Below are 144,179 nucleotides of genomic sequence, written 5' to 3' on the forward strand. Positions count from 1 at the left end.
TGTGATTATGCTTAAGACTGGGCAGCTAAACACTGTCAGATGATAAACATGGCTGATCTGAAAAACAAAACAAAAAAACTGGAATCAATGTTTGAAGTTTCTTTCCAACCAGATCCTGCACCTACCAGTTCTAATCTGAATAATATAAAGACAATCAGATGCATTTAGCCTAGGAAGACAGGTTTGCTGACTTGAAAATGGAATGATGCCTGTTTGTCAGCTGAGTGTGACCCAAGAATCAGTACCTGCCGACCAAGACAGTAGGGACTTAGTACGTTACCATTATATTCCCTGTGCCTCTGGATCAGCCACGGCCACTTCCATCTGTGGCAGGACCATAGAGCAAAGGTGCCACCAGTGATCTGTCTACACATAGGAGAAGTGCCTCACCTCCTGAGAGTCGGGGCAGGTTCAGGCACATCTGTTCTCCTGGCATTAGAGCAGCTGGTTTACAGCAGTAACCTAAGATAGCAGGGCTGAGAGTCAGGCTGAAAAACCAACACAACAGGGCTATGGGCAGAGCACTCGCCTAACAGGAACAAGGGTTTGACCATCTGTACCAAAACAAACAAAAACTATCAGAAAAAATAAAAAAACAATAAAACAAAAGTTGTGAAATATGGTGACATGCTGTTAGCCTGATATCCACAAGGCTAAGGCAGGAGTGTGAGGCCCACCGGGCTCCACGAGGAATTTCAGGCCAGCCTAGACTATATAGCAAGACCCTGTCTCAGAAAATAAAACAACACCAGTTCCTCAATGGCATTACCTTCAACTTTTTCCCAGTACACCTTGTCAACTAGATAGCAGAATCTTTTAAAGGCTGGTAGTTTCACTCAGCAGTAAGTACTGGCCTGGCATTGGAAGGGTCCCAGCATTGTAAAACAAACAACAACGAACCCCAAAGCTTCTTTTGTTTCTAACAGGGTCAATGGAAAAAAAAATATTAGGATTGTTAAGCTCCTTTTAAAATACCCAAAAATTTTCATACCTTGCAATGTCATACCTGTGGTCTAATTTTGTTTTGGAACAACCTTGGGAAATTGCTTTCCAGCCTCCCCACAGAATGAAAGGTATAAGATGGTCAGGTCAGGTCATGTCCTAAGTGACAAAACTGGAATTCAGGTGAATTCTCTCCCTCCAACCCACTCCCTTTTGTAAAAATTCAGCCATGAGTGTGTAGCAGTCTACACATATGACCTCAGTGCCAGGAGTACCCAGGACACTTGGGTGCAAACAGTACAGTCAGATTGCTTTTCTGTAGTCTCTAGGACTCAGGGACCATTGCATTCCAGCCCAGCAGGACCCAGTGACAGACAGGCCAGGCCAAGCCTAGGGTGCCCCTGGGCTCTCAGTGTGTGTGGTAGGGTTGGGGGTGGCGGCCCTGCTATGCAAAGTTCCAGAAAGTTAAAGTTGCAAGAAGACACGAGGTTCCACTTTCCAGTTTCACTTTTGCAGGGACCACACGCACAGGGAGCTTGAGCGATCCTGAACCACCCTGGAAGGCGCCCTTCCCCCACTCCATTCAGAAAATTGGAGTGTGCCCCCAGTGCACCAAGTAAGTGACTGTTTGAGCGCCTGTTGACATTAAGTGGATCCATGTGTCCCAGGACAAGGATTAAGAGGCCTGGGGAGAATCGTGCCAACTTCCTCTCTCTGACTACAAGTGCCACAATCTGGAGGCTTGGGTATGGACTGGACACTGGTCACTTACAGGAAAGACCACGCACGGCTAGAGATGGAAGATGCAGACGTTGCCAGCTCTAGAACTCAGGATGGGGAATCAGGTGTGGAGGCAGGCAGGGGTTCTGTGCAAACACTGGATATCTATTACTGTGTGCTTGACTTCCCAAACACTAGTTTAAGACACCAGATTTGCTTGGTTGGGCTCTGCCTGGCTGATTTTTCTGGAAGTAACAGTGATGCTGCCTGCTGGGATGCCCCTTAGCAGAGAAAGACCCCGTTCCAGGCCCACTCACAGGAATAGTGCTGCAAGACTTCCTCCCCAGGCACAGGCAAAGGCTGTGTAGAGCAAGGGAGAGCAGAAAACAAAACCAAACCAAACCTACACTTCCCAGATAACCCACCCAGCCTTAGAATTCATACCCCATCACTATTTTGGTATTCTATTATTCAGAATTGCACTCAGAAACTGCCCTGGAGGGAAGGGGATTGTGCAGGAGCAGGAATGCCAGGAGGAATAACAGGGCCCACAGGACTCAGTTGGGAGGCTGAAGGTAGGGCAGTGAACACAGGCATAGTTCAGTATGGTTGCATGGAGAGGTTCCTAGAGGTAGAGACGTGTGTGTGTGTGTGTGTGTGTGTGTGTGTGTGTGTGTGTGTGTGTGTGCAGAGCTGACCCATACAGTGTCACCTTTTAAAGAAGGAGAACTTCATCCTGGTGTCTACATGGAAAAGATGGCTATTAAAATAATCCCAGCACAAAAACAACTGGACCATCAAAACAAAGACAAACAAAACAGAGATAGATAGATGATAGATAGATAGATAGATAGATAGATAGATAGATAGATAGAGAGGCAACCAGTAATCCTAAATCACGGTAGTGATAAGAGAGGCAGAGTGCAATAGGGATCAAATTCAGGGCTGCATGTGTGTTCAGGAAGCACTCTACCAACGCTCCAGCCCTGTTGTGAGACTGGGATTTGCTACCTTGGCCACACTTACACTCAAGGACTCCTCCTCTGACTCTTAAATGCTGGGATTGTGAGTACAGCATCCTGCCCAGATGAAGGAATTAAAGGCTTTCTGGTTTGAGTAGGCGAAGTCATTCTCTGAGATGAAGCCCATGGTCAAAGGTAGGATATATACGTTGAGAGGTAGATGAATGGGATGGAAGTCTGGACACCCCTCAGAGGAATGCGGAGAGATGCAGACTAGAGCATCAGAAGTGTCTGCCACTAGGCCTGGCTCTGTTTCCGTTTTCCGAACATAAGCCAGAATCCTAAGCTAACTGCCCTGACAGTCTGGGCATTCCTATCACCAGTGCAGCTTGGTAGGACTCAGGCATTATGCTGGCCTGCCCCCTGTCACCTGGCGGTACCCTGGCCATCCACAGGACCCTACTCTCACCGTTCCTTAGTTGACTCTAGTTCTGTGTAGAGCTGAAGCCTCATGGGCTTCATCCACTTTGGCATGTCCATTGTGCATCCTTGTTCAGCTCATGCCCTGGCAGTCATGTAGCTGGCACTTAAGGATGTAGCTTCTGGCACTACCGGGAGACACAATCTCATAGCAATTTCCCTGATCCTCTGGCTCTTACAATCTCCCTGCCCCTTCTTCTGCAGTGTTTCCCTAGCCTTTGAGGGAGGAGTGTTGTATGGTTTCATCAACAGGGATAGGACTGTACAACTGCATTGAGATTAGTGTAGTTTTCTGTAAAGGTCCTATTGCAAAGAGAAATTTCCTTGTTGAAAGGTAAGGGCTACACTTATCTGTGAGTAAAGCAAAAATGTTTAGATTGTAGTTAGGGATTATGTTGGTTTAGTAAGTGGTGGTTGTGGCATCTCCTCCAAGACTCAAGACTTCACTAGACCTGGACAGCTGGCTAGGTTTCCAGTACTGGGCAGTTTCCTTCTTGAGTCATAAATCCAATTAGAGAGCTGTTGGTTACTGCCAGGGTACACACGCCACTATTGCAACCTTAGGGGTATTGTGCCATGCTGGCCATTATTGTGGTTCATAGGCGTGATAGTCGGGCAGGACTACTGTCTACTTCTGTCCTCTGGAAGCTTGCATGGCACCTTCTGGTCCCACGAAAGCTAGTCTTCGGGGAGAAGGCTTTCACGTCAATTCAGGCTTAGGAAATTCTGGGCCCTGTGTTTGACGTGCATGGTGTATTCAGCAACAGAGACTTCCTTTCTACTCCTATGGAGCAACCAAGGGCAACAGCAATAGGCTGTATGTTTTGGGAGTCTCTTGGACAACCTTGATCAATAACTCAAAAGAAGGCTTGTCATATCTGGTTTTTATTAGGTAGTCTTTGGCTCTTGGGGGGAGCACTGTTGTCCCAGATGAGGAAAGTTCATCTAAGATATATATTTATACACAGAATTACATGTGTTATACATTTTTTTAGATAGTTATTAGTGATTCCTTTTGATATTTTCAAATATTCTTACTGCTATTTTGTCTCCTTCCTCCTCCTGTATTTTCCTGCCTCTCACCCACTCCTAGAGCCTCTTTCACCCTTTTCCCTGACCAGATCTCTTGTACTCAGCTATTCCCCAAGCACCCTACCCCAGCACTGATCCCTTTTTACTTTCCTAGTTTTTGTAGTTACCCCCCCAAACATCTGAACGTTTGGAGCTAGCAGCTTCAGATGAGAGAGGACATTTGACACCTGTCTTTCTGGGTCTGGTTATCTCACTCAATATGATCTTTTCTTGTTTCAATCATTTACCTGCAAATTTCATGATTTAATTTTTCTTTACAGCTGAATAGCATTCCTAGTGCACATGTAACATACTGTCATTATCCATTTGTTGGTAGAAGGACATTTAGATTGTTTTTACTTCCTAGCTGTCACGCACAGGGCAGCAATGGACATGGATGATCAAGTATCTGTGGAGTAGGTTGAATCCCTTGGGTTTGTACCAAAGAGTGTCTGTACTCTTCTTTGTCCTTGGTAGTTAAAAGCTCTTCCCAGCCAGGCTGTGGTGGCTCACGCCTTTAATCCCATCACTTGGGAGGCAGAGGCAGTTTGATGCCGTGAGTTTGATGCCAGTCTGATCTACTGAATGAGTTCTAGGACAGCCTCCAAAGCTAGAAGAGAAACACTGTATCGGAAAGCCAACAAAAACAAACAAACAAATAAATAAAATAAAAAATAAAAAAACTCTTCCCAGCTTCTTGGGTAGATTGTATAGACAAGTAAGATCCAAAAACAAACAGTAGGTTCTCTAGTCCCACTCAGAGCAGTAGGCCCCTTCAGTCTCGTGGGAACAACATTCACAATTCACCACTCATTTTACATTTTCCAAGATTGAGTTGAAGTTCTTTCTCTAGTTTGGCCCTTTCCTTGAAATCTTACAAGGTATTTATCCATTTTTTAAATGTCTTATATAAAATTCAATCTCCAGTAGGCCATGAAGACAAAGACCAGGAAGCCAGCACACCTCAGGTCCTAGTGGTTTATGCCTAGTGGCTGTGAGGCTCATCTTACACCAGTGGGCTCAGTCAAGGCCAATCACATAATGGAAGCCCTTTGGCTTCACCTTACTGGGCGGAGGGGTTTCATTGATCTCCAATTCCCTCAGGGTCTCTACAGGCAATTTAGGGTTTTTCTTCAAAACAAACTTAATCTCAATCTAATTAATCCTTAGAGAGATGCAAATAAAGTTTTTTTTTTTTAAAAAAAATATCTGGACAACATGAATGGACAAATGAATAGATAGATATTGAAGCCAACAACACTCTGGGAAAGTGACTCACTTTCCCAGAAAAGGGTTCTGAACCAAGTGCTCCAAGTCACTCTTCAACCTAGGTAATCCCACTTCTATGAAAATATCCTAGGGGTATAATCAAAAGGTGCAGCCAAGCATTTATGAACAGGGGTATTCACTGCAGGGGCATAACGGGGAAGGATTAAGTGTCACTCAAAAACCCTCCCACCCTCTATAATGGAACGGGGTGTGGCAAGGATTTAAGTGTCCACCCTGTGTTGGACACTTGGATGAACAAGACAGGTAAATCCCCAGGAAGATGAAGTCACTAAAATGCAAGGTCTGGTAGAGAAATCTAAGTTTGCTCCCATTATTTCTGGGGGACATATGACACATTGAATCAACCTCATCTTTCTGCCATGAACAGTTACCAAGTCAAAAGAATTTCCACTCAAAGGATCTCAATGTGACCTCTCCCTTGCTTTCCAAAGCCTACCTTAAGCCCCTGGAGTAACCTGACACCAGTTGGAAGACCAGGCCCCTGAGGAGTTTCTAGTCCAGGAAGTCACTTCACTACCTCTGGGCCTGTTTTTAATCAGATTCGTGAAAGAAGGGATCAGCCCAATTTTTGAGGTCTTTTTTAGTCTTGCAACTTGGGGTCTGTGTGATTAACTAGGTGTGAGTGGAGGAATATTAAACCTCAGTTCAAGAGAGGTAACTGAAACACTTCAGAATCTGGTCACAAACAGAAAAAGATCAGGAGGGGAGTCAAAGTGTGCGTGTGCGTGTGCGTGTGCGTGTGCGTGTGGTGGCCAGAGGCTGGTAGGAGTCTTCCTTGATCACTCTATATATTAAGGCAGGATTGAAAGGGAATGTCCTTCTGTATGCTGTGAATGTTTCTCTTATTGGTTGATGAATAAAGCTGTTTCGACCAATGGACAGGCAGGATGTAGCCAGGCAGGAAGTAGAGGCAAGGTTACCAGACTAGAATTCTTGGAAGAGGAACACAGAGGGTAAGTAGTGATAGAGATGCCAGCTTGCTCAGGGCTTCCCCTTATTTCTGCTGAGGGAGGGCTACCATGCCAACCTAACATGAGCACTGAGGGGCCAAAGCTTATCCTTTGGCCTGTGCAGCAGCAAAAGTTTTATCTTCCCAGCATAACCCTTCCCCCCCTCAGCTCCCCCCCCCCCCCACAGTGTATGGCTATGAGTCTGGCTATATATCCTTGGAGGGAATTCACTATGTAGTCCAGGCCAGCCTCAAAATCCCAGTAATTCACCAAATGATGGAATTACGGATCTCAACGACCACTCCTACGTATTCCCGTTCTTATTTATTTGTGTGGATGTGTAAGACCCTCGGAATGCGGAGTCTCCCAGTTTCGGTCGGTACCCCCAAGAACTACGGTGGCTCTCCTACCTGTACTCTGTACTGCTCATGCTACTTACTCCCTTGCTTCCGCTGGCTGGCAACTCTTGTGTGATATTTCGTTTGTATTCTGACAAATAAGCCTGCTTGGAGTCAGAGGGCAAAGATAGCCATAGTTAAGTATTGAGGTCTGGAGGACTGTGCAGAGAGGAAACAGGAAGTGATGGGGGGGGGCGCAGGGAGAGGATCTCAGCCCTTTTGGATGGAGGGAGAGGAGAGGTAGGAAGCAACTGTTGGCTGCTCCTGGTTCTCTGATCGTCCATGTTCTTATCCCATTATTTGACTCCCAGTTTTTTACTAAGATATACATGCACATACATGCGCGCACACACACACACACACACACACACCTTTTTGTAAGATGTCTCTGTGTGGTTATTTGGGAGCTGGCTTTTGAGATCTTTCTGTTATAGGAGAGATATGCCCTCTCACTTAAGAGTCACTCTTTACTAAAGTTCCTGGCCCACCAGGGCTGAGGCCCAAACAAGAGTTGGTGTTGAACAGAGGCTTTACTAACCTGTCTACACCATAGGCTCATGCATTCCACAAACACTGACATCCTAAATCTTTCTCGGGGCCTGGCCCCAGGTTACACTTCAAACACTTTAAACAGAGACAGGAGGTTGCAAGTCTGACTGCTTAGGAAGAGGGGGATTTGCACAGTGCAGGTATTGCTGGAATTAAGTATACCAGAGTTGTTCTTTTTAAATAGTTGTTACCTAGGGTCACCTTGCCCACCTGACAGAATTATATTTTTATGTATCAGAACTAGATACTACAGTAAACAAACAGCAAAGACGGGTCACCTTTCTCAGCCCTAACTTTCCATGGGAAGTCAAATAATAAGATGAGAGACTAATTTCAGACAGAGATAAATGATCAACTCTAGAGCCTTGGCTGGTGTGAGTAGCAGAGTCGAGTCTCAGTCAGAATAGTCCAGGAAGCTAGACATTCAACTGTGCCAGGATAAAGCAAAAGGGTGGGTAATGAGTGTAAGTAATTGGAGGGAGGGAGAGGACTGGAGAGATGATGGCTCAAGGTTAGGAGCACTTGTTGCTCGTGCAGAGGGACCTAGTTTCATTCCCAAAAACCACACAGCAGCTCACAACCATCTGTAACTCCATTTCCAGGGGACCCAATGACCCCTTCTGACCTCTTCAGAAACCAGGTACATACTTGGTGCACATCTGTACAGGCAAGAAAAACATTTATACATATAAGAATTTTAAAAGAGCACATAAGCAATTATTAACTAAACACTTGTGACAACAACAACAGATTGTCAGGAATCAGAGCACATACGTCTATTTCCAGCACTTTGGGAGATGGAGGCAGGAGGATCCAGACTTCAAGGTCACCTTCCAGAATGACATATCAAGTCTGTGGCCAACATGGGACTGCTTTGTTTTTAATGTCTTTTCAGTTATGTCTTAATTTGTTTTTTCCTGTTGCTGTGGTACCCTGAAAACAATTTAAAGGCTGAAAGGTCAATTCCAGATCACAGTTCAAGAGTACAGAAGAAATCAAGGCTTCTCGTCGGAAGCTGGAAACAGCTCAGGGATGAAAAGGGATGAATGCAGTCAGTTCCTCTTCTCCGTTTATACAGTTCGGGATCCCAGCTGTGGAATAACCGGAGGTGCTGTGGGGCCATCTTTCTGTACACTGTGAATATGTGTTACCCTCACTGGTTAATAACAATAAAAGCTGCTTGGCCAGGGTTAGGTGGAACTATCAAACCAAGAACTCAGATGAGAAAGGCAGAGACCGAAGAGACTCCAGCCAGCCACCCAAGAAGCAAGGTGATGGGAGATGTTGTTCTGTAAATATGTTTCTCTTATTGGTTAATGAATAAAGCACTGTTGGCCAATAGGAAAGCAAGATAGGTGGGACTAGGAGACAAGTTATTCTGGGAGAGGAGAGTCGTGATGTGATCTCAGGAGGAGAGGACTTGAGTCTGGTGTTCTCCGTAAGATAAAACTATGTAAAAATACATACATTAGTGATTATGGGTTAATATTTAAGACAGAGATAGCCAAAAAGAAGCTCTAGACACTGGCCAACAGCAATATATTAATACAGCATCTCTGTGTATTATTGGGGCTGACGTGGCTGTGGGACCAGGCTGGCGGGAAAGTAATACCAGAGAACCAGAACCAGTAAGGTCACTGCCATGTGGCAATAAATAGATTGAGATCTGGTGCCCTCTTCTGGTGTGCAGGCAGAACACTGTATACATAATAATAAAAAAATATTAAGGGGAGGGGAGGCTGGAGCGATGGCTCAGTGGTTAGAAGAATTGGCTTTTAGCACCTGGGTTCAATTCCCAGCACCAACATGGCAGCTCACAATGTCTGTAGCTCTGGTCCCGGGGATCCGGCATACAGACATGCACGGAAAATACCAATGCACATAAAATAAAAATAAATTAGCTAAAAAGAATTTAAAAAAAAAAAGTAGAAGGAAGTTAGCAATAAGCCTGAGCTGTTTGGCCAAGTATTTTGTAATTAATTAACATTAAGTCTCTATTATTTAAAAGTGGCTGCGGGACAGGGAGGGACAGAGAAACCTCTCTTTACACAGAAGGCTATTTCCAGGTGGTTCTAGTTGATTACTAATACTAATTATCGAAAACTATAAAAACAAGCATGCATTTTAAAAATAAGCTCTGGGATTAAAGGCATGTGTCGCCATATCCTGCTAAGGAAATCTTTGTTTTGTTTTGTTTTGGGGGGGGGGTGGAGGATAGGATTTCTCTGTGTAACAGCTCTCAGCTCTGGCGTCCTGGAACTTGCTCTGTAGGTCAGGCTAGCCTCGAAGTCACAGAGATCCACCTGCCTCTGCCTCCCAAGTGCTGGGATTGAAGGCGTGCGCCACCACTGCCTGGCAACCGTGGCAACTTTTCTCAAGGAAAACGTTGAATTGAGGCTGGTTTAGTTACAGAGGGTTAGTCCATTATCATTATGGTGGTGTACTGGCAGACAAGGTGCTAGAATGGTGGCTGAGAGTTCTATATCTTGATAGGAAGGCAACAGTAAGTGAACCGAGTGCCACGATGGGCACAGCCTGCGCATATGAGACCTTAAAGCCTGCCCTAATAGTGACACGCTTCCTCAAACAAGACTACACCTACACCCCCTAACAGTGCCAGTCCCTCCCGGCCAAACATTCAAACACACGTGTCTATGGGGGCCATATCTAGTCGAACCACCACATGGGATAATCACATGTTCAGCAGGGTTTTACTTCCTTTTCTATTTAATAATTTTAGTTTCATCTCTGCTTTTTTAAGTGTTTTATCTTGTGAAACTTTTAGTAAGATCCTCCAACAACGAAACAAAGTACCAACCCCAGTTTTATTTGTAAAGAACAAAGCATGAAAAGTCATATTTAAATGTACTCCAAAACCTGAAAAATCCATGTCAGTTTGTTCGATATGTTAAAGTGCTTAATATCACAATACTCTTCAGACTTCATATTATGTTCAGATGGGGGAGGGGAGAAAAATTCCAGTTCAGACATACGTTGTTAATAATACAAAGGAAAACAATATAATTTAAACAGGGAATTATTAATTAAAAGCAAACAAACAAACACAGGGTATCTTTACATGTGGTTCAAGTACAGCAGATTTTTTTTTTTTAATTCTGTTTTACATCCTCATTTGACCTTATTATTCCCTTCTGCATCAAAACTTGTTTAAAATACATATTGGATTCAATCCACAAATAAATGGACCAAGCACAGCTCCTTCCTACATAAGTAAGGATATGACAGAACACTTTGAAAGAGGGGGAAAGTTGATTTTTTTTCCCCAGTTGCATATAAATATAAATATCTCAATGTGCCTTTCAGAATTTTTACCTTATCCCTTAAAGAGAAATCAGATTTGGATTTAATGTTCTCTTTTGTTGGGGTACAGAGCCAGGGCCTTGCGTATGCTAAGCATATATATGACTGAGCTCCACTCCAGTCCTTCCTTGGCTTCTATCTGTCATACTGTAAAAGAGCAAACCTTTTCAAAGAGCTTAAAATTCAGTTTGATCCTGCAGACTTGTATATGTATTTTAATAGAAAAAAAGGACAGTTTTCTCTTTGTTATGCTAAATGATAATGCAATAAATAGTTACATAAGAAACAAGTATTTCTAAAAGCACAGATACTTGCCAAGTATGGTGGTGATGCCTTTGATTCCAGCACTCGGGAGGCAGAGGTAGGAGGATCTCTGTAAGTTCAAGGCCGACTTGGTCTATAGATTAAGTTCCAGGACAGCCAGGGCTGCTACACAGAGAAACCCTGTCTTGAAAAACAAAAACAGAACAAACACATAAAAACCAAAACCAAACCAAACCAACTAACCAGACAGGAAAGACAGAGGCCTGGAAATAGTACTTTCGCTATCAAACAATCAATAAAGGTGTGTTAATGCTGATATATGTGAGTAAAGTTCAGAGAACCCTTTCAACACATGAAAAGGGTAGACTAGCCTCTGTAGACCTCAGAGAAAATGTTCACAATTCCCTCACCAAAAAAAAAAAAAAAAAAAAGTCTATTGGAAAGCCATTATTCTTTGAAGATATTTCACATTACGAAGAGCTCTATTCCCAATGCCGTCAAATATTTTCCTGGGGATTTGATGTCCTTGTCTACTGCCTCATCTTTTAAAATATGCTACACATGAGGTGCTATATATATATAGTCTTAATCTACTTTTCATTACATTTACATATATGTGCTCACTGTCCAAAAAAGGAAGTAGAAGGAACTTAGTATTACTCATAGTGTTACAGAATTTCATTAATTTCTTAAAAAGTCATGTTAAATAAATCCCACAGAACTAGAGAAGCTATAGTAAGTACAAATATCTAAAATGAATTGTAGATGAAACTCAACCTTTGCAAGTTTTGGGTTCCCTCTATCAAGTTTTCATTCCCAGTGGGAAACAAGGTCAGGCTGGGAGGCTCAACTTGTTCTTGGCAGCCTACTTTTCCTACTCACATGGAGAATGTCAGTCATGCTAAGGCGCTCAGGACCCCCTTCCTCCCACAGCATAGAAAACTTTTCACATATAATATAGAAACCATTGTAAAGCCGCCATAAAGGTGACATGAAGATTGAGGTTAGAGGTTTTAGTATTCAAGAAAAATACTTGGCAAATAAGCATTTGAAGGAGCTAAGATTTTTTTGGCAATTTTATTTTTGACTGCTGAGGATAGAAACCCTGGTTTTGTACATAGTACACGAACACTCCACTGGACTACATCCCCAGCCATGGCATCTCAATAAAAAAAATTTTTTTTTGTATTTTATGAATGTTTTTATTTTATGAGTGTTTTGCTTACATGTATATATGTTCACCTTACTAGGTACCTAAAGAGGTCAGAAGAAGGCATGGATGTCCCGTAACTACAGTAACACATGTGGTTAAGTCACCATGCAGGTGGCTGGGCACTGAACCTGGGTCTTCTGTAAGAGTTGGCAGTGCTCTTAACTGCTTAGCTCTCACTTCAGCCTTGCAAATTTAACTTTAAAACAAATCACTTCCAAGTTATTATGTAGAATATTAATTATGGTCCCAGGTATTTGCTTTAAAGTGGTTTGGACAATCACACACACAGGAGCAGTTTTGACTTTCATTTACTTTGAGGTGATTCAAAAGCACAGTACTAGCTTAAACAAAAATGCACAGCAAGAAGGGTGCCTGTTGCGGGGTCCTTACAATGTCAGCTCAGATGGTTATCATTAGGATAAAGTTCCTGGGGATCTTGGATTCCATGGCAGGTGAGGTTGACCAAGGCAGGGGACAAACATGCCAGGCAGACAGAGCTTCTGTGAGAAGTTTATTAGAAAGGGGAGGGAAGGGAGAGGAAAGAGGTAAAGAGACACAGAGACAGAGAGAGGACAGAAGAGAAGGAGGAGACAGGAAAGAAAGTGTAAGTGGGCAGGGGTCTTTCTTTTAAAGGGGTCCTTTGCACCCGCGTGCAGACCATGCAACCCCAAAACCCTGGGCTGACCAGGGTACTGCCTGAGTGCATTCTGCCAGGTGACAGGGGCAGGCCAGCATAGCATCATGCCTGAGTCCTTACAGTTATGCACATTTGTTCTGATGAATTTGCTTCTGTGGTGATGTAAGTAAGTTTCATATTGATTCAGTTTGTTATAAGCCACATGGTAAGTTTTACTTCTTTATCATTTGTAATAGGGAACCCCAAACTCATTGGGAGCATTCTTCTTATTTACCACATCCTAAGGTCTTCATGGTGTCTCCACATATCATATGTATTCCATATGGCAAAGATTTACCACCAATGGGAAACACAAAGGAAATGGCTTACGGGCCAGTCAAGCAGCTCCCAAGAGGCCCAGTTCTGTAAGCAGGTGCCACATACACCAAGGAATAGGGCCAGCCTTTGAGAGGATGTATGGTAGTTTTAATCAGTCACTTCACTAGTTCATCCAAATGATACCACATGGTAACTGTTATAAGTAACTTTTTTTTGGGGGGGGGGTATTACTTTTTAAGTAACAGTTTTAAACACAAGAGGAAATGCAACTCTGCTCCGGATTTTTGCGACAGATGTAATGTCTGAAAAGATAAGGACAAGTATGACTTTAGCCCCAGCACTTGGGAGGCAGAGACAGGTGGATGTCCACGAGTTTGAGGCCAGCCTGGTGTACACAGTGAGTGCCAGGACAGACTCCAAAGCTGCACAGAGAAACCAAGTCTCGAGAAAACCAAACCAAACCAAACCAAACCAAATCAAACAAACAAACAACAAAAAAAAAAAGAGTTAAAGAACAGTTTGTTGGGCAGGGCACTCACTTGAATATTCCCTCATTCAGGAGGCAGAGGCATGTAGATCTCTGTGAGTTCCAGGTCAGCCTGGTCTACAAATGGAGCTACACAGAGAGTTCCTGCTTTACAAACAACAACAACACAATTTAACTTAAGTATCAGTCCTTACTAAGTGTTACAAAATATTGCTTCACATCTGTACAGGTGAGTGAAGATTCAACAGAAGAAATAACTATTAAGTAAGAATGCCTTGAAGGTTGGTTTCATGCAGTCTGATGTGGTTAAAAAAAAAAAAAAAAAAAAAAAAAAAGGCATAAACTCCAAATCCTGTGTTGTCAAGGGGTAAAGGGCAAGACTGTGAGCTCCTTGACTCTGTTTCCACCTGTAAAATGAAGCTGCGCTAGCTGACTCAGTTGTGGCATACTCACTTAAAATCTATCCAGTGCTCAGTGTCAGGGTGATGGCCCGATGGGAAAAGAGAACAATAAAACCCTGGAATGGACCATTTATAGCTTCTGGATGTTTGCCATAGCAGGGTTATGTCTCTAGAATAAGTCTCATACTACTTCAGACACACTTTTATTTTAGGTGAACACATTCCTGGCTTACCCAGGTCGTCTGGAGCCCTTTTCTATTCATATTCCCAAGAGCTGTTCCCTGGCTGGACAGTGAGTGTGATACAGGTAGTGAGGCCCCTGGTCTCTTAGTCTCCTCCTATAGTAAATAAGAAACCACGCTGGTGGCAGGAGCCCGGGGCCCTCCGATTGCACGAGGCTCCTCAGAGCCTGTAGCTCTCTCCGCTCTTCAGCAACAACTGGGAATAAACCTGGAGCTCTGCGGAGGCAATTTTGCTACTAACAGGGTGTCAGTGCCTAATTAAGAGTTCTACGGCTTTACTTACCAGAAGATAAAGACCTATGTAATTGCTAACATATTTATCTAGCTTAAAAACCAGACTATCACACTAGAAAGTTCTAACTTCCGGCCTTTCTAAATCTTTGTCTCAACTTCACTTCTCAGGCTGGCTCTTAACTTCTCTGTGCCTATTCAATCGCCTCACATTTCCCTGAAAAACCCTGAGAGGGTTCATTCTTTCTCTCTGCCCCTGTTATTTGCATTATCATGGTCAACAAATACTTTCACAAAAGCATTCCAATCACACAGAGACCTCCTTCTCCCACATTCCTTCCATTTCCTGAGGTGGGCGGGGGGGGGGGGCAGGCAGAGGGGATGGCTGGAAGCTAACAAAGACAGGGTTGGTAGTCTAGCTGGTTACAGAGTTTAGATGGCCAAGTGAAAAGTGCAGAGTCACACTGTCGTCGCCCCCCCCCCCCCCCCCCGCGACCAGTTATTATGACTATACGGCTAATACTGAAATTCATTATCTCCAAGGTATCCTCAAACAACAGTAACAAAAATTCCAAGAATGAAGCTACTTCAGGCTAATCTTTCCAAATTAAAGAAACGGTAATCTCACACTTGAACTCACTTCTCAGGGCTTCTTGTGTTTTCTTTCCAATTAGTCGGGCTCTTGGGATCCGGTCTGTGTGTGCCTGTGTCCCGAGACAGGGTTTTACTATGTAGCTCTGTCTGGCCTGCAACTCAGAGGAAAGATCCACCTGCCTCTGCCTCCCCAGTGCTGTGACTAAAGGTGTGAGCCCCCCAGGCCCTGCTGGGGTCTGGTATTTAAAATACCTCAATTATATCTTTTACTTGTACCAACTGGAAAAGTTTCACCAAGCTGGAGAAGTGACTCATAATGTAAACATATTAAAATGGTTTATGACTTAAAGGTACAAGGAAGGCTGTCCTACAGTATATAAAGTTGTGCACATTCACCACACACAGGACGGGACTCCAGGAACGATGGCTGCTCCAGAACAATACACTGCATTCCGGTTCCTTTGAGACACCTGGAGGGAAGAAGAAGCCCTACTGGGCGTGCGGTTTACACGTTTGCCGGCTCCCTGACTAGCACCACTTTCCCCACACCCAACTCTTTTTTTTTTTTTTTTTAAAGCTACTTATTTTAAGTCACAGGAATATTCAATCTAAGAAAAGTATCTTATTAGAGTAATATAATTTCTTAAAGATAGCATATTTACACACATCTAACACATGAAAATACTCTGTTTTATACTAAATCTCAGGTTCAAATGAACTACAATACAGCACTTTGCCTCGTGTGCAGAGTGGAGATTGTTCGACTGGGCTTCCGCTGCACTGACCAGGCAGGGCTCACTATTGTCAGATCAGTGCAAATAGGTCCCACAGGCAGGGGGTAGGTTCAGGAGCCAGGGGCAGGATGAAGAGTTTCTGTCAGCTGGTTTACACATCTACTCCTTTGATTAGAGACCCTTCCAAGACTATGGTGAAATCCTGAATGGTCTGCAGAATTCGGATAAGGGAGTTGACAGTCATGTGGTCTCGGAGGAGTGCGCTCTCTTCATACATTCGGGTGATGGCAGGACATTCTGCTAGCAATGGAATCCACTGTGGGAGCAGGTGATCCCTACAGACCCAAACAGAAACAGCATCTGAGCTCTGGGGGATACATTGTAACTGGCCCTCCCTTGTGTCTTTCCCTTCAATTATCAGCCTATTGAAACAATAATACTACAATAAATTAAGAGTTCTCCTAGGAGCAGCTGTGGTGGCACACACCGGTTTAGTCCAAGCAACTGGGAAGCAGATGCAGGCAGATCTCTAAGTCTGAGGTTAGCTTTGTTGATTATAATGAGTTCCCTGTCTCAAAGTAAAATAAAAGTTCCCCCAAGAACCTTCTCCTGGGAGAAGGCTGAAGTCTTGGGTGCAGTCAGAGGAAGAACTAGCCCACAACAAAAACAGACATGCCAGTGACCTTGTAGGAGAGACTAGGAGCTTAAACAGTAATGGGTGGATTCACACTGGTAGGACAACTTTGTAGTCATGATCCCTGGTCTCCTATTCAATCTGTTATGGTGGACGCTTCACCCCAGCCCCTGGCATCCATATACTCAAGAGTCTGGAATGTTATGTGAAGTTCCACCCAAGCCCCACTCCCCTATCTCCCTCCAAACCCTGCTGCATCTCTAAAGCCCACCAAACGATCACCCCTTCCCCCAGAGATGCTCAAGACCACTCCCACAGGGTATTTAAACTGCCCCCCAGAAAATAGACATTCCTTTTATGGGTCTTTCTTTTCTGTCTCCTCTCTGGGGGGGGGAGGCTGGACAGCCATCCAGGAGCCTTGTACCCATTAAACCTGGGCTTTTTCTAATTTGGTTTGATTTGGTCTGATTTGGAATGCTGCATCTGCAGAGAGGCATGCTTATCAGGGTGCAGAAACTTTCCACAACCCTTTTCCTCAAGTCGGGGCCCTATGTTTGACTTAGAGTCTGTCTCTGTCTCTCTTCTCAATGTGGCCACACTGAATAAATCTCCCCTTTTCGGCTTTTCTGTATTATTATTATTTTTTTAATGTATGTGTGCTTGTGTGCCTGGTGTGTACAAAGCCTACAGAGGCCAGAAGTGTTGGCCACACCCCCTAGAGTCAGGGGTTATTTGCTGCTTGATGTGGGTGCTGGGAATTGAACCAGGGTCCTCTAGAAGAGCAGTGAGTGATCTTAACTGCTGAGTCATCTCTCCAGCCCCTGCTTTCAGTATTAATTTATTCGTTTTACTTTGCTTAACCAGGATAGGTAGCTGAGCCTGGCTGGCTTGTGGCACAAGCTGTGACCCACAGGTCAGGCATGAACAATACACAATGTACAAACACTAGGGAGGGTAAAGAGGGATGGTGCTTAACCCAGCCAAATTCTGTGTTAATGTTAGCACACTCGGGGAGTTAGTTTACATAAAAGGGAGCATTGGTCACACATCCTGTGCCCTACCCTCCTGCCTGTCTGGGAATCAGAGGGTCTAGCTATAGGCTTGTAATGTAGAATCTTACCCATTTTCAGAAAGATGTAAGAATAGAACACATTTCCCTCATGTGGGTTCTGATTCCCCTCTTCAGAGACCCTGCCATGGTCTCTGCATATGCAAGGCCCTGAACTCTCCTAGTGGCCTCTTGTCTGTCCACTATGTAAATGTTAGGTTGCAACCCAGGATAAATCTCACTCAGCACACCCGTGGCCCCTGGCACTTCTCACCCAGCACCCTTACCCTAACCCTCTCCATCTCAGGAGCTTCCCTTGGCCTAGCCTGATCCCTCAAAACTAACCCTAACCCTTGCTCCAGACCACCTCTCTTGCTCTCTCTCCCCTTCTCTCCTCTCACGGTCCAGTTTAGTTGCAGGCCATGATCAGCCTGGATTCTTCGCTCTGCCTGCTTTCTCCCTTAGATCTAGAGTAAAAGTCTTCTCCACACTTTAGGAGTAGTCATGCCAACACCCTTTTTATTTCATTTCTTTGTTCAGGTAATGACTTTGCTAATTAACTAAGTATTCCTGGGTAATCAATCCATCTCAGTGTCCCTCTCGAATCCCCTCCTGAGTAAGTGCTGGCTAGGCACTTGAGAGGCAGAGGCAGGCAGATCTCTGTGAGTTCAAGACCAGCCAGGTCTACAAAGGAAGTTCCCATAGAGAAATCCTGTCTCAAAAAAACAAAAAGAAAAACAAACAAAAACCACTTGAATTAGTTTGATTTTCACTAAATGTCCCTTCCTCCCCTGCTCAGTGCTGCAGATTTAACCCAGGTCTTCCCCCCTAATCCTAATTCCCTAGTCTGGTCCTGAACTTGCTCTGTGGCCAAAGCAATACCCAAACTTGTGATTTGTCTGCCTTTGCTTCTGGAAGAGCTGGTATCACAGACCCTTGCCATGAGGAATGGCTATTTTCTTTTCTTACTATGTGGTTTTGGGATAGTTTGCTAATATCTTTAGGGCTATCTGATTCCTATTTTCTCACTTATAAAATAGATAGATGGGAGCTGGAGAGATGGCTCAGTGTTTACAGCACTTGTTGCTTATGCAGAGAATCTAGGTCCAATTTCCAGGACCCACATGGCACTCACACCTGACTGTAACTCCAGCCCCTCTTCTGGTTGCTGCAAGGCACCAGGCAATTAGCACATACATACATGCAGGAAGGCAAAAGAACATACATTTATTTATTTATTTTTGGCTTTTAGCAGCAGGATTTCTCTCTGTAGCCCTAGCTGTCCTGGGACTTGGTTTGTAGACCAGGCTGGCCTTGAACTCAAAGATCTTCAAGTCTGTTTCCTGAGTGCTAGGATTAATGGTGTGAGCCGCCACACTGAGCAAGGTGAACCACTGATACATAAAATAAAAACACAGAAATCTTTTTAAGAAATGGGTAGATCAGTTCCTACTGCAACAGAAAGGTACCCAGAAACAGCAGTCTCATGATAAGAGCTGGAAAGAAGAAACTCAAGAGATGGCCATAACCTGGTATAACTTTTCTAGACATGTGTTACCCACATAATGAAAACAAGGAAAGCATAACTTTGACTCTGTACCTTGTTCCAAGGCAAACTAGAATCTGGAATTTGCCGTCCTTCCCGATGCTCCTGGGTGCAGTATTAATAGCATTCACATAGTGGCAGAAGGTTTTGCAAGATGATTTCTGAGTGAGTACATCATCTTCATTGTCTAAAATCTGGTCCGTGGTTTCAAAATAAGCCACTGCTTTCTCTGAGGAAGACAGGCAGAATCACACTACACTACAGCAGTCATAGATAGAAATGTCATCCAATTTATTCTGGAAACTCTACTGGGGCTTGGAGTCACAGTCCCCTAATCCAATCATTACTTCATCACTGACTTCAGAATGAATTACATGCCACCACCACCTGGCAGTAATTTCTTTTCTTTTTTTCTCTTTTTTGGAGACAGGGTTTCCTTGTGTAAATACCCTTGGCTGTCATGGAACTCGATTTGTAGACCAGGTTGGCCTTGAACTCACTGAGATCCTCCTGCCTCTGTCTACAGAGTGCTGGGACTAAAGGCGTTAGCCACCACTGTCCAGATGACATTCCAGAGGTATGGAAGGTTTATTCTTTTTAAATATCTTCATGAAAAAGAAATTGGCATTAAAAAAAGGATTAAAAAGACAGACAGAGAGAAAAGGAACCACAAAATGAAAGGGATTATCTTTTAAGAGTAGACCCTTACAGGAATAACACAGTGACCATTTGACCATTAAGATGGTGCCCTCCTCTAGAACAGCTGCCTTCAGTACGATTGTTAAATGGACCTTAATGGGCCTTGTGGAGTACTGCCTAAATCTGAGAGACGTAGGCATTAGAGTCAAGAGCAGCAAAACTCTAAGCTTCCCAGAAAGGAGAGGGAATAAAATCACTCTTAGGTGCCTTGCCAATTTTCCTTTATTTGCTTGAAAGTCCTGAGTTCATGTAGGCCAAATTCATAAACACAAAATGGCTCACTGACCCTTTAAAGAAACTGGGAGTTCCAGAATTCTACATATCTAAAGGGGGAAAAAAACAATTGGAAGACTTAGGCACTTTTTTTTTTGACTTAGGACACTTTATTAAAAGACTTGTTTATGTTTATTTTACATGTATAGGAGTTTTGCCTGCCTGTATGCCTGTCTGTGTATGCCACGGGAGTACAGTACCTTCAGATGCCAGCAAAGGGCATCAGATCCCCTGGAATTACAGTTAAAGAGAGTTGTGCGCCATCGTGTGGTTGCTGAGAAACAATCCCAGTCCTCTGGAAGAGCAGCAAAAGCTCTTAACTGCTGAGCTCCATCCAGCCTCCTTTTATTTTAGTAAACACTTATTTTGTGTGTTTCTGTGTTGGGGCAACTTGTGGGAGTTAGTTCTCTTTTTCCATCCCACAGGTCCCTGGGATCAAACTCAGTGCCTCTGCTAGATGAGCCCTCATTACCCCCAAACAAACCAGTGTGTTACTACTTTTTATTCATTTAAAATTTTGGCTTTCTGAGTTTTTTTATTTATTCATTTTATATATAGTGTCCTGCCTGCATGTATCCCTGCAGGCCAGAAGAGGGCACCAGATCTCATTACAGATGGTTGTGAGCCACCATCTCTGCAGCCCCAGGTTTCTGAGCTTTTAAAGAAACACTTCAGTGGCTTTATAATAACATTCATCTACTTAATTTACCTACAAAGTCCCAGATGAAGACATTCTTGTGAAAGATGCGGGCAGATTTGAACCCATGATGGAAAACCTGTTCCAGTGCAGCAACCAGGCCATTTTCTCCACACAGCAGCACGGTGAGGCTTCCTCTCTGTAAACCACAATGTCAACACAGTAACCAGGGAATTCTGCTGCTTAAACAAAACAAAACAAAACAAAACAAAACAAAGACAACCAACACTAGCGGGGCCGTGGAGGTGGCTCAGTGGTAAAGAGCACTGGCTGCTCTTTCAGAGGACCTGGGTTCAGTTCCCAGCACCCACAAGATGGCTCACAGCCATCCTTAACTGTAGTTCCAGGGGAATCAATGCTCACTTCTAGCTTTCCAGGCACCAGGCACACATGTGGTACACAGACATGCATGCAAACAAAACACTTACACATATGAAATAAAGCAACCCCCCACCCCTCCCCCAAATAACAACCACACTAGAGAAATAAGAGCTGAGTGAGGGTAGTCAGGCGGGGATGATGCATGACTTTAATCCCAGCACTCATGAGGCAGGTAGATTCTGGGCCAGCTGGTCTATAGAACAAGTTCCAGGATAGCCAGGGCGACACAGAGAAACTCTGTCTCAACAAAAAACAAAAAACCAAAACAACAACAAAAAAAAAAACCTGCTCGTAACAAAGCCCAGCTATACATACAACTTTATCACCCCCAGAATACCTCCTTCTCAGGTTTATGAAAGTGCTTCACAATATTGTTCACAGCTTCTCCTATTCCTTCCTGGATCTGTCCAGCATTGGGTTCTGCAAAAATAATTAATAGCATCCACGTTCTTGTGAGAAATAAATGAACCAAAATACTATGGGATATTCAACTGTAAGTTTCTGCAGGAAAAACTTCATCCAAGCAAGCTAGCTTTTCCAGAGACCCCATGGAGTTTGCCACTGGACAAAATGGCTAAGTCAGAGGGCTTGTGATACACTGGAAAAGAATCCAAGAGACCTGAGACTCAAATCCCAGCCACACTACCCGCAAACCATAACCCAAGCTACGAGTCTAATTTCCTCTGGCTTTTCTCAACTGAAAATAATTGAAAAACAAAACCAAGGGCTGGAGAGATGGCTCAGGGATTAAGAGCACTGGCTGCTCTTCCAGAGGTCTTAAGTTCAATTCCCAGCAACCACATGATAGCTTACAACCATCCTTAATGAGATTTGGTGCCTTTTTCTGGCATCCAGGCACACATGCATGAAGAACACTGTATACATAAAAAAATAAATAAATCTTAACAAAAACAGAACAAAACCAAAACCAACAAGCACCCCTCCCTAAGAAAACAGAACAAGATATTCCATGCAATCACATGGCAGGGACCCTATCTTGAAGTGCAACAACTCTCCATATGTGAGGGGTGAAGTGAGGAAGATCCCCTTCCTCATTACTCAGGGGTTCCCAGAGGAGAATCTTGCAGGTATCTGCTAAGGCTTTGAGGCTCTCAGTGACCTATGTGAAATTCTGCTGTTGTGGTTTAAGGGAAGAGGCTAGAAAGCACGTGGTATACTGGCTGGAGGTCAGGCTTGCTTTCTTTCCTTCCTTTCCCTTCCCTCCCCTCCCCTTCCCTTCCTTGCTCCATCTATGGTAGCTTGGTGGGCTGCCTGAATGGGACCTGGATGGCAGCGGAGGTTTGAAAGGGAATTGCCCCCCACAGGCTCATACATTTGAATGCTTGGGACCCAGTTGGTGGGTGCTGGGAATGGAACTCAGGTCCTTATGCGTGGGAAGAAAGCACTGTACCTTCTGAGTCATTCCCCAGCCCATCTTTGTAAATCTCCTCACTGTGATTCATTAACACAACTGTTTTCTGGCCATGGAAGCCTGCAATAACTGAGGTACACTAGGAAACAACTCACTGGAGGTCTTTCCCGTTAGTGAAGTGATACTCAGTCTTCTGGTTGTCGTGGGAGATCTCTGCTGTGGTGGAGTCCGACACTGCTTTCCTAGGTCTTCATCTGAAGCTGATGTCATCAATTCTCCAATGAGAATTCTCTCTAGGCTTCCATCATCAATGCCTTTCCCCAGCCACCGCCCACACGGAAATCTGACAGGGTAGGAAATTTTTTTTTTTTTTTTTTTTTATTTAACATCTTTTGAATCAACTTTTGTTGTCATCGTGAACTTACTCTGGTCTCCAGAAATCCCATGAATCTACATTTTTAAAACTAGGATTATGTTTTGTTTTTTATTTTGAGATGGGTTCTTACTCTGTTGCTAAGGCTATCCTAGAATTTACTATGCGAAGGCTATCAGGCTCTAACTACAGGCAATCTTCTGCCTCAGTTTCTGGAGTGCGGGTATTACAGGCCTGCTGAGTGACATCACTGTTGGCTTCCACTGTTTTAACTGTTATAAAAACGGCATTGTAGGTAAAGTCCATGGTGCTAATATCTGAGGACTGTTCATTCCATCGTGAGAAATTTAAAAAATATAGAACAGCTAGGTGTGGTAATATATGCCTTTAATTCTAGCATTTGGGAGGCAGAGCTCTGTGAATTCCAAGACAGCTTGGTCTATATCAGTACTACATAGAGAAAGTATACAGACATACGAAATTAAAATTTTACTATTTTGTATTTATGAGTGTGTGTCTGCATGCGTGTCTGTGTGCACATGTATGCCTGAGCCTGAAGAGGCCAGAGTTTAAGTATGGGATCTCTGGGGTCGGAGCTACAGAGGACTGATCTGCCATGCAGGTGCTGGGAACTGAAAGGAATAAGCCCTCTTAACCGCCAAGCTGTTTCTCTAGCCTCCACAATCTGTTTCACCAAAGAACAAATATTTCTTGTTATTCATGTCTGTGTATGTGTGCATTTGTGTGTGCTGTGTACACACATGTGCAGATGCATGTGATACCCATGGAGGCCAGCAAAGGCACTGGATATCCTGGGGCTGGAGTTGCAGGTAGTTGTAAGCTACCTGAGGTGGGTACTGAGATCTGAACTTGGGTTACCTGGAAGAGGAGCAAGTGCTCTTATTGCTGAGCCCATCTCATCAGCCCCAATCTGTTTGTTTAAAAAGGATTTTTAGTAACTATATTATTATTACTATTATTATTATTATTATTATTATTATTATTATTATTAATGAATCCTCTCTATGTAGCCTTGGCTCTCCAGGGTAGCCTCAAACTTACAGAGATATACCTGTCTCTGCCTCCTGAGTGCTGGGATTTAAGGTGTATGTAATCACAGCTGGCCAATTTTATGTTCTATAAACATAGATATAGCAAATAATACATCCCCCCAAAAAACTAGTTCAGGAGGTAGTGGGAAGGCTTTAGGAAAATTTAAAACATTTTGTTACCTGAAGAGCCTTGAGACAAAGAATTCTGCTCCTCCTAAGTCCATTTACTCACCTATATGTATGTCCTGTGATTTCATTTCTGACCATGACACAATCCACTAGCCATTTGGCTAGCAATCCGGAGTTATCGTGGCCAATCTGAACCGTAGTGAGCTTTCCCAGGTTCTGGCACTGCAGAGACGGGACCACAAATTATTCTGTACTCAATTCCTTTCAGCTTTGGCGGTGGACTTTGGCTCCACCTAACACTTACAGAGACCTCCCCCTTGACAATGTGCTAAGTTTAACGGCATAGATAACGTCCATGTAGTCTTTGCTCTCAGGGACCATCGTACGACGAGACAGGAGATGGACACTGACTACCACATGGGGTGGAGTGCTTGGTGTGCTGGACCAGAAACATAAGCAAGCACTAGAGGAATGCTGGAGAAGTAACCTTTACTTCTATTTGAGGGATCTGGAAACAGAATCACTGATAATGATTCATGCCTTAACTGAAGGGTGAAAAGGATTTCAGTAAGTGGGGAATAGTCTTATTCAGACTGACTTACAGCAAACAGCCAATTTTTAAAAAATCACTCACTGATACGTTTTTATATTTTTTAAACAAGGGACTAGGCTACAGTTTAGTGGTAGAGTGCTTGTCGAGTATGTTCAAAGCTCTGATCTACTAGAGAAGTTTAAGAAGCTCTTTGCAAAAATCATCTGACCTACAAGTGATGTATTCTAAGACTCCCAGTACGTGCATGGAACTTTCCTAATACCAAATACACTGTATTTTTCCTATATGATGTTCCATGTTTTATGGTCTGGATCCTTCTCTGAAACATTACTCTTACACTGTGGGGCCACTAATAAGTGAAATAAAGGTTACATAGACACAAGCCACTGCCACACCTAGTTAATCTGATAACTGTAGAAAGTGAAGTTATGAATGAACTACAGTTATTATTGTCCTTTCTGGCCCTTTGTGGACAAGTACAAAACACAGCAATGGTAACAGGAATTCTTCCCCCCTCTGCCTCCCAAGTGCTGGGATTAAGAATGGGTGCCACCACCACCTAGCAGTTTTAAACTTTTACATACAAATAGATGTGAGTCTGCTACATACATAAAGCCAAACGGACTGTTGGGCTACGGATTAAGATTCTAAGTGAAAATGGCTATTCCTAGACTCTAAGGAACATGCCTGAAAACAAAACATCAGTTAGTCCTATTTCTCTCCTGAAATACAAGGAAGTTATTTTATTCCTCACATACCAGAACTAACCTGAATATGGGTTCAAACACATGGAAATAAATACTCTACTAGATGGGACCCAAAACTGATAATATAAAAAGTCACATTTACAGGAGCAGGGTGGTAGTGGCACACATCTTTAATCCTAGCACCTGGGAGCCAGAGGTGGGCAGATCTCTGAGTTCAAGGCCACCCAGATTTACAGAGTGAGTTCCAGGACAGCCAGGGCTATTACACAGAGAAACCCTGTCTTGAAAAACAAAACAAAAACCATTCTGTAAATGGCACTATGTGCTTCGAAAGCCATAAACTGGAAATTGGCTCTCCAGTCCTGAGGAGAAACCAGTTTAGGGAAAGCTTTTTATTTAACATTTTCTGTTTGTCTTGTTCTGTGTTAGGCGCTGGGAATTAAGGAACAGGACCTGGTAAAGCCTACTACAAGTAGAAAAATAGTGTCTAGCAATGAAAATGGAAAGCAAACTAGTGTAAGCTGCTTCAGACAACTAACAAGGATATAGTAACAAAACGATCCTGTTTTGTTTGCACGTTCTTTATTTCATTTGCTTCAAGCATGAAAAAGAAAAGCAGAGTTCTTCCATAGAACTAAACGGTATTAGTGAACCCACCTCAAAAGTCATCTCGAGCAGGTTTTTTGGAATCTGCATTACTCCTGTGTCTCCTAGCTCCCCCGAAACACAGATCCACGGGTTTGATGTGATGATCGCATTGCTCAGCTTTTTAATTGGAATGATCGCTGACCTATAAGGAATCACTGAAAGAAAACACAGAAGTGAATTATAAAAAAGCAAAATGAAACAAAACAACCCAACACAATTATCCAGAACTAGATGCTCTCAAGGTATATTTTGCTTATGTATTTATTTTGCTTCTTTTTATGTATATGGGTGTTTTGCCTGCATGTACGGATGCACACATCTGTGTCTAGTGTCCTCAGAGGTCAAAAGAATGGAATCAGATCCCCTGGAACTGGAGTTAGGGTTATTAGAATTATGAACCACCATGTGGGTGCTGGGAACTGATATTTGGCTTTTTATGATCAATTTTTGAGAAACACTCATGAGGGCTCGTGAGGTGGCTCAGTGGTTAAAGACACTTGTTGCCAAGCCTGACAACCTGAGTCTAACCCTGGAACCTCCTGGTGGATGGAAAGAACCAACACCTACAGAATGCTAGGATCAGGTTCCTGAAGTGGGCCACACGCACCAGGAATCTGGGAGAGCCAGATGTAAGCAGATCTCTATGAAGCCTTTTCAAAGGTCTCACCACTACAAGTCACCATCCTGTCATGGGCCTTGGCTAAATGTAAAAGCACAAGAAAATTTGGAATTTAAAGCAGAAACCACCTAAGAACGCTGCTGACTGTTGGCTCATTCTCAGGCTCACACTCAGCTAGCTTTCTTATACAGCTTAGCACCTGTGTAGGGAATGGTGCCACCCACAGTGAGCTGGGCCCGCCTATACCAACTTATAATCAAGGGAAAAAGATCCCTCACAGACACGCTTGCAGGCTAATATGAGCTTCTTGAGCTGTGTAAAGCTGACAGCTAAAGTTTACTAGGGTACTCACTGCTTGGTAGACAAGCCCAGTCCAGCATCCCTCTAAGGTTTCTTTCTGCTTTAAGAGCTTACCTGTTTTGAGTTTCTTGCCCTGATTTACTTCAGTGATAGACTGTAACCTCTAAGAAAAAACGTTTCTTTCCTCAGTTTGCTTTTGGTCATGGTATTTATCATGGCAAAGGGAGGGAACTAGGATACCTGAATATTTCTCTAATATATATTCCAATGCCTCAAGTTGAAAGTTTCTCAGAAAAAGAGAAACCTACAAATACAAGAATATTTTTAGAGGTCCTTATGCATCTTATCATTGTGTATGTGATAGGCCTATGTGAATTCTGGTACATGTGTGTCATGGCTCATTCAGAATTGGTTTTTTTCCCCCATCTTTCCATGGGTTCCAGGGATCAAATTCAGGTCTCTGGGATTGTGTGCAAAGTGCCTTTTTCTGCTGAGACATCTTGCTTGTCCTTTTGTTTGTTTGTTTTGAGATTTGATTTATGCATCCCACTCTGGCCTTGAAAATAGCTGAGAACAACCATGATTTTAGCCATCTTCAGTGACCTTTCTTCTTTAAAATCTTAAAAAAAAAAAAAAAAAAAAAGGCAACCAAAAACATTTGTGTGTGTGAGCATGTGTGAGAGTGTGTGGTGTGAACATATGTGAGTGTAAGAGTGTGTGTGTATATGCCTGTACTTGTCACTTTGGTGCACGTGTAGTGCTCAGAGGGCAACTTTTGGGAATTGGTTCCTTCTACTATGGGAGCTGAATCCAGGTTGTCAGGCTCTGTGGCAAACACCTACTGAGCTATCTTGCCGGATCTCCCTTTCTTCTGAGATAGGACTTTCCTGTGTAGGTGAGGCCAGCCGTGAAGTTTTGATCTTGCCACAGCAGGGGTTATAGGAGCTACACGCCCAGTCTTTAGACTTTTAGATGGGTTTTTTTCTGTGTAACCCTGACTGTCTTAGAACCTAGAGAGATCTGCCTGCTTCTGCCTCCCTAGTGCTGGGATTAAAGCTGTGAGCCACCACTGCCTGGTCTGAGTAGTTTTTCAGTGTGGCATTCGCATAGGCTGGCATTGGAGGGTTAGGGAGTCTCCCACGTTCCTAAATGGAAATTGAGAGGTTGTTGGTGTCCTCCATGCACCCACGGCAGATCTCACTTTTGAAAAGTGAATACTTTTATTCCAAGATTGATTTGAGAATCTCCCACCCCAAAGTCCACTTTTTTCTTTTTTCTTTTTCTTTTTCTTTTTTTTTTTTTTTGAGAAAGGGTCAGGATACGTAGCCCACACTCCCTGGTTCTGAACTGGCAATTTTCTTGTTTCAGCCTTCTGAGTGTCGGGATTGCAACTATTTGCAAACACGCCTGCTCACCTGGAAACTGTTCACTTAAAAGTCAACTGTCCACACTTACTAATAGTGGTGAACACACTGGTAAAGCAGAAATAGTCCACAGCGTTGAGGGAGAGCAGATGGAACAGAAACTGTTCCCTTTCTTCTTCACAACGCAGAAAAGCATACCGCTTATACAGCTTCCTGAGAGGGGTTAACACAAGCACAAAACAGTAGTTACAATTCTCACTCTTAAAAACCATGACTTAAAATTAATATCCCGTGAGTCAAGGCGCCGGTTCAGTGAGTAAAGGCACTTGCTGGGAGAAAACATAACATCCAAAACACCCACAGGTTGTCCTCTGATTTCCACACATTCATGCATTTGAGCAAACCCAAAAAACAAACAAAAACTAAAGATCGATCGATCAATCAATCGAATGAACAAACGAACAAACAAACAAACAAACAAACAAACAAAAAACCCCTCACCTGGGCTGGAGAGAGAGCCCAGTGGGTAAGAGTACTGGCTGTTTTCCCAGAAGACAGGCCACAGACACAGCATTTCATACCGTAATTCTAGTCTGAGGGGATTGAGCATTCTCTTATGTACACATGTAGGACACATACATGCACACAGATAAAACACCCATACGTGTAAAACAAACAAACAGCACACTTGCTTCATCATGTGGGCGCTAGGAATTGGAACTCAGCAGTGCTGGAAGAGCGCTCAGTACTCTGAGGCGCTGAGCGTCCCTCTGGCCCCTTCCATCTCATCTATTTACTCACTCATTAATTCATTTTTGAGAGTGTTTCTCATAAGACCTGGAGTTCACTGATTCAGCTAGAATGGTTGGTCAATGAAGCTAATACAAGTTCGGCCTGTCTTCTGGATGTTACTGTCAGCTTGTGTGGACTAGTAAGCATTTATTTTTCTGATTACAGAACAGCAATCTGGTCTTTGGCTGTTAAATCTGGTGTGCCCTCTCAGAAATGATCAAACATCTACAAAGGTCTTTCTTTTTTGAAGATTATGTATACACTGTTCTGCCGGCACACTGGAAGAGGGCACCAGATCCCCGTAGAGATGATTGTGAGCCTCCAATGTGGCTGCTGGGAACTGAATTCAGCCAATGCCTCTGAGCCACCTCAGCAGCCCCACAAAGGTATTTTCTGAAGCACACCTGTCATTCAAGAATGTACACGTTCATCAGAATTCATGAAGGTGCTAGTTCAGTCCGTCAGCTTATTTAATTTCCTTTGTAAGCACAAGTCACAGAAACAAAATGTCTTGAAAGGCAGAGTCTTACTTGGTCAGCAACTGGTTAGAAAGCAGCTGCTTGAGATGCTGTGACAAAAGCTTCTTTTCTAGAGATAATCTTATCCATGCCCGGGCTCGGCCAACATCAGTCTTGATCTCACTCATGTTCTGAATATGCCTAAAAGTCAGTACCAACAAGAAAGATTTTTTTTTTTTACATTTAAATATATCTTGGTTTTAGACAACTTATATGAATTTTTTTCTTAAAATAATACATCTGATTCATATAAATCACAGTCAAAATACAAGCTCAGAATGACATCAGTCCCCTTTGTCTTTTTTTTGGGGGGGGGATTGGTTTGATACAAGGTCTCTCTGTAGCCCTGGCTATCCTGGAACTCACTCTGTAAACCAGGCTGGCCTGTGAACTCAGAGATCCACCTGCCTCTACCTCCCAAATGAGGCATGTACCATCACCACCCAGCTTAGTCCCCTTTGTCTTAAGTAAGTCCTGGTGTTGCATGGATGGCAAGCAATAGCAAGTCATGGTGAAAAGCGACAGATCAAAATTAACTGACCAATTTGTTAACATTTTACCATTTCTAAATTACCCTTAGAGGCAGTCACATTTAGAATCACACCATCTTTGTAGCAGTCTAGGGGAGCATCTAGATTAATGTTTTCATAAAGAAAAAAACTGGTAACTATTGAAATCAGCAAGGATGTGCCTTAATTTTCTCTTTTAAAAATAAGTCAGAAAAGAACTAAAAAGTATTAACAATGTTGGGCCCAGAAAAGTTCTTTTATATTTAGATGAAGAAATGGGTAATATACATTTTTTGTTGTTTAATTATTGAGACAGGGCCTCACTATGTAGCCCTAGCTGGCCTGGAACTCATCATGCAGACCAAGCTGGCTTCAAACACACAGATCCATTTGCCTCTGCCTCCTAAAAGCAGGGATTAAATGCATATTCCACCATGCCTGGCTTGGGTAAATGTCTGTTTGTTTGTCTTGTTTTGTTTTGTCAAGACAGGGTTTCTCTGTGTTGTAGCCTTGCCTGTCTTGGAACTCTTTGTAGACCAGGCTGGCCTCTAACTCAGAGATCTGCCTGCCTTTGCCTCCTGAGTGCTGGGATTAGAGGCGTGAGCCACTACCTTGATATAACACACATTTTGAGGGCAGGCTAAAGCTTCAGAGATTTCACCTGAATCTGAGATTTAGTGGCACACCAGAACTAACATTTCACCAGGAATGGTGGTTCATGCCTATAAAACCAGCGTTCAGTAGGCAGAGGCAAGCAGATCTCTTAAGAGTTCCCGGTTAGCCAAGAAAAAAAAAGTAAAACAATTTGATAGTGAAGCTACATTTTGTTTGTTTTGAAGATTTAAATATGTGTGCATTTGGAAGTGGAGGGTATATATTTGTACATGAGTGCAGGTGTTCAAGGAGCTTAGAAGACAGTGTTAGATTACCTGGAGCTAGAGTCACAGGCATTATAAGCTGCCTTGGCACAGGTGCTAGGAACAAAATTCAGGTCCTCTGCAAGAACACTGACCACCCTCTCCCACACACACAGAGAGAACCCAGGTTCAATTCCCAGCATCCACATGGTGGCTCACAGCTGTCTGAAACTCCAGTTTCAGGGGACCTGAGACCCTCACCCAGACGTACATACAGGCAAAACAACAATGCACAAACAAAATAATATATATTTGGTTTATTTATTTAAAGAACGGTGTAGGCTTTTAACCACTGAGTCATTTCTCCAGGCCCACAAGTTCTTATTTGAAGTAACTGCTTTGGTTACTTTAAACAGTGTTAGAGGACATAAGCAGAACTATGCTGATTTACTTGTCGGTTTTTTTGGGGGGCAGGATCTGTTTATGTAGTTCTGGCTGTCTTAGAACTTGCTATGCAGACCAGACTAGACTAGAACTCACAGAAATCCACAAGCTGCTATGCCACCACACGTGGCAATGTGTTGAAAAGTCTTAAAACAAGGAAATTGTGTGACCAATCTCAAGTGAATGTTATATATGTGTATAAATGAGAGTTCTGTATGTAGGTCAATGCTGGATCCAGAATGAATTTATTTTCTTAAGCAATTTTCCTCCCAGCTGAGAAAGGAAAAATCAGAAAAAGAAGACAAGGTAAATAGTAAAAACCAACTCTAGTGAAAGGTCTTTGCTAGTGTGGCTCATCACAACACACACACACACACACACACACATGTGCTGTGGATTATGCTTATTATTAAATAAAAGCTGCTTAGCTGATAGCTGGGCAGGAAGATATTAAATGCAAGAGCCAGACTAGAATTTTGGGATAAGGAGGGGCAGAATCAGATTCGATGGCAAATGCAGAGAGACAAGATGAGAATTCTATATTGAGGAAAGGTACCAGGCCACATGGCTAAACTCTGATAAGAGTTATGGGTTAATTTAAGTGTAACAGTGAGTAATAAGCCTGAGTTATCAGCTGAGCATTTATAAGTAATATTAAGTCTCTCTGTGGTAATTTGAGAAGCAGCTGCTGGGTACTTGGGGCTGGTGGACAGGAGAGAAACATCTATTTACACACACACACACACACACACACACACACAGAGAGAGAGAGAGAGAGAGAGAGAGAGAGAGAGAGAGAGAGAGGTACTTGTAATCCTTGTGCTTGGGAGACAGAGACAGGAGAGGCTTTCTAGTTAGTCCACCTAGCCCAGTTGACAAAGTCTATGGCAATGAAATTGTATCTAAAACAAGAGTGGATACCACTCAAGAAAAGACACAAGAGGTTGCCCTTTGGCCTGCCTACACACACACACTCACTCACACACGCACAAATTATACTAACAAAGTACACCTTTAAGGGAAAGTTGTGAGTGGCTTTTTGTTTGTCTGTTTTGAGACGCGGTCTCTTTAATTTAGTTTTGGCTGTCCTGGAACTCATTATGTAGACCGGGCTGGTCTCAAACTCACAGAGATCCCCTGCTTCTTCTTCCACGTGCTGAGATCAAAGACACATACCACCACAAAAGTCACAAGTCCTTTCCACCTTATTTTCTTTTCAAATTTATTTTTATGTGCACTGGTGATGGGAGATGTTATTCTGTAAATATGTTTCTTGCACTGGTTAATGAATAAAGCACTGTTGGCCAATAGGAAAGCAAGATAGGCGGGACTAGGAGACAAGGAGGATTTGAGGAAGTAGTAGGGAGGAGTCAGCATGGAGAGACTGGAGAGAGCAGACACTGGCCCCACTCTCCCTTAAGATGAGACCACGTGGAAATACTTAGATTAACAGAAATGGGTTAATACTTAAGACAGAGCTAGCCAATAAGAAACTAGTACCTGGCCAACAGAATTATATCTAATACAGAGTCTCTGTGTGTTCTTTGGGGCTGGCGTGACGGTGGGTCCAGGCCAGGGGGAAAAAACTACTTGTAACACATTGGTGTTTTGCCTGCATGCATGTCTGTGTGAGGATAGCACACCCCATAGAACTGGAGTTATAGATAGTGGTGAGCTCCCATGTGAGTGATGGGAATTGAACCTGGGCTCAATTCTACAATAGCAGCCAAAGCTCTTGACCACTGAGCCATCTCCTAGCCCTGGAACAAAACATCATAAGTGTTACAGTTAATTTGTATTTTATATACACACACATTTTGAACTTTCATATCTTAAATGTTGACTAAATATTGTACTTAAAATGTTTATAAGAAAAAAAGCTTAACTTTTTCCACTCATTCTTATGTTGTTTGTTTTGTTTCAAGGCAGAGTTTCTCTGTGTTGTAATAGCCCTGATCGCCCCAGAACTTGCTTTGTAGACTAGGCTGGCCTTGAACTCACAGAGACCAGCCTGCCCAGTCTACCTCCCAATTGCCTCTGCTTCCCAGATGCTGGAATTCAAGGCATGTCTCACCATTCCCTGTCAAGAAATGCTATTTTTTTTTTTAAGATATAAGGAAATGCTATTTTTAATATTTGTAGTTTTAAAGCTGTATCTTGTTGGGTGGTAGTGGCACACTCCTTTAGTACTTCTTTAGTTGGAGGCAGAGGCAGGTGGATCTCTGTTGAGTTCGAGGCCAGTCTGGTCTACAGGGTAAGTTCCAGGACAGCCAGGGCTCCACAGACAAACCCTGTCTCGAAAAACAAACAGATATAAAAAGAAAAAAATGTATCTTTCTGAGACCAATTTTTCTGCTAAGCCAGCGGCTAAGCCACCTGCTTTCATCTATATTTTTTGTCTACCTATCTATAGATAACATGCATTTAAGAGATTTTTCAAAGAGAAATTACAGTTTATAGCTGTTTCATAGAAAGATCTTCCCAACTGTCTCTTCCCATTTTATTTAATGTAGAAAACAAAACAAAACAGCACAATAGTCAGCAATTAAAATTTAGGCTGGAGGGGATGGCTGTGCAGTTAAAGGCATTTATTGCTCTTCATTCAGGTTCAGTTCTCAGTACCCATATGGTGGCTCGCAACCATCCCTAACCCTGGTTTCAGGAGATCCAGTTCCCTCCTCTGAACTCTGGGCACCAGGCATGCATATATATGGTTTACATATGTGTAAATGCAGGCCCAACACTAATACTTATAAGACAAGCTAAAAGTAAAGAAACAAATGAAAAACCACACTTATAATTATGAAAATACTTTCTTCAGAATATGTAAACAAAAGGTATGGCCGTAATCACTCGAGCAACTCAGGTGAAAGCTACGCTTCACAGTTACCACCATTCCTTAACATGTGCAACAAATACCTCATGTCTTGAATAAGAGAGACCCTGAGTGTTGGTAACATAACTCCTGAGTCAGATTTTCTTCTTTCTGGTCCAAGGGCAACTATGTAGAAAAATATTAGCAAAGTGTTAGGAAAATAACAGTAAAAATTTACACTTTAATTAAAATATTTTTTTCAACACAGATCTGTCTGTGTAACCCTGGCTGGCCTTGAACTCACAGAGATCCACTTGCTTCTGCCTCCCAAATGTTGGGATTGAAAGGGTGTATCACCATGTTTGGCCTATTGACACATTTTTAAGATAATTTTTCAAGAGTTTGAGACTTCTGGGTAGTGGTGGCGCACGCCTTTAATCCCAGCACTTGGGAGGCAGAGACAGGAGGATCTCTGTGAGTTCGAGGCCAGCCTGGTCTACAGCATGAGTTTCAGGACAGACAATGCTACATACAGAGAGACCCTGTCTCAAAAAACCAAAACCAACCAAACAAAAACATTTCTGAGATTACAATATCGTTTGCCTCTTCCCTTCCCTCCGCCCCCTCCCCGAAACCCTCTCATATGTACCCTACATTCCTCACACCTTTGTTCTCATTCAGATTCATGGCCTCCTTTTCTTTGTTACTAGATATGTGTATGTTTATGTATTTCTAAATACATAAGCACAGCCTGCTCTGTCTGCACACTGTTACTTGTATGTATATTTTTAGGGCTGACCATTTAGCATCAATATGTTTATTATTAATACAGTAAACAGGTGTGTTCTTTCTAAACAAGCTGTGGCTATAAGTTTAAAACAAGTATTTTATGAAAGTACAACTAGAAAATAATGCAGTATATGTAAATTCTGGCCTCAAGGACCAGCCATTTAGCTATTTATTTGTTCTCATGGTGCTGGATAATTAATCACTCAAAGGCAATGTTGAGAAGTTAAGCTATTAAGTATGTGAGCCTTCATCTTTAGACTGGAAAACTATTTACGGCTTTTTGATTTTTTTGAGACAATGTCTCATGTAGCTAAGACTGTCTTCTAATCCCAAATGCTAGGATGACATGTATGTGACACTATGCCCTGTTCATGTGATTCTGAGGACTGAACATCCTTGGCCCAGAAAAACATCTAATGTTTAAACTTTAGAAAACTTTTTTTTTCTTTTCTTTCTTCTTCTTGTTTTTGAGATGAGGTTTCTCTGTGTAACAGCCCTGGCTATTCTGGAACTTGCTTCCTAGATGAGGCCTGCCTCTGCTTCTGAGGGTTAGGTTTAAAAGGGTATGCTACCACTCCCAGCTTTTCTCCTTTCTTTGCATTTTATTATTATTTTTTTATTTAATGTAACTGTTTTGGTTCTTTAGGTTGGTAAATTCCTCCTTCCAAGTTCAGAATCCTAACTACGATATGCATATCATACAAAGTGAGTATTTAAATTGACTTGTAAAAGTATACGGTATTATTAATGGTTTTCTTTCCTTTTCTTCTTTCTTCTTTTTAATTTTGAGACAGGATCATTCTCTGTAGTTGGCTATCCTAGAACTAACTATGTACTCTAGACTGGCTCAACTCACACAGACCTATCTCCCTTGGTCTCTCAAATGCTATGATTAAAGGTATGCATAATCATGCTTGGTAATTTTTTTTTAAATGAATTAAATGCTTAAATGCTACATTTATTTCACATTATTAAAACGTTTAAATGCCATGTGCATGTTTGGCATGTGTTTGGTCCGTGGATGCCAGAAGAGGGTATCAAATCCCCAGGGACTGAGAGCCATCACGTGAGCTCTGGAAATCAAATCCAGATCCCCTAGAAGAGCAACGACTGTTCTTAACCACCGAGCTTGCTTTCCAGTTCCACAGCTAGCATTTGCAAAAGGAGGAAAATAACTCTTAAAGCAAGCACAGAGCACACAGCCACGGGCTCACTTTTGATGAGATGCAAAGGAATTTTGTATCCCTTCTTCATTTCCATTTTCTCATCTGTAAATGGAAAACTAAACTTTAGCACCACTGAGGGAACTTAAAGTGTGGATTTTGCTTTATGTTATAGCCACCTTTTCTCAGTTTTTAGGTGCACTGATGTTGACAAGCCAGGATATAATACTGGAACAGATGCTTGCTTTTCTCCTGCCCATGCCACCGAGGGAGGGTCAGTGAAAATCTTAGTGTATTAGATCTTTATGGTTTTGGTGCTTGGTGGAAAAGCTGGACTCGTGTCTAATAGACATAAATGATCACTTATGGGACTGACAAGGAGGCTCTAGAGGGTGGTCAGGAGACAGGGTCTCTCTACATAGCCCTGGCCATCACAGAACTTACTATGTAGACCAGGCTGTCCTTGAACTCACAGAGACCCACCTGTTTATTCCTTCCAAGTGCTGGGATTAAATGGATGTGCCACAACATCTGGCTTAGGGAAGGTAATTTCCAACTGGCACTTTAAAGACAAATCTCTTTGACACACAGGGAAGTAATGCACATTGAGGAAATTGTCTTAGACACTTGCAGGGAATTTGACATCTTTATCTTCCCATTGAGTCCACCCTAGCTCACATGCGTTATTAGCGTGCATTATTCTCTGGGGGGTAGAAAGTCAAATGGCTCCAAGAATGACTCTTCATTCCACATGGCAACATAAAATACAGCCACACAAACAGTAAGAAATACGGTGGCACACACCTGTATGCCCAGCATTTGGAAGGTGAGGCAGCAGGATCAGCAGTTCAAGGTCATCTCTGGCAACAAGAAATCCTGTCTCAATAAACAGAACTGGACAAAATAACAAGCTCAAAACAAAATCCTGAGAAGTGGGAGAAGGTATGAACCAGAGGAAAAGACCTGAAACTATAATCAGCAAGTTGACTAGAAAGAGAAACAACGAGGAGCCAGAAAGCTTAAGAGATGCTCATAATAAATAGGCGTCCTACAGGTAAAGGGACTGTTAATTTGGACAGGGAATGTGCCCCCCAAAATTGTGTTTATGGCTTAGTTCCTAACACAGTGTTCACATGTGGCATAACATTTGGGAGGTGATTGAATCATCTGGACGCTAGCCTAATCAGTGGATCAAGTCACTGATGGACTACAGTCTGACGGCATTGGGAGGTGGCAGAAACTAGAAGGTGGGGCCTGCGTTGATCAAGCAGGTCACTGAAGAGTGTGCACCGGGACTGTGCATTTTGTCCATCTCTACTCCCTGGCAGCCCTGAAGTAGGCAGTGTTACTCTACCACCAATTTTTAAGTCTAAAACTTTTTTTGTTTGTTCTTATTTTTTAAGACAGGGTTTCTCTGTCTAACAGTTCCGGCTGTCCTGGAACTCGATTTGTAGACCAGGCTGACCCCAAACTCACTGAGATCTGCCTGCATCTGCCTCCCTTCTATTGAAACAATAGACAGACTTCAAGCATTATACGGCGCAGGGCTGGTGAGATGGCTCAGCTTTATCAGTATGCGTTGCTCTTGCAAAGGACTCCACATTTGGTTCCATCCCTCATGTTGGGTTGGGCAGCCCACAACTACCTGCAGCTATATCATGAGGGTACTGGAGGCCCTCTTCTGGCCTCTAGAGACATTTACACACTACAATCATATAATTAAAACATTTCAAGGTTACGCTGGGTAAGTGCTGATGCCTGCCTTCAATCCCAGCACTAGGGGAAGCAGAAGTTATCAGATCTCCATAAAGTTGAAGCCAGCCAGATCAGCCAGCCAGAGCCACATAGTGGGACTCTGTCTAAAAACAAGGGAAAAGTTACATGGTTGCCATTAACCTTACTGTGATCACTGAAGTACTGTTTACTCTGGTATCATTAGCCCTCATCGATTTGACAGGGCAGCAGACTATGTAACTGCATATGCCTTTGGAGTACTTTCGTTTGCCTTTCACTTTAGAGTTTGCTGGAGGTCACTGAAGATATTTAGGAGTCTGATTTCTAACTGAAACACTCAACACTTGGCCCGCGAAAACACAAGAGCTGTGAGTGTTTCCCAAAATCAGCTGAGCATTCTCACATGCCTTTTTGGGCATCAAGGTTGAATTTGTCTATCTCATCTTAACTGAACTTGGCTTTCCAACATTTTACCCCACAAACAGCTACTTCTTAGGAATTTATTTTCTTTTGAGACAGGGCCTAATACATACGCCAGGGATGGCCTCCGACTTTTGATCCTCTTGCTACCACACCTAAAGGGTTGGGATTTCCATTACGTTCAGCTCTGCCTTCTCTAACCACTTACTGGCCTTCTAGTTATGGTCAAGTGAAATTTAGCTTATATGGCTACGATTCCTGTTAGATACAGGACAGAGACCGATGTACTTTTATTTTCTATGTAGCAAACATGGAAGGAGAGGTGGGCATTAGAGATCTAAATCTAAATTGGTATAAATATATTTATGCTGAAGGTATCAGGGCACTGACAAGCTCTTGAGAGGAGTTTCAGGGCAATGTAGTATCAAATCCATACTCCCAGTTGCCTTAAAAGATATATTAAAAATGAAAAGATGGCTCAGAGGTAAAGAACATTGGCTGGCCTTGCAGAGGTCCGGAGTTCAATTCTTAGCAACCACATGGTAGTAATGAGATCTGGCGCCCTCTTCTGGCCTGCAGCCATACATGCAGGCAGAACACTGTATAATAAATAAATTTTAAACAAACTCTGTAGAGTGGTGCTACCTTGGGTAGGGATTGTGAAGGAAAAGGAATTGGGGATGAATACACGGGTATCTCTTTACTTCCCTTCTTTCATTTGTTTGTTCTTTTTTATTTTTATTTTCAGTACTGGGGATTGAACTTGGGGTCTCACACTTGCTAGGTGGGTACTCTTCCACTGAGCTACATCCTCAACTGGCTACGTTTTACTTCCTAAGTTAGCTTATGTGATTTTTAGATCACACACACACACACACACACCCATTCTATGGTCTCTAGGTGGTCAAAAGATAATTTTGTGGCATTCTCTCCAGGGATCAAACCCAGGTTTTCAGAGCTAGCAGAGGGAACTTTACTCCCTGAGCCGTACCACTGACTCTAACAGCTGAGTGTGGTGGTACATGCCCTTGATCTCAGCATTCTGAAGGCAGAGGCAGGGGGATCTCTGTGAGGTCAAGGCCAGCTTGGTCTACATGGTGAGTTCCAGGTCAGCCACAGCTACACAGTGAGACCATGTCTCAAAAAAAAAAAAAAAAAAAAAAAAAAACAAAACAAAACAAAACAAAAAAAACCCTTTTATTTCTGAATTTTTAAAAAGAATTTATAATTTAAAAAAATGGTTCCTAAATGGCTAATTCACTATAAAATCTTTTCCTACTCCATTTCAGGTTTTTTTTGGGATAAGGTCTCATCACATGGACTGGCTTAGAAAGGATGAGCCTCCTTCCTCAGTGTAAGTGCTGGGATTATAGCCACGTGCCACCAAATCCAGCCCAAACATTTAATTTCTACTAACTTCCTACTGTTAATTGTACGTTTTATGAAATAGATGATTACCTTACACAAAGCAAACCAAGCAATCTCTGGGCTGCAGATATGACTCAGTGGCTAATGCCCTGGATTTGACCACCAGCTCGGCCAAGAAAAAACAAACTCATTGTGGAAAAAAAAAAAGTAATAGTTGTATTATTTGACATAAGGAGAGAACCTTGTATAATTCTGATTAATGGGAGAATTATGGTACCAATACCATGAGATGCTGTCTATAGACTGAAGAATCTAAGTTGTGTGTGGTGATACAGGCAGGTAGTCCCAGCTACACAGAGCTAAGGTGGAACATACACCAAGTCTGAGGTCAGCCCGAGCATTGAAGTCAGAGCCCTATCTCAAAAAGAAGGAAACAAGCTAAGCAAAAGAACCTGACTCTTAAATAGTCTTGGAGATGAATATGGTATTTCTCCTGAGAGTTTATTTGTAAATACAAGGTCCAGGATTTGATCCTGACATCACTAAAAAAAAAATAAATAAATAAATAAATAAAATAAAATAAAATAAAATAAAAAGGGATAGTGAGATAGGGCAGTGAATAAAGGCATTTACCACCAAACAAGCAACCAAAGTTAAATTCTCAGTTCCCACCAAGCAGAAGACAACCCATTCGAGCTGTCCTCTAACTTCCACATATACTGGCCCACATTAAAAAAAAGAAAGAAAAAATTAAGTAAGATGTAACAGAAGACATTAAGATTATTGCAGGGTGGTAGTGGCACAGCCTTTAGTCCCAGCACTTGGGAAGAGGCTTGCGGATTTCTGAGTTTGAGGCCAGCCTGATCTACAGAGTGAGATCCAGGACAGCTAAGGATATACACAGAGACCCTGTCTGAAAAAAAAATTTTTTTTAAAATATTAGTGATGGTCACAAAACTTTTTCTTTTTCTTATTTTTTTCCAAGACAGGGTTTCTCTGTGTAGCTTTGGAGCCTGTCCTGGCACTGGTCCTGTAGACCAGGTTGAATTCTAACTCACAGATATCTACCTGCCTCTGCCTCCCAAGTGATGGGATTAAAGGTGTGTGCTATCTCTGCCCGTACAAACTTTAATAATAATAATAATAATAATAATAATAATAATAATAATAATAATAATAAACAACAGCATATACCTTACCACACTCTAGTACTGGGAGGATGTACCTGTATAATCCTTCACAATTAATTGTTTGTTTTTTTGTATCAACATGATCACTCTGGACAGCTACTATCCTTTTCTCTGCCTTACAATGAGAAAACAGAAGCTTGGAAGGGTCAAGTGAGTTTCCATTGATTAATGTCTTGTAATATGGCTCTTTCTGTTTTAACCTTATTGGCAACATGGGTAAATTTTAGACTGAGATGCACCCACCTAAACCGATTCTTCTCACTGCCTCAAACTGCCCAGTCTATCAACCAATCTATCTCAAGCTAGGTGTGTGGCCCATGCCTATCGTCCTAGCACTTGGGAGGTGAAGGCAGGAAGATGGAGAATGCAAGGTCACACCAGGATGCACCAGACTTGAAGCAATCTACCCTATCCCAACACCTTCTTACCTGGTGAATCTGTGAGGGGCTCTTGCTTCTCCTCTCTGTCCTGAAACTGAATTAAATGTGACCACAACGCAGACTTCCCCTGAAATCACAAGACACACAAAATGTTCACTTTAAAGAAACAATTCATCACCAAATAATTTCCCATCAAGACCATCTCTCTGTGCCTCCCAAGTGCTCAGATTAAACATAATTTTCAGGGGTATCTTTTCTCCTTCTATGAGGTGGGTTCCAGAGGTCAAACTGTCAGGCTTGGTGCCAAGCAGTCTTGTTAGCCTCCTTCCTTCCTTCCTTCCTTCCTTCCTTCCTTCCTTCCTTCCTTCCTTCCTTCCTTCTTTTTTTATTTTGAGACAAGGTCTCTGTAACCCTGGCTATCCTGGAGCCAACAGCTCTGTAGACCAGGCTGGCTTCAAACTCATGGAGATCCACCTGCCTTCCTTCCCGAATGCTGCCACCTTGAACAGCCCCTTGACACGAATAGGACCCTTAACGGGCCGTGCCACCAGCGCCTGAGGTAGTTACCTGCTTGACCTGTAAGCCATGGCTCCATATCCTCTCCAGTAGGTCACAGAGGCTGGCGATCAAGGTGTTCTCCTCCAAGCCGGTGATGCTGGCTTCTCCGTGGCCCAGTTCCACTGCTTCATGCCCCATCTTCTCTACCAACATGCGCTTTGTCTAAAAACATCACGGCCAGTCACAAGTTATCACAGTGGTGAAACTCAAAGCCAAGGAATCAATGACTTGTTCAGGAGACTTAGCTTCCCTTCATCACAATTCTGATTACAGACTTCAGGTACCATGGAGAAAATAGCTTAATCTGGTCATCAGCTAGCTGGTTGGAGTATTATCTTCTATATTTTACTATTATGTCAGAGAAATATCAGGACCACTAATGAAACAATACTATTTGTAAGGCATCAAAATGTTGGGAAAAAAAACACCACATATAATTTAAGATTATTGACTTCTATAACAGTAGAATTGTTCTAGAATTTCTGAAATTGAATTGCCTTGGATCTAAAATGCACCTTCTGACCCCAGAACCTCATCCTGTCACTACAAGCTGACCTTTACAGATGCCAGCATCTGGACAAACTAAAGGTTTCTATACTTAAGCTAAACTGCAACAGAAATGAGCAGCTCTACGTTTTTCTTTTCTTTTTGAGAACTTCCTAGTTTGTGAGTGAACTAGGGTTCTCCCCATCTCCCCATTTTCTCTCTCATTTGCTCACAAGGATGTATCAGAAAATGAAAACCATTTTCAGGAAAATCAATTCATATCAACTTTAGCTAGTCTTGCACAGGCAAAGCGAGAAAGCTACAGCTCATCTAGGTAGTACCTTGTCTAATTACCTGTATACACTGATACTGAAAACAGTACTTTATTGAATATGCTCACAAGTTACTTATAAAACTAAGGTTGTTTTTTTCCATTTATATGCCTACCTCATATAAAGGCAGCTCTGTGAGAGAAGAATTATATTTAATACTCACTGACCTATATCATAGTTAAGATCCTTTCCCTTGAGCACATGTGGTAACATGTATGAGCACAAGCAAGGCTTTACACAGGTATATACATTGCTTTTCACATAAGAGAGCAACATTCTTTCTATAACTTATGGACGGCTTCACATCGTACTGAAGAGGAAGACTACAGCTAAGGGCTAGGGAGATGGTTTGTGAGTAAAAGTGCTTGCTGTACAAGCCTGACCACCTGAGTTCAGACCCCGGGAACAATGATACACACACTCTCTCTCTCTCTCTCTCTCTCTCTCTCTCTCTCTCTCTCTCTCTCTCTCTCTCTCTCGATATATATATATATATCATGCAATAGTTTAAAAGATGTGAAAAACTATGCTCACATGCTCACATGTCACTGATGCTGTGGGCCATGGAGGTTCATGACTTCAGTGAAGAGCATTATCAGGTCTATGCTACAAAAAAGTTTCTTTTGAAGCCTGGAGAGGTGGCTCAGGGGTTAACGGCACTAGATGCTCTTGAAGAGGACCTGCGTTTAACTCCCAACACCCACATGGTAGCTCACAACCATCTGTACCGCCAATCCCAGAGGATCTGATGTCCTCTTCTGGCCTTCATGGACACTGCCCACATGTGGCACACAGACATGGATACATGGCAACACCCATACTCATAAAAAAAAAATAATAATAAATTCTCTTTTCAGAGAAGCTACAGGCACAAATGGAGATGACTTACCTCATCTTAGATCCATACTTGGTATAATCATGAATGCACACTGTCTGGCAGCAGAATACATACCTTCATTCTGCATTCTTTTAATAAGCCTTCTACAAATTTCCAGTTGGTTTGTGCAATTACAGCAGGTGAGAGATCTGACAGTTTTGGTTGTCTCATGTTTTTTCCTAAGCTTCGTGCCTCTTGCATGTATTTCTAAAAATCAGGAGTATTTTAAATATATAAACATCATATATTTTTTTTCTTCTACTTAAAACTTACATGAACAAATATAACAGGCAGGATGTACAAAAGGCCATATAAGTGTACGTGTGTAACAGCAATTAAGATTTTAGTGCTCTTGATAGAAGGCAAAGAACATGTGTACTCCTCCCGAAACCAGTTAACTCTGTGAAAAGGACAGTGACAGAAACATTAAGTTGAAATTCATTCAAAACCAGGAGTTTCAGTGAGTTTAGTCTTTTTAGTGGGACCACCAATCTTATGATTAGTAGGGATCCAGATAAGAGCAAAAACAATTAGGTATCTAGTCTGGTCTGAGGTTCCATAGAAATGGAGTGTTTCTTGGGTCACTGGCTTCCTCTGTTCCATCCCTCTCAACAGAGACTTAAATGCATCAATCATCTGGGGCACTGCTCTCCAGCCAAATCCTTGGCTCTAACTAACCTTCAATAGTACTAGAATCGTGTTGTGGCTAACTTTTATGACCTTGGTCATGTCAACGACATGTCTAATATTGCTGCATCTCACTGTGTGGTGTGTGCTACACAGTTCACACACACACACAAAAAAAGGCTAAAAATCATGATGAGCTTCAGGTGTGAGTGCTGAGATGTTCGCATAAAACCTTCCCTTGCAACAAAACGAAAAACAAAACAAACAAAAAACCCTTTCCTTGCCTTGTCCTATAATCCCTACTTTTTATGCCCAGAGTCTTCTCTTGACTTTGAGGACACACGCACGCACGCACGCACACACACGCGCGCACACACACACACACACACACACACACACACACACACACACACCATTCCAATGTTCCTGAACTTTGTTTGGTCATTTTTTTCCATAAACGTCAAAACCATGGGAGGGATTACAGCCCAGTTGGTAGCGAGCTTGCTTATGGTGCACAGGATGTGTAATCGATGCTGAGCACCACATACACACCATACCCGGGGGGTGCACACCTACACCCTGAACACCACATACACCATGTGTGCTGCTGTACATCTACACCCTGGGCACTGGGAAGGTGAAGGCAGGAGGGTCAAGAGTTCAAGGCCACCTACTTTTACATAGAAAGGCCGAGGCCAGGCTGGTTTACTCAAGACCACGTCTCCAAAAAGCCACCACACACCTCATTTGTGCAGAAGTATGTTCTCTGTGCTTGTACGCTGCCTGGAGAACCTCATCTAGACCTTCACACCAAGATCACAAGGCAGAGTCTCCAAAAGAGCCATCCTCTTAAGACCACATTTAGAAGAACCGCTCTAACCATAAACAGAACTAGCATTTTGTTGAGGGGCACTGCAAGTGGACTGACACATTCACAGGCATAGGTGCAGAATCTATTCTTATTATCTTCAGGGGAGAATTTGACGCTATAAAATAAGACGTGTAAAACCCTTTGCACTCTTTAAGTGTAAGAGAATCTGTTTCCCCTCAGGAAGGAAACGGACCTGCTACAGCTGCCCAAAGTTCCACTGATTACTTTCTCTCAATGTTCACGACAGAAGGTAACATTAACAAAACGATATGGCCTTTTCTCAGCCTAATAATTTTAGCAATGAATTTTCCACGCCGCAGTTACATGCGCGTTCCTGCTTTAGATAGTATTCACAGGAAAAACTGAGAATGAGAAAACAATTATCAGTAGGGACATTACATGTAGCAGTGGGCACAGAAACAAATCTTTCTTTCCTTTCTTCCTTTCTTTCTTCCTTCCTTCCTTCCTTCCTTCCTTCCTTCCTTCCTTCCTTTCTATTCTTTCCTTTTTTTGGTTTTTCAAGACAGGGTTTCTCTGTGTGGCTTTGGAGCCTGTCCTGGAACTCTCTGACAACAGGGTGGTCTAGAACTCACAGAGACCCACCTGCCTCTGCCCTCTGAGTGCTGGGTGGCGTGTGCCACCACTGCCCTTCTAAAGTTAATTTTCAAGGAAGTAAATTTAGGAAATAAAAGCAGTTTTAGAAAAATCAATCTGAGCTACAAGGCAGCATCGATATGGGAACTATATTTTCATTTTCTATTGCCATTTGGGTACAGAATTAAAAGCTAGATATAAAGATGGGTAAAAATAATTTTTTAAAGTAATTTATTTAACTTTATTGTATGTGTATTGGTGTGAAGTTATCAGATCCCCTGGAACTGGAATTACAGACAGTTGTGAGCTCCCATGTAGGTGCTGGGAATTGAACCTGGGTCCTCTAGAAGAGCAGCCAGTGCTCTTAACCCCCGAGCCACTTCTCCAGCCCCCAAAATAAATTTTTAACGTTTAAATAAAGAGCTTTCCCACTGGGTACAGCTCAATTGTAGAGTGCTTGACTAGCATATACAAAACCCTGGTGTGGTGGAGTTGGAGAAATGCTCAGTGGTGCTGAGTGTGTGCTGATTTTGCAGGGGACTTGAGTGAGTTCAGTTCCCAGCACCCGCATCAGGGAACTCAGTTAACCCTAGCTCTAGGAGTATGTGATGTCTCTGGCCTCCACCCGCACCTGTACTCAAGTACACACAGCTCCACACTCACGAACATAATTTAAAAAAATATAAAGATCAGGTGAGGTGTGGTACCATCACCACCATCACCACAATCATCATCATCATCAAACCAAACTGGGTATAGTGGTGCTGGTTTTATTCCCAGTATTCGGGGGTGGGAAAGAAGGACCAGAAGTCAAGATCAGCCTTAAATACATTCCAGTTTAGGTCAGGCTAGGATACATGGCCCCTGTCTCAAAAACAAAAGCAAACACCCACTGCATCCACTGAAGGCAGTTTACAAGCATCTGAAACTCCAGCTACAAGAGATCCAATGTACTCTGAGGGCACTATACTCATGTGGCATTCACATACTCAGACAGACACACACACACACACACACACAGCAAAACCAATAAAACAGTTGGGTTTGGTGGTGCACACCTTTAATCCCAGATCTTGGGAGGCAGAGGCATGCCGGATCTCTGTGAGTCTAGGCTAGCCAGAGTTAGCCTTCCCCACAATTTTGTAATAGATATTCTAACCTTCTAATTGGTGCTAACTCATTGGAAGAGAAGACTACTGTAAATGTAAACTAATAACATAACAAGAAAAAGTAATAAGCCAGAGTCTTAGACTATCTGTGTCCTTGGGTGAGCAGTGGTTAGAGCAGACTGGTATGCATGATTAGTGGGAAGACACTCCAGCCTGGACATTAGAATTCCTGTGCTACAGGCTCAGCTCTGCTGTGTATGTCCATTTAACTGTGGGCAAATCTCTTGTTGGTCAGCTAAAATGTCAGGCTAGTCAAGACAACCTCAAAGGTTCCTCTTAGCACTGATATTTTATGATGATGAGTGAGTTTTCTGAAACAAAATGTAGACCAGGAAAGTAAATTCAAGTAGTACAAAGACAAACATCTAGCAAAAGAAATATCCAGCTGCTTCTGCACTTGTGAAAAGAAATGCTTAAAAAAAAAAAAAAAAAAAAAAAAGAATTTACAGTACCCTTCTCTCCCTCTTAGAAGACAGGCAATTTGTTATCGAGGGTATATCCACACGCGCACACACACACACACACACACACACACACACACACACACACACGCACGCACGCACACACACACACACACACACACACACACACCTACATACATATCCTCAGTGACTCAGGACTTGAATGTCAGTTTTACTGTCAACAGCATAGAATTACTCGTGTGAGCACATTCCAGCACACACAGGCAGCAAACAGAAGATGAAGCAGAGAGCAAAACATGCTATATGCACTCATGGGTGTGGGCCATTCAAGAAACACCAACAGCAAGACTCAGGGACATCTTGTGAAGCACTTTCAAGGCCAAGGACATACCAGGCAGCACTCAGAGAAGGACTTTTTAGGAAGCCGTGCAGGAGGAGTTGGGCCCTGATCCCACTCCCAGAATGCCATGGAGTTCTGACAGACCAAAAGTTCCCCGGTAGGCTAAGATGATGGCGACGTTTCAATGAGGGGAAAGGAGAAAAGGGGGGAGGGGGGAGAAAGAGAAGCAAAACCTGCATGCACATGATAAGACCACAGCACGGGAAGGGGCATGAAGGAGAGGCAATGAACAAGGAAGACTTCCGTTTGGAACCGTGTTTTCCATTGTGTTCCTACACATCTGAGTTTACAAAACAGTTACCAAAATTTCAGTCCCAACTTTCCTTTTGGTCACAAGAAATATAATTACTTAAACAAAATTTGAATTTTACTTTCAATGAATACAAATAAAGCTTATAAAACAGCTCTGTTGCTTCTGAAAAATGGCTTCTAAAGCCAAAGAATGCATTACTATATCTTTACTTACTCAGCTTAAATTTATATTTGAAACTTAGATATGTGTATCTCAATGTTTCTCTCTTCAGGAGACCTACTGACCAAAAATTTACCCTAAATAAAGCTTCTATTGGATTTAATACACAGAAATAGAGCCCTACTTTAGGTGAACAAAAGGACAAAACTGGGAAAATGTCTTCTGCTACATTTTAGTATAAAAAATAGTATTTTAAAATGAGATGAACTGTTTTCAGGAGAACTTGAAAGATCATGTATAATGACACCTCCTGGGTGAGCTTTTTGATCTACGCATCCTGTCATCCCAGACAGTCGGACCACATACCTCCCGTAAGTCATTGTCCAGTCCAATGTGTTCAGAGTGCTGCCGAAGGCGTTCTTTCCGGCGCTGTGCTGTGGCACTTCGGCTCACCCAGCGGCTGGCAAATAAATATACCGAGATAATATGGATTAAGGAAACCAGCCAAGTAAAAAGACATGAACTTAATTTTCTTAGAAAGAACAGGCTGAGCAGTAATCCAGCACTTGTGATGCAGCACTTGTGAGGCAGAGGCAGGAGGATCTCCGAGTTGGAGACCAGCCTGGTCTACAGAGTGAGTTCTAGGACAGCCAGGACTATATAGAGAAACCCAATCACAAAAACAAAACAAAAACACCAACCTCTTCCAAAACAACAGCTACAAAAAGCAAAGCAAAACAAGGAACCAGGAAGGATGAACCATTCTGCACAAAAGGCTGGCAACAGCGTTCTCTCCTCTTCTTACCCCCCCTTTTTTGTTTTGTATTTGTTTGTTTTTTGTGTTTGTTTGTTTTTTGACAGTCTTGTGCGCTTCAGTGTGGCCTTGAAATCATGACTCTCCGGGTAAGTTTAAAGTTATAACTTTAGATGCCACTTGATTTGCCCATTCAAAGCACTCAATCTAATGGGTTTTGGATATTCACAACCATCCCCACAAGTACATCTTTTTAAAAGCTGAGGCGAGGGAATGGAGAGAGAGATCATCAATGAAGAGCCCTTGCTGCTCTTAAAGGACCTGAGTTTGGCTCCAGCACCCACAGTGGCTGGCTTGCAACCACCTGTGACTACCTTCCAAGGGCCTGATGCCCTCTTTCACCTCCATGGCCATCCACAGTCATATGGCATGTACTCACACTGATACAGAGGCACACAAACATCCTTAAAAAATAAAAAATAAAAAAATGAGATTTTTTTAAAAAGGGAGATACTAAATGCTAGGTACACGTACACACAATAGCAAGTCAGATTGTTTTTCTTTTTTAAAGACATGGTCTGTTTAGCTCTCGATGTCCTGGAACTATGTAGACCAGGCTAGCCTTGAACTCACAGACATTCTCCTGCCTCAGTCTCCCCATTGCTGGGAGTAAAAGTGCGCACTACCATATCTGGAATCAAGTCAGATCTGAAGTCGATCCTTGATTATAACAAATATATGCAAGTCTCCTTGATGTGTCCCAAGTAAATATTATAGGCAAATATTTTTAGCAAAAAGAATATTCTCAAAGTCCATAATTTATAATAACTTGATTGTAGTATCCTAAAAGAATAAAAGAAATTCCTGAATTTTCCACTTGAAAAAGATTTTAATTTTTAATTATGTAGGTTATATAAATGTGAGTGCAGGTGCCTCTGCATGTGCTAACACCTTCTGCAGCTGGAGTTACAGGTGGTTATGAGCCTAGCTGGGTCCTCTGCAAGAGCAGTGTACGCTTTTAATCACTAAACCATCTCTCCAGGTTTGACTGTTGAGTTTGTAAAGGGATATCTTTCTAAACTTAAGGCTCTTTTGTATCTGGGAGGTAGGATATGATTACTCTGGGCTCTAAAATTATATGACTGTGTTTCTATGAAATGGTAGCCTATAAGATGTTTTATGAAAACTTGTCCTTTTTGAAATTTTTATTTTATGTGCAACCCTGTTCTGCCTACATGTCTGTCTGCGTGTGAAGGTACTGGATCCTCTGGAAATGGAGTTACTGACAACTGTAAACTGCCGTGTGGATGCTGGGAATTAAACCCAGGACCTCTCGAAGAGCAGCCAGTACTCTTAATGGCTGAGTCATCTCTCTAGTTCTGAACCTCAGAAATCTGAAACACTTCCATCTAATGTGCTGATGCCTATCTCCTGTTACATTAGCTCTTCCATACCTTAATTCCCGTAACTTTTGTGCTGCTATTTCTTTCAGTTCTGGCCCAAGACCCAAGGAAATCATACAAAACACCCCAGAAGTAGTGCCCTTTCCTTTATAAGGATTCTCTCTCTCCTTTCCAACCTTGCTCAGCAGAGTCCAAATCCTGGGAAAACTGTCCTTGATACCCTGTTCTCATGCCACACCAGGATCTGCTTCCCTTCATGACATGAATGCCTTCATATGCCCTTTACCAACTCTCTTGCTCTCAACAAAGACTTTTCACTTTACTCTCAAGTGCTACCATTTAACTGCTGAATACAACACGGAATGTAATTTCTACAGCTTATTCTTATAAAAGCTACATGGCCTAAGTAGGTCACAATGGATAGAACTTAAATTAGCACAGAAAAATGTACAAAGACCCAGGTGTCTTTGGCACAAGAGGCCTTGAAAGTAGAGCTGTGGGAGAGGAAGCTTGCCTCCACGCCTGCTGCAGTGAGAGACCAACTCCCAAACATCGTCCTCTGGCTTCTGCACGTGCAGGACGACAGCATGTGTGTATTCCCCCAACACATGTAACTTTAAAAGGGAAAGAATTACTGTCATAAAGACAGTCGACACAAATTTCACAGGGACTGAACAGATTAGGGTTCATCTGAGCATGGTGGCACACGTTTATAACACCACCTCTTGGGAGGTAGAGACAAGGGGACCCTAAGTTCCTTGGTAAGACCTGGTGTTGATAAACCCCAAACTAAATCAACCAACCAACAAAAAGTCTGAAATCCTCACCCCAAAACAAATTAGGCAGGGTGGTACAAATAGACACTAATTACATGAGAAGATATATAAATATGCTCTGTGAGGCAACAAATATCCTATTTAGTTCTGTTTTCAAAGCAGGGAAATGAGACTGTTTAAGACAATCACCGGGGGTAGGAGAGTGTGGGGTCACAGTGCTGCTAGTACGCTTCTGGGGTGCTTGTGGGGTGGGGTGGGGTGGAGCAGTCTAGAGCTTATGTGGGCCTTGCCCCCAGCTCCAAACGCACTGCCCAGCTGTACAATCTCCTCGACTCCCGACAACTACCTGAGATGAGACTGACCAATACTCCAGTATCTATGGTGCTTCAGAAATCTTGAACCAGTCCAATGTAAGAGCATGTGGCCCTACAGCCAACAAAGGAGCATGTTGTTGCTGAGTAGGGCTGGTGTTTGGGCCTCTGGGAGGCTCAGGCCACCCACCTGCCCATCTTGCCTCAAAGCTGCATGCTAGGCTGGGCATGCCTGCAGCATGGAATGGCTGCTCACCTTGCTGCAGGGAGAGCACAGGGCCATAGCATCCACAGGCTGCAAACACAATGTGCATGCCCGGGGTAGCAGTGGGATGGCTGTTAACAAGGGCAGAGTGGTATATGGAAGGAAGTCTGCAGCTAGCACAGGTCTTGTCCCTGGTCATGCTGACAAACCTCACTATCACCCTGACTCTGAGCAACATGATATCCAAGATGAAGAATGGTTCACTTTTTGGATTAAGTCTCCCTGAAAGACTTCCATGGTCCATGCTGCCACTGGAGGCCATGTTGATGTCCATGATCTGAGCCATTGCCTTCCTCCACAAACAAACAAACAAACAAACAAACAAATTTGTGTTGCCTATATACTCATAGGAGCCTAGCCAAACTCCCAGTGGTCAGTCCCTTAAAGAAAACTGAGTCCTTCCCCACACGTCTACCACAAGCCATCAATTATGAAGAGCTGCACTTCAGACTCTTTACCACAATTTTAAAGATCTCTCTTCAATAGCTTCCTGTCTGGACTGTCTCTTTTTTTGGGTGTGTGTGTGTGTGGATGTGCTTCAGTGTCTCTCATTCTCTGTTATGAGTCAGTAATCATTGACACCACTGTAAAAGAAGCTGCCTTTGCCCACAGCAGATGCAACTGTGTGACACACTGAGTGTAGCTTGAGCATATGAGACCACAAAGCCCACCCCCACAGTAACATACTTCCTCTAACAAAGCCACGCCTACTCCAACAAGGCGACACCTCCTAATAGCGTCACTCCCTATGGGCCAAGCACTCAAACCCATGAGTCTATGAGGGCCATTCCTATTCAAACTAACAAAGTGCATGATCAGCATGGTAGGAAGCGCGGTGGTGTACCGGCAGACAGTGCCAGAGAAGGAGCCAAGAGTCCTACATCTGAGTTGGCAGGCAGCAGGGAGAGAGAGAGAGACCCTGGGCCTGGCTTGAGCTTCTGAAACCTCGAAGCCTGCTCTCTGTGACACACTTCCTCTAACAAAGGCCACACCTCCAATAGTGCCACTCCCTGAGTCTATCATTTCCATTTTCATTCAAACCATCACACCCCCCCCTTCTAAGAACTCCATATATTTCTTTCACTGTTTATATTATTTTATTATTTCTCTTATTTGAGAAAGGTCCTCAGTGGCCTCTGGCCTCATACTTGTTATATAACTCAGCCTGGTCTTGAAGTTGGGATCATCCTGTCTCACACGCCTTTGTGCTAGGCTTATAATTGTAGGCCATCTACCTTATTATAAATTATCCATACCTATATATTTGCTGCTTTATTTTCTTGTGCTTTAAAATGTTGTTTGTTTGTTGTTATGTTCATTTCATTGCTAAATTCTCCCCCCCCCCCGAAATAGTCTTTCTATGTAGCCCAGACTGGCCTTGAATTTTCCTCAGTTACCCAAATGCTGGATTCACTGTTAAATCTTTAACCTGGATAATCTTCATATATACTAATGGCACAACTAATACTTACCAAATAGATGAAAACTATAATGTTATCAAAGGGGGACAAAAACTGTTAGGCCAACAGTGTGCTCATTTATATCAAAGCAATTCAAACATTAGAATGTCTCATAGGTAACAGAAAAGAAAATTTGAGCCCTGGAGATGTAGCTCAGTTGGTAGAGTTCTCACCTAGCATGCACAACACCTTTAACTTCATCTCCTGCACCACACAAGACAGAAGTTGTACCACACATCTGCAATCCTAGCGCTCTAGAAACAGAGGTATGAGCATAAGAGCTACCCTCGGCTCTAAAGGGCTGTCTGCATCACACCCTGCCCCCCCCCCCCCCCCCCCCCCCGCCACTGAGGCTCTGGGATCGTTGCAGAAGAGGGGATGAAAAGATTGCAGAGGACAGGGAGAGGAGAACCGTTCAGAAGCTGTTTTCCATCCAGGGCAGGGCCATTTCACAAATGAACTCACAGTGGCTGTGGCTGCCTGCACAAGAGCAAGACAGTCAGGATTCCATCAGGGATGGGGAAAGGGTTCATAAAGAACCATTTCTACCTGGAGAGCAATTTGCAGTTGATGGCTGCTGGAGGAGGGAGTCAGGGGCACATGGCTGCTGCTAGGCTGCCCATGCTCCAGTGGCTGGCTCTACCCTGTCATATACTGTCAGCACTAATTAGATTTAGTGGGTTAAAATAAACAACAAGAAAGAGAAAGAGAGAGAGGGAGGAAGGGAGGAAGGGAGGGAGGGAGGGAGGAAAGAAAAAAGAAGAAAGGATGCTGAGGAAGATCATATATTTGAGGCCAGCCTAGGATTATATACTGAATTCTTATTCAGTCTGTTTTAATTATTGAGACTCTGTCAATACCAGTAACAAAAACACAAATAAAAAAAAAAAAAAAGAATACAAGAAAGAAATGTGTCCATTTAAATGTCTATTAAAAAAAAAAAACAAAAACCAAACCTTCAGTCTTTAGAATCTTTTTTTTTTTTTTAACATAACAGAATTAAAAGTCAAGTTCATATGACGGATCAATTAAATTTAAATATGTAAACAGACAAGATATTTAGTGTTCACACACTGCCTAGCTAATGCTGGAGAACAATTACCTTCTTTCATTCAACTAGTCACTCAGGTAAAACACATGCTTACTTGTTATTGGCTGGTCCTGTTGCCAAGACATCAGACTGCAACTTTGGAAAGAACCCTTGCTCATATTTGCCTTGACCGATTTTCATATCAAGCAGATGTGGGTGAATTGCAGTGTGATCCATTTTCATCAGTCTTTGCTCAATTGACTGGGCTATAAATTAAATTTATAATAAATTAGAGGCATTCATTTCTTAAAAAAGAAAATGCTGTATCATACATTAATGTACCTACAGAAACCTCAAATCATCCTGTCACCATGAAACAGAATTTCACACAGGTCTCTGGTAATCAGAAATATGAATGTATAAAGATTAGTTTTAAGTAAATATTGGAAATATTACATATATACATCCATAGGGAGCATACAGCAATGTAACTTTTTAGTACTTATATTGCTCAGGAATACTGAATATTCAGAAATTACCAAGTGCCTGTTTTGTGAGGTCAGAGATCAAGTCTACTGTTAAAAGTCTCAAGGGTTTGTATCAATATTGATCTGTGGTAACTGGTGAGGAAAAAGAAAATTATATTACTATTCACTTCTTGTTTTTCTGTAATCACAAGGCTCTGGAGCCACAATGTCAACAGCAGGTAGTCTGGGCCTCACAGGTTCGCCTGCAAAGAAATAATGAAGCCAGGCCTGTAACCCCAGCTAGTCAGGAAGCCAAGGAAGGACAACTATGTGTTCAAGGCTTTCCTATGCAATTAATGACTCTCACAAAATAAAGAAGTATAAAAAGTAGTATGTGCTTCTCCGTTATGCCCAAGGCAAGGTCCAACATTCAATTTCCAGCACTGAAAAATATACCACAAACACACACACACACACACACACATACACACACACATACACACACACACGCACACTCACACACCCCAAACTAATATCTGTGACAGATGGGGGGCCATAGACAACAGTCTCCTTTTAGTTTTTCAGAATTCCTGGGGAACTATGGCCTTAACCTAATCATATTTTCAGGCATGCTAAGTCTATAAAGGTACATCTTCAAAAGCGCCTCACACAGTTTCTGAGATGAGAGTGGGATTATCAGGCTCCAAGGGGCAAAGGGAAAATCCATTTTAATTGGTAAGATTTCCCAGATACAGGTTAAGCTAAGGAACTGGTACTTCGCTCCAGTTTAAAAAATTCTGTCAGGAAGAAAAAGATGAAATTTTCCCAATGAGACATTCACACAACTATTAAAAGCACTGGAAGTCATAATTCTCTCAACAACTTCATTTACTCTATCAGCTTCTAGAAACACAGAGGGGCTTGCCACTTCCTGAAGGGACTACAAGGAATCACCCTTATACACAGGAACACAACAGTGTGCCTTGAAGATGCATAAAAGTTATTATTTACTACTCCTTTCCTTGAAAATGCTAAAACAGCATTATTACCCCCGTGAATGAGCTGCTTAAATGAAGATGGAAAGGAAAGACTAAGCAAACAGCAGAAGCAGAGAACTACATATCCGTTGTGTCCTCTTATACAGTACAACATCTGGTCTCAAATAAAAAGTACCACCCCCACCCCAGACAGAATTTCTTTATGATGCTCTAGCTGTCCTGGAACTTTCTCTGTAGACAGACTGGCCTCGAACTCACAGAGCTCTGCCTGCCTCTGCACCCAAGCAAAAGTGTCATTTTTTTTTATTGAATGGAAAGAAATAAAAGAATATATATTTCTATTCAGTAAAGAATGTTTTGGCAACTCGGCATAAATGTGCAAAACTACATGAATTGGTACGTTTTACATATTTGTTAATGAATAAAACCACTAATAAAAGGATAAGGTGTTACATACTGGAAATCAATCAGATCTGGATCCAACTCTATCGAGAACTAGTTATAGAACCACAACCACAACCAAATAGCTGTAGAACTAGTTCTATAACTAGTTAAATTCTTTAACCCCTCAGTTTCGTCACCCATAGAATAACAGTAATAAATCAACCACAAATATAGCTGTGCACATCCCTGTCATTACGATTACATGTAAAAGGGCATATCACAATAAACTGTGCACATTCCTGTCATTAAGATTACATGTAAAAGGGCATATCATAGTAAACAATGGCACACAGGAAAGACTTAAATGTCAGCTATTAGCTGGGCTATTTATTTAACAGACAAGACCAGGAAAATTCATCATTCTTTGAAGGAAATTGCTGTTAGGGTTGGGGGAAACTTTAATTTGAATGGAAAAATCCACAGATTTAATTTAAAGACATCAAACTATATAACTAACAGTACCTCAAAATATGTACTGTTTTAGTTATGTAAACTAGACAGCAGTTATATAACTAAACTTCCTTTTTGTTTTGTTTTTATTTTAGACAAAGATCTAGCTACATTACCCAGGTTGGCCTTAAATTCCTGGTCCTTCTAGCTTGGCTTCCTGAGTGCTAGGACTTAGGAATGTACCATGTATTGGAGGTACATGGGTTAACTATTTTAAGTTGATAGCACTAGTAGCAAGATAGAGATGAACATTTTTTTTCCTAACACAAGGAAAATAACAAAAATCTACATCTTTTGAATGTCCTTGGGAATAGAGATTCACAGAAATCTGAAGTATAAAAATGCTTCTTGATAATACCAGGATGAGTCATGATGTCCCAAAATGAAAGTTAACTTTATCAGGGCAATGGTGATGCATGCCTTTAATCCCAGCACTTGGGAGGCAGAGACAGTCAGATCTTTGAGGTCAGCCTGGTCTACAGATCTGAGTTCCAGGATGGCCAGAGCTACACAGAGAAACCTTACCTCAAAAAAAAAACCACCCCCACCCCCGGCAACAGAAAAAGGAGAAAATTAATTTTACTGTGTAAGCCAACAGTCTATAGAAAGAAATGATCATGGATTCCCCCCCCCCCCCACAAAGGCATGGCAAATATACCTGCTTCTTTTAAACTGCTGCATTTCTGATATATAGATGTCCGCAGGGTAGGTGTAGGTGCCCTTACATTATATAACCTTATCTTCTCAATCCGAGAATCAAAGACCCGAAGCAAAGGGTCTTTCTCTTCCCACTGGGACATGATTTTATTATCAATAAAGGTGGCAAACATCTGTGTTTCAATGAATCGCGAAAGAAATGGCAGGTAAGGCTCAGGCTGGTCGGAGAGGAAAGAGGCCTGCAAAGAGAAAATCAGCAGATTACTACTTTGATGAGGTCATATTAATATTATATAAGATGAACATGAACAGTCTGTTAAGGTTATTACTTTTCAAACTTATAACACATACAACGGATGCTTGACATTTAAGGGCTTGCCAATCTACTTGTCTTTTCCTTTCCTCTAAGTTTGTAGACTTTTAGGTCACTGAGGATGTTAGCTTCATCTTACCTTTCAAAACTGATTTACACTGACACCCTCAGGACCACTGCGCAGGAGGGAGGACATCATTAATGAATGATGGCGAGTGAGCAGCTATACCATGGGCTGTCAACCATCAGCCTCACTCACCACCATTACATTTTGATTCTTCTTCCCAGTGAGTAATCGCTCTTGTTCTCTGTTCCTAGCCTAGGAAATGAACCTCTAACCAAAAGTAACTGCTTATTTATCAGATTCAGACACAGACACACACACACACACACACACACACACACACAGACACAAACACGTTTGCATATGCTTATGCACGAACTTAAAAACAACAACACGGAATTTGTAATTTGTGCCTATGGGTAAAATTGTTTCGGTCTTCAGGCAGATGTTTTTTTAGGTCCACTCTCCTTGTTAAGATTAAACTCCTTCCATATCTGTGTTGACACAATTGTCTGAGACTTAAAGAGAGAGAAAACAATGCCTAATAAAAAAGAAGCATACAAATGATTTTCAAATATACAAGCTGCTCTTCCCTCTTACTAGTTTACTTGATACAATAAACTTTAACTGGTTTCTAAACTGAAGTGTTCATTTGTTATTTTTTTTTTTCTTTTGTTCTCTTCAGTTCATGTATGATGCATGAAAGAATTCTAATCTTGGTTAAGATGAGCTGAAACTTATAAGTGACTTCCTAGTCCAGTCACTGGGTTGGTTTAGTTTTTAATTATTTCACTCTTCAAAGTTAGATGCAACGTGTCAGAGTCAAAAGGGGAAAGACGGAAGGATAGTTCCAACAGAAGTTATTAGTTTTAGTATTTACCAAATTCCCCCCTAGCATAATTAACCTTCCATTTTATTATTTCAGGGTACTTTTAATAAAATCTTCTTTACAGAACCCACCTTTCAATTTAAGTGTTTCCATGGTTTAAATGCATTTATCTGTAAGTACAAATATCCAGACAGACCCATGTAGTCTCTAGAAACCAGTTCATCTCTTCAATGCTACTTTATAGATAAACATCAACTTTACTTTCTATAGGACAGAAATAGCCCCCATTTTCAAAGTCTGGCTTTTAATGTTTAGATTCTTGTGTTTTATAAGATTTAAAAACCAACCAGAACTTGACTTCCAAGACTACTATGCCATGTATATTTCTTTAATGAAAAGCAAGATGACTCTAGGCTTCTGGAATCCCAACATGTGAATTTCATCTTCTTAGGGGTTATACAGAAAGAATGCCACTTCTAGTATGAAGCTACATAGAGATTAAAAAAAGAACAAGGTACCAGGATATGAATTTAAATCAGGATTTGAACTGCCCCAAAGATAGATCATGAATGTATAAGATTAGTTCTTAAACTGGAGAAAGGTATAATGGAAACTGAGCAAAAATGAGAACAGGTCCCAGAGCAGAAATATATTTGAAAAGTGGCTTGTTAATATTAAAGATGTTTAATCAGCCATAAAGTACACCAGCAAATTCTGATGCACATAGCATATTATCATCCATAAGAAAAAATACAATGAAATGAGAAAATAATCTTTGCTTCTACACAAACATTTAGCAAATACCTATTTGTCAGATGCTCCGAAATTAAACACTTGGCATCTTGGAGCGTAATAGCTCCTTTGGGAGGTCTTTTATGATACATTCTAACAGCAGCCTGTTGTTATGCCTGCTCAGTAACAGCGGTAGAGGACTCAGCTGTATCCCAGTGACCTAAAGGACTTCACATACATCTCTAGAGCTTTTGTCTTCTGAAGAGAGCTGGGGTACATGAAGAGCACTGGACAGAGCACAGTAAACCTTAAACCTTAGCGGGGAGCGCCAGTGGGCTGCTACATCTCTTTGTCTCCTTTTCTAAAAACTATGGAACACGATCTTATACTAACAGCCACAAAACCAAATGTACTCATTTGTTCTCTTTTAAGATACAAGAGATATTAGGCTTATGAAACTGAATTGTTACTTTACATGAACAAATTGGGTGTTACATCAATTGGGCAAGGACTAAACTATCAGTGAGAATTTCTTAGAAAAGGAACAGGCTTAATTTTTCTGGACTTGGTCATAAAACAAGAATAAATAAGACCCTGACAGGAGTAGTGGGCTCATAAAAAATCAAATACACACACACACACACACACACACACACACACACACACACACACACACACCATCACACACACGCGCGCACACACACGCACGCACGCACACACACAAGCACATGCGCACACACATACACACTTCAAAGGCCAGTTTTATGAGCAGTCAATTTGTTCATTTGTTTTTGAGACTGGTTTCAGGTTTCCCATACTATATAGAAGAGAATGGCCTTGCATTCCTGAGCCTCCTGCTTCTACCTCCCAAGGATTTGGTTTCTCACGACACTATTTATCTAGCATAAAATACTTCGTAATATGGAAAAAGGAGGGAAAAAACAAACAAAAAACAAAACAAAAACACCTGCGCTTAAAAAGTTAAAAAGACTAGGGACTGGAGAGATGGCTCAGCAGGTGAGAGCACTGGGGGCTCTTCCAGAGGACCCAGGTTCAATTCCCAGCACCACATGGCAGCTCACAACTGTCTGTAACTCCAATATCTGACACCCTCACACAGACACACATGCAGGCAAAACACCAATGCACTAAAAATAAGTAAATTACTTAGAAAGTTAAAAGGCTGGTGATGTAGGCCATTAATAATCATAAGGAGGAAAACTATGGTTCTTTTTACTTTGTCAAAGTTCTGCATCTGTTCCCGGTTGGTCAGCCAGGACTCCATGTCCTGGGCAGTCTGAATCACGAACGCCTCATAATCTGCAAACATCTGTATAAAGCGGCTGGCAAAGACCTCTCGCAGTTGTACATTGAGCTGGTAGTCCCTCAATTCTGCCTCTTCACACTGTAATTTTAAATCCTTTTCTTTTTCATTCAGAGAAGCTGAGAGGTCAATTTTTTCCATAGTCACCCCGGTCCTGTGAGCGAGCGCCTGGAGGCGGGCTATGGTTTCATTGCCCTTCATTAACTCATACATGCTGATGTTATTGGTGGGGATGTTGCCATTCTTCTTGTCGTTAACCAAATCTTTCAAAACCATATTCTTCAGTTTGGTGGCGCTCTCACTGCAGTGCAGGCCGCCCTCGGGGGGGATCCCAAACTGGAGAAGAACTTCAGACAGTTCTTGGATAAAATCTACTTTATTGGGGAACTGTGGGAATTCTTCAGGCAATTCAATAAAATGGTTGTCAATATCCACGAAGCACAAGTTAGCCTGAAATGGAAAAAAAAACAAAAACACAAAGGTCTGTGAACTTGTACAAAGCTGACTGATTAAAACTTTAAATGACTTCAGAGGGCTCCGATTGTAGATTCAGAGCCAAAGTACCTTGAGATATTTTTTAGCTTCCGAAATAGCATTACTGCCCACCTGCGATTGGCCTAACACCTTTATAAGGTAGGAATTTACCAAAGAGACCCTTTAGCTTCCACCAACCCAAAGGTTAAAAATTGTGCAGAGTATTCGTACACTGTGAAGATGTGTCTTTGCCAAGGCACTCCCTGATTGGTTTATTAAAGAGCAGAATGGCCAGTACCAGGGAAGGAGATGATAGACAAGATTTCCAGGGAGAGGGGGAAGAAAAGGAGTCTAGGCACAGGGATTCCACCAAGGACTCTGAAGAAGTCAGGCATATGGTACGGAACATGCCAAGTCATGTGGCAGACTGGTAGGTTTTAAAAAGGCAGGTTATTTTATTTTAAAAAATGAGTTAGGAACAAGCCTAAACTATGGCTGAGCATTCATAATTAATAATAGGTCTCCATGTCATTACCGGGGAGCTGGCAGTACAAAAAAACAAAACACAAACAAACAAAAAACCTCATTACAAAGAACGGCATCGAGTATTATTTGAGGCCAATAGCAGAGATGTCCCTGCTTTGCTGCTTACCTAATTTTTCCACCAACGCATCTGAAAAATTCATGAAACTGTTATCACATTAGAACATGGTATTAGGGTCATTTAAATCTGTGCTCTCAGGTAAAGGGTAGTTGTTCTTGTCTCCAGAATGTACCACCTCTTAACCCCTTTAAAGTGAGAACTGTGTTTTTATGATGACAACTTGAAGTAAAAAAGTTAAATGTCATACAGACCAGGCTGGCCCCAGTTTTCTATGTAGCTAAGGCCGATGCTTCTTCTTCCCAAATCCTAGGATTGCAGCTGTGCTAGCTTTAGAAAATACTCTTTCTTCTCCTCTCTTTCTCCCCACCCCCACCCCCACCACCCCCCACCCCCGCCATCCTCTTCCTCCTCCCTCAACAAAAAAATTTACTCTTCCACAACCTACCATGCTGGGAGCAGAACCCAGGACTTGTACATGTTCTCGCTAGGGCTATCTCTGAAGCACCAGAAGATATTCTTGGGTTGATAAAAAGGTATGACAGAAATCAGAGAAAGTATTTTTCTGAGTTTGTTTATATCTTAGATTTGGAATATAGTCTAATATTTTTGAAGTTGATACTGAAAATTCCAAAAACAAAAAACAAAAAAACAAAAACAAAAAACATCCTGAATAAAATTCTGAGTATTCCTCGAGTACCTCAAAGTAGGAGGAGATTCCAAACAGCACTTTATCTTTATTGCCCTATACCTCTTACTCAGAACAGAGTTTTTGGTGAAAAGTGAACCTGTGCTTCTGGTTTGGAGGTAAAAGCACGGAATCAGAAAGAATGGCCCAGCAGTACGGCATGACCATTTATGTGACTGGAATTAATTTCGTCTGCCGGGCAGTCATGGGGATGGAACAGACAAACAAAATAGCAAGTTTCACCCTGTGTTTCTCTCCTCCTCCAGGTCACGAGGGAGAGAATGTGTGATGTGTGAACATGGGTCACTGTGACTGGGTTTGAATAAAGAAGCTAACTGGCCAGGAGCTGGACAGACAGGGAGAGGTTAGGCGGGGCTTGCAGGAAAGAGAGAACAGGAAGGAGAGGAGATGGAGAAAGGGAGATGAACTTGTCATACTGAGAAAAGGTATCAAGCCATGTGGCAGAGTGTAGGTAGGAAATACGGGTTAATTTAGGATTAATAGTAAGCTGCAGTCTGGTTTTTTGGGAGCAGCTGCTGGGATACAGGTAAACTCTGCCTACAAGGGAATCCATGCTATTCTCTAATCTCAGATGGAAGGTCAGGTGACAGAGGGGGCAAGCAGCTGGGTCTTTGTTTGATCCCTGTTCTTCCCATTGGACAAACTCTGAGCAAGAAGTGAAGTCTCAGGTTAAATTAAAAAAAAAAAAAAGAAAGAAAGAAAGAAAACTCCAAGATTCTCTCTTGCTCAAAAACAGGTAATCAACAATTATTCCTAGGAACTGATGAAATATTTAAATCTGGACCTTTCACGAAGGCCCAACAAGTTAGGTGATTTTCTGGAACCTGCTCTTGGCGTTTCTCTTCAAATGCCTGCAGCCTGCAGCAGTTTTGGGGTGGGTTCTTTTTCCTTTGTTCCCACTGTCGCTAGGTTTCTCTGAATGAAGAGCTGAGACATCACACCCTGATAAGGAAGCTGTGCTGCCTCCAACCGCCTTTCAATGGCATCCATATGCATGTGTCTTTAGACTCTGGAAAGCAGGGGCGCACGGAGGGCATAAAAGGGAGAAAGTAGGTCGTCATAACTCAACGACCTCTTAGCTGCCTGCGTCAGCCTGCAGGCTGCCTCAGGGTTACAGGCCTGTGCTACCCACCTAACCACTCCCAGCAGATCTTTAAAAGTGGAAGGAAAACCTTCTACAAGGTGTGAGTCTGTTAATCAGAAATCTTCCATTTTATACCTCTTTACCATTAAGGCCGTCTGTCCTGCTTTCTGTTCCCAGCTCTCTGTTTCTAAGGAAGAGAGAGAAGACACTTGATACCTTTAAGCTTGCTTATCCTCATGAATCACAGCTGTTCTGCAAACGTGTTTCCAGATGAGACTCTGGCACCTCAGTTCCTGCCTGCCTTCACTAAGAAGCCTCCCACAGCCTCATCCGTTTGCTCAGAAGGCCCAAAGTGTCCTTACTATAAACTAAGTAGAAACAAATAAAAGCCCATGAAAATCTACTGAAGAAAACTCCAAAGGCCCTTTCTCTAAAACAAACAAGGACATAATACAAAAGGAGTTCTGGTAAATGTTTCCTCTTTTTTTTTTTTTTTTTTTTGACGCCATTACAGTTAAAAAAGAAAAAATTCTGCCACAAAGGCCCACAAAGTATTGTACACACGATAAAACAAATATACTTAACATCTTAATCTAACATAGTTTGAGTACTATGTTTCTGAATAACCTTGCCTACAAGTTTTCATGACATACCTCTAATTAAAAGCAATGAATATGCCAGGCATGGTGTCACACATCTAGCACTCAGGACAAATCACATCTATGAGTTTGGGATCAACTTGTTCTATGTACTCAGTGAGACCCTGTCTGACTCTAAAACAAAAATAAAATAAGGCAAAGCTCAACAAAGACAAAGTGGCAAAAACAGTCTGCTCCAGCATTTCTCTGGTTTTTCTTTCATTTTTTTTTAAATACACAATTTATTTTTATTGTGTGTACATTGGTGTTTTGCCTGCATGTATGTCTGTGCGAGGGTGTCAGAAACACTGGAACTGGAGCTACAGACGGGAGTGACCTGCCATGTGGTTGCAGGGAATTAACCGTGGATCCTAAGGAAGAGCTCTTAACTGCAGAGCCATCTCCCATCCTCTCAATTTTTTTCCCCCTGACAGTAAAGATGAGCAAGAATGACAGAAGATGAGATACTAGACTTCGTAATCAATGCTTAGAGCTGCGCTCTTCCACCTTCCCCTCCCCCATGTGCTCCCTAAAAGATAACAAACGGCTACTAACACCTATCATTTTGGAATCATGAGCAAAAGGAGTAGGTGGTTAATTATAAGTGTAGGCAGTTATATTAGCCACCTAACAGCTAAAATAATACTTTCCTAACATAATAATTTTGCAAGTGACATTTTTGTAACTATTTTTAGAAACTTTCTTTCAGAGTTTTCAGGGGGAAGGGGAGGAAACATCACTAGTGTACACATTTAAGTCTCTTTAAAAAGACTGCCTCATTTTTTATTTTTTTGTTATTTATTTACTTTGGGTCCTTGAGACAGAGTTTCTCTGTGTAACAGCCCTGGCTGGCCTGGAGCTCTTATTTGTAGACCAGGCTGTCCTTGAACTCACAGAGATCTGCCTGCCTCTGACTCCTGAGGGCCGGGATTAAAGATGTGCGCCACCACACCTGGCCAATGATGCTCTCAATGCATGGTTTCTACATAGAAACACTGCTTACTTGTATAGTTGATCCATGTGATTCCATATTATCCCATTATATGAATACATGAGTTTGTGTATTTATTAAACAGTGTTGAGCTCAAGATTGGGGGGGAAAAAAAAAACAACAACTAAACTCAGACATCATTTTGAGGGCTTTTAGAAATTTTAACTGGCTTACCTCTAGAGTCAAATGATACAAGCAGAGAGAGAAAGGTCTTCAACTGTACATAGACTAAGGGGGCATTAAAATATCTTAACAAGTATTCATAGAAGCCAGAAAGAACTTATATATGTAAATAAATTTTCTTGAATCATTTGACAATTTATAATATATAACCAGTAATGATTTAAAACAACATTAAGTCTTTAAAACAAAACAAAGCAAAAAATCCATTTGGCTAGTCTATTTCTTTTCCTTTGAAAATGTAAAGTCTTCAATTCTTGCCAGGTGGTGGCACATGCCTTTAATCCCAGCACTCAGGAGGCAGAGGCAGGTGAGTCTCTGTGAGTTTGAGGTCAGCCTGGTCTACAGAGTGATTTCCAGGGCAGCCAGGGCTACAAAGAGAAACCCTGTCTTGGGGGAGGGAGGAATTCTTTTAAACCAACAAGATACATTAATATAATTAAGAGGAAAACAAGAAGATTCAGGGAATAGAGAAGGAAGATAAATTAGGAAGAAGAGAGCAGATAGTATGACCCCACTGCCCCCACAACAGACCTCACTCAAGCTATTTCCCTTCTGGTGGTTTGAAGGTACGGCCCTCATGTGTTTGATTCATGTGTTTGAATGCTCAGTCCATAGGGAGAGGCACCATTAGGAGGTGTGGCCTTGTTGGAGGGGGTAAGTCACTATGGAGGTGGGCTTTGAGGTCTTCTATGCTCAAGCTGGGCCTCATGACTCAGTCTTCACTTCTGCCTGTGGACTATAAAACTCTCAGCTTCTGCTCTTGCACCATGTCTGCCTGCATGCAGGCATGTCCTGCCAAGATGATAATGGACTAAACCTCTGAAACTGTAAGCCAGCCCCAATTAAATATTTTCCTTTATAAGAGCTGGTCACGGTGTCTCTTCACAGCAATAAAACACTAAGACATGCCCTTGAACGACAAAGTTAATTTTGTCAAGGCAACATGGACGACTGGTTACAGGACTTGTTACTCAGTGTGGCTTAGTGTGTTATTTTATATTCACTTCTTCTTCAAGACAGGGTTTCTCTGTGTAGTGCTGGCTGTCCTGGAACTTGCTTTGTAGACCAGGCTGGCCTTGAACTCAGAGATTTGTCTGCCCTAGCCTCCTGAGTGCTGGGATTAAATGCATGTACCACCACAGCCCAGCCCTTATATTCACTTCCTGAATGAGAATCTCTATGAGAAATAACTTTAACAAAGTGAAGATCAGTAAGAGCAATTTTATTAAGAAAGGTGATAATTAAGTAGTTAATAATGCCATTAGCCATTTTATGTTTTTAACAGGCCATATCGCCCTCATCAACATTCCGTTTCAAAGCTTTCCATTCCAATTTTGAATAGCATTAACAAGAGCTAAAAATTAAATTTAAAGTGATTTCAAGAACTCTTGATTGTTCTATTCCTAAATATGTGAAAATAACATTAAAGTGACAAGAAGTGAGGGGTTAAAATTTTTGTCTCGCAGACAATGCCAAGTTAATATTGAGACTAGGCTACTACGCTAAAGACGGCAAGCAGCAAAGCATTTGCTGTTACCATTACCACATTTGCTGACACGTATCACTTTCCATTCAACGTAGGTAAAAACTAAAACTGAACTCAATTAATAAAAATGACTTTAAAGAATGCTAAGTCTGGACTATATTCTGCTTGTGACGGCTATCCTTGGTTGACAACCTGACAACACCTGGAATTAACTGAAATCCCCAAAATGGAGGGGCATGCCTGTGAGGTGCTTCTGCTTAACTTGAAGTTGGAAGATCCACGTACAATCCAGACCTTTGGAGATGGGAAGACCCACCTTTAATCTGGGCCATGCCTTCTGCTGGAAGCCCACATAAGGACACGGGAGGAGGAGCCCCTTTTTCTGCCTGCTTGCTCTCATCCTGCTAGCAAGTCTATTCCTTCACTGGCATTAGAGACATACATACATACGTACGTACATACATATACTCATCCTATATATGAGTTCTGTTATTCTGGAGTACCCTGACTAATACACTGCTCAAAAACAAAATTTATAGTGTGAGGATGGAAAAAAGTTCAACGCATTAGAATAATAAATGATAGTATCAAACTGTCATTGAACCACCTTCAGAAATGTATAGCTTTGAAAATTTGTCATTGTCCTTCTTTGACGTGTATTTAATTAGTAGATGTGCTATATATCAAGTATCAGAAGAAACAGTTTGCAGGCTTGGGCTCAGGCCCTAACCAATAGTACCCGGGAGATTCAGATGTAACTACTGCACAAAAACAATGTTACTTAGTAAAAGTCAACAAATAGCATGCTTCATCATCAATGACAAGCTTTACCTCTTGTGGAAGTTCTAATTTAGACCGGTCAGTTCCTTCTTTTGACTGAAGACCCATCAGATAAGGGACAGGGGCATCCAGAAAATGCAGCAGAGAGGCAGGGAGGATGGGGACATAAACATGCTGCCACTGGAAGGGGAACAAGAGTGTGGTGATGCCCTCTGCCACCGTCATCAGGCGCTGGTAATCTGTACAGAACAAGAGAAGCAAAGGGGAAGAATCCAAGTGAAGACAAGTGCTGGAGCAAGACTAAAGCACCAGGAGGAAATGTGTTCAATGTTTCTGGACTGGAAAGGTGGCTCAGTGGTTTAGAGAACTTACTGCTCTTGCATAGGACCTGGGTTCGATGCCCAGAACCCATATGATGCCAGACAAACAGCATTAACTCAGGCTCCAGAGAATCTGACCTCCGAGGCTACAGGGCATGGTGCACATATACTCATGCAAGCAAAATAGTCATACACACATACACATCTCTCTCTCTCTCTCTCTCTCTCTCTCTCTCTCTCTCTCTCTCTCTCTCTCTCTCTCTCTCTCGTTGCAGTTTTAGAGCCTGTCCTGGAACTCCCTCTGTAGACCAGGCTGGCCTTGAACTCGCAGAGATATCCGCCTGCCTCTGCCGGGACTAAAGGAGTGTGTCACCACTGCCTGTCAAATAAGTAAATCTTTTAAAAAGTTGAAAAGTACTTTTTCATGATTATGGAGAAAGCAGGTCAGTTCTAGCTCATTATAGTCAGAGAGTTAAATTATGTTACCTGAGTAGCTTGCAGAATGTACACAAACAGCATCACCACTCTTCTTGAAAGCAGCAGTGAGTAATTTGCATCCTCTCCCTCTCCTCCCCACTTGCCTCTCTCTCTGGTGTCTTCTATACAGACCAGATTCTGAGAGGTCAGCTTGTGTCTGCTCTGTATTTCCAGCGCTGGGATCAAAGGCATGTGCCATAATTCACAGGAAGCCCTGGATGCTTAAAATGTGGAGGGATCAAAACTAATAAATTCTTGCTACCTAGCCTTTTCAGAAAGTACAAGACTGTTGCTATGAATCAGTTTCAGATCTGCATATACTTGCACAATCTCCAATTCAGAGGCTAATCTTTCTTTCTTTTGTATAGATGATCATAGCTACAGTTTTGATAATCTGATTATTGTAGCACCTATTTTGTAGGTATAACAAAAAAAAAAAAAAAAAATCAGAGCTGGGCAGTGGTGGTGTACGCCTTTAATCCCAGCTCTTGGGAGGCAGAGACAGATGAATCTCAGTGAGTTCAAGGCCAGCCTGGTCTACAGTTCTACAGATCGAGGACAGGCAGGGCTGTTACATAAAGAAACCTTGTCTTTAAAAAAAAAAAAAAAAAAAAAAAAAAATCAGATAGACACAAGCAATTATAGTCATACTTTCTATATTTAACTCCTAACTGCAGATTATTACCTCTAAGGACAAAAAAGAATTACCATTTAATTAAAGGGTGTTTTTTCTTTGTCTTGTTTTGTTTTTCTGAATCAGGTTTCCTAGCTACACGGGAACTCACTCTGTTGACCTCACAGAGGTCTACTGCCTCTGACTCCCAAGTGCTGGGATTAGAAGCGTGTGCCACCACGACCACCTCTGGTTGTCTTTTCTTTACATGAAGTCATTTATTTGTCAAAACTAGCAATTGTCCACAATATCTGCCTTAGATGTTTTATACTTACACATGTTCAAAATCCCTACTTAAATCCTTGGAGGCAGACAGATACGTTTAAGAATTGGACTTCTTTTGCAAACTTTGAAAGGTGATAACATGATTAGATCATAACCTATGACAGGGATGTATCTTATAAATATTATTTTCAGAGCAAGTCATGGGAGTGTTTTATAGGGCAAAGAGAAAATATAATTAAGTTTACTATGGTTCTGATCCGGTTTTGCTGACAAATCAGTCACAAAAACAATCATTTTCAGAACTGTTTTACATTTGAGAACTTAAGATAAGGGGTTGTGGACTTATAAAAATTTCACAAAATTCAGTGTACACGGTTACATTAAAACTGGAGGAATGCTTTAGTACTCGCTTTTGCAAAAGTGTTAAGGAAAATGCTCAGGTGTTACTTGGTTCATTTCATCAAGTATAAAAAGGATGTTTTCCATTTAAAATTTTTGTGCCATTCTATCATTAAAATGTGTTAAAGGTTTATCTTTATTATTTTCAAATGTGTGTGTATGTACCAGAGGTGAGGGGGAGGCATATGCACGTGAGTGAAGCTACCCTTCTACACTGGGGAGATGGCTCAGAGGTGCTGGCTGGCAGAGGACCCAGACTTGATTCCTAGCACCCACATGGTAGCTTACAACCATCCACACCTCCAAGAGTCTCAATGACCTCTTCTTATATGTCCAAGGGCACCAAGCATGCATGTGGTACATAGACACACATGAAGGCAAAACACTAACTCATATAAGAGGAAATAATTTTAAATTAAGAAAAAAATTAAATTACATTTACTTATGTAATTGAGGAACAGGGGTCAGAGGACAACCTGTCAAAATTGGTTCTCGTTTACCAGTATGTGGATTCTGGGGGGTTTGAATTTGGGTCATTAGGCTTAGTGGCAAGCACCTTTACCTGCTAAGTTTATCTTACCAGACCATTTTTTTCTCTCTGTACTTAAAGCAAATACTTTTAGTAGATATTAAATTTTACAAGCATATTGGAAAATCATGCTATACTTCCTAAACTGGATGCACTCTGAGGCCACAATTCTGCATACTACTTTGCAGTTGGACCTGTAAAGGAAGAAACTTTCATCTTATTTTTACTGAACTTAATTATTTTTATTTAAGTGAATACCTTTAGTAGTCTACAATACTGGTTAGATGAATGACTAGTTATTATCAGATCAACCATACTAGAATCTTCATTACTTGATTACTTATTAAAACTAAAAATTTAGGTGAGACTTACTTTACACGAATACTTCCCAAGACAAACACCATGTGGTCTGAAGGGTTGGGGTCAGTCATGAGTACAAAGAATTGGCCTAATTATTTGGTAGGCATGGTTCGAAAGATGAACAAATGGATGGACGGGCGGACACACACACCAAGAAGGACAGTAATTAACAAGATATATTGTTGCTTGTAATAAGATACTATTTATGGTTTACTAAAACTTGCCTGAGGATTCAGAAAGCAAAGTCAGCCACAAGCCATAGAAGCCAGGCACACACCTTTCATCCCAGCAGCCAAAAGCTAGGAGGCGGTGGTGCACACCTTTAATCCTAGGACTCAGTATTAAGAGATAAGACAGATCTCTGTGAGTTCAAGGCCACCCAGGGATACATGAGATTGAATCAGTCTAAAAGAGTTAACGGACCACATGCATTTAATCCCAGCACTGGAGGGGCAGGAGAGATAGAAGCAGGGAGTTCAGTATTGAAGTCTCCAGCCACACTCAAGATAGGAAGGCTCAGGATCAAGGAGGATAGGAAAACATTCAATCTCAGGATTCTCCAGCCACACTGAGGAGAGAGAGGAAACAGCCTGAGGCTTGGTGAGGACTCATGGACAAGGATCAGCCCTTTCATTCTGAGGTGGAGTTAAGAAGCTAGTGGCCAGCTGCTTTGCTTCCCTGGTCTTTAGGTTGAACCCCAACATCTGTCTCTGGGTCTTTTATTCTGTGTGTGTGTGTGTGTGTGTGTGTATGTGTATGCGTGTGTGTATGTGTATGTGTGTGGTGTGTATATGTGTGTGTGTGTGTGTGCGTGTTTGTGTGTGTGTGGTGTGTTTTTGTGTGTGTGTGTGTGTGTGTGTGTGTGTGTGTGTGTTACAGTCACCTGCCTGTGGCCCCAGTTACCAAGAAAGGTAAGTGAGGCAGGAGAATCAAGAGACAGAGGCCAGCCTGGGTTATTTAGTTAAAACCCTGTTTTAACACTGGTGCCCTCTCCCCGCCACCCCGCAAAAGAGCAAATCCAGAGAAAAATGTCCTAGGATCCTATAGTGTAGATTTAAACCAGGAATTAAACTTTTTATTGTAACTTTATTACTTAGTACCACTGCTGGTATATAAGAGAATCAACATATGCCTAAGTATATTATAAGAAAATCCAAATAACCTATATAACTAGGCCATGGTTATCATCCACCATGTAGAGAACTGTTAGCAAATGACTCATTCTAACTATGCATATGCTGATGTTACAGTGCTCAGAGACCTACTTTAATTTTTCTTTTTATATTTATTTGTGTGTATGTATGGGCACAAATGTGCTACTGTAAACCTGTGGGGGTTAGAGGCCAACTGTGGGAGTCAGTTCTCTCCTCCCAGTATACCACATATCTGAGGGGACTGAACTCAGGTCACCAGCCTTGGTAGCAAGAGCCCTTATCCACTGAGCTATCTCACTGGCCCCAACCACTCATATCTTTCACAAATTAGATCCAGTTCTAGAGTTATTTTTACAGGTTTATGTGTACATTGTTCATCACAATACTTTATGGAGAATTATAAAAATTTAAAAACAAAATTAATTATTTTACTATTACTCTTCAGGTAGTCAAACCAAACAACAAAGAAACCACTCCAGGAATTAACTTGTACTTAAATAAACTGGGTTTAGCTAGGCAATGGTGGCACACACCTTTAATCCCAGCACTTAGAAGGCAGAGGCAGATGGATCTCTGTGTTCAAAGCCAACCTGGTCTACAAAGTGAGTTCCTGGACAGCTAGGACTACACAGAGACACCCTGTTTCAAAAAACAGACAGACAACCAAACATACAAACAAACAAAAGCTGAGTTTATTAGTAATTGCAGAGAAGGAACAAGTATACTCTTCAGGAACTGTCAAGTATCTTAGTGAAGAAAGACTATAATAGTATTTGGAATTTTGTAGGATAATTTAAAGCTTTAAGAAAACAGAGATTTGCTTTGGATTGGAAGCTGTCAGAAATTAAGGACTCGGTGACCTGGTAGTTATCTTGTTGCAGGATATCTGAACAAACTATGTCTATGTTTTACCTCACCCTCCTAAGGCACCTGCTTGGTTTACTAAAGAGCTGTGTAGCCAATAGCTACACAGGAGAATAGGCAGAACTTCCAGGCAGAGAGAAGAACCCAGGGTCAGAATCTGACACAGCCATAGACTCCAGCAAGACACAGGAAGTCAGACATACAGAATGGTGGAGAGGTAAAAAGTCACATGGCAGAACATAGATTAATAGAAACAGGTTAATTTAAGTTATGAGTTAGTTGTGAACAAGGCTAAGCTAAAGGCCAAGCTTTCACAATTAATAATAAGTCACCGTGTCATTATTTGGGGGCTGGCAGTCCAAACAAAACCCAACAAGAAAATCAAACTACAGTATCTCCATAGTGAGTATAAAGCTGTAATTGGGCTTAGGAATGTAGGTTAGTGAGTGGTAGAGCAATTTGCCTGGTAGGCATCAGAGAGAACGTGGTTCCATATGCATGCGTGTGTGCATGAATTTTGTGGATCACGTAACACTGTTTGTTATTCTTTTCGGGTTACTTAAGTCCTACAGAAAAGCATGGCTTAGCTGTGAGACCAGATCAGTTCGTAGAAACAGCAAGGGCTATCAGTTCTAAGACGTCAGTGTCTGATTTTATTATTCTTTCGTCATATGCCAGACAATGAGAAAGGCTAGCTTGGAGTTTTAAGCAAATTACGTTCCAACTATTCACTAAATGCCTCTCAGCTCCAAATTCATCCAGTTGTTTTAATTGGTTGGCCTTGAACCATTTTGACAATGACTATAATGCTAAGTTTTGCCAGTAGAGGGCAATGGAGACACACAGTTTCCTGGTGCCAGTATGCAATTTGTCTTGCTCTTGCTGCCTGGAGGACCAGCAGTATGGGTGTGTGGATAGATCAGGTGAGACACACTGCTGTGCCACATGCCAAGACTGTGCAGTCAGTGGATACCCCTTCATCTGGTCCTCTAACACCCTGCATGTTCAGACCTCATACCACAGTGATATCCAACAAGTCCTGTGGGTCTGTTTGCCAGTCACAGACAACATGAGCCTTGGACTTTGTCTTCTATTAGATCAGTGAAGGGGATCAGCTCTGGTCCGGGAAACATACTGACAAGTGATCGACTGGCCTTCTCCATACCTTATGAACAGAACCTTTTCAAGAGGTAGCCACTACAGCTTTGGGGTGTGGGTTCCCACTTAAATGTTTGTGCTTTATCAAGTACCCTTCAATGTTTATCCCTTTACAGCTTATTTTCCAAAATAATTCCTATTACATTCCGAGGCCTATATCACTTCATAATTTCTGTCTCCTGATTGAACCTAAACCAAAAAGAAAAGGGATTTGAACAAACTAAATTCCTAGCAAGCTGGCTAGTTTACTTGTGACGGGAGAAAAACACAGTCTCCTAGGAAATACACTCTCTTCAAGTAAGGACCGTTTGTGCTGTGGGTCTGCTTGCTTTATTTATAGAAAAACACAGTGGGAAGTAAAGATAAATTAAACGTTTTCTCTATCCTCCTGGACTTTAAGGGACGGTCTCATTTTTCCTTTACTATCATTTTCCCCACTTGTAAATGATCTGTGTCTAATCTTTTTAGGTTTGGATTCTCTACAAGATTGGTTGGTATCTCATGCATAAATGTTCTGTGTCTAACCTTTTTAGGTTTGGATTCTCTACAAAATTGGTTGATATCTCACGTACTTTTTAGCCATGAGATTGCATGGCAGAAGCACATCATCCCTTTTAACTGAGTCAAGAGATAAATAGCAGGAGCTGGAAATAAAGAACTCGCAAGATGCCTGTCTAGCACACACAAGGCCTGCATTCAGTCATTACCACAGCAAAAAAGGAGAAGAAGAAAAAAAAAAGCTTCTTTAAGCACCTTTTGCATGTGTTTATATATGTGCATGCCAGAGGTTGGTTTATATGTCTTCCTTAATTGCTTTCTAGGGTCTCTCATGGGAATCCAACAGTTTGGCTACACTGCGTGGTCACTGGCTTCCAGAGACCAGTTTTCACGACTCCTTTCCTCAGAGCTCAATTGCAAGAGTGTACCACTGCAGCAGGCTTCGATGTGTAAGAGATGGGGACTTCAACTGACCTGGCAAGCACTGACTGTGACATCTTCCCATTCGCCCATCATTCTTACTGTTCTATTCTAAAGTCTTCACACCCGGATGTGGTGACACTTTATGACCTAACAAACAAAGCTTGCCTGAAGATCAGAGTGCAAAGCTGGCCACACTGGTGAGCCACAGAGCTCAGGCAGTGGTGGCACACACCTTTAATCCCAGCACTCGGGAGACAGAGGCAGATGGATCTCTGTGAGTTCAAGGCCACCCTGGGCTACTCGAGATTGAATCTGTCTAAAAGAGAAACAGAGCTCACACAAAGGTCATCCCAGCACTGGGGAAGGGAGGTGGAGACAGGAGTGGTATGGCTGGATGGAGAGAGAGATATAAGGCAGGAGGAAACAGAGAGAGAGAGAGAGAGAGAGCAGTCGGAGGAACGGTGCAGTCTGAAGAACGGTGCAGTCTGAAGACAGGATCACCCCTCCGGTCTGAGCATTGGGAGAGGTGAGAACTCTCAAGTGGAGCTGGAGACATGGCTCAGAGGTTAAGATCATTGGCTACCAGAGGTGCTGAGTTCAATTTCCAGCAACCACAAGATGGCTCACAGCCCCATCTATAGTGAGATCTGGTGCCCTCTTCTGGCCTGCAGGCATACATGCAGGCAGAACACTGTATGCACAATAAATAAATACACCTTGAAAATGAAAAAAAAAAAAAAAAACAAAAAAACAAACAAACAAAAACTCTCTGTGGCCAGCTATTTTTTTCTCTACCTTCACTTAACACCAATATCTGACTGCAGGTTTTTATTATTAAAACCAATAGAATTCATGTTACACCTGGATACTCCCCATCAGTGACATGCTTCCTCCAACAAGGTCACATCTATCCCATATGTCCTAAACCTTTCAAATAGTGCCACTCCCTAAGTATTTAAATATATGAACCCATGAGAGCCATTTTTTTTTTCTTTTTCTGGAATTAGCTCTGTAGACTAGGCTGGCCTCGAACTCACAGTGATCCACCTGTCTCTGCCTCCTGAGTGCTGAGATTAAATGCATGTGCCACCAATGTCCAGCAATGAGAGCCATTCTTATTCAAACTACCATAAGCATATTTATTTACTCACTTATTTATTATTTATTTACTGTTTGAGACAGAATTTCTCTGTGTAGCCGTCCAGGAACTTACTTTGTAAAACCAGACTGGCCTCAAACTCACACAGATCTACCTGCCTCTGCTCTGTAAAATGCTAGGATTTCTTATTTCTTTTACAACATTAATTATTTATCTTTTCTAAACTGTTATAATTATTGTACAGGATAGTCCCATATACCTATGACAATTGGCCTGAATGTTCCTTATTGCTTTAAAAACAGAGCTAGACATGGTAACATATGTCTTCCTTGCAACCCCAGAAGTAGAAAAATGAAAATTAGGAGTTCAAAGTTATCCTCAGATACAGAGTGAGCTCAAAGCCAGCTAGGGACACATGAGACCCTGTCTTAAAAATAAATAAATGAATGAATGAATGAATGAATGAATGAATGATGCCAGGCAGTGGTGGTATACACCTTTAATCCTAAGCACTTGGGAGACAGAGGTAGGCAAATCTCTGTGAGTTCAAGGCCAGTCTGGTCTACAGAATTAGTTTCAGAACAGCTAGGGCTGTTACATAAATCCTGTCTGAACAAACAAAAAACTGAACAATTTTAATGACATTAAGGTGATACTTAACATAAAATAAGCCTAATAGTAGATGGAGCCGTGCTCACCGGGTAGAACTTTTGCCTAACATGTTCAAGGGAACTCCACGCCCCCTTTATCCCCTAAAATCTAGTAATACTAAAATATTAGTCAAAGCTGCTTTTTGGGTGAAGGTCATGGAATCACAGTTTCTTTCTATTAGAATACTAGGTTTGTTTTTATGATCGATAAACTACAGCCATCAAACCAGGTCTACTCTGGCACGACTAGCAACATGTAACGAAAAGACTTCCAATGTTTCAAGAAAACTCCAAGGAGCGTCTACTTTCTCACAACTAGTAAAGGAGAGGGCCGACAGAGAAGCCCTGCAAAAGCGCACGGGGACAGGAGTAAGGGTTGGTGCAGGTGGCAGTAACTGCTTGTTTCCTTTGTGAAGAGCCAAAGGAGGTAAGCATCAAGCCCCAAGTGTTCTGGAAGCTTTAATTATTGGTACCGAAAGTCAGACACTGGTGTTTAATTAAATCCTCCATCTTTTATATTCCTGCTATTCTTTTGAAAAGAGGTCCATATTCGCAGCTTATGACGTCTGGCTTCGTGTAATGTTCAGGGTCATGCCTTGTGTCTTCTGGCATAAAGTACCAGGGAAGAGCCTTGACTTCCTGGGTGCATTCTCATTCAAAAAAAAAAAAGACTGTGATAAAATTACTCTCTAGATAATAGACTCAATTTGTCTACATAAATTGTGGACTGAAATTTCAAATGAGTTTAATGAGCACTTTCATCACTGAAATCCATCTACTCAGATTCACTTTGGATTTTTACGGTAATCGTTTGGTTCTTGAAGAACCTTTAAATTTTACGGCATATGTTTATCAATATGTAAGAAATGAAATAGCAAATATCCTTAAAACCCCCTTACACAGAATCACCAAGGGTGAGAAATGGGCACCAGAGTGCAAATCAGAGTGATCTGTTCACTTAAGCATCTTTCCCTGAGGGGAGAGACATTATCAATGACAAAACCTACCAAAACTGCATTTACACAAGGCTTTCCATTTCACAATCTACAAATACTTAGTGTGGTACACTGATCGTGTAGCTGAAGAATGAGAAAATAATTTAAAAATGAGTAAAGAGACAGGTAAGTAAAAGTTATGTGTAGATCTAGTACAGTTACCAACACGGTTTAGTTACCTGGAGAGAGACTGACATAAGCCTAAGTTTTGGAACTACTACAGTACTTACTTGTGCTATGATTATTTATCTCCCCTGTGTCCCAATTTCCCCCTGGATAAAAGGAACATCACACATAGTCTAAAAACTCTAGATCGGTCTTCTCATTTAACATTCACAATTAATCAGGGATTAGTGGCCAAAGCACCCCAGAGACACAGGGGCAGAAAACAACACTTCTGAAAATTAAGTCAGTCTCCTCAGTACTTACAGTTAATAGGGGAAAGAAAGAGCAGAGATTCAAAACTAAGGCATTGACGGCTTCTAAAACTAATACTGATTAAACGTTTTAAAGAAATTGTTTTCTTATATGTGTATGAGGGCTTTGCTAGAATGTATGTCTGTGCTCCATACATGTGCCCGGTGTCCTTAGAGGTCAAAAGAAGGTCCAGATCTCCGGAACTAGAGTTGTGGGCAGTTGTGAGCTGCAATGTGAGTGCTGGGAATCAAATCCAAGTTATCTGCAAGACCAGCAACCCCTGTGCCATTTCTCCACCCTACTTAAGCTTCCTTCCTTCCTTTCTTTTTCTTCCTTCCTTCCTTCCTTCCTTCCTTCCTTCCTTCCTTCCTTCCTTCCTTCCTTCTTCCTTCCTTCATGAATGAGGCAGTCTACTAACTAATCCTTTGCTCTAATGCTTCTTGTTGGCAGCTGCCACCTATCCAGCAATCCTGTCCAGATCTCTGTCCCTGAGGTGTTGTTAGCTTCGACCCCCATCTTGGTCCTTGTCCACCATTTTCAGGCCCTCCAGGGCTTGGAGGACATGGCGGGCCACATTCTTGCAGCCTCTGCTGAAGTGGCTGGGTCTGACACCGTTTCTCTGCCGTCCTCCGTAGATCTTGGTCATGGAGCCAGCCCCAGCACCACTGCAGATACATAGGTGAACCAGCTCTCACCACAGGGGGCAAGCTCTTTGTGTTTGGCCAGCTTCACTGTGTCCACCCATTTGGGGACTTTCAGCTTCTGGGACTTTTTGAGGAAGGCTGCCAGAGCTCTGATGAACACCTTGCTGGTTAACGTCTTTTACAGTAACACCAGGCAACATGCGGCCTCCGCGCTGCCAACCAGGGGAAAGGGCCTATTTAAGCATTTCTAACCCTAAATTCTGAAACCGTCTGAAGCCTGACACCAAGAGCTGACATCATGCAACTCCCCAATTCTACCATCTCTCCAGGGAAAAGAGTGGGCGAGCCTCCAGCAGGTAATGAACAGGTCAGGATGAGTACTGAGGGGACGCGAGCAAGAGGGGCGTAAAGGGCGCAGACAGCCATTACAGAGCTCTCTGACAACAAAGCGCAACACTGAACAAATTATCAAAAAACTATTGCGTAGGGTAAACCGAGAAACCTCATGAAGGGCTGTCAACACACAAATAGTGTCAACACACACACAAGATGGGGAAGGATAAATATAGCCTGCTTGGCTCAGTTTCACTTACAATTTAAAATAGAAAAATAAATAAGGAAAGTGAAAAAATAAACATGACAGCCACAGTAGGGAGACTGCCCCACGATTCTGCCAGCCTGAATACAAACTAGCAAAATGCTAATCCAAATACCCATGCTGCATTTTCCAAAGTTTTAACAGTGCACACGGCCAGTTTACAATTTCCTACAATCCAGTATCTGTTACGATACAACACCTCTCTATTTCTTCGGTAAATTCATATTCAGATGGGGACGGGTCTCCTAGCTCGGCTCAGTAACAGTCATCAAAAATATACTAGTGAAACAAAATTCGACTTGCTGGCATCTTAACTAAATCTGTGTTGGGAGGACTTTGAATAAACAATAGATACAATAAAGGCAGTCATATCTGTTTCTCACCGGTACATCTTCTCTTTTCTCACCCATGGAATGCCCCTACAGGCAAATGTCCAAAGCTGTCTGCCTCAGGAAGTTGCAGAGTAAACATTACACTTATTACTTTCAAGTGTCACTTGAGTTTTCATGTAAAACTTTGCCAGTTTGCAAAGAAAGTCCATTAGTCATGTACAGTATTAGGTTTCAAAGCATCAAATGATTAATGTTGTGGATAAAGAGTTGTTGTTGTTGTGTGTGTGTGTGTGTGTGTAACCAAATTGATCAACACAACACTTTCAATTCCTTCCTGTTTTTCTCTGCAGCCACCGCCACTTCAAACAGAAACAACCTATAGTATCGAATCTCATCCAAGCCCATTCTTTTTATGCAAACAGAAGAGACCAGATCATTAGCTGATTCTGTAAGGGAATAAAATATTTCAGGGCATAATTGCTTATTTTTAGAAAAGGAAGTGCAAAGGACACCTACCTTGTGAGTAGAGCAGGATCTGCATCTCTAAAAGAACACAGGTAAACACCTGAACTAGGTTCTCTAATCCCAGGAGCTCAAAGGCCTCTCGAAGAGGGTAGTCAGAAAGAGGGAGTTCATTGGGCCCAGGCCTCTGGCAGATGACAGGTTCGTAAACGCCATAAAACTTCAGTGACCTCCCAGGAGGTGGAAGGGGTACTTCATAGAGAATATTATGGATGTAGCTCTCAAGCGGCAAGGGTGGTGGCTGCTGTGAGGTAACTGCCTTGTGAAGCTGGAGGAGGAATTTCTTGCAGGCTTGCATGAAAGGCAGAGGCGTGATCAGGCATATACTTTTTGAAACATACAAGGTGTCTCTGTTGATGTCATAAGAGTTGTATCGCTGGAGTTTCAAAAGAGAGGTTGCATCTCCCTCATCAATGCTACTCGCCAGGGAGTCCATACTGCAAGAGGACGAGGCATACACACTGCTGTACTGCTCGGCGTTGTGCATCTGGTACAGGGTCTGCATTGCTGTGCAGATCTGCTTACTTGTGACTTCTTCGTAAAAAGTGAGAACAAAGCCATAGGTGCGAGAGCCGTCTTCCCGGGTAATTATAAAGGAGTGGAACTGAGGTTCTTTGTTGTCAGCCTGTGTTCTGAAAGACAGCCCCTTAGGCATGCACAGCTGGGGAGAAATGGGAGAGAGAGCATCAGAATGTGGCATATGCCATAAATTCAAACTCCCCCCCCCTCGAAAAAAAGAGGGGGGGATGATTTTCTCTTTACCAGGATCCAAAGGTTTGATCCAGATTTAAACTTCAGCAATAGCTTTAAATTAGAAACACAGTGTAAGATCTTCACTTACATATAGATAAAATGTTCTCAAGGGAAATGGACGTGGGGCGGATTTGGCTCAGTGGTTACAGCCCTGGGTCGGTTCCTGGGGCCCATATAGGAAAAACCAAGAACTAACTCCTACAAACTGTCCTCTTACCCACACACACGTGCACACACACGTGCACACACACGTGCACACACACGTGCACACACACACGCACGCGCGCGCACACACACACGCACACACACACGCACACACACACACACAGTAAATAAATATATTTTTAAAGTAGATGTAAACACATACATGGAAAAGAATATTCGCTGTGTGGGCGTCACACAAAGAGGGTTTTTACTAAAAATGAGGAGACTGGAGCCTGAGAGGTGGCTCAGCAGGTAATGTGGCTGCTGTTAAGCCTTAGTTCCATCACCAGAACACACCCGGTGGAGGGTGGAAGCTGTTTCCTGACTTCCACACACAGTGGTGTGCACACAGACACATGCACACACACACACACAAAACCCAACACTAAACACGTGTAAAATATTTAAAAAGAAACTTTTAATGTTTGTTTATTATGTGTACACTTGTCAGAAGAGGGCACCAGATCTCATTATAGACGATCGTGATCCACTATGTGGTTGCTGGGAATTGAACTCAGGGCCTACTGGAAGAGCAGGTAGGTGTTCTTAACCTCTGAGCCATCTCTCCAGCCCCTTACAATTATAAAAGAAAATGAGATCTTTGATTAGGACTCAGCAACTCAGTTTAAAAAAAAAAAAAATCCCTGATCTTGAACAAAACTTGATGACAGACCATGCTGGCACACTTTACAAATACTTAACTACTGTTCTTTTCTTTGAGACGGGGTCTATATAGAGCCCTGGCTGATGTAGAACTCCCTATATAGACCAGGCTGGCCTTGAACTCACAAAGATCCACCCACCTCTGCCTCAGGAGTGCTAGGATTAAAGATGTGTGCCACCACACACAGCCTTAAGTGCTATTTTTAATGATTATGATAGTGTTGGGGGGGGTGAAAGCTCTTTCTATTAGTGAAAAAGAAGTTAACAGAAATAAAAACAACAGTTCTCCTAAGCAGGACAGAAAGACAGAAGATTAAGGAGCTAGGAGAAAAGAAAGGAATCCCCATACACCAGAGTCTGGCTGAGATATCTGTTAGATGAAAATCGGGGATCCCACCCAGCACTGGGTTGCTGCTCTGCTAGAAGACCAGGGTTTGATTTCCATTAACCACATGGTAGCTTACAACCGGCTGTTCACTCCAGTTCCAGGTGATCCTAACCCTCTACTGGCCTCTCTTGATACCAGGCATAGCGTGCAGTGCATGCTCATATATGAAGGCAAAACACCCGTGTACATAATTTAAAAAGTCTCTTCCTCTGCAGTCCTTGTGACCGAGAGTAGTTTTGCTTTATCAAGCTGTAATGCTACCCAAGCCTATGACATCCATCACTCTATGACCTCTTTTTAAGTTCATTGGCAACCCTTTGAGATACAAGTTCACAAGATATCAAAAAAAAATGTACATTTGGCTTTATTTTATTGTATTTATTTTTAAGACAGAGTCTCACTATGTAGCTCTGGCTGTCCTAGAATTCAATATGTAGTCCAGGCTGGTCTCAAAGAGGTCGCAGAGATCTGCTTGGCTCTGCCTTTGTCTATCGAATTCTGGGGTTAAGGGAGCACATCATCACACCCAGACAAATAGCTACTTTAAAGATACTTAAGAGTGATTCTCCCTGAGCATCTCTGTCAAAAATCTCTGAATGTATTCCAACTCTGCTTTATACAGGTATTGTGGAATATTATTTTAACATGTGTTACATTTGCTTATGCCATGGAACATTTGTTTAATGATACAGAGATGTGTTTCATTCGTTTATGTTGTATTTGTTTAACTCTGTGAAGCTCTGTTATGGTGCCTGTCTAAAACACCTGATTGGTCTAATAAAGAGCTGAATGGCCCATAGCAAGGCAGGAGGAAGGACAGGAGGGGCTGGCTGGCAGAGAGAATAAAATAGAAGGAGAAAAAGACAGAAGAAGAGAAGGAGCCACCCAGCTACGCATGGAATAAGAATGAAAGAAAAGATATGTAGAAACAGAGAAGTAAAAGCCCACAGGCAAAATTAAAAAAAAAAAAAAAAAAAAAAAAAAAAAGGTAGACAGAAAGGTTAAGAAAACTGGCTAGCCCAACCATTTATAAGAAAGAATAAACCTCTGTGTATTTATTTAGGAGTTGGGTGATGCCCCCCTCAAACCCAAAAGAGTTAAAAAAAAAAAAAAAAAAAAAAAAAAAAAAACACCACCACCAACACACAAGCCAATCATAAAACTTTTTTTATTAAGGACAAAGTCAAAATTCCTACGTTTTTGTGAATAGAAGTTTCTGAAAAGATGTGTTTCTGACTGACTGACCCTGCAGATGCTGGCATCACTTTTACTATTTTGAACAAATACATGCATTATCCTAGAAAAATAAACTTTGAAAATGAAACCTTTTTATTTACTAAATCAGAAGGGTAGAACAAGATACTTTAAATTATTTGTAATAGATTTTAAGAGGCCCAAATAAGGTTCATTTTGTGGCAGATTATACTTTTACAATGACTCCAACAATACTTCTAGTTCTATACACTCTTCAAGAATCTTGCCATGCCCCACATTAAGAGGTTCCTGAATCCAGCCAGGCTGTTGAGAATGCCTATACCAGAGTAGCAAACTTTTTCTACAGAGTCGGATAACGATTTGAGTCTGACTCAACTCCACCATACAATGTGAAAAACATAGGCTCGGGATGGCCGTGTTCTACCTTGACTAAACAAGAATAAACAGTTTAAAATTGTTATTATATTTAAAAAGAATAAACAGTTATATGGATTTGTACAGGGGGAAATGTTCAATCTCCCCTACAATTAAATCCAACAGCAGACTGGGCGTTTGATCCCAGCACTTGGAAGGCAGAGGCAGGCAGATCTCTGTGAGTTCAAGTCCAGCCTGGTCTACAGAGCGAGTTCCAGGACAGGCTCCAAAGCAATAGAGAGAAACCCTGTCTCGAAACGCCCTCCCCCCAAAAAAGGAAAAACTTTCAACAGCAGTGACAAATGACACATAATGACAGCTGACAGGGATGGAAAAAAAAAAAAAAAGGCAGCTCCACCTCTCACTGCAAACATCCTGGGAGTCTTGAAGCAACAAAGAAGAAGACTAACTGGTGGCGATGGCCGTGTTTGCGGCAGGCAGCATCACAGTGGACCACAAGGACATCATCTATGATGTGTTTTGTCTTCTGCAGGTGCCAGCCAGATGGCCATCTGCTCCAGCCACAGACCAGAATGTCAAGGTTTAACAGTACTGAACAAACACCAGTGCCCTCAGGGAGAGGTGGTTCCCGTCTCAGGAGATAAAAGTGAAAACGGAGACTGGCATCGTACTGCTAGCCGGAAGACACACAGTGTACCTGCACGGTGTGTGATGTGTGCTTGAACAGCTGCAGTGTGGGAAGAAATGGGAGACTCAAAAGACGAGCTGCGGGGACAGAGTCGTTGGGTGAAGGGGACGCGACTCCAGGAGACAGCAGAGCATCCATTACTAATGTGAAATTTGCCCCGTGCATATGGGTCTGACGTCAGCAGCCTGTTCGGCAGATGGTATAGTAAGAACATGTGGGGCACCAGATGTTAACTATGGGTCTCAGCCAGTGGTCTCTGCAGAGTGAGACCTCATGTAAACTGAGCTGTAGCTGCTGCATTTCTTGGAACGCTTCCAGCTCTTGGGCTCACTCCTCCACCATGGCTGTGGAAATGACTACAGTAGTCTAGTTCATGCAATGGCCAAGGTTCAGAGGATTTTGATTTGATTTGTTTGTTTGTTCTTGTGAGACAGGCTTTCTCTGTGTAACAGCTCTGGCTGTCCTGGAACTCGCTTTGTAGACCAGGCTGGCCTCTCAGAGATCTGCCTGCCTCTGCCTCCCAAGTGCTAGGGATTACAAGTGTGCGCTTTCTGTTGAGACAACATCACCAAAACCATTCTTTTTTTCCTTTTTTGTAAGTGTTCTTGAAACTTGGGGTTAAAAACTAAAAAGATTGTTAACGTCCTCATAAATAGATGGGAGGAGGTAAAATATTTTATTCCTTTTGAAAATTTTAGGCATATGTCTTCCACTTTCTAAAGCAAGCTACGATGATAGGCTTTTATAATTTTAATTTGAAACTAAATGAATGTTTCTCATAGATTTAAAACAAAGCAAACAAACAAAAAAAGCAAAGAAAAAGAAAAACGGCTAACCCGAAACTATCCCGAAACTATCATGCTACATGGCAAGATCAGATGAAGAGACACGCATGGTGACACATGTCCTGGCTAGGAACCCTTGCCTAGGAAAGAGACCGTGAATACCAGTCTTCAGCTGGCATCTCTCTTGAGTCTGTAAATCAATCATTCTAATGTACAATGGAGTAGAGCCTGCCAAGTCTACCTGAATCACAGATTTCTATGCCAGTTATCTTATTACTTACTTACTTATTGTTTTTAAAACACAGTCTATGTATGTGGGCAGGCTTGTGTGGCCAAAGACGGTCTTGACTTTCTAACCCTGCTGTTCCTACCTCCCCAAATGCTAGAACTAAAGGTCTTGCTACCATGCCTCCTCGCTCGCTACATTTTCTAAAAAGGATTTACTTTTTATTTTATGTACACGAATGTTTGGCCTGTATATACGTATGTGTACCATGCACCTGCCTGGTACCCAGGAAAGTCTAAAGATAGTGCCAGATCCCCTGGAACTGGAGACAGTTGTGAGCTGCTATGCGTGTGCTGGGAGCTAAATCCGGGTCTTCTTAAAGAGCAGCCAGTGCTCTTAATTGCCATTGCGGACATGTCTTTAGTTTCTCTTTTTATATCAGGCAGACAATGTGAAAATGTAGTGACATGCAAAGACACTGCTAAAAGTCAAATTTAAATTTTTTTTATTTCATATTGTTTTTGTTTTTTTTTTTTTTTTTTTTTTTTGTTGTTTTTGCTTTCACTGTTTTTGTTTTATTGATACAGTCTCATGTATTCCAGTCTGGCCATAAACTCTCTACACAGACAGCCAAGAATGAGTTGCTTGATGATGTCACTAGGCAGGCTAAGACTTCACTTTATTGACAGGCTTTCCCACCATCTAGCCCAGAGAATCAAAAAGCTCACAATGGTTTTGAAAAGTGGCCAAATATTCAGTTCAGTTAAGGGTTTGTCTTTCTTGAGCACACAGTCAAACATTTACAGGGAAAGCTTGCCAAAAGTTATATTCAAGCGAAGAAAGACTTCCTATGCCACAGACAACAGATGTAAGAATTTTTCTTAAATGCTATTCTACAAATTAAAAAGGCAAAATTTGTGTTCTAAATTCTGGGAATCCTGAATTGGAAAATATAATGACTTTTTCAAAGTCAGAATTATATAAGTTACCAGGAACAAAGATATTAAGTCCCTCAGATAACCTGGGACATAAATCATAATTTGCTCAGCATGGCTCTAACTCTCTTAACACACAAAACTGTTATTTACTAACAATATCCTCTTCAACCAACAAATAAGATAACTGAAAATAAGATGTGTCTTATAACCAAATATTGGACAATGCTGTCCATGAGTGGAAAGTGACACCTTCTCTGAGAACATTTTATCTAAAATAAAATCTTAAGAATCAATAAGAATTTACCTTGGGTGCTGAGTCATTAAGTCATTAACACTGTTCTTTCGGAGGACCAGGGTTCAGTTCCCAGGACCTAAGTCAGGAAGCTCACGATGGCCTGCAAGTCAAGTTCCAGGGGATCCTATATATCTTTGATCTACACAGGCACTGGCACTGACATACCCACACAAATGCACATTAAAAAATAATTTTAAAGCATGCATGTATGTACACGTGTGGTTGCACCCATGCTATGGTGTATGTTTAGAAGCCAGGGGATAACTTTTTGGGAACTAATTCTATCCTTCTACAGTGTAGGTTCTGGGGACTGAACTGAAGTTATTAGGTTTGGAGGTAAGTGCCTTTATCTGCTGAGCTATCTCACTGACCCTAAAATAAATCTCCGTTAAAAAAAAAAAAAAATTAATTGGCTGGGTGTTGGTGGCACACGCCTTTGATCCTAGCCCTTGGGAGGCAGAGAGAGATAGGTGGATCTCTGTGAATTCGAGGCCAGCCTGGTTTACAGAGCTAGTTCCAGGACAGGTTCTGAAACAATACAGAGAAACCCTGTCTCGAAAAACCAATAATAATAATAATAATTCACCATGGGAAAGAGACTCAAGCTAAGAGAAGTATCAGCATAAGCAGAAGCCAATGGAAGAACAGAACAGGCAGGAGTAGAAACTGATTAAACAGTGATTAATAACTGAAAGGAAGAACTCTTGGATGGTCCTGAACCAAGAGAAGCAGACAACTGACTGTGTGCATACAGGAGAATGTAAGACAGCTCATGTGCTCTTAACTGCTAAGCCACCCCAGCCCCTAAAATGAGACTACCAGTGGGAATGGACACGTCTGTCCACTCCTGGGGCTCCTTCCCTCCTATTGGGTTGCTTTGTCCAGCCTCAGTATGAGGGCTCTGCCTTGTCTCGCTGTGTCTTGTTTTGCCATGTTTGGATGTTGTCTGTTTTCTGAAGGGAAATGGAGGGAAGTCGATCTGGGGGGAGAGAGAAGTGGAAACTAGGAGTAGTGGAGGGAGGGGAAACCGCGGTCGGATATACTATGTGGGAGAATTTATATTTTCTATATAATTAGTTAATAATAATTACTATTTTTAATACGTTAAAACTATAAGAGCACTCGTAACAAAATGGAATTGTTAATGTTAAGTAAACTCACATTCTAAATGAATTTGGAACTATTTAAAAAACAGAAGAATTGGGTGATGGTGGTTTACGCTTTTAATCCCAGCACTTGAGAGGCAGAGGCAGGTGGATTTCTCTCAGTTTGAGGACAGCCTGGTCTACAAAGTAAGTTCCAGAACAACCAGGGCTACACAGAGAGACCCTGCCTAGAAAGTCCCACCAAAAAAAGGAATGATCTACACTCAGAAACTCATTGCATGATTATGTACAAGCTACCTAACATCTACAAAACAAGGATAAGAATTGGCATTGGGCATACGTAAGCATGGATACTAATTACTTTTCATCATTATGACCAAATACCTGACAATAAACACTAAGGAAGCATGGTGTTTTGAATAAGAATGCCACCCTCCAAATAGGGCATTCTTATTCAAGATGGCTCGGAGGTTAAAAGCACTGACTGCTCTTCCAGAGGTCCTGAGTTCAAGTTCCAGCAATCACATGGTGGCTCAACCATCTTTAGTGGGATCTGATGCCTTCTTCTACCACAAAGGTATACATGCAGATAGAGCTCTCACACATAAAATAAATAAATTAAAAAAAAAAAATGCCGGGCACAGAGGCAGGTGGATCTCTGTGCGTTCAAGACCAGCCTGGTCTGTAAGAGCTGATTCTAGGACAGGCTCTGAAGTTACCCAGAGAAACCACGTCGAAAAGAACTGCCAACTCCCCCCCCCCCAGAAAAAAAAAAAAAGACTGCCGCCATAGGCTCGTACATTTGAAGCCTAGTCACCAGGAAGTGCACTATTTGAAAGAGTAGAATGATTTGAAGGTTTAACTTTATTGGAGGAAGTATGTCATTGGGGGTGGGATTTGAGGTTTCAAAAGCCCAATCCAAGTCCAGGAGTGCTCTCCCTCTCCCTCCCTCTCTGAGCCACTGGGACAGTACCTGCCTGCATCCCTCCATGCTCCCAGCTATGATGGCAATGGACTAAATCTCTGAAACTGTAAGAAAGCACCCAATTAAATGTGTTCTCCTATAAGAGTTGCCATGGTCATGGTGTCTCTTCACAGCAATACAACACTAAGACAGGATGGAAGGTTTTCTCTCGCTCACCATGTAAGAGGAGCTACAGGCTGTCAGGACAATGGGAGCATGAGGCAGGCAGAGAGAAAGCCAGGTGCTCAGCTTGCCCTCCCTACCTCAATTTTTATTCAGTCTGGGACACAAAGTCTAAGGGAAGGTATCACCTACATCCAGTTAAACCTATCTGCAAACATCTTCAGAGACAAACCTAGAGGTGTGCCTCCTAGGTGATTCCAAATCCAGATAAGCTGACACGCAGAGATTAACCATCCCGATGCACATGTGAAAACAACAGACCTCCTTTGCTTACAATCAGGGCACAATGGAATCATTCATGTTTTTTGTGTGGGGGATATGGGTTAAGTAAGCACATGTGTTTCAAAGTCAGAAAACAACTTTCACAAGTTGGTTCTCTCCTCCTATGGGATTTGAGAGTAGAACTCACGTCTTCGGGTTGCACGGCAAGAACTTTTACCCACTGAGCCATCTCACTGACCAAGGAAACGTCTAACCACTCCTGGATGACATAATGCCTGGACTAAAATGCTTCATAAACAATTCCTAGTGATGATTAAATGCCGTATTTAAGCTCCTCCACAGCCCAGGTGTGGTGGATCATAGCACTCAAGAGGCTGGGGCAGAAAGCCTGCCAAAAGGGCCAGGTCAGTCTGGTTAGAGTGAAACCCTGTCTATTAAAGAGAAACATGTTGGTAAGATAGCTCTGTGGGTGAAAAGATACTTAGGACCAAACCTGACCAACTGAGTTTGATCACCGGGACAGAAACTGCAGAAAGAGAAAACAAGTTGTCCTCTGATCTCCACATGCATGCTGTGGTCTATCTGAGCCCCCCCACACACACACGGGGGGGGGGGGTAAAGCAGTTTTAGAGTTCCTTTCCATGTCTGGGGAAAATAACAATACAAGCCAAATACACACTATTCGTTGATAAATGGTTATCACTGTTTACCAAGCATCAGGTATTCACACAAACCCAAACACAGCTTAGTAGTAGGTAATAAAATGGACTTGAGGTTCTGTTGTATATTACTAACAACTAATATACTGTCATAATTGCTGTGGAAAATCTGAGAAAGTATCTTCTCTGAGACTCAGTTTCCCCATCTGTAAGAATAGACAGGGGTCTGTGGAGAGATGACTTGGTGCTTCAGAGAATATTCTTCCAGAGGACCTGAACTGAACCTCTAACTCCAGCTACAGGGGATCTGATGACCTCTTCTGGCCTGGGTGGGCACTCACACACATGTAGCATACAAAAAATAGACACATATCTTTAAACAACAAAATCTTAAAAACACTATTTCTCATAGAATGTAACAGATTAGTTGTAATGAACAAGACATTTATCATTTATATCTTAACAAAAAGAATGCTGAAGAAATAGGAAAGAAAAAGGAAAATATTTACCATGTTCACTGCATCTTGATCAAAAGGGTTCCATTCTATGTTCTGAGGATAGTGTGCCAGAACTTTAGATTTGAATGTTCTTCTCAAAGGACTCTGGTCAAAATTTTCACCTACAACAAATAATAATCAATGAATAACTGGAACTTTAAAAGACACAACAATTTTTAAAATATTATTTATATATACATATATACATATAATATATATATATATATATTTGTTATTATCTTTTGAGACAGAGTTTCTCTGTGTAGCCCTGATTGTCCTGGAACTGGCTCTATAGACCAGGCTAGCCTCAAACTCAGAAATCTGCCTGCCTCCTGAGTGCTGGGATCAAAGGTGTATGTCATCACACCTGGCTAATATATATGTTTATCTTTAAAAACATTTACTGATTATATTTCATAACCTTATTTGAAAAATACTTGTCAACTGGAGAACTATCAGTAAAAAATCTGTACTCAGGAGGCAGAGGCAGGTGGATCTCTGTAAATTCTATGTAGTGAATCCCAGGCCAGCCAAGGTTACATGGTGAGACCTTGTCTCAAAACCCCCACAAAAGTAATAAAGAAAAATTAAAAAAACAAAACAAACAAACAAAAGAAACCTGTACTTAAAACCTAAATTTTAAAATTACAGCTGTATTTAACACTAAAAGTCAAAATATGCTAATATCATTGGTGCATGTAATTATTGTACTCATTTCAACATACAGAAATAGAAACATGTTAGGCATTGGTGGCACACACCTTTGATCCCAACACTCGGGAGGCAGAGGCAGGCAGATCTCTGTGAGTTTGAGGCCAGCCTGGTCTACAGAGCTAGTTCCAGGACAGGCTCCAAAGCAACACAGAGAAACCCTGTTTCAAAAACCTGTTTAACAAACAAACAAAACGTTATATAGAAACATTTCAATGAAGAGTATGATACTGAATTTTTTCACACAAACAATTCTGCAGCACAGGTAGGCAATTTTGTTAAGTTGCCACAAAAGTGTCTGACAGATGGGGTTTTACACACAGATTTTCAATGACTGAATCAACAAAATCAAAAACGTCATTGCTGGCCTGTCTAATGGGTAAAATACACTAAACACGTTAACCTTTTAAAGAAAAAAGTAATTCTATACCCAAGTCAACACCTGTCAAATTTCTAGAAAGGTAATTGTAGACAGAGGTGTCACACATCTTTAATCCCAGTACCTGGGAGGCAGAGGCAGGTGAATCCCCAAATTCAAGACCAGCCTGGTCTACACAGTAAGTTCCAGGATTGCCAGGGCTACATAGAAAAACCCTGTCTCCAACCACCATGCCTCAAGGAAAGAAAAAAAAAAAAAAAATCAGTGAGAGTAATCAGATTTGTTCTTCATTTCCTTGACCGAATTAATTCCCGTAAGACTGTTACCCCCAAATAGCTTAGTTTCATAAAATAGCTTCATTCAGCTGGATCTTAAACACTCAATGTAAAAAAGTTAGTATCCAAGAATTAGAAGACCTCAAAGGAATTTCACCATTCCCTGTTTTTCTTTTCTTTTCTTTGGTCTCTTTGAGACTATTATCAGCTCTGGCTTCTTGGTGCTCACTGTGATTCACCTGTCTTTGCCTCCAGAATGCTGGGATCAAAGAGCTGGATGTCTTCTACTTTTCAGTTATAATTATGTACAAACTACAGCTATAGAAAGATATGAATGTAATTTACCAGTATTTGCACAATTAAAAGAATCACAAAGCAATCAGGCTTAGAAGTAGCACTGACATCTTACAAGATGTGACTGTGTCCACTTAGGATAAATATATGAAAAGATACTAAAACAGCTTTGAGTTGTATGAGTTAAAAAAAAAAAAAATCACACAAGGGAAATGTTACCCACTGACATCTTACTGGAAACTACAATGTTAAATGTATAGGAACTTTTATGAATAAAGCATATAATTTAAATGTATTTGCTGAAAACAACTAAACTACAGTTTCTAATTGAAGTCCTTAACAAATGGTCATTTTTCCTTTGGAGTCTCTTGATTTTTTTAGTCACATACCATGGCTCTGTATCTTTCCAGTATGTAGTGTAACACGAAAAATAAATGACCCAGGGACTGATACTGGGGTTCAAACTTTAAGCTGAACATCTGAAAAGCAAAGTAGCTGGCCACTAGCTCTCACCTCTAGCTCAGGCTGACAGGGCTGAACCACATACCAGCTCCCAGGATTAAAGGTGTGCATCACCACCTCCTAGCTTCTGGCTGCTGGGATTAAAGGTGAGTATCACCACTGCCTGATCTCTACAGCTTAATGCTGACTTTGCTTTTCTGAATCTTCAGTCAAGCTTTAATAAATCATAAATAATGTATCACTACATGCAGTTCCATATTCTAAGAGTTGAGAGCTTCTACCTCCAGAACAGAAACTGTCAAAGGCACCCCAAAACTAGGTGTGATTTTTCATGTCTATAATTGTAGCAGTTGAGAGGGAGAGGCATGAAGATCATCACTGTGAATGCTAGGTCAATTTGGGCTACATAGTGGATTCCAGGCCAGCCTGGGCTACAGAGTTGAGTTCTTTCTCGATAAATAAATAAACAAACAAGTAAATAAATGCTTTCTTGGGGCTGGAGGGATGGCTCAGCAGTGAAGAGCACTGGCTGCTCTTCCAGAGGACCTGAGTTCAATTCCCAGCAACCACATGTTGGCTCATATCTGTAATGAAATCTGTTGCCCTCTTCTGGCCTGTAGACATATATTCAGGCAGAACACTGTATACATAATAAATAATCTTTAAATAAATAAAAAAAATGCTTTCTTAGGAAATTCACCAATTTTAATAGCTTGCTCTTAGGTTACCTAATAATGACCAACAGTTGATGAGATGTTAACCATGAGTCAATGTGACTGAGGAACACAGAATCCAGGATTCAAAATTGTTGACTTCTGAATAAATGATGTTCTTAAGGTGTACTGTATGTTTGTGCAAACACTCAGATATTTTATATTTTCATGGTTTACAAGAAGACTAGCTTTCACTTCACTTTTGGCTTATCAATAAGTAAATAGACAGCCAAGAAAAAGGTCCTCTGATCTAAAAATCTACACTACTCAGCTGAGCAAGCTAGTGCCCACCTTTAATCCCAGCACTCGGTAGGCAGAGGCAGGTGGATCTCCATGAGCTCGAAGCCAACCTGTTCTACAGGACCAGCTCCAGGATAGCCAGGACTAAATAGAGAGACCTTGTCTCAAAAAACAAACAAGCAAAAACCCCTGTTACTGACAGCTATTGTCACAGCAAAAAGTTTACCATCAGATAATGTAAAGCTACAGAAACCCTCTCTTTTGCCCACAATCTAAGACCCTGAAATGCCCATTTTTATCCATAACTATAAATAAAATATCACAGGAACAGAAGAAACAGAATATAACCAATGATAACTACTTGTAATACTTACCTTTCAATGAATTCCTGCCTGTGCATGGTTAAAATAGTAACATCTTCATTCAGATATCAAGTTATAAATGAGACAGAAGATAAATAGAAGTCGTAACAGTCCCCCCCTCCCTCTGCCAGGGTTTCTCTGTGTAACAGCCCTCGCTCTCATAGACCAGGCTGCCAGGCTGTCCTCAAACTCTAGAGATCCACCTGCCTCTGCCTCCCAAGTGCTGGGATTAAAGGCATGCACCACCACACTCAGCCAACAGTTTTATTTTTAATATAATTATTCTGTTGCCTGTGGAACCACCAACATTCTCAAGGCACAACCAATTTACCCCCATAAATAATTTTACAAAAATGCAAAACACATAAACAGTCACGTGTATCTTCTACCACCACCACCACCACCACCACCACCACCACCACCACCACCAATACTTGACCATTATTAAGATCTCTACCACTACCTCGGTAACACCTCCACCACTCTTAACTCTATCACCACCACAGCTACTAGAACCACCAGCACCAGTTTCTCTTACACTGTAAAGAAAGAAAGAAGAGCAACAAGAAAAATCACTGCTGTATGTACAGCTGTCTTGGCAAATATTATTTTGAAAGAAATTAGGAAGAATCTGATATCACTAGTAAGGATCCAGAAACAAGTAAATGTAGTTATTCTATTCTCACTAACATCAGTGAGGGGAAAAAAGTTCACAGGAAAAATGATTGGGCTTGAGATTTTGGATTCACATGAAATAAAAATTATATACAAATGCCCTTAAATTAAAACTCACCTTTTAAATATAGTCCTGAAACAAATAAGGACTATAAATTTCTTTAACTATTTATATACTTGTAAGGGACCTATGTTAAATTTTTACTATTGCCAAAAGATAGCTACAATGTTAACTAATATGATATGTTAATAACCATATACAGGCTGATTTCAAATAATATTGCCAAGTTATCTACTAAATTTAAACTTTAATTAAGCCTTTCCTCCTAAGGAAATAGAAAATACATGCCAAGACAGCTTAGACTAATAAATATATTTTTCAAGGCTTGAAGCAAAGTGAAATCTTTATGAAAATTAAGACGCAGATGAGAGAACAAAATACAACTATCATCTATAATTTTGTCTGAGCAAATTTAAGAAACATTCACAATGGGATGTGGGGTAAATTAAAATAATGATTTCTAACACCCCATTCATTTTTAAACTATTTTTACCTGAAGTCGTATTTGCAGTATCTTGGCTCTTGCCATGACGATCTGCTTCTAGCCATTGGTACAAAACTACATAATGTAACAGAAACAAAAATCTTTATGAACAAAGCAAAAACAAATAAAAAAATGATACTGAAGAATGAAAATGAAGATTAAAAAGTTAAACAAAAGCAATAAAATTTGAGACATTCGGGTCAAGCACACAGCTTAACATCAGTGACATGTTACAAGCAAAGAACATAAGTGCTTTTAACATAATAACTACTACTTAAACATCTGCAACACTTATATGTATAGGGGGAAAGCACATACATCTTTAGACTAATTTCAAAAGAAATACTAAGACAAAGGTAACAAAGTATGATGACAAAAATAAACGACTTGTAAGAACTGTATCCTGACCATTTGGAATGAGTGTGGTCCTAAAGTTAGTATCCCCAAAAAAAGCTAAGGATGCTAAAAGTGCCAAGAACACTCAGAATTGACAGTGTGAATGACAGTTTAATAAGACCAAACAAGCTCTTGACATACAACTCCAGAACTCTAGTCTCGTGAGCAAAATATCACATTTCAAGAGGGCTCATATATCTGGTAAGCAACTCAACAAAACTATCAAAGAACCCTGAGAAACTGCCATAGCCAAGAGCTTAAGGAAAGTGACAGTTAAATGCAAAACAGAACAATGATCCTCTAAAAACAACTTCAGGCAAAAAACTAAGAGAATCCAAACAGGGTTTCCATCCCTCAACTCAGCCTTGTATGTAGGAGTTAGGAGCCTGGGTCTTCAAGTGTGGTCTGAATGAAATCTCCAGAAACCTAAAGTCAGAGTTCTACTCCATCTTACACCTTATGCCAGACCCAGAACTGAGTGAGAGGCACACACAAGAAAAGTATCTAAAATGGCATCTCAGAGTTTTGGAAGTATCATTCAAACATCACTTTTACTAGAATTACTAGCAAGCACATCATTCATATGACTTTTTATTAAGCCTTTAGGACTATATATTATCTTCCCAATGCACAGTGACTTAAAGTTTACCTGAATAAAGTATTCACTCAACCGTTCAATCCCATTAGATACTTTGTTAATAACTTCACTGCATTGTAACTGCCTGGGATGATAGCCTGGCTCCTGTCTAATTCATCCTCCCTTCTTTTCTCCTGTTCATGCTATGCTAATTTAACCTCATCTTGGTAAACAAAATATGATCTTCGTGTGTCATACTCTGGATTCAACAACTGCAGCTGGACCATGCGCAAACCAATGATTATCCTTTATCCTGGCATGGAGCCTGGATCTAGAATTGTCCCGGGAATAATCAGCATTAAACCTGTGCCAGAAAGGTTAGTAGGAGAAAATGGATACAACAAATGTATTGCACTTCTTTCCGAATACAGGGGATTGGCCAGGCTGTATTACTAACTTCAGAAGGTAGCAGCAAATGGGAAAGAAATATTAATAAATCTACATGCATAGCCACCGAGCTGTCTGAAGTTAAAAACACTGCATGGCCTTTCCTGGCCATCCTTCAGTTCAAACAGTACAGCTTTCCTACGGGATGACTCTGAAGTACCAGACACAGAAGACATACTCAATAAGATTCAAAGTAGATAAACACAAGCAACTCTGTTTACAAAGTATGTCAAAGAACCCAAGCAAGGCATTACACCCAGGAGGCTGAGGCAAAGGATCATGTGTCGAGGCCAGTCTGGGATCCATGGCAAGACCCTATCTCAAAAAACAAAAAAGACCCCAGGCCCCTTTTAACAACAAAAGTCCTCAAAATCAAATTATCAAATATTTTGTGAGGTTTTCTTCCCTTTACTCACCTGCTGAGTTCAGCCTATACCTTCCAGTATATCACAATCACTTTATGATATATTTTGAATGAGAATAAAATTCAGGCAATCTTTCAATGCTGTTACCTTAATATATGTCATTAGTAACTTCCAGGCCATTAAGATTCCATAAAAGACAATCAGATAGAACTAGTAGCTCTCTGTTGACTTTTATTTGTTTGCTCACATAATTTCCCATTACATGACCGGAAAGATAGTAACTGCAACAGACGTGAATGTACAAATTGAGATTATTTTATATAAAGAAAAAGTTTTATTGAGATATAACTCATATATCTTAATATTTACCTATTTAAAATACATAATTTAGTGATTCCTTAGTATTTTCTTTTTTCTTGAAGTTTCTTGGTTGGTGTTTTGCGTGCATGTATGTCTGCGTGAGAATGTTGGATCCCCTGGAACTTAAGTTACCCACAATCGTGAGCTGCCATGTAGGTGCTGAGAACTGAACCTGGGTCCCCTGGAAGAGCACCCAGTGCTCTTAACCACTGACCCATCTCTCCAGCCTTGGTCTTTAGTATTTTTACTGAATTACACCAACAACTTAATTTTGGAAATATTGTTATCACCCTCCCCAAAGGACACATTGCATACATACAAATATCCCTATTTGCTAAATGGTTTTCCCATCTGATTTTGGTCATTTTCATCTAGAACATGAAAAATTAGTGCTTAACTAATTCCAGGAGGGGCAGAGATGGCTCAAAGGCTCTTGCTGCCAAATCTGATGACGTGACTTCTACCCCTGATCCACACTGTGGAAGAAGAAGACAACAGACTTGTACATGCTGTCCTCTGACTTCCACTTACACACCGTGGCTTGTGACCTTGGCACACTCTTAAAAAATGTATAAAAATAAGGAAATAGCCAGTGGTGGTGGCGCACACCTTTAATCCCAGCACTCAGGAGGTAGAGGCAGGCAGATCTCCATGAGTTCGAGGCTAGCCTGGTCTACAGAGCAAGTTCCAGGACAGCCAAGGATGCACAGGGAAACTAAAACAAACAAACAAACAACAACAACAACAAAATTAACTATTTTGAATAAACTTTTTTTTCTGTCCAATCTTATTCACATACTAACTTGGGGACTTACTGTAGAAATAATTTATTTGTAAAAGAATTAGTATCCAATTTCATGCAAATATTCTGTACACTCTGTGTGTGTGTATATATATGTGTGTGTGTAAGTTGCATGCACATGTGTACATACGTGGATGTCAGATGGCAACCTCATGTTTCTTCTACTGATCTCTTATCTTTTTTTTTTTAGGTTTCGATATTTTTCCACACAAAATGGAAATCCTAAAATGTACCTACTAAACCATTATAAAATAAATCGAGTGGTGAGAATAAAACAGAAGAGCAATTTTCATCTCTAGTGTGACTACAATCACAAAAACTCTGCCCAGCTCTTACCTGGAGCTCTGGAAAGCTACTTCATACTCTGAGGCAGTGAAATAACAACAAGAGGACTTAAGTCTTGGCCTCATCACATCCATCCTCTCTGCCCCAAATGACACAGCAGACACAGCAATCACAAAAGAAGTGACCACCATAACCCACAGGCTACTTTTCGTGTAAACGGGTAAAGATGGCCAGGCCGGGAACAAGGCATGAAAAGCTATTTCTAAAGGTCCTTTTCACATGGGTCTGTCTACCTACATCATCAAGCCACAAGTTTTTAGCAGTTCGGAGATAGGAAGCCAAGACTCAATGCCCAGGAAGTCTGCTGACTCAATACAGATTTACAAAGTGCCAATCCATTACCAGTTTCCACCTGCAGCTACTCCTAGATTGAAAAAAAACAAAAACAAAAACAAAAAAACTGGCACCTACATCGGGGGCCAAGTTTCCCTCAAGTTTACAATTGAAAGGGTCTTTTTAAGAATTGAGTTCCTTCTGTTCCTCTGAAATGTTAACACCTTAAAGCTGAATCCCTTTTTAAAATGTATTGATTTTGTTTCATGTGTTTTGCCTTCACACACACATATATGTACCGCATGCATGTGCACCACATGGTGCCCACAGAAGTAAGCAAAGGGCATCTAAGCGTGCCTGAAACTAGAGATAAGACAGGAAGTCACCAGGTGGGTGCTCAGAGTTTAACTCAGGTCCTCTGCAAGAGCAACCAGTGTTCCTAACTGCTGAACTGTCCCCAGTCCCAAAGCTGGATCACCTTTTCTCTAGCTGTCTAACAGGATATCCTGAAATGTCTTTTTGCTTGTTTGCTTGATACAAGGTCTCATGTAGCACAGGAAGGCCCTGAAATTCCTATGTGGCTTAGGATGACCTTGAACTTCTGATCCTTCATCCACCACCTCCCAAATGCTGGAAGTACAGGGGTATATCACAACATCTGGTGTATTTAGCAATTCTTATATCCCAGACATGCAGTATTAAAAAAATATTAAACTCTGGAGTCTCCACTTCTGCCCTGTACTTGTGGGTCAGATATAAGCTCTCAGCTACTGCTCCACAGTAGCTGCCTATCTGATGCCACACTCCCTGCCACGATGATCATGGACTCTAACCCTATGAAACCACAAGCCCAATTTAATGTCTTCTTTTCAAAGCTTCGATGGTCATGGTGTTATATCACAGCAATAGAAAAGTAACTAAAACAAATTGCTTTATTAGGTGTTTTGTCACAACAATGAAACAAGTAACTAATAGGCCAACCTAGTCTATCAGTCAGTGAGTTTACCCCATTCTGTTTATAAGAAAAAGAGAAGGGCATCTAAGGAAATCATCAAGTCTTCATAGTAACCGGTAAGAGAAGACTTCTGAGGCTAAGCTACACTTGGGGCATTTGAGAATTGAGGAGACCTTCTCAATCTATCTTCTGAAGGTATTTTTAACTAAACCTTATTAAAGGAGGCAGAAGCAGGTTTGTCTCTGGCTACAGAGTAGGTTCAAGGCCAGCCTGTGCTACCTGGGACTCTATCTGAAAATACCAGACAGGGCCAGTGAGATGGTTCAGTGGGTTAAGACTCTTGCATTACAGGCCTGATGCCCTTGGTGGGTTCCGTCCCAAAACCTACCTAGGTAAAAGTGGACGGAGAGAACTGACTCCTGAAAGCTGTCCTCTGACCGGCACATGCGCACATGCGCACCATGGCGTATATAAATGCGCCCTCCCCCACTCGAAAGCACTTGATGGCACTGTTTCCTCTCTCCCAGGGAGATCGACCATGCCATCAACTTCTGGTTCGTCTCTGAACTTTGTCCATAAGTGTGTATTAATGTGAGGCTAGAATTTTTCTGTCTTGTGCTCTGCATCACCTGAGACTTTATACTCCTAAAACTCAAAGTTTAGCAGCCAGACAGACAGCCTTCACAGCCCAGCACCAGAGTGCCCCAGACTGAGGCTTGCTGATATCATAGTCCACACTACAACCCAAGTAGATGAACTCCCTCTTGCGCCCTGCCTTGATTTAAACATCCTTCTCCCACTATTAGGTGAGAAGAATAAATCAGGTTATCTTCAGTCCAGAGGCATACTGGTCGTCCACCATGATCTCAATGCCATACAGTGTTTTCTCTGTTCTTGGTCTCGAGACTGCTGTCCGCTTTGGTGATTGCAGTGTGGCTAAGCCTGAGCTGGCAAACCTCAATCTGAAGGGGTAGCAATGAGTTCACTAACCCAAGATAAGTGACAAATTGAGTGTTTTGCTGGGGAATAACTTACACAGATAATAATAAAGAACTACCTCGACCTTCCTGCTCCAGAGGTGAAGTCTCTGCCCTTCTGATCCAACTGGTGACCCAAGAGAGCGAGCCAGCAATAGCCTGCCCCAGGCTTCTCTACCCTCCAGTTTGTACTTACCTGAAGCCACGCCCAAAGGGGTGTGGCCACTATAACATTCACTGGCAAGGAGATGCTACATCAATCCTTTATCGGATTTTCTTTTTAAAAATTGTGTGTGTATTAATGTGCATAAGAGATGGCTCAGCAGATAAGAGCACTGGCTGCTTTTCCAGACGTTCAATCCCCAGCATCCACTTGGCAGCTCACAACCATCTGTAACCCCAGTTCCAGGGGATCTGTGCGCCCTTCAGGTCTCTGCAGGCATCAGGCACATAAATGTTGCACAGATACACACAGAACTTGCATATGGCAGAACTAGAACCTGATCTCTGGTACTGTCATCTCCAGAACCTGAATTTATAACTATCATGCTAAGCTGTTTATTTTGCATGGCTTCAGCTTTAGAAGGTAGAAAGACAGAGGGCTGAAGAGATCGCTCAGTAGTTAAGATCCTGTATTACTTTTCCAGAGGATCTGAGTTTGGCCCAGAACTATCTGTAACTTCAATTCCAGAAGATCTGACACTCACTTCTGGCCATGTACATATACCGACACAGAGGCATATAAATAAAAGTATTTAAAAAGTATTTAGAAATAAATTAATACACCTGGACAGTGTTAGTACTGGCCTGTCCCTGGGGTACTGACAGGATACACCCTCAGCTGCAGCCACTAAGAGCACCACCTGTGCACATTCACTATGTTCCCTTTTAAAAGGACCCTGCACCCATCCCCACCCTCTCCCCAGCCCTCTCCCCTCTCCTGCTGCTCCTGTCTCTGGAGGCCGATCTCCTCCCTCTCCCTTTCCCTAATAAAAAACATCTGCTTGAACCCTGTCTCATGGCATCTTCCTCTCAGCAGCTGCTTTTCTTAAATTACAACAGACAGCCCTACTTCCTTATTACCCAGAAGAAATATAAGTAGCTAATTGTCAACAGATATCAGGTATGTATATTTTAAGCCATAGATTGAGGGCCAGATTTATTATTATTTATATATTCTTTTCTTGTAGTGCTAGGGACCACCTTGTATATAGTAGGCAAAGTGAAAAGGAATGTTATTTAATGATCAAAAGAGATTCATTTAGAGATGTCAAAAGTATTACAAATACCTTAAAGCATAACAAACTATGGGGGTTTCCTTGGTCATTGTTTCCCATTCTCAAAACATATTATTTACTTAGCTCAACGGCCAAAAGGAATTAGACATCCAAACTTTTCCGTGAGTGTCTAGGAAGCAACACGGAAAAACAAGGACAACCTACTGCAAACCCACAACAGTCTCGGGAAGATGAGAGCATGTAAGAATCTAATGGAAACAAGGCAGGGACTGTGGGAGCCCATGAATATTTCAGAAGAATAATGAAAAAGTATGCCAGATGGGTTCACTTGCAGCTGACGGCAACTAAACTTCTGACCGCAGCCAAATGCTTTCCTTACATAATTTACCAAGCACTTTCCAGCCCTCCACCTACTACTATCCTATTCTTCCTCTTTCTCCTTTTTATTTTTAAACACCAATACTACCATCATGTTCAAGATCATCATAAACTATAAAAACAAACAAAAACCCTACGCCTAATTGCTTTTTAAAACATGAGAATCCAGGCCAGGTGGTGGGGGCGCTCGCCTTTAATCCCAGCACTTGGGAGGCAGAGGCAGGCGGATCTTTGTGAGTTAGTTTGAGGCCAGCCTGGGCTACAGAGTGAGTGCCAGGAAAGGCTCCAAAGCTACACAGAGAAACCCCGTCTCTAAAAACAAACAAACAAACAAAAACAAAACAACAAAAAAAAAAAAACATGGGAATCCAGATGTCTTCTACAAAAGCAAAAGTGGACAAGACAAGTGATAACCAAGCCTAATTAGGTCAAGGCGGGACACAGGGATCCCCCGGGAAGGGGAAACAGAATAGATTTTACAGGTGGGCTGGTTTGATGCTCAGGAATGAACCCCATACTTCATTCATGCTAGGCACATGTTATACTACTCAACTAACTCTATCTACAGCATATACTTGAGAGTGCTAGATTTTAGAGTAAACTAATAAAAGAAAGCAGCCCTACTGACAAGTTTGCTTAGTTTTTTTTTTTTTTTTTGCCTCCCCCCCACCAGAATGTCTTACTCTGTGACCCAGGCTGACCTTGAAATCAGAGCAATCCCTCATCCTCAGAGTACTTCAATGATAGGCACACCTCACCATACCCAGATGGCAAGTTTATTTATAATGCAGATGTCAAAAAAAAATCCTAAGATTAAAAAATAATAATAATAAAATAGCCCACTTTGAGTAACTGATTTCTCAAAATCTACATATTAACCTAACTCTAGAAGCCTTAAAAGCAGGGCTGGGGACTATAATAGCTGGTAGAGAAGCTGCCTAGCATTGCACAAAGCCTCGGGTCCACACACCAGTACTGCATAAAAGTAAGGCTCCTTGAAAACACAGAGTTCAAGTCCAGCCTGGGCTACATGAGACTCACTTTTTAAAAAAAAAAGTTTACATGGTCTGTCCAGACAGATCCCTCTCTGCCTCTGGAGGGAAGGAGGTCAGGCTATGCTGTTGATTTATGCGTTAGTCCTAACAGCTACTGGTTCTGTCCTGCCTAGGGCTCCAGTATCAAGATCTGGGACCTGGAGGACAAGATCACTCTAGATGAACAAAACGGAAGCAAGTTGTCACCAGCACCGGCAGCAAGGCAGAGCTACCCCAGTGTACCTCTCGGGCCTCGTCTGCTGATGGTCAGACCCTACTGGCTACACAGACAACCTAGAAAGAATGTGAAGGTTACTATCGTCACTCACTAAAAGTTTATGAGATTTTAGAAATAAAAACTCTTTCTGGAAAAAAAAAACCCCACAAAACTCAAAGCTAGGGAGATATGTTTAAGATTATACTATGTCACTGTATACAAAAATACCCATGGCAACATAAACAAGAATGTAGTAGCTACTTCCGAAGGAAATAAGTAAATGGCAAGAGGCAGATATGGCATTTGTTTTATTTGTTTTGCTTTGTTTTACTGAGACCGAGTCCCTGCTATGTAGCCCATGCCGGCTTTGAAGTTACTGAGTAGCCCCAGGCTAGCCTGGAACTCAAAATCCTACCACCTTAGTCTTCTGAATACTGTGATTATGGTCATATTCCATCATGCCTGGTCTGCCAAGTACAACAGCAGTTCAATCCCTCACTTATATGGTAGAAGGAAAGGACTGACTCCGGAAGGTTATCCTTTGACCTCAACACTTGAACACAGTCAAACACACACACACACACACACACACACACACACACACACACACACACACACAAGCTGTCAGTAAAGCAGTCACAACCTTACTTCTAGATGTCTACACAAGAGTTCCAAGAACACTTCAAATCCCATGAAAACATACCTGAGGTATACTTCAACTATGATAATGAAACTATAGCTTTTTATGAGCAATTATATTATACCCCACTCAACTCCATCGTAAGTAAGCACTATAACTGCATTACCGACCAACAGCAATTATTTCATCAAATTCTTCCACAGAGATAACTAGTAGACATTCTTCTAGAGTAGTTCCAGATGATTAGGTATTAGAAATGTCAGTGCGAGCATCTGGCACCATTTGAACTAGCCGTAGCTAAGCATGTTATATAAACTCACCATCAAAGATCATATGGTTCCTTGATTATGGCCACAGAACACAGATGTATTTCAAACAACAAACTATTTTAAGATCTGAGATAAAAAAACAGCTGTGCACTCTAACTGCAAACTAAAGCTTTGCAAAGTAAAACAGACAAATCATTTACTAATTAATAATAACATGCTTCCCTTTAACTTAAAAAACTAAGTCTCAGCCTGTACCAAGTTGTTTCCATAATTTTAAGTATGGTATCTTTATGCTGCATCTTCAAAGCAGACTTAAATGAGTATATATACTTAAATGAATATATTCTCTGGGTTTAACTTTAAAAATAAAATTTTCACCAGGCCTGGTGGTGCTTGCTTGTCTTTAATCTGAGCACTAGAGAGGCAGATGAAAGCAGGTCTCTGTGAGTTCAAGGCTAGACTGATCTACATCGAGTTTCAGCCCAGCCAGGGTTATACAGTAAGACTCTGTCTCAAAAAACAAACAAACAAGAAGTTTTTCATTATAAAAGCCTAGGGTCTGCAGAGGTAATTTGGTATTAAGAGCACTGAATGGACGCTCTTATGGAAAACCCATGTCCCATTCTCAGCACCCAGGTAACATCTTAACAACCATCTGTAACCCCAGATCCGGGGCCCAGTGCCCTTTCCTAGTCTCCTTGGGCACCAAACACAACTCACATGGTACATATACATATATGCAGGCAAAAGCACATATACACATAAAACAAATACATCATAAAAAATCAAATTCTAGGGCTGCAGAGATGGCTCAGAGATTGAGAGCACTGGCTGCTCTTCCAGAGGTCCTGAGTTCAATTCCCAGCAACCACAGGGTGGCTCACAGCCATCTATGAGATCTGATGCCCTCTTCTGGCCTGCAGGCAAACATGCAGACTGTATACATAATAAATAAATAAATCTTAAAAAAAAAAAAAATGAAATTCTAAATCTCCCAATAATATCAAGACAAATGTGGAGAAAGTGATTCTAATTTTCACTGTTATAAAAGAAGAAAAAATATTAAAAGAGGAAAAAAAATAAAGGGTGTCTGTCTATTATTACTATCGCCACTATCACAAAACCGAAATTGACTTCAATAAGCACCATCTGAAACTTACTTCCTTGTGTTCCTTCCTTACACAAACCACAGTGTCTATATCGGCTGAGACCCAAAACCTGTCATGTGGAGTTACTCTCCGGAAAAAAAAAATGCAAATATTATCTCTCTAAATAGAAGCTAACCACTCTGTTCATTTTCTCTTTCCCTTCCTCTCTCTCTCTCTCTCTCTCTAGTTCATTTCTTTTGAGACAGTGTCTCACATAAGCAGTCTGGCTTCAAAATCATTGTGTGGTAGAGCTGGTCTTGATCTCTTGAGCTTCCTACCTCAAACCCGATGGACATGAGACTATCCATGTCCAGCTCCCCCTCTGTTTTAATGTTCCTTTTTTTTTTTTCTAGGAGTTTTGCTTCATTTACTCAAAATAAATACGCAAACCAACAAACCCTAGTAGGCATTGCTATACTAATTCAAATCATATACAGAACCAGGTGTGATGGTGCACATACTTTAATCTTTGCACTCTGGAGGCGGAGGCAGGCAAATCTCTATGAGTTTGAGACCAGTCTGGTCTACATAATGAGTTCCAGGCTGACCAGGGCTACAAGGTGAAACCCTGCCTTCAAAAGAGACCCACAGAGCTGGAGAGATGCTGTGAGCACTAGCTGCTCTTCCAGAGGGTTCAGGCTGGAGTCTCAGCACACACATGGCAGGCCACAGTCATCTCTAATCCCAGTGCCAGGGATTAGGCATGCAGAAGACATACATGCAGGCAAAATACCCATACACACTAAACAGATAAAATAATTGTTTTAATTCCATTAATTTCCAGTAAACTGAACTGACAGGATTGCTGAAAATGATAAAATCTACCTTTGCTTAAGTTCACTATGTATGACAAATGAACCTTTTTAAACTCTCCATTAGTTTTGGGTGTCTTTAAATTACACTTCTAGGCTAGCATACAAAATTGTAGGGTTTTGGTTTTTTTCATCTGAAACTCATATTGTGTTTTAGTAGGAAAGTCATTCACAGAAGGCACCAAAAATCAGAACTTCCTTATAGCGATATGGTCTCAGAATTTTAAAAGCACCACCAGCCCAACAACAACAACAAAAAAAGGCAAAACATTGTCTCTGTTCTTATTCCTGCTTCATGTAAAGGAAACTGCAGACCTTCTCTTCATTCTAGAGAATGTTTATATAAACTATGAGAGATCTGCTGCTGTTGCTGGATGGTCCAGCTTCCATAAACATGGTCTAAAGGCAACCTGTAAGGAAGGAGACAACCAAGTATTCCTCAGAAGTTTCTTGTAAACATTTTAACACACTGTGGTTGTGCTGTGTGACAACAAATAAATCTCCACACATACTTGCTTCTTCTGCTTCAGCATGAATAATAAAAACCCAGAGACAGATATGGGGGTTCAGGCTGAAGGTCAGAGAAGCGAAGCCACTAGAGAGGTCTCACCTCTCTTACCAAGGCTCAGACAGAAAGGGCGATCCTGTCCTCAGAGTGACTACAGACTGCAATGCTCTCCGCCAAACCTCAGACTACAAGACTGCACTGAGCTCTCTCTGCCTTACATTCTTCTCCAGTGCTGGGATCAAAGGTGGGGGATCTGTTTCTCTTTTAGACTGATTCACTCTCATGTAGCTCAGGGTGGCCCTGAACTCACAGAGATCCATCTGCCTCTGTCTCCTGAGTGCTGGGATCGATTAAAGGTGTGGCCACTACTGCCTGTCCACTATGGCCAATTAGTGGTTTAGATGTGTGGCTAACTAGTGACTTAACTCTGCACTCTGATATTCAGGCAAGCTTTATTTGTTAGAGCACACACACAAAATATCACTACATTTTGCTTTTCTGCCTTTCCATTTAATTTATCATTAGTGTTTTCTTTCTCCTTTCCATTATAGATTATTTTAGTATTAAGCACTTGAGATTTAAATTTGTTCTTTCTTTTCCCACTGTATTTTAATTACTGATGGTATGGAGGAATTCTGAAAAGAAAGTGGTTCCAAGTACCAAGGTTTTGATTTCTCTCAAAGTAAACAAGAGAGCTCCATATTCTCTGAATCAACAACTGTATATTGAGATCTTTACAAATGTTACATGCCAAATTAAATAGTAGTAATGTGGACCAAATATTTTACTGATGCAACTAGAAAATATTATAATTAAATGAACTATGCCAATTTCAAAAAGACAAAAATCATGTTTTCTTTCACTTGTCATTCCTATATAGATACATGAAACATGCCATTCTAATATAGACACATGAAACAACATATTCATCTCACGTGAAAACAGAAGTCAGGGCCAGGTGTGATGTTACATGCCTTTAACTCTCACACTCGAGAGAACAGCAGGTGGATCTCTGTGAGTCCCAGGCTTGCCTGGTCTATATAGCAAGTTCCAAAACAGCCAGGGCTTCAGAGAGAGACCATATCTCAAAAATCAAAACCAAAACAACATACCCTCTGCCAAAAAAAAATAAAATAAAATAAAGAAAGAAAAAAATGAAAATAGAAGTAAACCATCTAAGGGATAGAGGAACACGAGCAGGACTATGCTTAACATATAATATGTACAGGTATAAAATCTTTTAAAATAATTTTAAAAATATTACTAAGTTTTCCTGGTTAATGCTCAGCTTACTTAACAACAATAAAGTGGTCACTGGCTTCTAGTTAAAAACCGGAAATGAGAAGTTCTATTTTTATTTTACATTCTGTCTCTGTGGAATAACAGGTGGTAGTTATTTTCCTTAAGGCATTCTTGTACACACTCCAGTTTTAAACTTGAGTGTGTTATTATTACTGTTACTGGTGAAAATCCACAATTCTTTAAAAATTAAAAAAAAAAAAAAAGCACTTACTGCCCTTTGTTATCTCAAACCAATCATTTTATTTATCTTTAATCTCGAGAACCAAAGCCTAACAGCTAGCTTCATTTTGTAAGTCTGTCAGATGGTATTTAAAACAGACATTCTCAGAAAGTCCTATCAAAATTACTGAAATATACTGAACATGGAGGCACACTCTTGTAATCCCAGCACTTGAGAGAGGTGAGACGCCAGGACTTCAGTCATCTCCTTAGCTATTAATGAGTTTTGAGGCCAGCATGGGCTACACACAAGAGACCTTCTCTAACAACAACAACAAGCAAAAAAAAAAAAAAAAAAAAAAAAAAAAAAAAAATCTAAGCAAATAACTGAAACAAATAAGTGTTCCGTTTCCTAAATATATCCAAGATAAGATGCAACAAAACAAAACATAGATAATCCCCACACTCTTAATGGGTTTTTAATTTTCTATTTATTACATTTATTTATTGACTTGGGGAAGGGACATCAATGCCAATAAGGCATTTGTGGAGGTCAGGGGACAAGTTTCAGGACTTGGTTCAGCTCTTTGTTTCTACCATGCAGGTCTTGGGACTGAACCCAGGTCATTAGGCCTGGAAGCAAGGGCTTCACCTGCTGAGTTGAAACTCTTTATTACTATTATTGTTGTTGTTAGGCGCTCACAGGACAACTTTGAGGAATTGGTTCCCACCCTTCATCTTTTTGTGGGTCCAGGGGTTGGAACTCAGGTCATTCATTAGGCATCAGCCCCAAACTTTTAACGACTGTCACTAATTTTACTACCCTTTCCCCAAAAAGCAACTTATTAATAACAAGTAACAACTGACACTCTAGTACTAAAAAAATTCATCTCTTTTCTTCTTCCTTTATTTTCAACAACTGATAAAGTACAACTTGCTTATTACAGAAAGATTAAAGCAGTGATTTTTCTTTGACCATAAGCAATTGCTAGTCATGCGTGATCCCTTTCAATCCATGCTAACAGGGGTAACTCCTGGAATAAGCTGTGCAGGGTTTCTTCTGAACTCCATGTCCCAGAAAGCTCAACTTTTAGCTGTTATATGAAACTTTCCAAGAACATTTTATTAAATAAAGGCAGAGGGCATATTAAGTCATACACAAAACAAACTGAAGTCACTATCAGAAATATGATACTTTGCACACTGAGGAAGAAAATTTTCAAAGGAAAATTGCTTATAAAAAGTCATAAGCACACTTAAATCTAAGTTGTTTCTTCAATTCTAAAAACAGCTTTTTAAGGAAGCCTAAAGCTTTATGTCATGCGAGGAAACCTGGCCAGACTGGAGACAACCTCAAAGGCCCATAATCTCATTACAAAGCAGGAGGGTTAAAAGACAGAGGTCAGGGGACAGGGGAGCGGGGTGCAGAGTAGTTTCCACACTCTAGAGTGGACCATCTCATTATTTTACAGGCGTTAAAGGCTATTCAGTTGGATTTACAAGAGCAACACAATCATTTGTACTTTAAGTCTCAAGGCAGCTTTAATATTAAGGCTTCATTATTAAGAGCCAGGAAATTAAAATTACTTTTCACCTATACTTGAACAATCTGTCAAGCTTCAGTTGCTCCTCAAAGACTTTCAGGAAAAAAGCTGTCATCTCTTCTAAAGAGTTCCAGAGGGCACAAAAATAAATACTTAATATGCACATACATGTCAACAGACATGTCATTTCAAGACCTCCATCCCTTAATGATTCAACAAGGCATGCCTATTTAATGGCCATGTCCACATTCAGGAAATGCCAAAATTTTACTCCTGCTGTAATGAGATTTAATTTCAAGAGAAAACATAATTTTGTTAAACTTTCAGTAAACAAGCTGAGCTATTGTACAAGAGACTGTGCAGTCTCCTGACTCAGACTGTACAACAGACTCCGCCCCCCCCCCTCTAGCAAGCAATTACATCTTTTGCTACTCTAGGCTCTGCTACTTAAATTTTAAGTCATAACACTATCAGAAGTCACTTAACAGAATGTGGGGACGATCACAAAACAAAACAAACCAGGTAAATTCTAAAAGGATTTTGAACAGGCAACAACTAAAAACTAATTAAAAGTCAAATGCATAAGGAATCCAAGTGTTATTGGCTCTATTGTACAATTTCATTGTAGCCTTCATTCTGAACACAAGTACATTTTTGCAATACACAAGATGTGTTGCCACCAGACATTAATGAACATTATCTCAAACAACTTCATTCATAGCCAAGACTACTATACATATGAATTATGATGGCTTTTAGTGTGCATATGAAGTTTTTTGATTTTTTTAAAGATTTATTTATTATGTATACAGTATTCTAACTGCAAGGCCAGAAGAGGACACCAGATCTCATTACAGATGGTTGTGAGCCACAATGTGGTTGCTAGGAACTGAACCCAGGACCTCTAGGAGAGCAGTTAGGTGCTCTTAACCTGTGAGCCATCTCTCCATCCCCAGTTTTCTGCTCTTATAGAAACACAATGGATCTGAGCCTGGTTGTACAACCCTGTAATTCAGGTACTTAGGAGGCTGGGGCAGGAGGATCACAAATTCAAGGCCTAGCTGGGTTACCAAGTGAGTTCCAGCTCAGTATGGTCAACTTGTGAGACCCTGTCTCAAAACTGAACATTTAAAAAGGGGAGCTGAAGCCAGGCACGGTGGTGAACACCTCTGATCCCAGCAGAGACAGAACTCTCTGAGTTCAAGCCCAGCCTGAGCTACACAGTGAGTTCCAGGACAGCCAGGCTAATGTAGAAGGACCCTACTTCACAAAGAGGGTGGAGTGGGGCTGGAGAGATGACTCCACAGTTAACAGACACTGACTGTTCTTCCCGAGGACCCAGGCAGCTCCAGTTTCAGGGGATCCAACAACATCTTCTGACCTCCTTGGGCACCAGGGTCACATGTGGTGCACAGACATGCATGCAGGCAAAACACTCAGCTACTTAACATAAAGTAAAATTTAAAACATCTTAAAGTAAAAAGGGGCTGGAGATGAGGCTTAGTGCCCAGTTTGCAGGAGACTGTGGGTTCAATTCCCAGGACCAAAAGGAGAAAGAGAGAGAGGACTAAGATCTGTTTGGTGATACTGACCTACAACCTTAATACCTGGGGTGTAGAGGCAGGAGAGAGAACCCGAAGCTCAAGGTCCTACACAAAGCAAGTTCAAGGCCACCCTGAGCTACAAGACCCTGTGTCCAAAAATAAGAAAACAAGTAACAGGCATCAGTCATGCATGCAGTACACATTCATACATGCAGGAAAACATTCTTACACATAAAATACGTCTTTTTTTTTTTTTTTTTTTTTAAGTTGATGCTTGAGTTGCTGGTTTAAATTCCATTTTAGGAAATCATGACATGGACAGGGTAGCCCGAGTCCCTGAGTCCCCCACCCCACTCCCCCCTTTTTTTCTTTTAATTTTCTGAGACAGGGTCTCACTACATAGTTATAGTTGGCTTAGAACTCAGAGACACCTCCTGAGAGATGATATTAAAAGCATAAACCAGCATGCCCAACATGGCCAAAAACTTTAATCCCAGCACTCAGAAAGCAGAGGTAGGCTGATCTCTGTGAGTTTGAGGCCAGCCTGGTCCACAGAGCAAGTTCCAGGACAGGCTCTGAAGCCGCAGAGAAACCCTGTCTTGAAAAACCAAAGAAAAGCCAGGCAGTGGTGGTACACGCTGTTAGTCCCAGCATTTGGGAAGCAGAAACAGGTGAATCTCTGTGAATTTGAAACAAGCCTGATCTACAAGAGCTAGTTCCAGGACAGCCTCCAAAGCCACAGAGAAACCCTGTCTCAAGGAAAAAAAAAAAAAAAAAAGCATGAAATTAGTTTTTTTATTAAAATTAAGGCAAAATTTACAGTTTATGAAATGACTCTTAACATTCTTTTGTCATACAGTGCTGGCAATTATAAATCAAAGTAGTAATCAACTCAGAAAAACACTGATGATTCTCTCTTGCAGTAGCTAATATTCTGCCAAAGTTTAATTCTTTACAAAAATATAAAGTATACACAAATGTATTTCCATTCTTGATAGATGGTAAAATTGTACATATAACAAAGAATTAATTTTAAAATAAAATTCTTTATGATTTATCAATAAATGTTTGACTTATATACCTGTATTCCCCGAGTTGTGTAAAACTTTATTTGGTAGTCATGAGGGTTGGAGAGACAGCTTAGCAGGTAGAAGCACCCACGTTTAGTTCCCAGCACTCACACTGGGCATCCCACAACTGCCTGTAATTCCACCCAGTTCCAGAGGATCCGATGCGTACTTGGGCTTCCTTGGGTACCAGGCACACATGGTATGCCAATATAGATGCAGACGAAACAGTGATACATAATAATAATAATAATTTTATTTAAAATAATTTTAATTCTATTACATTTGTGTGTGTGTGTGTGTGTGTGTGTGTGTGTGTGTGTGTGTGTGATGCGTGTGCTCTTGGGCAGGCATGCACCTGTGGAAATCAGAGGACACCTTGTGGGAGTCTGTTCTCTCCTACTATGTTGAGTCTCAGGGACAGAACTCATATTGTCAGCTTTGCATCAAGTACCATTTCTACACGAGCTGTCTCACTGGCTACAGTGATCCTTTTAGATGACACAACTATTCCATTAAAAAAATCAGCATCTTCCCAACTCACGGTAAAAAGCAATGTCTTTGAGGACCTGTAACATTTCTCTTAATCATCTCTATGATCTTGCCCATTCCATTCACATTGGCCTCCTAGCTATTACCTGTTGTGAGCATTACTTTAACTGTGTAAAGACATGTTACATTTGTTTATGCTGTGGAATATTACTTTAACTGTGTAAAGACGTGTTACATTTGTTTCTGCTGCATTTGTTTAACTATTTAAGGATGTGTTGCATTTGTTCATCCGATATTTGTTTAATTCTGTCTCACCTTGTCTGCCTAATGCACTCGATTGGTCTAATTAAAAAAAAAAGAAAGCTGAATGGGCAATAGCTAGGCAAGAGAGGGATAGGCAGGGCTGGCAGACAGAGAGAATAAGAGGAGAAATCTAGAACACAGAGGGCAGAGTAGGAGGAAGAAACAGAGAGAGATACCCAGGGACCAGAAACCGGGCAGCCACCAGTCAGACACTGGAGAAAAATAAGACATACAGAAAGAAAGGTAAAATGCTTGAGGCAAAAGGTAGATCAAATGAAACCGGTTAATTTAAGTTAAAAGATCTAGCCAGAAACAAGCCTAAGCAGCCTGGCTGTTGGTGGTGCATGCCTTTGACCCCAGCATTCTGGAGGCAGAGGCAGCTCTGTGAGTTGGAGGCCAGCCTGGTCTACAGAGTGAGTTCCAGGACATCCTCCAAAGCCACAAAGAAACCTTGGCTCAAAAAGACAAAAAGTAAATAAATAAGTAAAAATAAAGAAGAAACAAGCCTAAGCTGGGTCGAGCATTCATAACTAATAAGGAGTCTCCAGTGCTCAGGAGGCCAGCCTGGTCTGTAAGAGCTAGTTCCTTGCTGTTTGTTCTTCCTCTAGAACAGTCATTCTCAACCCTCCTAACGCTATGACCCCCCCCCAATACAGTTCCTCTCGTGCTATCCCCCAACCATAACATTATTTTCATTGCTACTTCATAATTAATTTTGCTACTGTTATGAGTCATAGCGTAAATATCTGACACACAGCTGGTCTTTGGGTGACCCCTGTTATAGGGACCTTTGACACCCGGAGGGTCATGAATCACATGCTGAGAACCACTGCCCTAGACAGTTCATACTGCCTGCTTTTCCTCCTTCTTCGGGCTGTGCTCAAATATCACTTTCTCCATGAGGCCTTCCCCTCACTTAAAATCAAAGGCTGAGGTAGCCCAATGATCAGAGTCACATGCCTATGCATTTCCAGGGTGCAACCCCCACCAATAACATAACAGCAATCTCGATGTTATCTTCCTGATCCTTTTTTTTTTTTTTTTTTCCTCTTATATCTCTTTACTAATTTGGACATAGAGGCTGGACCTGTTGTGGAAAGACTATAATCTCAGCTACTAGGGGAGGCTGAGGCAAGAGGATCCCAAGTTCAAGGCCTTTCTGGGATACAACGAAGGTTCCAGGTCAACATGGGTAACTCAACGAAGCCCTAACTAAAAAACAAAACATTTTAAAGAGATGGGGATGTAGTTCACTGCCTAGAATATATGAGGCTCTATTTTCCATCTCCAGTACTGAAGGGGGGAGTAAAAAAAAAAAAAAAAGGAGGGAATCTGTCTTCACTATTTTTTTTTTACACTAGAATGTAAGCTCCGATATGGAAGGAATTTTATTTTCTTTACAGATGGTCCCCTGTGCTCCTTGACAAATTACACCAAGCTTTTAAAATTCCATTTGTTGAACGACCGAATAATCAAAATCAGGCAAAAACACATTATTATTTGAGCACTCCAAATACGGTGAGCAGAAAGGTCAATTACATGTTTACTGCAAAAAAAAAAAAAAAAAAAAAAAAGCACACCTTGTGTCCCAAAGAATTTATAATTGAGGCCAATGAGAAGGCTCAACAGGCAAATGCACCTGCCGCCAAATTTGATGACCTGAGTTCAATTCCTGGGCCCTACGTAGTGGAAGGAGAGAAATGACTCTCAAAGGTGTTTCGTCTCCATCATCTCCATACTCATGCCACAGAAAACAAGCATGCACCCATACACACCTAAACATACATTTTAAAAATGCACACCAAAGGGGGCTGGAGAAATGGCTCAGAGGTTACGAGCACTTGCTGCCCTTCCAGAGGACTTGAGTTCAGTTCCCAGAACTAACACCAGTTCCTCGAAAGCCCCTGTAACTATAGCTCCAGGCGATCTAATATGTAAGTATGTCCATACACATACGTGCATCCATCCATCTTTTTAAAAAAAACAAAACGCATTAAAGGGTTTGCAAGATGGCTGAGTGTGTAAGAGCACTTGCGCGAGTCTAGAGCCCTGAGTTCAACTGCTGGAACCCACACAAAGGTGGGGTGAGAGACTTGACTCCACAAAGCTGTCCTCTGTCCTCCACATGCACGTTGTGGTACATACACCCCGCACACACAAAACACAGGGGCATACACACAAAGTAATAAATAAAAATGCACAAAATCTTGGGTGGGGGGTGTCTGTGTCTGTGTGTGTATGTGCCTCCAATTTTGCCATTTCTAGAAAGTTTATCGACATTTCTTCCTCTGGTATTCGTATTTCCCCAGTCATTATTCCTCTGACCTCTCCTGCCCTTGTTAGTTTTTGAAACGGGGTCTCTCACTCTGTAGTCCCAGCTGGCCTCAAACTCACACCACTCCCCTTGCCTTAGCCTGGTAAGTACTCAGACGATAAGCTACCACATCCAGCTGTTACAAAAAGGGAAAGGAAGAGAGAAAATGCTAAATACATTAAAATAAAACGTTTTGTGCTATTTGCATTACACTTGGAGAGTCCCAGAACACACTTTTTGAGAGGCGTTTTTTCTCGGTGTTAGTAGACAAAGAAAAAAGGACAAATACAGGCGCTTTTTTTTTTTTTTTTTTTTTTTTTTTTTTTCTTTATCAATCACCTAGTACAGAATGCCTCCAAGAAATCCTGGTTGTTTAGAGAAGGGATCTTAGAAAAGGAATTCTTTTTACCAACCCAGGAGAAATGTTTCTCTAAAATCACTCTGCTGGCCATTCCCCAAAACTTCATATCCCTTAACAATGCCATTCTTAACATGTACATGAAATCTTAGCTGAAGAGATAGTATATTACATAATTACACATACAGGGGGAAACCTGGGACTCTATCATTCCCGTTTTCGATAAATAAATAAAACCATACATAGTTTCTGTTGAAAGCATCTTGCTGTGAGGCTGACCTAATAAAAAGATGCTCAGCTAAAACGTGGGGTTGTATTTTTAACGGCTGAGCAGTTTTGTTTACTATCATCTATTATTTAATACAGTCTTCCCAATCCTCTCCTCAATGGAAGAGAGAAAAATCTATACTGGTGCAATCAATGAGGGACGATGCTATGTTGCAAAGAAGCTGCTCTGAAAGGCTGTGACCTAAGTGTTGAGCACTGACACAGATAAAGTTCAGGTGGTGGGTGTCACGTGTCTCATCCTTTAAAAAAAAAAAATAAAAATAAAAATCACGACTCAGATCCCACGGAGGAAAGGAGAGTGAAAAATGCAATCTGTTATTTCTCCAGGCCTGCTCTCCACACTGCGCACCCCCCCCCACCCCCGCCTCCATCATCATTCAACTGCCCGGGTTCCCGGTGTAGGTTCCCCAGCTCAGTCCCGCACTGCGTCACCAATCCAGGCAATACGGGGGCCATGCTCCTCGAGTGACACCTCGGAGATGACTCACGGTGCGCCCCTCTTGGGGAGGAGGAGGATCGCCCAACTGCGTCAACTCAGGAACGGGGCAGGGGGAATCAACAAAGCATCGGGCCGCATCCCAAGCGTCCAAAGGTCCTCGCCAGCTCGCACTGGCACCGGCAAATCCACAGGATTCCAAAGGGTGACTCGGCCGTCATCGCAGAACCAGGGGGGAGGGGTGGGCGGCGCCGACCGAGAGCTGTCGGGGCCGTTCCCGCCGGGCCTCTCGCCCGAGCGGACCTCGCCGTGGCCCCGCGGTGCCCACACCTCCTCGGATCTGCCTAACGCCGCCCGCGCCGCGCCGCGCGGGGCCAAACTTCGCGAACCACTGCACGGCCGGGTCGCGCGCGCCATGAGCCGCTCGCGAGCAGCGGAGGGGTCCGGCCCTCTGGCGGCCCGCGCCGGTTACGCGGACCCGGCGCCCGCTGGCTCAGCCGGAGCGCGGAATGAACAACAATGTCATTACATCGCCCACGAGCGCCCGTCTAGCCCGAGTGCGGCTGCAGCAGCCGACTTTTTTGTCTAGAGCCCGCACCTCGCCTCCCTCGCGTCTCCGCAGCCAGCCCGCCAGCCCGGCCTTACCCGCCAGCTCGTCGGGCTCCAGTCCGCTGTCCGCATCGATCCCGCACAGCACGAAGTAGTGCGCGAAGCGACAGGCGGCCGGGGAGGACCCCGAGCCCGGGCCCGGCGCCGCGCCGCTGCCGCTCATGCCGCCGCGCTGCCTGGGCGGCCGTGGCCGGGGCTCGCGGAGGAGGCTCTCGGCTGCGAATCGACGAGAAGCCGGGCTGAGGAGCGTCGCAGGCTTCGCTCGCGGAGGAGGCCACCGCGCCGCGCCGACCGCGGTCTCCGCTCCGACCCTAAGGCGACCCCGGCGCGCCCGGGGCCGCGCAGTCGCCGCAGCCGGACTCCCAGACGCTGGGACCGGGGAAGCGGCCTCGGACTCGCGCGCGCGAGCGCGGGCGCAGGCGGGCGGGCGGGCGGGATTTCGCCGCCGCGGCGGGGGAGGGGCGCGCAGGGGGAGTGTCAGCCAGGGAGGCCCGCGCCGCCGCGGCTGCGCCCGCTGGAGCACGGCGTCTGGAGCCCGCGGGTCCACCGAGCGGAGCCGCGCCAGGGGCGCGCGCGTGCAGAGCTCGGAGGCGCGCGGCCCCCGGGGCGCGCACCTGTGAGTTCGCAGGGTTCGCGTGCGCGTCGCGGTGCGTGCCCGCCCGCCGCGGTGCAGCCCCCCCCCCCATCAGCCGGCCAGAGCAGGAGCGGGAGCGGCGGAGCGGAATCCTGTCTTCCCGAGGGGATGTAGCCCAACCCAACCTAAACAATAACGTAGCTCTGGAGAAGGCAGACAGCACGCTGAGGTCATTTCCCACAACGTCTGAACCATCTTCTTAAACGGGCATGCAGATGCCTAAAACGTTTTAAGATCCTAGTCCCGGGCGGGGCGGGGTGACTCACGTCTATAATCCCAGCACACTTGAGGCTGAGGCAGGAGGATCCAGACTAAGAGACCGGACAGACTCACAGACCCACAAATAGAGGGAGAGGGGTGGAGGGGGGAGAGAGAGACGCAGAGGCTCTCAGGACATATTAACAACCTGGGTAATTGACCCTTAGCTTCTATCCTATCCTTCAGTAATCCTCTGGAACCCTTGTAAAGACTTCTCTTACCTTCTTAGCTGGGTTGTACTTGGGGTGGGGGGTTGTATGTGTCTTGGCTTATTACCATGCCAGTATCTACAGATCGATGGTCTCACTTTGTGGATGAAAGAATGATGTTAATCTAAGTATTAGCAGGTTGGTGTTACTGGGAAAATAACAAACTTCGATATCTGTAATGCTTACGAACGTTTTCTATTACACAATTATTGCTTCTGTTATAACAGGGTACACACAAAAAATATTTTACTGAGTGTGTGCTCCTATTTTTATTGGTGGCTTCTTGTAGAATGTTAGATTCTAAACCAGCCAAACGAATAATAGCAGAAAGTTAATTTGTTTGTGCTAGCCAAGAAGCAAACCCCTTTTTGTTCATTTTAGCAGTAACTGGTTATAAGATTGTAAGCATTAGTGACTTGGAGTTTTTGTTTTTATTAGCATATATTATATATAATACCGAATATATGACATTTCTTTACACATACTTTTTTGTTTTGTTTTTCGAGTCAGGGTTTCTCTGTTTAACAGCCCTGGCTGTCCTGCAACTCACTTTGTAGACCAGGCAGGTCTCACAGAGATCTGTCTGCCTTTGCCTCCCGAGAGTGCTGGGCTAAGAGGTGTGCACCACCTGGGCCAGATTCGTGTACGTACTGAGGTCATACCCTTCTGTTACCCTCTCTCTTCCCCCTCTCATTCCCTCTGGTCCCCTTCCTTCTGCTTTCATGCCTTTAACTTTTCTGTTGAGCCAATTAGTTCCTTTTTGTTTAATTTAAAAGATTTGTAAAATGACATTGAGTGTGTGTGTGTGTGTGTGTGTGTGTGTGTGTGTGTGTGTGTAGAGGTCAGAGGATGAGGTTTCAGGAGTTGGTTCTCTTCTTCCATGATGTGGGTCCTAGGGATCAAACTCAGGTAGTCGGCCTTGGTGGCAACTGTCTCTTTATCTGCTGATCCCACTTTTCTGATCTGTGAGTTTCATTAGGGCTGCTTAAGGACAGTGGGTGAGTGGTTATCTACAGAAGCATGAGCACTTTGTCAGCGACTCAGCCACCACTAAAGAAAAGTTCTCTCAAAGGCCAGGTGTGGTTGGTCACACCTCTAATCCCAGCGTTCAGGAGGCAGAGGCAAGTGGATCTCCCCGAGTATGGTGCCAGCCTGGTCCACATAGCAGGTTCCAGGACAGCCAGGGCCATGTTAGAATACTGCCTTCCTTTCTGTTGGGGCCCCTTGCGCAATGGCTGCCAGAATAGAAAACCTGCTGGGGAGTCAGAATCTCAGTTTTAACCTCTAATTGTCATAAAAACATGGCAAGCTGTCACACTTCCAATTTCCACAAGGAAATCTGGAGTGACATTTTCCTATGCCAAGATTTTGGCTTTTAGGAAAAGCTTATCATAACAAAGGCTATTTGGAAAACCAGTACCTATAACCCTCATTATTTCAGTTTTTTACATTTTTATTTGTTTTGTGAGGTAGGTGATATCAAAACAAAGCATTGCTACACTGGAGATGGAAACTGAGCACAGGGTCCTTGGGTGCTAAACACAGGTGTGTGTGAAGACACTGGACAATTATCAAGAGTCAGTGCTCCCCTACTATGTGGGTTCTGGGGATCTAACCTGGGCTTGACAACAAGTGCTTCACTGAGTTTTTTTTTTTCCTGCTAATTAATACAATTAAAATCATGTTTTTAATTATCGTGTGTATGTATGTATCCCTGCTTGTGTAACACACACAAAAATAAATAAATAAATAAATAAATAAATGGCCCAGAGACAGATACTGAGGTTCAAACTTGAAGCTGAGTATCAGAAAAGCAAAGCAGCCGGCCACTAGCTCTCACCTCTATCCAGGCTGAAAGGGCTGATCCATGTACCAGCTCTTCAACAAGTTTCAAACTGCTGCCTGTCCTCAGTGTGGCTGGAGAATGAATGCCCCTCTGAGACCTTGCTTCTGTCTTATATGCAGGCATGTGATCTGTTACTCTTTGTAGACTGATTCAATCTCATGTATATCTGGGTGGCCTTGAACTCAGAGAGATCCGTCTACCTGAGTCCTAGGTTAAAGGTGTATATCACCACCTCCCAACTTCTGGCTGCTGGGATTAAAAGTGTGTGCCTGGCTTCCATGACTTGTGGCTGACTTTGCTTTGAGCTGAATTCTCAGGCAAGCTCTAATAAATCATTAATAATGTATCACTATATGTTTGTATGTATACCATGTGTGCACAGTGCCTAGAAGAAGCTATCAGATCCCCTGGAACTAAGAGTTGTGAGATGCCTGATGTGGATGCTAAGAAACAGGCCAGGTCCTCTGCAAGAGAAACAATTAACTATCTCTCTAGCCCTACAATACAACTTTTCTTTTGAGACAGGGGTCTCTGAGTAGTCCTGGATGCCCTAAAACCTGTTATGTATACCATGCTGGCCTTGAACACAGAGATCTGTCTACAAGGTTGTTACTTGCTGGAGGTTTAGAAAAATCATTTATCGCCTGGTATCTAGTTTCTTCCAGCATCCATTGACATTTGGTAGCCGTCTTAGTCAATGTTCTATTGATGTGAAGAGACACCACAACCATGCCAACTCTTACAAAGGAAGACATTTAATTAGGTCTGGCTTATAGTTCAGAGGTTTAGTCCATTATCATCATGGCTGTGTTTCTATTGCTGTGAAGAGACACCATGACCATGGCAACTCTTATAAAGGAAAAACATTTAGTTGAGGTGGCTTATACTTTTAAGTTTAGTCCATTATCATCATCTTGTCATCAAGTCTACATCTTGACTTGCACACAGGAAGTGGTCTGAGATACTAGGTGTGGCTTGAGCATGTATGAGACCTCAAAGCCCACCTCCACAGTAACACACTTCCTCCAACAAGGCCATATCTACTCTAAAAAGGCCGCAACTCCTAATAGTGCCACTTCCTATGAGCTTATGGGGACCAATCACATTCACATTACTACAGCTGGGAAGCGTGGTGGCATGGTGCTGGAGAGGAAGCTGAGAGTTCTACGTCTGGATCTGAAACCTCAAAGCCAATCCCCAGTGACACATTTCCTTCAATAAGGCCACACCTCCTAATAGTGCTGTTTCCCTAGTTTCCAAGCATTCGAGTCTATGAGCCTCTGGGACCCATTCTTACTCTAACCACCATATTCTACTTAGCCACATCATAATGCAGAAGTGCATTCAGTCCAACCTCAAAAGTCCCTGAGGTGGATTGAATGTAACTGGCCCCCCATGAAATTGTAAGGAGTGGCACTCTTAGGAGGTGTGGCTTTTTGGAGTGGGCATGGCCTTGTTAAAGGAAATGTCTCACTGTGGGGGAGGGCTTTGAGGTTTCCTATACTCAGGATACCACTCAATGTCTCAGTTGACTTCCTGTTGCCTGCAAGATATCGGACACTCAGCAGCACCATGTCTGCCTGCACGCCGCCATGCTCTCTGCCAGGATGATAATGGACTGAACCTCTGAAACTGTAAGTGAGCCACCCCCAATTATTTTTTTTTTTTTTTTTTTTTTTTTTTTACTTATGAGAGTTGCTGTGGTTATGGTGTCTCTTTACAGCAATAAAAACCCTAACTAAAACAGTCCCCATAGTCTATAACAGTCTCAAAACTGTTTTAAAGTTCAAAGTCTTCTTCCGAGAGTCCCGGCAATCTCTTAACTATAACCCCTGTAAAAATCAAAATCAAAAGGCAGATCACGTACTTCCAACATTCAGAAAAGGAGCATTGAGGAAATACTGGACCAAAGCTAGACTGAAAGTCAGCTATGCAAACTCCAAACTGCATCCCCATTGTTATTAATAAAGCTTGTGGGGGACCTTGGCTGATTCCACGGCAGGTGAGGGTGAGGGTCAAACTCGCCAGGCAGACAGAGTTCAGGTTTCATTAGAAAGTGGAGGGAAGGGGAAGGAAAGAGGAAAGAGGTGAAGAAACAGAGAGACAGAGAGGACGGAAGTGAAGAGGGAGACAGAAAAAGCCCTGTCTGCCCCAGAGGACCCAAAGAGAAGAGAGGAGAGGGCAGAGAAAGCATAAGTAGGCAGGGATCTTCCTTTTAAAGGGGTCCTTTGCGTGTGCGTGCTGACCAGGGTACCGCCTGAGTGCATTCTGCTTGTCACAAGGGCAGGCCAGCATAATGCCTGAGTCCTTACATCCATGTCTAATGTCAGAGCACTCTTCAGATCTCCATCTCTTTTCAGCTTTGTTTATAGCAACACACTTCTCTCTCTTGGGCTGGTTATGCACCCTGATAGCAGCTCTCCTAGGCAGGGATCCCATGACTCTGGCATCTCCATCATCTTGGGTTCTCCAAGGCAATCCAGGCAGGCTTCGACTCCACAGCTTCACTCAGTGTCCTCTCTGGGCCTTCATGCAGGTGTCTGAACACCCCTGACACATGCCAAGAGGGACTCAGCATCTTTCTTTAGCCATGGAGAGAGATTCTACCACCCCTTTCTTGTGTCCTTGACTCTAAAGCCAGAACCACGTGACCAAAGCTGCCCAATTTTGCTGCTTTGGGGGGCTGAAACATGGCCCCCCCTCATTCAAATACCAGCTTTCGTTTTCAACAGTTTCTTTCACTGCTTAAGCTTGGCTGTTCTAGAACTCAAATGTGTAGACCAGGCTGGCCTCAAAAGCAGAGATCTGCCTGCCTGCCTTTGCCTCTGGAGTGCTAGGATTAAAGGTGTGACCCACCACACTCAGTTTAAGCTTTTCTTTAATTCCTTTTCCCAAGTTGGAGGGTTAGCTGGGGGTGGGAGTGGGGTTTTGTTCTGAGGTCACCACGCCCATTATTCTATTTAACTTCAGTGTTTTCTTTAAGCTGTTTATCTCCTTGAGCACAGGACTTAGATACCCAAGGTCTGCTTTAGTGTGTGTGTGTGTGTGGGGGGGGGGGGGGGGGGTTCTTGTCCCAGAGAGGATGTGTGCAGTGGGTGGGGAGAGAGAAGGAGGAGACAGACTCCATCTGAAGGTGAGTCAGGATGGTTGCTAGCAGCGTTTACTTGAAAAGAAGACTACAGTTTTTATGCGCTATAGTTGCCCATAGTATTAAACGGGAGAAGGGAGGCAAGGGACGAGAGATGGGGGTGTGGCTTGAGATCAGGGATTGAGGAATCTAACACTGACCTTGACAATAGGCACAAGTCCTATGTTAATGAAGGGCCACAAGTTCTTCCTGCCAGAGATAAGGAGAATGACTGCTTTATCAAGCAGTAACTTTCCTCAAGCCCCTCTCCCCTAAGGGATGGAGAACCTTATCCAAATGCCTAACCCTGGAAAAAGGACTTCTGGGGAACAGAGGCTATACTACAATTTCTTAGTCTTATTCTATGGGCCTGTGCCTCCCCCCATTACTTTCTCAAAAGGGAAAGTCCTGATGTCTTACTCTCTTCCCATTATACTGTACCATCCTCATTTCTCTGTATTTATTAACTGATTTTTTTTTTTTTTTTTTTTAAAGATTCATTTATTCTGTATACAGTGTTCTGCCTGCATGCCAGAAGAGGTCACTGATCTCATTACAGATGGTTGTAAACCTCCATGTGGTTGCTGGGAATTAAACTTGGGACCTTTGAAAGATCAAACAAATGTTCTTAACCACTGAGCCATCGTTCCAGCCCTATTAACTGAGTTCTTGCCCTTAATGGCCTCAGGCTCTAGATCTGAATTATAGGCATTTCATCCTTGGGATCAAGTGTGTCTAGCAAATCTCTAACATACTTTCTTGTTCTAGGTATAATTTGGTGGGGGGGGGCTTTGTTCAAGTAGCAATGATCACCTGGTCCATGCCACTTAGCTCCATTCCTGGAGCCCCTTTTCTCCTCAAACTGTACATTTTGTATCCTTCCCGTAATCAGCTTGTTACTTTTCAATGCTAGACTGTTGAAATATCCCCTGCCAAACCCGTTAATCCAAAACTCTCCAATGTAGCCTCAGGCAGATTTTTTTTCTTTTGGACAGGGGCAGAAAACATTCATATTCATCACCAAAATGTCAGGCCACTTACTAATATTCTCCTCTGAAATCTCTTGAGCTGGGCACTCACCGTTAAAATCACCCTCAGCATCACTGTCTTCCATGCTCCTACTAGTAAGACCCACTAAGCCCCTATTAAAGGGTTCAGCTGTCTGTCTAACCCAAAAAATCCCAAAGCCCATAATCCTCCAAACAAAAGCATGGTCAGTCCTATCACAACAATGCCTCCCTCCTGGTACCACCTGTCTTAGTCAATGTTCTACTGCTATGAAAAGACACCACCGTGTTCGTGGCAACTCTTATGATGGGAAATGTTTAATTAGGGCTGGCTAACAGTTCAGAGGTTTAGTCCATTATCATCATGGCGGTAAGCTGGCAGACATGGTGCTGGAGAGGCAGCTGAGAGTCCTATCTACAACTAGATCCACAAGTAGAGAGAGAACACTGGGCCTGGCTTAAGGTGTGGGGCCTCTGTCTCTCCAAGCCTCCAGAAGGTTAAGTAACCACCTTCACTGTTGCCCAGGAGCTAGCCTTGAAAGCCTGTGCTCAAGCCGTCCCCCTTCCTTAGTCTCGCATGTTGCTGGAACAAGTTTGCATTATCACTCTATTGCCTGTGGTGGAAGCACTGTTTCACAATGTAGCCTAGGAAGCAATCCTCCTGCCTCAACTTGCCAAGTGCTAGCTTTACAGGTAGGAACCACTATGCCCTGCTAACACACAGATTTTAATGATTTTTTTTTTGTTTGTTTGCTTTGTTTTGTTTTTTGAAACAGGGTTTCTCTGTGTAGCTTTGGAGCCTGTCCTAGAACTCTAGACCAGGCTGGTTTCGAAATCACAGTGATCCACCTGCCTCTGCTTAGTGAGCTCTTTTACCGATTCTTTAAAAAAAAAAAAATCACTGATCACTGATCTGTTGTCTCCTACTCTGAATTCAGAGGCATCTGTAATTAGTCACTCCGTTTAGTATTATATTATTATTTCAGGTATACTAACTGTGTTATTCTGTTCCAGTTACTCTAACGCAGTATCATAAATATATGGCTTATAAACAATAGAATTTATTTCTCTCTCAGCCTGAAGATAGGAAGTCTAAGATCTAGGTCCTGGGCGATTCTGTCTGGTAAGGGCTGTTTCCTGTTCCTATGCCATGGCTCTTGGGTGTGTTCTCAAATGGGGTAAGAGATAGCTGTTCTCTGCTGTAAGAGCACTCATTCCATTCAGGAAGAGTCTACCTTGGCAAGGCATGGTGTCATACTTCTGTGGGAAGAGGAGGGTCAGGTGTTCATGATCATCCTTGGCTACAGAGGTCCTTCCTTCAAAAAGAAAAAGAGTACACTCTCATGATCTCCCCAAAGGCCTCACTGCCTCAGTATGATCACCTTGACTGGTAGGCTTCAATGTAAGAATTTTAAGAGGACATAATCATTCAGACCATTTCTTAGGCAGGGTTTTTCTATTGCTATGACAAAAAAAAAAAAAAAAAAAAAAAAAAAAAAGACCAAAAAGAAGTTGAGGAAAGGGTTTATTTATTTATTTTTCAAGATAGGGTTTCTCTGTATTGCTTTGGAGCCTGCCCTGGAACTAGCTCTGTAGACCAGGCTGGACTTGAACTCACAGACATCCACCTGTCTCTGCCTCCTCAGTGCTGGGATTAAAGGCGTGTGCTACCAATGCCCGACAGGAGAGGATTTATTTGGCTTACACTTCAGCATTGCTGTTCATCAATGAAGAAAGCTGGGACAGGAATTCAAAACAGGGCAGGAACCTGGAAGCAGGAGCTGATGCAGAGGCCATGGAAATGTACTGCTTACTGGCTAGCTTCGCATGGCTTGTCCATCTTCTTATAGAACCCAGGACCAGCAGCCCAGGGATGGTACCACCCATTGATCACTAAATGAGAAAATGCCTTACAGTTGGATCTCAAGGTTACAGTTCCTCAGCTGAGACTCCCTTCCTGTGAATACTCTAGTTTGGGTCAAGTTGACACACAAAACTACCCAGTACAGATCGTAACCTTTAAGTTTCCCTCCCAAGGAGACGGGGATATAGCTCAACCTTGTACGTATTCCTTTAGCACATACAAAGATCTTTGATTGCCAACACTACATAAACTTGGGGATGGTGTGTACCCATAATCCCTGAGTCTGGGAAGCAGAGACATTATAATGACCACAAGTTCAAGGCCAGCCTGATCTATATATTTACAGTCAGACAGTACTACACAGTGAGGTCATGTCTCAAACAAACAAAACCAAAAGCAAACAAGCGAAAAATGGCAAGGTCATCCTCAGCAAGTTCCAGGCCAGTCTGGAATACATCAGCCTCTGCCACAAAAACAAAAGACAGCTTTTCTTCCCAACTTTGCATTCCCAGGGGCTGAGAACTCATCTCTGTTTCCTCACACCCGTAGTTTACTTTTTCCGATAATCGATTCACTAAATTTATCCTCAGCTTCCTCAGTGAAGAGCATTTATCTAGACTAAATATAAAACACAAATCTTCATGTTCTTTGGTCATAATCAATTCAATATGACTATTCATGAAGCAATTCTTTTAAGTTTAGAAACTTAGCTACATCCCTTTATTGAATTAAGCTTGAAACATTAGAATTTTCAGGATGATTATTTACCTCAGCTTACCTCTGAGCAGTCTTTAACCTCTATGTTAATAGCCCCATCCTCTGGCTCCATTTCTAAGGAGTAATTTTAGTTTAATGCTAGTTTATGGGATGCATTTTAGAAAGGGTCTCTTTCTTTTTTTTTTTTTAAAGGAAAAAATATAAACTCTGTCTTTGCTTCTGTATGTCTCCTAGCCAAGCGCCAAGGCTTATGCCTGTAATAGTACCTGAGAGGCCCAGTCAGGAAGACTGCAGTGAGATCTGGGCCAACCTGGGCCACAACGTGAGATTTTTATTTTTTTTTTTTTTTAGGAGGCAGAGTCTAGAAGGTTTGGAGAGATGGTTCATGATCTTCTGTAATTCCTGTCCCAGGAGATCCCATGCACCCTTCTGGCCTTTGTGGGCACTGCATACATGTGAAGTACAGACACACCTGCAGTCAAAACACCCATACTCATAATTTTTTAATTAAAATTTTTTTTTTGAGACTTGGGTCTCACCATGTAGCCTTAGCTGTCCTGTAACTCACTATGTGAATCAGGCTGCCTTGAACTCACACAGACCTGCCTGTCTCTCCCTCCCAAGTCTTGGGATTAAAGGTGCATATCTCTATATCCCCCCCCAACTAAATTTTTTAAAAACTGTGTCTACAGAAGTGGCTCAGCAATTAAGAGTTTTTAATGGTCTTGTTCGGTCTGGTCCTGCCAGAGGACCAGAGTTTGGTTCCTAGCACTCACATCAAGTGACCCATAATAACCGGCAATTCTGGGTTCAGGGGCTCTAACACCCTCCTTCAGCCTCCAAAGGTAAACAATTAAAAAAGAAAAAAAGAAATTCCACCTTTAAAAAACAAAAATTATCTCCATGATTACTTCCTTTAACTTCAGCTTCAGACAATAATTAAAAATAGCCAGAAAGAGCTCGCTGCTTCTTATATGTGGATAAAAATGTGTTCAGCTAGTTTCTTGTTCCAGCCACTATGCTGTGCTTTCTCCACTGAAGATGAACTCTATCCCTTTGGAAAATAAACCCTTTCTTTCTTAAGGAGAAAAAAACAGCCGCCAGAAACACGCTGGGAGAAAAGCCAAGTTAATTGTACTATCCTCAATAGCTATTCTTTACTTCTAGCTTGTTCATTGTTATTTTGTCAAGGAACAAAATTAATATTAGACTCTGACAATCTTCAAACAAATAAAATCATAATCTGGTAGGTGGCTATTTAAAGTAACAGAACCCAGGGCAACGTGAAAGGCTTAATTCTGAAGACCCACGTTATTAATCAAGGGTAGGAAAGAACAGCATCTAGTAGCAAGGTCAGGAGCATAAATCAACCATTTCAGGTACACAACCCCATTTCTTCAAGATTTACCTACCTGCAATTAGCTTCCCTGTCTTTCAATTGCAAGAAAACTTGTCTTTTGGATTTTCAGGACAGGGTTTCTCTCTGTGGCATTGACTGTCCTGGAACTCACTCTGTAGACCAGGCTGGTCTCAAACTCAGAGATCCACCTGCTTCTCCCTCCTAAGTGCTGGAATTACAAGCCTTCCCTAAGGACTGAAAAGTTAAACACGCTTCACATGTTTGCCTGATCCTCTCAGCTTTAGAAAACATTAAATGTCTGGTTTTGCTCAGCAATCATTGCTTGGTTAGCAGAAAGCCCTGGGTCCAGTACCACAATGGAAAGAAGAAAAACTTTAAACCAAGTGTTGTGGTGCCTTTTACAACCCTGACACTTGAAAAGATTCAGGAGGACCAGCAATTCACAGCTAGTCTGGGCTATAAAGCTAGTATGAGCATAGTCTGGGCTACATAAGACTTTCTCAAGAAACAAACATAAGACATAAAAGTAAAAATAAAACAAGCAGCTGGCCATGGAGACACAAGCCTTTAATTATAGCACTCAGGAGGCAGAGACAGGCAGATCTGTGAGATTGAGGATAACCCAGTCTACATAAGGAGTTCTAGACAAGCCAGAGTTGCATGGTAAGATACTGCCTCAAAAAATAAAATAAAATAAAATAAAACAAAAATAAGGATTAGGGAGGTGGCTCAATGGTTAAGAGCATTTGCTGCTCTTACAGAGGACCTAAATTTGGTTCTTAGCGTCTATGTGATGGTTCACAACATCCTGGGTATCTAATGCCTTCTAGTCTGTGAGGACGCTGGATGCATATACACAGTACATTTACATACATGCAGGCAAACACTCATAAGATATAAATAAAGCTTTAAAGTTTTATAGAAAATAAAACAAAGCCCAGCGTTGGTGTTGGTGGTACACACCTTCAATCCCAACACTCGGGGGGCAGAGGTAGGTGGATCTCTGTGAGTTTGAGGCCAACCCTGTCAGGGTGGGTGAGGGGTGGGGGAGAAAACAAAATAAGAACCAGGTGTTGTACATACCTATAGTTCTAGAACCTAGGATCTAGAGGCAAAATGGTGATAGGCTTGATCTGGGTTTTATAGATCAGTCTCAGAGGACTAAAACCCAGTGGTGGCAAACACCTTTATTCCTAGCACCTGGGAGGCAGAAGCAAGAGGATCTCTGTGAGCCAGCCTGATCTGCAGAGCTAGTTCCAGGACAGGCTTCAAAGCTACAGAGAAACCCTGTCTTGAAAAAACAAAACAAACAAAAAAAGAATATAGAAATCAGCCAGGCAGAGGTGGTGCACACCTTTAATCCCAGCACTCAGGACAGAGAGGCAGATGGATCTCTGTGAGTTTGAGGCCAGCCTGGTTTACAAAGTGAGTTCCGGGACAGGCTCCATGTCTACCGAGAAACCCCATCTCTCAAAATTCAAAAACTAAAACAAAACAAAACAAACAAATACAAGTCAGGGCTGGAGAGATGGCTCAGTGGTTAAGAGCACCTGTTGCTCATGCAGAGGACCCAGGCTCAGTTCCCAGCACCCATTTTAGTGGGTTACAAATACCACCAACTCCAGTTCTTGGGATCTGATACCCTCTTCTGTTCTCCCTGGGCAACAGACAGCAGGTCAACATATACATACATGCAGGGAAATACTCATACACACAAAACAAAATAAACCTAACTAAAAGAAGAGAGAATACAATTCATGCTTAAAAATGCCCACTTGAACACTTTCAGCAATGTCCCTTCCATAAACCCATAGGAACTATTTACTTTTTTATTTTATACATTTTTACATTGATTTTTACGAGGTTTTCAAAGTTTTTAAAAAATTTTACTAGTGCGTTTGTGCAAGAGTGTGCACAGGAATATAGGTGTCTGTTCTAGGAGACCAGAGGAGGGTGTTGAATCCCCTGGAGCTGGAGTTAGAGGTGGTTGTGACCTACCCAACGGGGTACTAGAAACTGAACTCGGATACTCTGCAAGAGCATTAAACATTCTTAACCACTGGACCACCTCTCCAGCTCCACATTTGTTATTTAGCGTGTGTCTATGTGTGTACATCAACAAGCAGAACAATATATTCATGAAAGTCAGAGTTTTCTCTTCTGTGTGGGATCTGGGGCTCAAATTCAGATCATCATCAGTCTTGGCAGCAAGTGCATCTGTCTGCTGAGCCATTTTGCTGGCCCATTAGAGCTATTTATAAAGTAGCTACAATTATTACCAGTAGAAACAATTAGTATTATCTTAGGGATACATACTATACAATTTACAGCTAGAAACCTAAAGATATTTGCAATTACCTTATCAACACAGCTGAGTTAAAGTGACTTTGGACACTCCTCTAAAGCAACATATGGCTTGGCTGGATTAAAGGACCCAATCAATTTTAAACATATCGGCTAAAAATGTTACTAAGATATGTAAATATTGCTAAATGTGTAGGTGAATTTAAGACATTAAAATATTGTCTTATACTGTTTTTACAATGTAATCATTGGCTACAAGCTGGCAGTAGCTACACAAAGTACCAATTAGTATGACAGCAGTTGTGTTGGGGCCAAATTAGGGGGTATTATTTACTCTCCTTGAAATGGTTGGGAGTGTTCACGGAATTCCAGAATCTAGATAAATGAGGTTATGGTTAAATACATACTACTTTTTACATTCATCTTTAAATGTTCAATTTGACATTTTTTTTTTCAAGAAAAACCATTCCAAAGCAAATGAAATAGGAAACAGTTTACAAGCTTTTATCTCTGTTTTGAACATCATCCACAGACAACCTCCCCTCCAAAAAAAACACTGAGAAAATACTGAATACATTCTTGCTTTTTGTCATAGAAATTTACAAACACACACAAACAATAGACTAGGAAGCCTTCAAATGTCTGTTGTGATATATCTATATATCTTGATGTACTGCTGATATATTATTTATGCCCTCCAGTTGAGCTTATTTGAAATCAACTTTCAGAGGCTAATGGTGTGTCTTAGTGATAGATCTCTTGTGGTGGAAGAGAATGGCCCCTATAGGATCACACATTTGATTGCTTGGCTATCAGGGCATGGCACTGTTTGGGAGAAATTAGGTGGTGCGACCTTGTTGGAGAGGGTGTAGCCTTACTGGAGAACATGTATCAGTGGGGGTAGGCTTTAAGGTTTCAAAAGCCCAAGCCAGGCCCACTGCCCCCCCTCCCTATTGCCTGTGGACCCAGACGTAGGACTCTCAGCTACTTCTCCAGCACCATGTCTGCCTGTTATGATGATAATGGACTAAACCTCTGAAACTGCAAGCCAGCCCCAATTAAATGCCTTCTTTTATAAGAGTTGTTGCTGTAGTCATGGTGTCTCTTCACAGCAAGAGAACACTGAACAAGACATTTGCCTGACATGTCAAGGATTTGGGGTTCAATTCCTAGCACTACACAAAATATAAAATAAAATAAAATAAAATACTATTTTGGTTAATTGGCCTTTTAAATAATTAATTCTGGGGGGCTGAAGAGGTGGCTCAGTAGTTTTTCGAGACAGGGTTTCCCTGTGGCTTTGAAGCCTGTCCTGGAACTCTATCTGTAGACCAGGCAGGCCTCAGACTCACAGAGATCTACCTGTCTCTGCCTCTGGAGTACTGGGATCAAAGGTGTACGCCACCAATGCCTGGCTTGATTTGATACTAAATTGAAGATTCAGCATTAAGTTTTGTAAGATGCTGGGGATATAGTCCAGTTGGCTGAGTGCTTTTCTAGCAAGAACAAAGCCTTGGGTTTATTCCCAACACTTCTTAAAACAGGTGTGGTACTGCAGTCCTATAATCAACACTGGGAAAATGGAGACAGGATTATAAAATTCAAGGCCATCCTTGGGTACTGTACATTTGAGGACAGCCTGAGAAACATGAGACCCTGACTTAAAATAAAAAAGTTTTATTTGTGATTGACCTAATTTTGGATTAGAAAGAAACAGTAAAAGCCACGCTACCAAGCAAAGATTGTTCCAAACAAGGCAGTTTGCTAGAGAAGCATGATCCCTGTGTGCAAAGATCCCAGAGTCCCTAGGTCCAGCGGACACCTGCATTTCATCCTTTATCTGAAATACGATATACTGAACAGGAAATATAAAAGTTGCTACTGTCAGTGTTCAATTTTACTGAGTCCTTGTGATTATGGAAAACTGGTTTAAAAAAAAAAAAAATCTTCTCCAATCCATGTTCTGGAAAAGAGCTTCCCACAAAGACCCACCCTTCCTGTAGGACTTTAACAAGCATCCCAGGCATTCCTTCTTGTTTGCCTAGGACAAGGACAGACACAAGACCTCACAATCCTTTGCTTGATAAACGATAAATGATTAGCTCAGTTGCTTATTCTCACTGATCACTAGGAGCAAAGTGCTCGTTAGTCAAACTTTGGACAGTCTCTTTGCCTTCCCAGGCCCCTGGACTTTGGCCCACACTTGGTTTGAGTCAACAAGTGTCCCCTAGAGGACAGTTGGCCTCCAGGTCATTCTCAGATCACCCCGCTCAGCCTTCCCATATCCTAGTCTTCTTGGCCCTGTTTGTTCTTCGGAGCCTCAGAAAACCTGCTTAGGCCACTCAGTGATTGTTGACACCGACCGCAGTGTTCTCTGTTGAAACAGCAATCCTCTTCTTCTGCAGGGACTCGCTAAGCTTGAAACGTGTATTTTCAGATGATAGTCTCCTTTTACGAAGTCTGGGTTTTTAAGTACAAGACAATAAGCTCCTCTTTCGAGTGTCATCTAGTGCACAAATTAATATTGGCCTCTTCACCCTCTGTGTAGCTTTCTAATGGGACCAATGGCTTGCCAAGAGGAAAATAATTGTCAAGTGATAAAGGCTGACTATGGCTGATAAGCTGTTTCCACTGTCTTAAGTGTTAATGCATTTAATTCCCCTAACTTCCACAAAAGGTAAGTATCACTTCTCAGTTGTTTTATGGGTGTGGAAGCCGAGGCCTGGACTAGTCCAAAACATTCTCAAACAGCCGGTGAATGGGTGAATGGCAGAGCTGGACGCACGTTTGGATCAGTCTGAGGTCACAATCTGTTCAACGTTGGAAAACATCTTCATTACCTTTATCTCAGATCCTGACAGTGCAGATAACTGCAGCGGAGACTGATTGAATCTCTCCTTTTGGCATCAGAGTTTGAAGGAAGATGTTTTTGTGACAGTAGCCAAAATAAGAAATTAGTCCCTGGGTGGTGGTGGCAGCACACACCTTTAATTCCAGCACTTGGGAGGCAGAGGCAGGCAGATCTCTGTGAGTTCCAGGCCAGCTTGGTCTAAGAGCTGTTATAGAAAAGCCCTGTCTGCACTGAGAACCTTCCTGGGTGTTTATTTTGTGATGTATCACTACAGAAAACATGAAAAAGGAACTGTTCAGCTAGGATCTAGGTTAACAAAGAAAGCACGTGTCTACTGCTGAACATGACCAATCTCATGGACCTTATAAAACGGTAGAGGCTGATAGGCCAATCTGCCACTGCTCTGGAGTGAGAATAAACAAATAACAAACAAACAAACAAAAATTTAAAGACCTGCCTGGAATCACAAAAAACAAACAAACAAAAAAACCAACCAACCAACCAACAACAACAAAAAAAAAAAAACAAAAAACAAAAAAAAAACAAACAAAAAAAAACCCAAACCTGTGTGAATTACAGAAATGAATAAACACCCCCCTCTGCTGGCTATTGTGAGCTATTGCAGCCGCTTTGTTGCTGGTTTGGTTAGGTCTGAACCCTGCCACACAGGCTAAGTATTTTAGTGTCCCAGCATTATAGGGGCATGATGGTGCTGGCCTGAAATACTCGCACTCAGGAGTCTGAGACAAGATCAGAAGTTCAAGATCACTCTTGGCTACATAGCAAGTTGGAGGTTCGGTAGGAAAAAGTGGTTGTCACTAAACCGGAACAAACCTGTCCCGCCTGGGAGCTCCAGAGTGGAATGAGAGAACAGATTCCCACAAGTTTTCTTCTAACCTTCATAGGAAACTCACTTCTTTACGAACACATATGATACACACAAACAAACTTTAAAAAAAAATACCCAACCACCAGAAGGCACCACTTTCTGTCAGCACCCAAAGCAATGTTCACCTTTTTGAACTTCCTTCCCTCTAGTCATCTAGCACAATGACTCCTATTACAAGCATAGCAGACGCTCTGAATGGCTGGTTGTCCTGGAAGTGTTTGTTCACGGCACTTTTCCTCCTCCTTTTATTCTCTTATTCCTTTTCTTTCCCCTCCTTATACTTTTTTTTTTATTTTTTTTTTTTTTTTTTTTTAAAGAAAAGATCCCTTCAGCCAGGTTGGCAACCAATCAGCTATGTAGCAGAGGACAACCTTAAACTGCTGATGTCACCACCTCCCCAGTGCTGGGACTGCGGGTACATGAACGCCTCGGTAGCTGCTGCCACCTCCTCTTTTTCTCCTGGATCTTGTTATATATCCAGGGCCAGCCTGGTATTCAAGGTCCTCTTGCCTCAACTTCCTACTGGGATTACAAGTATGAACTTGATAGTAAATTTACTCTAGATACACATAAAAATAAAGAGTAGGAAGAAGTTTTGTAGTGTTTTGTAGTGTTAAGATGAGTTTACGGGTTCTGCAATCACTGAGGATTTCGGCAAATTCTGATTTCTCGATCTGAATCATAAAGATTGGCAGCTTAACCAAGAGGCTAAGGCAGAAAGATGGATGAGAGTCCAAGGGTAGCCTGGGCTCCATAGCGGAACCCCCCTCTCAACAAAGAAAGAAATACAAGACTGATATCATACAGTAATTTGAAAATACCATTATAGTTTAATGCTCTCTGTGGAATATGGGAAGATAAGTTTTACAACCTTGGAAAAGTACAACCTATAAATACTTGAAGGTACTAACTATGACATAATCTGAAGTCTAAAGGTAGGGGAAAAGAGTCAGTGTTCTTCCATCTATGGAATATTCATTATTCCTAGAGTATTCCAGGTATATTCCAGCAATATTTCTCCCCCTTCTCTACCCCCATGCCTCAACCCACCAACCCTTGCTTCCTCTACCTTTCTTTCTTTAGATAGGATCTTATTATGTAGCCTTGGTTGAGCTAAACTTAATATGTAGAACAGGTGGGCCTGTGTGCCAGGGTGTGTGGAGGGGTGGGTGGTGGGTGGTGGGTGTGTGTTTTGTGTGTGTGTTGCTAGGACTCAAACCCAGGGTCTTGTGTACATGTGCAAGCTAGACAAGTATTCTACCACTGAGCTATATCCCCTTATAGGGAATTTTGTATAGATTAAAATACTTACGTAGGTTAAAATGGTTCTTAATGCTTCCCTTGTAACTCACTTTATTTTTGTCACTTTACAACTTATATACTCGGTAGAATCTTTCAAGCAATATAAAAATTACAATGGGATTGCATTCTACTTTCCAAGTGAATGAATACAGGTTAAAAAAAAAAAAAACAAAAAACCATGTTTCTCATTTCCCTTACATGATGAAGCAAAGCCATCCCAAGAACCCAGATATAGTCACATCCAAGTAACTTGTTATAGATTAACAGAGTGTGAGCAAGCAGAGTATTTTTCTCAGCCAGTTCTCCTACAAAGAAGGAATCAATCATTTTATTACTTATATTGAAAGGTAATCTTATAAGGGATCTTAAAAGAATCACAAACCTAAACTTTAATATATAAACTTTTTAATATATGAAAAAAACCAATCAGCTCTCCCTTAAATCTTTAGGGTGCATACCCACTCACCAACCGTATTTTATATCAGGATATTGAGGGCAGAAATGGATACAAGGAATTAATCATTGTCTTTGATCAACAACCAATCCTATCAAGGAAGGTGTGGGTAATAATAACTGGGCTGCTTTATTCTTTCCCTAACCTAATCTATCGCTCGGCTATGTGTCTTCTTGTTTTTTTGTCTTTTGCTTTTCTTCCACAAAGCTATTTGACAAGAACATCTTAGACCTTGTTATTTTCAAAGCTTTGTTTCAGCTATGATGCACTCTGAAACCTGTGAACACATCTCCCAACATTAAAAGAATTTAAACTAGCTAGGCTACTGGAATGCAATTGTTTTTCTTAATCATTAACCTAAGGCAGAGTCTATATGGCTCCTCAATAGGCATTCATGTGTTCTAGCTATGTGACACCTCTTTGTTTTATTTTTTTTATCCCCGTTTTATCCTACCTTTACCTACGTTAATTTTTCCTCTAAACTAACCTCTATCCTAATGCCTTACTATATGTATTAAAAACCCTCAATCATCAGAATCCTATTTAAGATAACACTATTATTGTATAAAAGTCATTGCTTCAGTTAAACAGTACAGCTTGGGGGGGAATCATCTTTGTAATAATCCACAGGTAAAAATTCCCAGCAGGACAGGATATTTCCAGGACATGATCCTACTGCATTAAGGGCAGTTGGGATCTCCCACGCCCATCCACACCATGCCAGATACAGAGAGAAATGGCAGCAGCAGATATGCAAACACAGCAGCAGCAGCAGCAAGAAACATTCTGGGGCCAAGGTTCTGGGGGCCTTGCCTGAGATCCACCCATCAGGGTTTTCTTTCCTGGTGGGCAGATCCCCTGAAGTCAGTTGCCACCTATTGTTCCTGTGATATGGCCACTGGCACACACACAAAATAAACACTTGCAATTTTAAAAAATGGCCCTGTGAAGTTTAGTACTATAGTGATATATTGTTTATGATTCATTAAAGCTTGCTGGGGGATTCAGAAAGCAAAGTCAACCACAAGCCATAGAAGCCAGGAACACACCTTTAATCCCAGCAGCCGGAAGCTAGGAGGTGATGGTGGTACACACCTTTATTCCTAGGACTCAGGATTAAGAGGTGGATGGATCTCTTTGAGTCCAAGGCCACCCAGATCTACACAAGAGTGAATCAGTCTAAAAGAGAATTATAGCTCACCTCACACCTTTAATCCCAACGTTAGGAAGAATATAAGACAGAAGCAAGGTCTCAGAGAGGCATTCATTTTCCAGCCACACTGAGGACAGGCAGCAGTTTGACGCTTGGTGAAGGATTTGTGTATGGTGAGAGCTAGTGGCCGACCATTTTCCTTTTCTGATATTCATCTTGAAGCTTGAACCCCCAATATCTGTCTCTGGGTCTTTTATTTATTCCTGTTACACAGTACTATGTGTATTAAACATTTGACAAGAAAGAAAGGAAGGAAGAAAGGAAGGATAGACACATAACGAAACTCTTAAGGTCAGGTTTCTAGATTTGGTGTTCCAGATTTCAAAGTGGTAAATGACCAGCTCCAGCAGCTGAAAGCTTCTAGGGCTGCACTGACACTGGAATAATTCTGTAGGCTCTTGGAAGAGTGAAGTGAGACACCTGACCCAAGACTATGTTTAAAAACATTTGAAAATATATGTTAGGGGGCTGGAGAGATGGCTCAGAGGTTAAGAGCACTGACTGCACTTTCACAGGTCTTGAGTTCAATTCCCAGCAACTACATGGTGGCTCACAACCAGCTGCCATGAGGTCTGGTGCCCTCTTCTGGCCTGCAGGCAAATGTGCAGACAGAACAGTATATATGTAATAAAAATAAGTAAATTTTAAAAAATTAAAAAAAAATGTATGTTAGGGAGGCAGCAAAAACAAAACAAACAAAAAATTACATTCTTAATCTCCGATAGTCTGAATGTTACACAGTAATTGGCAGACAACTAAACACAATAGACAGCAGGTTACCCTCTTCTTTTCCTCCTGTTCCTTCTTTTCCTCCTCTTTCTTTTATCTCGTGTCTTACTTTGTGCTCCAGGCTTTTTTTTTTTTTTTTTTTTTTAAAAAGACAGTGTCTCTACGTGTAGCCGTAGTTAGCCTGGAATTCCATATGTAGACTCTCTAGAGTGCCGGAATTAAAGACGTGTGCCATCACAATTTACCGTTAATTATTTATTCTAAAGGTTTCTAGAGAATATATTGTGTGTGCATGTGCATGTGAGTGCAGGTGTCCTTAGAGGCCAGAGAGGTGTCAGATCCCCTGGAATCTGCAGGTGGTTGTGAGCTGCTCAGTGTGGCTCTCCGTTTACTTGTTCCTTGGCAGGCAAATATGAGCAAGGAGTTACTGGTGATCAACACATTAAGTCATCTGTCCCAGTGTGGAGCTCACTTCGTGTGGGCTACCCCTTTACATGTATGCATAGCATTTCTGAAAATGCAAAAGTGGAACCTTTTATTTGTAAACTAGATGTGAACTGATACGAGAGTTTTTGTTTGCTTGTTTTGATTTTTTTTTGAGACAGAGTTTCTCTGTGTAACAGCTCTCGGTGCCCTAGAACTCACTTTGTAGACCAGGTTAGCCTCAAACTCACAGAGATCCTCCTGCCTCTGAGTGCTGGGATTAAAGGGGTGTGCTGCCATAGCCTGGCTGGGTGTTTGTTTTTAAGCACTTGGGAGGCAGTCAGATATCTGAGTTCCAAGTTAGCCTGATCTACAGCAAATGTTTCAAGATAGCCAGGGCTACACAGAGAAACTGTCTTGAAAAAAAAGAAAGAAAGGAAAAAAAAAAAAAAAAAAAAGAAAATATCTCATTCAGGCTGGTCTGATTCTCTCTCTCTCTCTCTCTCTCTCTCTCTCTCTCTCTCTCTCTCTCTCTCTCTACCTATCTATCTATATACTTTTTAAAAAAATTTAAAAATATATATACTTAAAAAAATTTGTCATTGTATTAGCTACTTTTCTGTCACTGATAAAATACCATGACCAAGGCAGCTTTTCTTGCTGGTTCAAACTACGGATGCTTTTCAAAGATGACTATCCATCTTCACCACCAGAATGACAACCTGAGTTTGAGATTAAGTAATTGTCGGTAAACTAGAAATGACAGCACAGGCCTGAAGTTCCAGCTACTAACGAGGCTACAGCAGGGATGGTTGCTTGATTCTAGGGATTCAAGGACAAGTTCAACACAGTGAGGTCTTATCTCAAACAGCAACAATAATTCTCAGCAAAGCTAAGATGACACTTCTCCAAGAGCAATGCAACTTAAACAGCATGTCATATCCCATTACTGGATTTAAACTCAGTGATGAGAAAGAGAGAGCTATTCCAGCACACAGTCCAACACAGGCATTCATAGGCTTCCCTGTGGATAGAGTAAAGAGCTCAGCCTGGCTGGAGTGGAGCCTTCTGGGGGGCCAAGCAATGGGAGATGAAATGAAATGGATAGGGTGAGACCAGCTGGTTCCGGGCTTCCACCGCCAGGCTCAGACGCTTGGATTCTGTTAGGAATTTTAATTGAGAGTCATGGCAGGTGTACAATCAGAGGAGCTAATTAAAAATAGCAGTTGAGTAACTGTCAGCATCCAATGGCTCTAATAATAAAGTATACAAAATATGGGGTGCTGTTGAGGGTGGAAGAGAAGCCTTCTTGTCAACAAGCTCAAGCTACTCTGTTGCAATGATGCCTTGTCGGGGAGATGAAAAGGGAACATGCTATGCTCACCAACTTTCTGCACCTGCTGCAGACAGAGGCAGAGGTCAAAGGCTATCATCTGCCACTGTTAATAGTGAAGATGCCCACACCTGGAATCACCTGAAAATGTATACTCTGGCCTTTATAAACAGTTTCTATTTTGATCTGTGCAGGAACTCATTCAAACCAAAGAAGAGGGTGGTGTGTGTCTCTCTATTTTCTCTAGAATTACAGATATTAGAATGGAAAAGAAACTTTTTTCTCTTTTTATTTTTTTTTCAACTTTGGATTGACACAGAATGAAAAAGAAACTATAAGGTCATGTAGTGGCATAGGCCTGTAATTCCAGCATTTAGGGGCTGAGGCAGGATTGCTGTGAGTTTTGAGACTGGTGTTTTGAATGAGAATATCCACATAGGCTAATATGTCTGCATGCTTGGCCTCCAGTTAGTGGAACTGTTTGAGAGGGATTAAGAGGTGTGGCTTTGTTGGAGAAGGTATGTCCTTGGGGATTGGCTTCATGGTTTCAAAGGCCCATGTCAAGCCCACTGTGAGTCTTTCTGCCTGCTGTCTGTGCATCGGGATGTAAAGCTCCCAGCTACTTCTCTAATGATAAGATTGCTTCTCACCAAGACGACTGTGAACCAGTCCTCTAAAACTGTAAATAAGCCTCCAATTAAATGCTTCTTTTTATAAGTTGTTTTCATCATGGCATCTTTTCACAGCAATAGAAGAGTAGCTAAGACAGAGAGAGACCTTATTTCAAAAGAACTTGGTTTGAAGGCAGTGTGTGTGTGTGTGTGTGTGTGTGTGTGTATGTGTGTCTGTGTGTGTTGGTGGGGGCAGGAAACCATGTCATCACCTAAGACCTGCATATTTGCACTTTAAAAACAAACGTGAAGGGCTGGAGAGATGGTTCAGCTGTTAAGAATACTGTCTACACTTTCAGAAGACCAGGCTTTGATTTCTAACACCCACCTTGCAACTCAAAACTGTCTGCATCTCCAATGCCAGAGGATTTGATGCCCTCTTCTGACTTTCACAGGCATTGCATAGTGCACAGGCTTGTAAGCAAGACATCTAGACACATAAAATAAATAAAACTTAAAAACAAACAATTTGAGGGACTAGGGAGATGGCTCAGTCAGCAAAATGTTTGGTGGGAAATCATGAAGAATTAGACCATTCTTTTTTTTTTTTTTTTCTAGACAAGGTTTCTCTGTGTTGTTTTGGAGTCTGTCCTGGCACTCACTCCGTAAAGCAGGCTGGCCTCAAACTCACAAAGATCTGCCTGCCTCTGCCTCCGGAGTGCTGGGATTAAAGGCATGTGCTACCAATGCCCAGCTCATTCTATTGTATTACAAAAATAAACAAAATAAAAATATAATCTGTAAGGAGTTGGGTTTTTCCGCCTGCCGCCTGGTCTTGCCCCGCCGCCACGCCAGCCCCAATTAACACACTGAGACTCTGTATTTGATATAATTCTTTGGCCAGTTACTTGTTTCTTATCGGCTAGCTCTGCCTTAAGTATTAACCCATTTCTATTAATCTAGTATTTCCACGTGGTCTTCTCTTACCGCGGAGCCGGCCGGCATTCTGCTTTCTCCAGACTCTCCATCTTGACCCTCCTCCTACTTCCTCCTTCCTCCTCATCTCCTAGTCCCGCCTATCTTGCTTTCCTATTGGCCAGCAGTGCTTTATTCATTAACCAGTATGAGAAACAGACATACAGAATGACATCTCCCATCATCTCCTCTTTACTGTCTAAATAAAAAGAAGGGTTTTAACCTTAACATAGCAAAATATACCACACAACAGTTATCAAATAAGAATCACAGTTAACAATATTTAACATCTAGCAAGATTTAAGAAAATATTTCATCATCTAACCTATCTTTGTGTGTCTAAAGTATATGTAACTTATCTTTCATCCTAATTAAGAAAAACTATAACCATAACTATCTGTCTTCAACTCCTTCAAAGACCACAGAAGGATAGTATATAAACTTTAGAAGTGACAGAGACAACTCATTGTCTGATTAGTCAACCGAAGTTCTTTTGTAATCTTCCATCTTCAGCCCATAAGCCATAGTGTGTCTGGCAGACTCTTCAGCAAAGCAGGAGACTTTAAACTGTCTTTTTGTATTGGCAGTTTGTCAGTCACTTTTCTTTGTGTCCTGCAGACTGTCTGGCAGACTCTTCCATGAAGCAGGAACTCTGTAGCAATGTCTATCTTGAATCAGCAGTCACTTTTCTGTGGGTCCTGCATGTCCAGTTTATACAGCATAACATCAAACAGTCCAGACAAGAGCAGTATCTTGTCCAAATGGCTGGTCTTCCATATTGAAAGCAAACTTTATAACGAGTTTCTTCAATGTCCATCTTCCTTTCTGACACAGGTGGTGTTGCCAGGAGCATTTATGTCTCACTGTCAAGAAAAACCCTAAACCATTTTAAATGCCATATTCTGTAGTCTTTGAAAGGTTTGAAAAATGTCTATTTACCTCAAATATATCTCTGTATATCTAGAAATATTAACTAACTTAACTATAAGATCTGACTATCATAGGTACTATCTATAATCTGTATTGAATTATACATTACATTTCTAAATGAGCTATAAACACAATACCTAAATAAGAGGAGAAATATCCATATCACAAAATTGACCTTAAATTTTATCAATAAATGAAAATCCATTCCAAAACAAAGTATTCATATCTATACCATAATCCCCTTTTTACCTTTAAAAAGAGATTGGTTGTGGTCATTACCCATTTATAACCAACTCCATTTAAATGAAAACAAACATTTATAGACAATATTTGGGAATGTGGGCGTCGTTCTTTCCAAACTACTTCCTGCTGGTAAGGGGCGTTGTCATGGGGCAATCCTAAGAAGACGCAGAAATCCTGGCTGTAGTCTGCAAGGCTGCTTTGTCCAGTTGTTTTGAATGTTGGATCACCAGCGACTCTGTTTCAGGGGATCTGGCTTGCTCAAACCACATTAGTCTGGAAGGAATCCACAGCTTTTTATTTTCTGTGGAAACAAAAATAGAAATCCTTTTCCCCAGTAACTTGTCCTTGAACTTAAATTTTGGAGTCAAAATATTTTTAAAATATATAAATTGAATTAATCCAGCAGTATTTCCTTTAACAGTTGTTTCTTCAGCAGTCAAACGATATAAAGACAATATAATACCATACAGTAACCAGATTCTCTCTGAGCTTTTCATCTTTATGTGGCTTTATTATTACTCCGTTTCTTTTACTTTTTATTTTTTTATTTTTTGAGACAGGGTTTCATTGTGTAACTTTTATCTGTCCTGGAATTCATTCTGCATACCAGGTTTAATTTGCAAATCACAGAGATCTGCTTGCCTCTGTCTCCCCAGTACTGGTTTTAAAGCCGTGTGCCACCACACCCAGTTCCTCTTTGTCTTTTTAAAACCATTTTATTTCTTTTTCTCTCCCAAGCCTACATATATTTAGAACATACTGTAAACCTTTAGAGGTTTTCTTAATGTCAATCTGTCTTTACTGTAAATCTTTATATTTTGTAGCCACGAGTCTTTTTATCAGGTAAACAACAACATTGCTAAAATAAAAGTCTTTGTTGTTTTTGTCACAGTTTATCAAAGATGGTGGAAGCTACTTACTGCCAGCAGTGAAAGCTGTGGTCACTGCCTTGGTCTGTGCTGCCATCCAGCCCCATTTTGTGGGCTTGGAGATGTGGTCGTTGCCATTGCCAGCTCTTGTACACACCAATAAATTGTTAGCAGTGCTATTTTAAAGCTGTGCAGTTTTTTGCCGCTTATGCTGAGTCAGGAAATTTTCCTTTAAGGAGCCGCGCGCAAATCTCTGTCTTTAGCAAAAGAGAACCCAAAATTGTTCTTAAACTTTGGGGCATATCTACTCATCAGTAATAAGTATTTCTGCCATATCTTACAATTAAAGAAATGTGCACCCATGTCTGCTAGAATCTTTGTTTTTTACACATAACCCTGTTTCATTACTGCTTTTAAAAAAATCTTTTTAGGTAGGACTTCGTGCTCAATAAACTATATTACCACTAGGTGGCACCACACCATCAGTTAGCTAAAGATTGGGCGGGGTTTAGCTTTTTGTGCCGCAATGGCTATGGTTTACTGGTGTGAGCCTGTGCTGTTTGCAGACTAGGAACCAAATACAGGAATTTCACAGATATCCACAAAGCTCATGCTTGCGATTCATCATAAGGCAGTTTGTTGGAGAGGGAAGCCGGAAGAATGACGCTCTAGAAAATTAAACTTCCCGCAGGAGTGTATGGAGGTTACTTTTGGATTGCACAGGCAACTGCACTTGCTTGGGTACTAAAAACAAGAAAAACGAAAGGAAAGAAAATGACTGTTCTTAGCTATGGTGGAGGAGAAAGTTTATTGTAGATAAAAGTAAAAAGTCAGAAGCAAGAATATCTAGGAGAGTCCAAAATGAACACGACCAGGCTGAGCAGGACCATGTGCAGAGAAGGGGAGGGGAAGGGAGCAAGGAGAAGAATTGGGTACAGAAGCTAGGAGGCCAAAGGTCCAAAAAGGAAGGGCGACCAAAATGTCTGGATTATATAGAGAAGAACCTCAGGGAAGGATAGCCCAGCTGCTGGGCTGGAGAGTTCAGATCCAGGCACTTGAGCTTTGACTCAGGTTTCAAACTTAACAAACTTAATGCAAACTTTCAAACTTAATGCATCCATTGCTTGCATCTGAACTCTTGAGTTGAAGGGAGGTGGGGTGGGGAAGAGTAGGGTAAATGCCCCAGCTCTCACAATCTCAACTAGTAGGATCCACATCTCCTCCAGACATATCAATTAAAGCAAACAATTTATGGTGAAAAACAGAAACTTATCAATGTGGCTACATTGGGAATGAAGGAAAAAAAAATCTAAAAATACAAGCTAGTGTAATAGAGTTTGTGCCATTGAATTAATATGCCTTTCCAGTGAGAAACTGTCCTACACACTTAAAGATTAACAAGGAAAGGGTTCTTTAATAATAACCCTTGATTGGTTTTGGCTAATAAAGGAACCAGTCTTAAATACAAAATGTTTCCAGTTTATACATTCTACATCCATTGCCATCCTTAAATCTCTTTCAGGACCCAGCCCCAGGTTACAATTTGAACAGTTTAAATAGAGAGAGGAGAC

At 41.9% G+C, this 144,179-nt stretch overlaps 1 protein-coding gene across 3 annotated transcripts; it reads right to left on the minus strand.

Annotated features, from left to right (window-relative positions):
• Nucleotides 1-15,672: 15,672 nt before the first annotated feature.
• Nucleotides 15,673-116,671, minus strand: Dennd5b (DENN domain containing 5B). Of its 3 annotated transcripts, XM_051173310.1 has the most exons (22): nucleotides 116,497-116,670; nucleotides 94,313-94,378; nucleotides 89,660-89,769; nucleotides 79,481-80,147; nucleotides 67,201-67,388; nucleotides 60,117-60,653; nucleotides 56,943-57,180; nucleotides 54,041-54,191; nucleotides 48,293-48,386; nucleotides 43,507-43,638; nucleotides 41,746-41,898; nucleotides 41,227-41,305; nucleotides 34,239-34,320; nucleotides 29,522-29,650; nucleotides 28,291-28,412; nucleotides 25,926-26,071; nucleotides 24,112-24,230; nucleotides 22,610-22,797; nucleotides 21,420-21,502; nucleotides 20,714-20,840; nucleotides 19,087-19,261; nucleotides 15,673-16,139 (listed from the first exon to the last, which is right to left on the minus strand). In XM_051173310.1, the coding sequence occupies exons 1-22, from the start codon at nucleotides 116,621-116,623 to the stop codon at nucleotides 15,956-15,958; spliced, it is 3,897 nt and encodes a 1,298-aa protein (XP_051029267.1). In that variant the 5' UTR covers nucleotides 116,624-116,670; the 3' UTR covers nucleotides 15,673-15,955. The 3 variants fall into 3 exon arrangements, 2 of the variants coding, with proteins under 2 accessions (XP_051029267.1, XP_051029269.1); XM_051173312.1 differs by lacking the exon at nucleotides 94,313-94,378 and having other exon boundaries at nucleotides 116,497-116,669; XR_007833619.1 differs by lacking the exon at nucleotides 20,714-20,840 and having other exon boundaries at nucleotides 15,990-16,139; nucleotides 116,497-116,671.
• Between the last annotated feature and the right edge of the window lie 27,508 nt (nucleotides 116,672-144,179).

The sequence above is a fragment of the Phodopus roborovskii genome, unplaced genomic scaffold (assembly GCF_943737965.1).
Source record: "Phodopus roborovskii unplaced genomic scaffold, PHOROB, whole genome shotgun sequence".
Taxonomy (NCBI): Eukaryota; Metazoa; Chordata; class Mammalia; order Rodentia; family Cricetidae; genus Phodopus; species Phodopus roborovskii.

What these genes read in the sequence shown, in the direction of transcription:
- Dennd5b (XM_051173310.1), bottom strand. Translation starts at nt 116,623, where the DNA reads ATGAGCGGCAGCGGCGCGGCGCCGGGCCCGGGCTCGGGGTCCTCCCCG. An exon ending in GGAGCCCGACGAGCTGGCGG is followed by an intron (nt 94,379 to 116,496) that starts GTAAGGCCGGGC and finishes TACATTATGTAG; the next exon opens with TTTTGTACCAATGGCTAGAA. An exon ending in TTCATAAACCTGAGAAGGAG is followed by an intron (nt 20,841 to 21,419) that starts GTATTCTGGGGG and finishes TGTGGTTTACAG; the next exon opens with AGAGGAAGCCTCACCGTGCT.